The following is a 137,184-nucleotide window of genomic DNA, read 5'->3' on the forward strand; positions in this document are numbered from 1 at the left end:
TATATGCATATGCATATACATACACATATATATGTAATTTAGATGCTCGTTCCCAAACCTGAAAACTTGAGTTTAGTCCTGGGAACCTAGATAGCAGAGAGAGATAGATGACTCATAAATAAAAGCAATAAATTATAAATTCTTTTTTTCTTGAGACTTCCCTGGCCGGGGGGGGGGGGGGGGTGTCTAGAGAACAGAAGGCAAGAGACCTGATCCTTATAGTCCTTCATAGCTCCTGGCCCTAGGCAGAGGATACAGGGACTTTGGCCAGCCTGAGATTACAGGGACCAGGGAGGGGGTGGAGGATATTACAGGCAGTGGTGGGCTGGGCTGGGAATGCAGCAGGAGGTGGAGGGAGGCAGGGCTATTTAAGCCCAGGCCGAGGGCTGGCTGGCTGGCAACCCTAGTAGCCTGTCCTGTGAGCTGTCGCCAGCATGGATGACATCTACAAAGCTGCGGTGAGAAATGAATCTTTAAGGGGTTGGGGTGGGTAGGTCCACTGGGGGTTCACTCAGCTAAGAATGGGGGGTAGGGGTACCCTAGGGAAGTGATGGAGGACTCAAAAGGGCTCCCACACACCTGTAGCCCAGCCTCTCAAGCTGACATTTGGGGGATGCAGAAAAGGTAGCAAGCCGTTTTGGGGTTTGTCAATGTGGCTAGAGGGTGTGGTCTCAGCTTTCAGCATCCTGTGTCTCCCTCTGCTTCTAAATGTCTAGCCATCACTGTCTTGGCTACTCTTTAGACATTTTTTGATGTTTCTCAAGGTCTGTCCATCTCTGTTCCTTCCTCACTGTGTCTCGGAGTCCTTGTCTCTCTGTGTGTCTCCAGCCGCCCCCCCCCCCAACTTCTACTTCTCACAATCTGCTTCTTACATGCTCAGATCTGCCACGCTCCTCTAGCCCCGTAGCTGGCTGAGGAGGCTGTAGAAGGTAGGAGGAAATTGTGAGAGGGTGGAGAACTGGAGTTTTGGGATGGAGAGGTGATTTGAAGGCACAGGCCTGGGGAGGAGTAGGGGAGAAGGAACGAATTGTTGAAACCTCAGTCCCTGGCAGGCTCAGGGCTTAGGTAGGAGTTGAAAGTGATAAGAGTCAGGGTTTGAGAACAGTGACCTTAAGACTCTTCAATTTCCTGGGGACACTGAGGGGCTTTTGATATACCTGCTCTAGGGACAAGAAAATCCTAGCAAACAGCTGTTCCCAGGAAATTCTCTCCCAACCCCCAGAATATGGCCCCACTTGTGAGCAGGGAAGGGCTGCAGCTGGTTCCTATGGTATCCTTGGCTATCTTGTAGGAGTCTGTGGAGTTGGAGTGGAGTAGGGGGGTGGCCCTCCACCCAGTGCCCATACAAGGCCTGGCGGGGCTGGGGACTAATTTTGGCTCCTGAGGCAGCACCAGTAGGCCAGGGGGGCAGATAACACTGCCCCACCCCCTGCATACCAAAGTCCCCAGAACAATCACCAGGTTTAACTTTGTCCCCCTTTAAAAATAGCTCAGTGGCCACCCTGGTCAGGTTACAGTGGGTGGCTTTGCTCGCCCCCACGTTAGTTTTATTGTCTCAACCTGAGGGACAGCTGTCTCTCAGGCCATGCAGTTTAAGTTTCATTAGGATGACCTAAAGGGCATGGAATGGTCATTGAGTATTGTTACTCAGGACACCTCAGTCCTGGGAGGGGTGCTGCCTGTCACCTTGGCCCTAGCCCAGCCTCTGGGAAGCCAGCTGGGTCACCTTAGGGCTTTGGGGGCAGGAAAGGTGGACTGAGGACTTTGTCTGTAATTTGGGAATATATACCTCCTTCTGTTCTCATCCTCCCCATCTGTAGAATGGGTCAGTCTCTACAGCAGTCTCTGCTAAGGCCTGAGTCTGGGTCCTGAGTTCCCCTTTCCTCTCTAGGTAGAGCAGTTGACAGAAGAGCAGAAGAATGGTAAGTGTCTCCCACTGAGAGGACAGCAGGGCTAAGTGGGGGGAGTGGGGATGCCTTTTCAGGAAAGAACCCCAAATTAGAGGCTACAATCTGAGGGTTCTTCTTGCTTGCTATGACCTCAAAGAACTCTCGAAGGGAGGTGGACAATTTGCTAGTGGCCCCAGGGACCTAGATTTCTAGTGTCCTGACTACTGATCCAATCTTCTCACCCTATGTCGGACACAGAGTTCAAAGCTGCCTTTGATATCTTTGTCCTGGGCGCGGAGGATGGCTGCATCAGCACCAAGGAGCTGGGCAAGGTGATGAGGATGCTGGGCCAGAACCCCACACCTGAGGAGCTGCAGGAGATGATTGATGAAGTAGATGAGGATGGTGAGTCCCTTCACCCATTTCAGGCTCCACACATGCTCCTGGGCTCACTGGCCAGGAGCTACCTTCTCTCTATATCTTAATCATCTCATCCAGAAACTTGACAAATAACTCGTACTGCAATCCCAAGAAGGCTGAGGCAGTAGAACTTCGATGAGTTTGAAGCCAGTCTGATTGGGCCACATAGAGAGCTCCAGGCCAGCTTGGACTGCAGAGCAATGTTCTATCTCAAACAAGAGGAGTGTGCAAAGGAACACACTAGCCCTATAGTGTTGGTGTGTGTGTGTGTGTGTGTGTGTGTGTGTGTGTGTGCTTGTGTTAGGGGCCCACTGCCAGAATGTTAACCCTTCTCTCTCTCCGACCCTGCTGCCTACCTACCCACAGGCAGTGGCACAGTGGACTTCGATGAGTTCCTTGTCATGATGGTTCGGTGCATGAAGGATGACAGCAAAGGGAAGTCTGAGGAGGAGCTGTCGGATCTCTTCCGCATGTTTGACAAGTGAGAACTTGCTTGGCTTCTGACCCTGACCCAACCAGAGAGGAGAAAGGGGTAGTCTCAGCTAGGCAGTGGTGGTTCACACCTTTAATTCCAGCACTCAGGAGACAGAAGCAAGTGAATCTTTGAGTTCGAGGTCAACCTGGTCTACAGAATGAGTTCCAGGACAGCCAGGACTACACAGAAAAACCCTGCCTGGAAAAAAAACAAAGACAAACAAGAAAAAGAAAAAGAAAGAAAGAAAGAAAGAAAGAAAGAAAGAAAGAAAGAAAGAAAGAAAGAGTAGTCTCAGATCCCAGGCTGCATACTCTGCAGTCTTTGTTTTCCATCCTATGTGATGAAACACAGAAGTGCCCATCTCTAGTGTCCCTGTCCTCTCTCCCTCCTCCCCCTCCCCCTCCCCCTTCTTCCTCCTCCTCCCCGCTTCTCCTGGGCTCTGAGATGCCCCTTGCTCTCCCTGTAGAAATGCTGATGGCTACATTGACTTAGATGAACTAAAGATGATGCTGCAGGCCACAGGTGAGACCATTACAGAAGATGACATTGAGGAGCTCATGAAGGATGGTGACAAGAACAATGACGGCCGAATCGACTATGATGGTGAGTGGGTGGGAGGACCAGGTCCCCTCTTGTCCATCCTTCACTCCGTTCTCACTGCTGACACATACATGTCCTCTTTCCACAGAGTTCCTGGAATTCATGAAGGGTGTAGAGTAGACACTGATTTTGCACAAAGTTGCCCCTGCCTGTTCTTCTCCAGCCAGACCCTGTGGTAGGAGTGCAGCCGGGTTCTCTAGACTCTGAACCTGGTTGTGTCCTTGAACCTTGGCCCTTCTGGACTCTCTCCCCTTTCCTGTCCTGGGAAATGCAAATAAATCCTTGCTTTCCAGAGGCCTGGTATCTTGGTCTGATTTTCCTGGGGTCATAGTCTTTTCTCGGGGTTCTCTCCTGCCTGATGATACCATGCCTATCAGGTCGGCGGCAGAGCCTGTATTCTAACTGTTCAACCCACCTTCTGCAGGAGAACTTTCATTAAGTCAGAGACATCTTGCTCTGTACCCCACCGATGACCGGGCTCTGCTGTAGCCCCAGAGCCTGCATTTTAACAAGCTCCTGGAGTTCGTGAAAGGTGGAGTAGACATTTGACCTTCCTTCAGAGTTACCCGTTCCCACTTTCCCACTGGGGGTGAACTGCCAGGCTCAGCCAACAGATACTCCCTCAGGAGGGGAGCAGTTAGTTGCCAGGGCACTGGATGCTCCTTGGCACAGCAGCCTCTCCATCCTGTTTGGAATGAAGCTAAGTCTCCTGAGACCCAGCAGGCTTACAGCACTGTCTTCCCACTTCCTTGCAGGTTTTCACCAGGAATACTGACTCCCTGCCTCTGGGGAATGTGTAGTTTGCTCCACCCTCTAGCACTTATTTCTGGGCCACTTATTATGGCCCAGAGAGCCAAGGTCACCTGGCAAATTTGCAGGAGGACTCAGCTACCTTGCAGACAACCAAGGACTCTGACTGACAGACCAGGTTCAAATGGACGTACTGTCTCGTTCCTTTGGCCCTCTGAGGCTGGCCTCCAGTCACCCACCTGGTCTCAGGGCCTGAGGTCTGGTGACATCCCCAGTTTAGAGGTGGTGTGTAGGGAAAGGGCATCCAGCAGGTCAGAGCTGCAGTCAGAACAGTGACTAGGGAGGGGAAGTTGGGGGTTTACAAGGAAGTGGAGGTATTGGTAGCAATACCTTCAGGAGAGACAGCTGATAATGACAACCAGGATCCAGCCAGAATGCCAGCAGCTGTCCTTGCTCCGCCCTGTTACTGTATTGCCTCTGCACCTGTGCCCCAACCTAAGCATTCTCCAGACAGGCTGCACATTCCAGAGATAGTCTTGAAATTCTAGACATCCCTCTGGCCAGGCAAGAGTTGCTGGGAGTTCCCAGTTCCTGCAAAGCCATGGGAAGAGTGGAGAGGGACCTCATCGATCTGCCTTTGGGGTTGGGAACTGGAGAGCTTGGGGTCCTATGAAGACATTCAGAGTGACCCAGCAAGGCTGATGTCCCAGAGGAGGAGGAGCCACAGTGGGTGGTGCAGCCTGCAGAGTACATCGTTCAGTGGCCTGTCCACACACCCTGTCTGCAGTTATAGGGTTAGAGGCTGTGGTACATCAGAGTGAGGCCTCATTCCTAATCTCACAGAATGTCTAGCCAATGCTAGAAAATGGGAAGACAAAGAAATTCAGAGAGAAAAGCAGGTGTGCTGGCCTGACATAAAGTCATCTTGGAATGATTCCTAGAAGAGGTGGTTTTGAGCTGAACCCCAAAGAACACCAGTAAAACAACTGTGGGGTGCATGACGGGAAAGACTTGGAATGCGTCTCAAACCGGATGGAAGCCTGGCCCCAGCTGCTTTGGGGAGAGGTGGGCAGTGCCAGGCCTCCTGTTTTGTCATGCTTAGGGAGTGATCTACAATAGTCTGCCTTCGGTTTACAAATGAGTTTAGTAAGCATGTAGAAAGCAAAGGTAAAAAGAATAGTGAGTCCCAGATAGAGAGAAGCAGCAGCTAGCTGGCAGGATCAAGCCAGGTAGTCAAAACACTCAACAGAGATGCTCTCTCAGCACCATTGGGAGCACAGACAGAAAATACCATCAAAAGGAGATTATAGCCATCCAGCTGAAATCAACTGGGGAAGCCCTGTTTGGGCAACCATCTGGAGTTTCCCATCCAGAGAGTCTTGGGTAGAGGAGACTGTTTTTTTCAGTGTGAGGTTTCCTAGTAAAAGAACACAGAGCAGCAGATAGATAACATCAAACCGGCCCTCACAACATCCAGTAGAATCCAACGGGACAAGCTGAAACAGCCAGATGTTCCCAGTGGAGCCTTCTTCCTCACGGCTTCAGCCTCACTGTGGGCGTTTTACATTATAGGATTAAATAGTAGTAATATCAGTTGGATATGGTTGACCTTCTGGCTATTCTCAAGGACACAGTGTTTTTTACTCTTAGACTTATCTCTCTCTCCTGTTGCAGAGCTAGGGGGCGAGTTTGCCACAGGAAATATTTTGGAGAATATTTGAAATAAACATGCTGGAATCTGGTACAGAAGAGCCTCCCCTTGCTCCCAGAGTCCACTTTCAACAAGCTTAAACAGCACAGGACAATTTACCAATAGACTCTACACGGCACGCTCCTGAGCAGCTCAGCTTACATAAGGAGTGAGGCACTTGGGGCTGCAGAAGGGAGGAGAGCTCTGAGAGCACCAGGAGGCCTGCCAGTGGCCGGGAGGGACAGCAGAGTGGCTCTTGGTGCTGTGGGATGCCCTTACAGAAGGTCTTGGGTTTGGGGAATATTTTGAAACTAGTAAAAGTAATTGTTGAAGGCTTGAACTTGAGAGGACCAGGGACTCCAGGGTGGCCCTTCGAGTTTTGGTCACACTGACATTTCTTGAGGTATGGAAGCCTAGGCAGCCACAGGTTTAGATCAGAGGTTTTGGGGGATAGATGTTTCTTTGTATTCAGTTTAGGTATTTATCTTTTTGTGAAATTCTAAACTTTCAAACGTTGCAGAAATGGCACAAATACTCCTGTTTTCAGCCCAGGGAGACGCCTCACGGGGTAAAGGCACCTGCGACCCAGCTGGATGACCTGAGTCTAATCCCTGGGACCCAATGGACTTTTTACTGTTCTGTTCTTTCCTATCACATAGAGAACTAACCTGTCTCAGAGGGTCGGTGGGAGTCTTTTTGCAAGTTGTTTTCTGACCTTCACATGCATAGTGGCAGGCCCCTTCCCACGCTCACACACGTACACGGATGTATAAGCGCAAAAATATTGAATGGCTCTCTACTACTTCAGCCAGCTTCCCTAGAATTTGACAAGGTCTCTCAATGTAGTTCAGGTTAGGCTCAAGTTTGCTGGCCTCCTACCTCACCTCCCAAGTGTTGGGACTTCAGATGTGAAAACTACACTGACTTGAACTTAAATGTTTTGTTTTGTTTTTGAGTTAGATAGTGTTTATGTGGTTCTGGCTGTCCTGAAACTCCCTCTTTAGCATGTGTCTGTGTGTATCTTTATGTGTCTTTGTGTGTGTCTTTCTGTGTCTGTGTGTCTCCATATGTATCTATGTATCTGTGTGTGTTCGTGTGTATGTGTCTCTGTTTGTATGTCTCTGTGTGTGTCTGTGTGTAGGCCAGAGGTCAGCTTCAGAGTATTATTCCTCAGGTTCTCTCCAGCTTATTTTCTGAGACAGAGTCTTTCCTTGACCTAGAACTCACTGACTAGTCTAGCCTGACTGCCCAGTGCATCCCAGGGATCTCCTGCCCCTGCCTCCCACGTGCTGGGATTACAAGAGCGTGCCATCACACCCGTTTTATTAAGTTGGCTCTGGGATCAGACTCAGATTAGATGGAGTAATCTCCCCAGCTGCCAGGGTGGCTCTTTTGTTGACTTTATCGGAGTTCTGGTGGGTTTCCTCTGGTTAAAATTTAGGTAGTGCATTTCTGATGACTTGATTACAAGAAACCTGGAGAACAAAGTTGAGGTGGCCCTGCAACAGGCTGGTGGGAAGACGGAACCAGATGGATGGAGCAGAAGGGGCAGAGTGAGAACCAGGAAGAGAGGCGTCAGCAGAGCAGAGACCCTTTGCTAGTTTTGTCCATAAATGACACCCCTGGGAACAGTGGCAGAGACCAGGTTTCTGAACCTAAAATGAGCAGCTGGGAAGGACACATAGACAGTTGGAAGGACATATGGACAAGAGTCAGTGGGTGAAACAGCCTGGACAACAGCTGATGGCTCAGGGTCTTAGAATTGGAGTCCTCCCTCTTCCCTCCTCCTAGGCCTTAGCTATCTGCAAGGGGGGGGGGTCCTAGTGGAGCAGTGGGGTGGAAGCTAGAGTAGAGGGGCCTGAAGGAAGAGAGCGGAAGCAGGGGAGGTGGTGAACGGTGTGGACAGCAGACCAGAGCCAGAGGAAGGGGCAGGGGTACAGAGGAAGAGTCATGGGTACAGAGGAATGGACAGGGGTACAGAGGAATGGACAGGGGCACAGAGAAAGGGACAGGGCAGAGAGAAAGGGACAGGGGTACAGAGGGAGGGCAGGGGCACAGAGGAATGGACAGGGGCAGAGAGAAAGGGGCAGGAGTACAGAGGAAGGGATGGGGGCAGAGAGAAAGGGGCAGGGGCTGAAGGAAGAAGAGGGCTGTCTGGGGATGGGTGGAGAGTGACTGGTGTGCTGATGAGAAAAACCTGTCACAGGTAACAAAGAAGCAGAACAACTCAGTCACCATTGTCCACAAGGCTGGGTCATAGTGCTAGGCCCAAGATTTGAACTGGGCAAGGAGAGTGAGGTTTGATTCAATGTGTGTTGGGGGGGGGGCGGGTGGTGGTAGGCAAGTGGCCTCCATGAGAGAAAGACTGTGGTACAGATGGCAGTGTGGGTGTGGGGACTGAGTGTAGTGGTGGAACCCGGAGGAAGGAAGGCATGGCCTGGTGGACCAAGAGTGACTGGGGCATGTGTGGGAGACAGAGGGTGACGGTGGTGAGTGCTAATGGGAAAGGAACAGAATCAAGCCCACTGTGGTGGAAGGAAGACGATGGCTGAGCCTGCTACTGCTGCCTCTTTGCCTAGTACTGCCCCCAGTAGCCATGCGCCTGGGGTTTAGAAATGAGAAGTGCCCAGGAGAAGCATTAGGGAGAGAGGAAATGTCTCTGCCCACCCTGGCTTTCTCCTCATCAGCTGCCAGGGGCAGGGATAGTTCTGGGAGAGATGAAGGGAAATGGTGACCCATCTGCTGAAGGGAATTCTATAAAAGGCCATGTTGGTTAAGGACCAATTGATCCTTCCGGCATTACTGCCTCAGAATTCTACCCAGGAATAGCTAGGCTATACGACCCTGTGTGCATCCACCTGCTGGCACCTGCTGTAGGAACACACACATCACATATGAATCAACCCAGGGTGCCCCAGCTCCCTGAAGCTAAGGCCACAGCACTTTTGTGTGCATCACCTAATTCTGTCCTCCCTACTGCTGAGTTACGTCATCCTTTGCCCAGGTAGTGCTTTCCCCATGAAGCCTCCTTAAGGTTTTTCCCATTAGAAGAAACCACTGGAGCATCTTCCTAGGTAACTGGATTCCTCAGGAGATGGTTTCAGCACAAATATAGATTGGCACTTTTGCTCTGTCATGAAGTTCCACCTTTGTCCATTAGGTGGCATGGGGTGTCTGTGCTAGGCTCGCTGACCTGTGCCTTCGGGAAGGGCCTTTTAGGAAAGCCCTCTAGCCTGTTCTCTAGCCTGGGAAACTGAGGAACAGAAGGAGAAGGGAGGGAGGGATAGGAGATGAAAGGATGAGAAATCTGACTGGGTCCGCACACTTTGAGTCTGGATTTCCAGGCTTCTTCTGTGATGTGAAGTAGCCTGCCTACCCCACATGCCTGTCCAGGTAGACACAGCCCTTCCTACAGCTACAGCTAAAGGTCTGGCTGAGTAGAGACCCCAAGGGTGGTGGATCGAAAAGTAGTTTGGTCTCCTGCTCACAGCCTCAGCTTAGGGCCACATGCTGGCTGAAGGGCTGCCTGTTCATCACAATCTCAAGCAAGGCATAAGGCCTCTCAGCCTGGTCTAGGTACTACAACGTTTCCCCAGGGAGCTGAAGGCAGAATGTCTCCACCCTACTGAGATCCCAGGACAGAACCACCACTATAGCAGCCCTGTAAAGGCACTGTTCTTCAGTTTGTAAGTTCATATCCAGGATGGCTGGTCCTTGCCTCAGGAGAAGGCAGATCCAGAAAACAAAGGCCATTGGTTAGGGTTCTTCAGCAGACTCAGAGGCAGAGGTGGAATAAAGCCAGTTGTTGGTGTCTCTGAGCAGCCCCTGATCTGCTTCCCCCACCTTAGTAAGAAACCCCCACCGTATTAATGTTCTAGGGTCCAGGGGAACAGGAAGGTGAAGTTGCAAACCATGGGTTCTTCTCGTGCTGAGCTAGGGACTAATCTGTTTCCTCTGTAAAGAAGAGATAGGGTGGGAGGTAGGGTCCCAGGACTCTAGCCCTCCAGTAGTACCAGCAGCAAAAGAGGGTTCCAGGGTTGAGCTGAGCCTGTTCTCAGCCTTCTGTGATCTTAGTTGTGACTCTCTTTGAAAGGTTGGTGGTGAACATTCTGATGCCCACTTTCTGAGGTCTCAGGCCATTCCATCTGGGAGGCCCACCCTACCGGCGTTTCTAGAATCCTGGGTTTAGAACACCCAGGATCTTTGAAGATCATGGGTTCTAAAAGGAGGGTTCAGGGGAGGGGGAGGGGAGAGGTGGAGGCAGCAGGTCCAGAAACTGCTCTGAAAGGAGGGTTTGGGGGTTCCCACTTACCCAGATTCAGTTCCTTGGTGCATCTTCTCTCTGGATCCTTGTCACGCACTCCACACTGGAGTTTAGGGCAGAACAGTGACCCCTGTATGAGCAGAGCCATGGTATATGGAACCTGTGGGCTTGGGAAGAACTCACCACTGACCTGTTATGCTCTGGTCCCTGGGCCTCTAAAGGACTGGGGCCTGAAGGAAGCAAGACCATAGAAGTTCTCCTAAGCACCGAATAAACCTTGTCCCTTACCTCAGAGCAAGCCTGCTAAGCTGAGTTAGAGCCTTGTAGACTCAGAAAGGGGCTGTGAAGCCTGGGGAAAACTGGGTAGGAGACTTTAGTTCAGTGGTTCTCAGCCTTCCTAATGCTGTGACCCTTTAATACAGTTTCTCATGTTGTGATGATCTGATCCCCAACCATGAAATTATTTTCATTGCTACTTTATAACTGTCATTTTGTTAACATTATGAATTGTAATGTACATATAGGTGTTTTCAGATGGTCTTAGGTGACTTCTGTGAAAAATTCATTTGACCCTCAAAGAGGTCATGACCCACAGGTTGAGAACCATTGCCTTAGACATTCATTCCTTACCAGTGCCAGACCTATGAAGTATAGCTAGTCCTTCATCCCTACCAGGATGAAGTGAGAAATGAATCCTCTACCCACAGTAGCTTAGGCACAGTGGAGAGCTTGACAGCCAGGTCAAGGATACCTAGCTGACTCAGGGCTAGTGATGATGTCTCTAGAGAGACAGGGAGCAAAGTCAGACCCTCACCTGATTCCTGACCCCTTTTCAGGTTATCCCTTCCCTTTGCCACTTCGCTGGAACCTGAGTGTCATTCAAACTGTCCACACTTCAGCTGCGTGAGAGTCTCCCAAAGGGGAGCAGGCTAGTTTGCTGCACAGGCATTGAATGGGCCAGCTGAGGTGGCCGGAGACTGTGGGTAGATGGCAGGCTTGGAGCGCTTCGCTCTTCCTCTCCCGCCCCCCCCCACCCACCCCCCCCACCCCCCCCCCCCCGCCTCTTCCAGCATTGGGTGGAGCCACTGCCTTATAAGTGGCTGTCCTGGTGGCAGCAGAGCAAACTACATCCAGCAGCTGGCTCAAAGGGCAGCTCATTTTTTTCCCAGCATGGCTCCCACCGCTTGGGCCATCTGCTGCCTCCTGGGGAGCCTCCTGTTCCATGTGGACAGCCACAGATCTGGTCCCAGTCCCAGCCCCAGTGTGCCTCGGCTGCGGCTCTCCTACAGAGGTACTGGCCAGCGCTGGCCTGTTTGTGAGCATGGTGTATGTGCGAATGTCTGGGGCTCTAGGACATCCCTTAGTCAGCCAGCAGCTTGGGTAAAGTCAGGTTTCCTAGTCAGAGCCTGAATGCATGTGCTAGGAATGACTGTGTGCAGGAAAGGTAGACACATCCTGAAGTGGGAGACTTATGCAGGGGGGAAACTGGGGAGGCTGCTACAAAGGGAGGGAGGGAGATCAAAGCCCTGAGAGCTGTCTCTAGGGATGGGCACAGAAAAGGAAGAGGGATGGAGAGACTGGGTAGAGGAAGGGTAGAAAGAGGGTCTGGGCAGACATCAAGGGAGTGGGTAGAAGTCTGTCCCTCTGGTCCTGAGCAACAGGGAAAGGAGGAGCTTCTCCCACCTCTTGCAGCCTGCCCTGACTTATCATCCACACTCACTTGACCATCCCCTTGCCATCTATAGTCCAGGCGAGTCTCAACTTTCCCCTTCCATCTTTTCTCTTCCCTTCTCCTCCTCTTTCCTCCTCCTCCTCCTCTTCTTCTCCTCTCTCTCTCTCTCTCTCTCTCTCTCTCTCTCTCTCTCTCTCTCTCTCTCTCTCTCTCTGTGTGTGTAGAGGTGGTCCTCTGTTCTCTGTTCTAACCTAGCTGTGTGGTTCTGCCTTTTTTTTGATGGTCTCTGAGACAATTGAGACTAAGATTTAATTATAGATTCTTCTTCAACAAAAATGTATTGAATCTATCTATGTATCTATCTGTGTATCTATGTATGTATCTATCTCACGATCTATCTATCTATCTATCTATCTATCTATCTATCTATCTATCTGAGAGAGAGGATGTTAGAGAGTGTTTTGTCTAGGTGCACATGTGCCACAGTGTATGTTGTACATGTGTATAGGTCAGAAGACAACTTGTAGGAACTGGTTCTCTCTACCATGTAAGGCTCTGGGGATCAAGCTCAGGTTGTCAGGTTTGATGACAAGTGTCTTTACCCACTGAGCCATTTCAGTAGTTCTGCAGATTCTTTTGGGGAGATCATCTTCCCCTGGGAACCTCAGTTAGAAGGGGGAATGGCATAAGCTTCTGTGGAGACCATGGGGTAAAGGACTCTTTGTTCTGGGAGCTGTGGCTTTGAGGGGCGATCAGACTACTAGGAATAACCTCCCAGAGGGAAGTCTCAGAGTCTATATTAACCAAGCAAGGAGCCCTGAAGAGGCCACCAATGAGTTTGGGGATGGAATGAAGTGTCTGAGGAGTTCTGGACAAAGCTTACTCTGGCCCTTCCCAAGGGTGGCAGGCAGCCCCTTCTGGACAACTCTGCCAGTCCTTTGCTGAACTTTTGCTTCCACCTCCCCAAGCAGACCCAAGGAACTATATCAAAACTCTTGGGGCTCTTGATCCCTCCATCTTTGGGGTCAGCTGATAGGGCAGTGTGTACAAGAGAGAATGTCATTTGTCCACAACTCTGAGGCTGGCCATGCCCAGTCTACCCTGTGTCTTGGTGTACCCTCTGCTGAGGAATGTTCCCCTGACCTCCCCCCTTCCCAGTGGAGCCAGTCTTTGGAGCGTTCACACTCTTCCACCGTCTTCCTGGCTCTCCTAGCTAGCTCTTCCCTAGGCTCTCTGACATAATTCTGTTGGTGGGGCTGTCTTCCCTGGGCACTTAGCAAAGATGCTGGGATACAAGGATCCAAGCACTTTGATAGGATACTGGGGAGCTGTCAGCTGAAAAACCAAGGGTCTGAAGAATGGAGGACAGGGGACCGTTAGGATGTGGTATGGTGGTAGAGTGCTTGAGTGTTTAGTGTGATGGAGGGTGGCCCTAAGTTTAATATCCAGGACCACTAAAAAACAAACAAACAAACAAACAAACAAACAAAAATACTAGAGAGATGGTTCAATGATTAAGAGCACTGACTGCTCTTCCAGAGGTTCTGAGTTCAATTCTTGGCAACCACATGATGGCTCACAACCATCTGTAATGGGACCTGATGCCCTTTTCTGGCATGAAAGCATACATGCAGATAGAGCACTCACATACATAGAGTAAATGAATAAATCTTTTTTTAAAAAAAAAAGAATGAAGGTAAACCGGGCAGGGTTGGGTGGGAGCTGATTGCTGCTGGTACCACTTGCCCCAAGAACCATGTCCCAAAAGCCTTGTAGCAACCCTGTGGATGGTAACATTTTCCAGAAGTACGTGTGTGGTGAGTGCAGAGCTGGGATCCTCGTTCCCACTTTCTGGCTGGGGAAGTGGGCTCACTAGCAGACCCCAATTCTCTTCCTTTGCTCTCTGATAGATCTCCTGTTTGCCAACCGCTCTGCTGTCTTTCTGGGTCCACGGGGCTCCCTAGACCTCCAAGTCATGTACCTGGATGAGTATCGGGATCGCCTCTTTCTGGGAGGCCGAGATGCCCTTTACTCTCTGAGACTGGATCAGGCATGGCCAGATCCCCGGGAGGTGAGCGGCACTAATGGGGGTCAAAGAGTGGGTACTTCCAGGTGAAGGCCAGATGGAGAAACTGAGACCATGAGTTTAAGGGCGTTGAGATTGTTTGCTGGCTGTGTTTCAGGTCTTGTGGCCACCACAGCCAGGACAGAAGGTGGAATGTGTCCGGAAGGGAAAAGACCCTTTGGTGAGTATTGTTGGCAAGAACCAGGGTTCTCAGAATGGCCCACAGCCACTACCCTGGTGCCTCTGCTGGGAGGACTTGAAGCAGGTCCTAAGTGTTTCCAGAGATCTGGAGAGAATGTGACCCTCACCATGTCCCCAGAGCTGATATGAAGCAGAGCTGAGCCTTAGAACCCAAGGAGACAGTGCGCCTCACCCTCGGACCCCTTTTTTCTCCTGCAGACGGAGTGTGCCAACTTCGTGCGGGTCTTACAACCCCATAACCGAACCCACCTGCTGGCCTGCGGCACGGGAGCCTTCCAGCCCATCTGCACCTTCATCACAGTTGGGCATCGAGGGGAGGTGAGCCTGGGCTTGGAAGTTGGGAAGCTGTGACATTTCCTCCCCGCTGTCTGAACGTTTCCCATTGAACCAGGGTCGGGCAGAGGGGGCAGGGGCCTGAAAGGCGCCTTTGTGCTGGGGTGCTGACCCCATCAGAGAGGCCATGGATAAAGATCTCGTCCCCCACCCCCAACCCTATGCTCCAGTTGCACGCAAAGATCACTGTCTGCTCGAGGCTCTGCTTCTTTCCCAGGTGACCCTGTTCTGTGCCCCTTTCCTTCCTCTGTGTAGCATGTGCTCCACTTGGATCCTAGCAGCGTGGAAAATGGAAGGGGGCGTTGCCCACATGAGCCAAACCGTCCCTTCGCCAGCACCTTTGTAGGTGGGTGATATCAAGCCCGAGCGGGCCAGGAGGGTGGGAGTTGGTGCATAGCACTGGGAAGAGATGGGGCTGGTTGCTAGGCCTGGCCCTCTCTCTTGACTCTGGTCCCTTTTAGGTGGGGAACTGTACACAGGTCTCACTGCTGATTTCCTGGGACGTGAGGCCATGATTTTCCGGAGTGGGGGTCCCCGACCAGCCCTGCGTTCTGACTCTGACCAGAGCCTCCTACATGGTGAGGCCCCCTGAGGGCAAGGCTGCTTGGGACCCATCCCTCTAACGCAGAAGAGAGAAGATAGATGAAATGTGGCCCAAGATGAACAGGCCACACCTCCAGCTCCTAGGGTGGGGGAGGCATGTGGCTTCCCCTGTCACATCATTACCGTGTCACCCTCTCAGATCCCTGGTTTGTGATGGCTGCTCGGATCCCAGATAACTCTGACCGGGACGACGACAAGGTGTACTTCTTCTTCTCTGAGACAGTCCCGTCCCCAGATGGTGGCTCAGGTGATGTCACCATCAGCCGTGTGGGCCGCGTCTGTGTGGTAAGAGCTGTGGCAGGGTTCAAGACCCCTGTTGTGACCTCTTTCCTAGACTGTCCTTTCACAGTAGAGAAACTGAGGCAAGGATACAGTGCTGGCATACATCCCTCTCTATGTGGTTGAGGGTAGAGGAACAAGAGGCGGGGCCCATACTCACAGGGCAAAAAGCTGACTCTACCCTCCATTCCCCAGAATGACGCTGGCGGCCAGCGAGTGCTGGTGAACAAATGGAGCACCTTCCTCAAGGCCAGGCTGATATGCTCTGTGCCTGGCCCGGGTGGGGCCGAGACTCACTTTGACCAGCTGGGTAAGGGAATGGCCAACCAGGCCTAGATTCTGGTTTTTTTTGTTTGTTTTGTTTTGTTTTTTTGTTTTTCGAGACAGGGTTTCTCTGTGTAGCCCTGGCTGTCCTGGAACTCACTTTGTAGACCAGGCTGGCATCGAACTCAGAAATCCGCCTGCCTCTGCCTCCCAAGTTCTGGGATTAAAGGCGTTCACCACCACCGCCCGGCTCAGGCCTAGATTCTGGAAGTGGGGAGCGCTCAGAGCTGTTAAATCAGTTCATTGGCAGTAGCTATAACACTTACGCCTCTTTCTGTGTCCCAGAGGATGTGTTCCTGCTGTGGCCCAAGGCAGGGAAGAACCTCGAAGTGTATGCACTGTTCAGCACCATCAGGTGGGCATACATGCACCCCTGTACCCCACTACCCCTGGTCTCTGTACCAGGCTGGTTTTTCTATTAAGCCCCTGCCCTCATTCCACCGACCTTCAGTGGTCTTTCTCCTTGATTCGGTGACTATTTTCCAGTCTTCATCTCCGATTTGTCTCTGCTTTTGTGTCCTGTGTCCCAGTCTTTGTTTTCAGCAGCCACTGTCATCATCTTTATCACTTATGAAGTCAGCTTGGGTTGGGTCGTCCTCCTCCCAACCCACCTTGGCCTGGCCTCACTGTCTCTGTTTGCCTTTGGCAGTGCTGTGTTCCAGGGATTTGCTGTCTGTGTGTACCACATGGTAGACATCTGGGAGGTCTTCAATGGGCCCTTTGCCCACCGAGATGGTCCTCAGCATCAGTGGGGACCCTATGGGGGCAAAGTGCCCTTCCCCCGCCCTGGTGCGGTAAGTAGCTTTTTAGGGTCAGGCAATAGAGGCCTAAGTAGATAACAGGGGAATGTAAGGCTTCCAGTTTATGTTCAACCTACTTGGCGGTAGTGGTGGCCTCCGGAGGGTTTGGGAGGAGGGTCTCTGCTGTGTGCATGACCCCCCTAGAGTTGGAAAGAGGTTGGGTAGTGCCATCCTAGGGACTTCAAATGTTTCCTCTGCTGCTGCTTGCAGTGTCCTAGCAAGATGACTGCACAGCCAGGCCGACCCTTTGGCAGCACCAAGGACTACCCTGATGAGGTGCTGCAGTTTGTCCGAGACCACCCACTCATGTTCCAGCCTGTGAGGCCTCGGCTTGGCCGCCCTGTCTTGGTCAAAACTCACTTGGCTCAGCAATTGCGCCAGATTGTGGTAGACAGAGTGGAGGCTGAGGATGGGACTTATGATGTCATCTTCCTAGGAACTGGTAAGGCTGAACAGAGGTAGCCAGGTTTGTGTGGGGGGGTGTAACTTCTTCCTTCTTGTCTCATTAACCTTTGTTCCCCAGATTCAGGTTCTGTGCTCAAAGTCATTGCCCTCCAGGGTAGTGGCTTGAGGGAACCTGAAGAGGTTGTTCTGGAGGAGCTCCAGGTGTTTAAGGTAAGCAGGGGTTGATGAATGGCTCCACCTCCCACCCCTGGGCCTGGGGTAGGCTCCAGGAAAGTGAATCCAGGGGAGAGGCTCAAAATACTGCACACAGTCCTGAAGAGGCTCAGGATGCTACTGAATTACTGGGAGAGCTGGAGAAGTAGGCTATGAACTCAAGATGCCTGCTACTCTCTGGGGACGTTTGACAAAGCCTTGTCAGGCTCAAGTTGCAGTGACAAAGTAGCTGAGACTCCAAGTCCCTCCTCCCCTGACACACATGTAACTGGACAGGGATTGTCTGTGTTTGGGGGCTATTTTTGCCTCTGGATAAGAGGTTAATGATTTTGGACAGCTGGCTCATGGCTGGGGAACATTGTTGAAGGAGGTAATAAAACACTGAGCCAAGCCTCCCTCTTGGAAACCAGCCAGGATGAGGGTACCTTCCTGGATATCTGGGAAACACTTCCCCGCCCCCCATCTTTTTGAGACAAGGTCTTGCTATATATTTTTGGCTGGCCTGATGTATATCATGTTAACTAAACTGGATTCAAACTCATGGACATCCGCCTGCCTCTGCCTTCTGAGTGCTGGGATTAAAGGCCTGCACGACCACACCCAGCATGTGTTTGTATTTTTGAGACCATGTCTCTGTAGTTTAGCTTAGTTTGAAACTTATTATAGAGAGCAACCTGGCGGGGAATTCCACATCTTCCTGCCTCCGCTGCTCCAGAGCGGAGGCTATGGGTATGCATCACCTTCCCCAATCCTGTCCAGCCTTCGCTGCCAGGAGGTACAGTGATCAGGTGAGGGGCAACTGGCTCCCCCTCCCCTCCGGGCCTTGGCAATGGTAAAAGCAGGGAAGCTATGCAGAACCTTCACCCACCCATCCTAAGACCCCATTCCTTCTCTAGGTGCCAACACCCATCACCGAGATGGAGATCTCTGTCAAAAGGGTAAGGCCAGCCCCTGTATCCCTTCTCCTAAACTTGTTGTGGACTCCACTGGAGAGCTGGGCCTATTGCCTGTGTGTGCCTCTGTGTTTGTGTGTGTGTGTGTGCCTGTGTGTGTGTGTGCCTGTGTGTGTGTGTGTGTGCCTGTGATGTATGTGCCTGTGTGTCTGTGTGTGTGTGTGTCTGTGTGTGTGTGCCTGTGCGTGTGTGCCTGTGTGTGTGTGTGTGTGTGTGCCTGTGTGTGTGTGTGTGTGTGCCTGTGTGTGTGTGTGTGTGTGCCTGTGTGTGTGTGTGTGCCTGTGTGTGTGTGTGTGTGTGCCTGTGTGTGTGTGTGTGTGTGTGTGTGTGTATGTGCCTGTGTGTGTGTGTGTGTGTGCCTGTGTGTGTGTGTGTGTGTGCCTGTGTGTGTGTGCCTGTGTGTGTGTCTGTGTGTGTGTGTGTGTGTGTGCGTGTGTCTGTGTGTGTGTGTGTCTGTGTGTGTGTGTCTGTGTGTGTGTCTGTGTGTGTGTGTGTGTGCCTGTGTGTGTGTGTCTGTGTGTGTGTGCCTGTGCGTGTGTGTGTGTGTGTGCCTGTGTGTGCGTGTCTGTGTGTGTGTGCCTGTGTGTGTGTGTGCCTGTGTGTGTGTGCCTGTGTGTGTGTGCCTGTGTGTGTGTGTGTCTGTGTGTGTGTGCCTGTGCGTGTGTGTGTGTGTGCCTGTGTGTGCGTGTGTGTGTGTGTGCCTGTGTGTGTGTGCCTGTGTGTGTGTGCCTGTGTGTGTGTGCCTGTGTGTGTGTGTGTCTGTGTGTGTGTGCCTGTGCGTGTGTGTGTGTGTGTGCCTGTGTGTGCGTGTGTGTGTGTGTGTGTGTCTGTGTGTGTGTGTCTGTGTGTGTGCCTGTGTGTGTGTGTGTCTGTGTGTGTGTGCCTGTGCGTGTGTGTGTGTGTGTGTGCCTGTGTGTGCGTGTGTGTGTGTGTGTGTCTGTGTGTGTGTGTCTGTGTGTGTGTGCCTCTGTGTGTGTAGGCCAGAGGACCTCCTCAGGTGCTACTCATCTCTTTTGAGACAGAATCATTGGCCTAGAGCTTGCCAATCAGGATAGAGTGGCTGGCCAGCAAGCCCTAAAGCCTGTGTTTCTACTTTCCCAGCCTGGAACTGCAAATGGGACCTGGGCTCAGGTCTTTGTGCTGAAGCACTTGATTGAGCCATCATCCCTAGCCTCTGGGAGTAAATCCCAACTTTAAAATATATTTTATTTATTTTGGTAAAGCCCTGCTAAGCCCAAGCTGCAGTGAGCAAGGTGACGAGTCTACAGGGCCTTAAAAGTTCTCATGGCAAATGAAAAATAGAGATCAGAGAGCAATTTTTGGAGCTCAGTTCTCTCCTTTTACCATGTGGGGCAGAGGGGAACAAACTCGCATTGTCAGGTTAGGCGGCCAGCACCATATTCTGCTGAGCCATCTTACTGGTCCACAGCTCAGCTTTTGTATTGGGATTACTGTAGACATGCAATTACTGTAGACATGTAGCCCAGTGGCCACATGCAGTTGAGGACAGCCATGCATGTGACCCAACACAAACTCATAAACTTACTTAAAACATGAGTTGCTTTTTTTTTTTTTTTTTTTTTTTCTAATTTGTTTTTGGTAACTCGGTTGCTCATACACAAACTTTGCAGATGACAGCTTCATATCACAGGGTCAAAAGGTTAGACATGCCTGCAAGGTACAACTTTAAAGCCAGAGGCCAGCCACAGAGTCCCTTAGGCTAGAGGCAGAGGTTGGATGCAGAGAAGGCCTGAAGAAGTCTCTTACAGAAAAGACCCCAGCTCCACCCCCACCTACTCACAGCCTAGCATGGGCTCTGGAATACATTCAGCATCTCTGTCCTTGTGAATGAATTCAAGAAGTTCTGGAAACCATCCTGAAACTGATGGGTCTCAGGAAGGCCTGGGGGTTCAGAGCCTGTTGGTGAAGCCCAGCTCACTGGGGCTCTGCTTGCATTTCTTCCCCAGCAAACACTGTATGTGGGCTCTCCACTGGGTGTGGCCCGGCTACAGCTGCACCAGTGTGAGACTTATGGCAGTGCCTGTGCTGAGTGCTGCCTGGCCCGGGACCCATACTGTGCTTGGGATGGCACTTCCTGTGCCCGCTACCGCCCCAGCTCTGGCAAGCGCAGATTCCGTCGGCAGGACATACGACATGGCAACCCTGCTGTGCAGTGTCTGGGCCAGGGCCAGAGCCAAAACAGTGAGTGGTGGGCCCCGGGATGTGGGTCACCCTTTGAACTGGGCTCCATCTCTGGGAAGCATGGGCTTGGAAAAGTCCTGTTGTAATAAGGTCCTAGTCTCCCTATCTGTGCAACTACATGGAGCCTTAGGGTAGTGTCACCTAAGTCCTCACCACACAGGTATCCTGTGGGAGTTGGTCTATGGCCCTCAGAGTCTGGGTCTCCTGGTTTCCTAGCTGACCTGACCTGGTCCTCTCTACAGAAGAAGCTTCGGGATTGGTGATCCGAGTCTTTGGCACAGAGCACAACAGTACCTTCCTTGAGTGCCTGCCCAAGTCTCCTCAGGCTGCAGTGCGCTGGTTCTTACAAAGGCCAGGGGATAAGGGGACTGACCAGGTGAGTAAAAACCCTGCCCAAGACTCACTTCTCTCTCTGAACCCCAAACCCTAAGCTCTAGAAAGGGACTCTGGAATGAGTTAGGCAAGATCTTCCAGAGAAAAAATGTGTATTATACCTTGGGGTACCTATGAGGAGCTGCCTCCATTTCTGCTTCTGTGAGTGCCTAGGCTGCATGTAGCTCCGGCCTCCCTAGTCTGTGTGGGGGTGCCAGAGGGTGAGGAGAGGGAATGGGGACTAAGTTGTTCTGGAAGTTCTCATGCTAATGCATGTGGCTCAGCTTTGAAGGGATCCCTTCCCTAGAGTTTCTTAATTCTTCTCTGCCTCAAGCCTGGTCCCTACCTCCCAATCCTAGCCTTATGCTTCTTTTCGCAGAAGCAAGTTATCTGCTCAAGTCTTCTTTTCCCCCTTACTGAGAAGGTTTGTCAACCCCTAAGATGGCTTCAGTCTAGGGCTTGAGGCCAAGTATGGGCAAAGCAGAGTCTGGAACTGCTTTCCCATGGGGAGGGAGAAAAAGGAGGGGTTTGGTTAGGGGGGTGGGGGGCTCTTCCTCCAGATCAGGAGCCACAGGAGGCAAGCTTGGGACCAGCTGTAGGGCTGAGCACTGAGAGACTCCCTGGAGTAGGGAGAGCAATAAGACAATAAGGTTACACAATGCTAACCACCCAGGCGGTTTACCCTCAGCGCTCAGATGAACAGACAGGGCTAGCAGAAGAGTTTGGAATCAGAGTCAGTTCTTGCCTCCCACACTCAAGTGGGCACTTAGCCCACCCCAAGCTTGGGCTGTGGGCCTCACACTGTGGGGGAGTGAGCAGAAGCGACCAAGACAGGGAAGGCCCAACATGACTGTGTGTGTAAGTGTGTGTGTGTGTATAGAGTTTTCTTTAGCTCAGAGTAAAACCTCACAGACACAAACCTAACTCCTCAGCTCCCTGGGTACTCGAGCAGACTTCTCTGAAAGTCTTAGGGCTCTGACCTGGGGACACACAACCATTCAGTAAGCTTTCTTCATAGGTCCTTGTCCTGCTCTGCAGAAAGGTGAGACCTGCTTGCCTGAAATTAGCTCTTGGTCTGTCTGAGCTCTTGTCAAACGGTCAGGCCAACCTTGGGAGAGAGGGAATTGGCAAAGGGGGGAGGGAGGCAGGGCTTGGACCCCCTAGAATGGTAACCATGGAAAAGCAGAGCAAAGAAAATGAGGTGAATGTTCTCCCCCACTCCTCCTTGCTTAAGTCTCCTGTACCCTCCTACACCCCCTACAGGTGAAGACAGATGAGCGAGTTTTACAGACGGATCAGGGGCTGCTGTTCCGAAGGCTCAGCCGCCTTGATGCAGGAAACTACACTTGTACCACTCTGGAACATGGCTTCTCCCAGACTGTGATTCGTTTTGCCCTGGAGGTGATTGCATCTGTGCAGCTGGACAGCCTGTTCCTTCGGGAGCCAAGGCTAGAGGAGCCCTCAGCCTGGGGAAGTCTGGCGTCTGCCTCACCCAAGACTTGGTATAAGGACATCCTTCAGCTAACTGGTTTCGCCAACCTGCCCCGTGTGAATGAGTACTGTGAACGCGTATGGTGCAGGGCTGTGGGGGAGCGCGCAGGCTCCTTCCGTGGAAAGGGAAAACAGGCGAAAGGCAAGAGCTGGGCGGGGCTAGAGCTGGGCAAGAAGATGAAGAGCAGAGTGCTGGCTGAGCACAATCGGACACCCCGGGAGGTAGAAGCCACATAAGATGGCTGAGGAGGGGATGGTCGGGCTGGGCTGGGGGACTCAACACTATCTCGCTCCCACCCAGCTAGGAAAGAGGAGTCCCGGACACCTGATTACCTCTTAGAGGCAATCTCTACCACCTACAGGAAACTAGGGGCTGGTGGGAGGGGCCTTGCACCCCAGTCTACCCCTGCCTTTCTCCGTGTTCTCAGTCCCAGGCTGCAGCTGGCACCTCCATACCACTTGTAGTCCCAAGGGGCCTGCTATTTGTTCTCAGAGATGGTGTGGCTTCCGGAACACATTTCCGGTTGTGCCCAGAGGCAAGTTGGGTGGTTCTTTCCCAGCTTGCCGAACAATGGCCATTCTAAGTGACCCTCTGAGTGGGTGTATGGGTGGCTCTGAGGGGATATATTGGCAGTCCACCAGAGGAGGGGAAAGTAGATTCCTAAGGTAGTACCTGATAAGAAACACTTGCCCTGTGAGGTGTGAGAGAAAGTAGAGGCGCCGAGGAGGTGGGGTTGCACTGTTTATCTGTCTCCATGCCTCGGGATCTAGATGATTCCCTACCTCAGCCCACTACCATCTCATACTCACAGAGGCAAGAATTGCTGGAACCTGGAGGTTGCCTGGGCCTGGCTCCCTTTTTAAACCAGGAAGAGTTGTCTCATAATATGATACCCTTTTCCCAGGTGCCAAATTGTCAGGCCAGGCTTGCTGGGGTGCCCACACCTCACCATCAGAGTCACTTCCTGAGGATCAGAGGGAGGTTCTGTGGACCAAAGAGAGGTTGAAGGGAGTTGGAGGGTAGGAGTGGGAAGTGTGGGCTACCTTTCTAAGGGTGAGAGGGGGCAGGCTCAGGCCTGTGAGGTTAGCAGTGGACACTCTGAGAACTGCAGCCAGTGGTCAGGATCAGCATACTGGGCTTTGTCTAGAGCCACAAGGAACTAGAGAGAGGTGGGTCAGGTCCATGAGCATGTGTCCTCAAGAATCAAAGTGACATCAGTTGGTTCAGGAGCCACAGGGCAGGCCAGATATTTCCAACCCTGGAGTCTCTACTGAGGGTGGTCATGATGGTTTGTTTATAAGACTCCCATGGTTTTTTTTTGTGGTACTTGGGATTGAATCTAGGGGTCTCATGCATGCTAGATAAATACCACTGAGTTCAAGCCCAGCTTTCTTTCTATGGGAGGTCACAAAGAAAGAAAGCTGGTATGGTAAATCCTGCTGCTGGGGTGGGGGTGTGGATGGGGTGGGGGTGGGGCTGAGTGACAAGTGCTCATCTGGTCTGGGCTTAGGGGAGGAGCTTTGTCATTAGCAGCTTCTGCAGCTGGGGAGCAGAGAGTGGGAGGAGGACAATTAAATGAAAAGTTATTCCCAGCCCGAGGGTGAAGAAGTTAGTGACGCACAAGACAGACAAGAAGGCACGTCTGAGTTCCCTCCTTTGAAAAGGGGGGGGGAGGGTGAAGGCAGGGTGGGGGTGGGGGAGATGAAAAAGCGAGAAAGCTTTTTGCTGTACTGAAGTTCAAACCTGAGGACCCTGGGTCTATTTCCTCTACCCTGCCGCCCCCCTCCCCCCCGCAGGGTGCTGAGTTCTAAAACTTGCACCCTTTGCTTATCTGGAAACAGGAGCCCTGAAATCTACCTGCCCAAATCCAGATTCCTTCTGTTTGTGGGTTTGGTCCCTTGGGATACTGGTGGATAAAAGAAGAGGAGAGAGGAGTGGGTAAAAGCTGGAGAAGGGTTGGGGAGACAGAGGAGATGGAAGGGGTGGAGGAGACCCTGAGAAGACAGAAGGTGGCAACCCAGCCCCCAGTGGCGTTTGGACTGAATCTAGATTTGGCAAGCTTTGGGCAGGGTCTTCTAGGGAAGTGGCCTGGAAGACACAGGGGAAGGACCTCAGTATCCTAACAATGTGTCTCTGTGCTTGGGAACATAGACAGCCCTTGCCGACTGCCACCTTCCCCATGGCGATGTACTATGAGCACCCTGAAAACGCCCACGTGTGTGAATTGTATCTGTGTTACTGTTTTGAAATGAGCCTTTCGGCTTCTCGGTCTTCCAGGCATACTTATTGAGATTGCTATTGATATTTTTATTGTCTTGTTGCCCTTGAGTTCTGACGAGAAAAGCAGAGCCTATAAAGAAAGGAGTGAAGAACTATTTATATCACTTAATCCTAGCACGACTGTATCTGTGTACCTTTGTACTAAACTGATGGATACCGGCTACGAATGAGCAGGAAGAATGCTGTGTGTTCCCGGAAATGCTCAGCCTGCACGGCACTTCTAGCAGACAGGGAGATGTGTGGCAGCGGAAGGGGTCTGAGGGTTTTGCCTGTAAAGCAAAGATTGCTCAATACACAAGGAAAATCCTGTCCAGAAGGCTTATCAAGCTGACCTTTTTGGAACTCCAGAAGGGTTTTGAGGGGGCAGGGGAAGCTGGCAAAGGGCAGACAGGCACGTAGGCAGCTCTGCTCCTTTTTCACAACACTCGGCATTTGTAACAGTGCTGCCGCCTTCTTCCCAAGCCATGTACTAATACATATTAAGCCCACTAAAATCATGCCCAGTCCAGGCTAGGCTACAGCTTCTGGGAGTGAGCTCTTGAGCATGCTCAGAAGGCCTTCTGACCATGATCCCCACTGCTCCAGTGACATCCTGCCCAAAGTATAGACTACAGTGATACTAGGAGAAAATGGAAAAAAATTATAGGAACATTTCAAAGATAGAGGGACGGCAGCCTACCTCCCCAGGAAGCTAGCCTGGGGCATCTAGCTTGGTTAAGTTCCTTGGGAGGTTAACAAACAGGCCGGCCACTGCACTTATCTTGTAAGTTGGCCCCTCCACAAACACCTAGGCTTGACTGAACCTGAAGCTCTATTGCCCCAGCCCAAGCCACCATTGCCACTGTTTAAGAGACGTCACCATTGCCTGTACCTGGCAGTGGCCCAGCAAAGAGTACAGGTATGGCCCCCATAGCCTCTGCTCCCAAAGTCTCCCCCACCTTCCCTCCCCTCATACTTGTCAGCTCAAGCCCAATTTCCGGCCTCAGTAATTTCACCTTCTCTCTATCTTTGTCCCACAGCCTTTTCCTCTGTGCCTCACACTTCCCCTGGTATCTGGATCCCTGGTTCATGATTTCCCACACAGGTTTAGAGCTGAAGAGAGGCTTGGCCAAAGAGACAAGTTAAGTGTTGCTGGAAGAGTTTCCTGAGAACTGCTAATCCCTGGAAACCTTCCGTGACCTCCCGCTCTTCATGGTCTGTCAGATTCCAGGATTTGTGTGCTCATGGCTGCCCCAGGCCTGGGTGCTCTCTGCCTGTGGAGTCCTGTGCTGGTGTCTTGCCCAGCTCCTACCTACTGTGGCATGGCCTTTTGCCTTTTGTTTTCATTTTGGCAGGGCTGCTGACATCTCTCTCTAGTGTTCTCAAGAGTCCATTTTGGAAAAGTGCTGATTAGATTAACTCCCTCCCGTAACACATGAGATTAATTTGTTAATTGTTGCCTCCCACATTTGTAAGCACTGCAGGTCCTGCCTCTCAGATGTCAGCCTCTACTTCTTTCACTAAGATAGGCCCTTCTGCCTTGGGGCAGAGCTGGAAACCTTCTAGCATCAGAATACTTGAATCTGGGGTCTTTCCTGTCCTGGCTTCCATTTTCCCACTCTTAGCCTGCCTCCTCAGCTTCTTATGGCTCTTTCGGTATCCAGCATGGTTATCTGTGTGTGTTGTGTGGAGTCGGGCATGGCTGAGTTTCACCTTAAGCCTGAGGTGACGTTGAACAGAGCAGTTTCTCAGGGATGGTGGAGAGCTTGTCAGAACAAGAGCAAACATACCCCTTTGCTCTCTCAATTGGCTTCTGTGATTCTCTTTCATTTAGCCAAGCTTGGGACAGGTCCTAGACACCCAAGAATCTTGAGGAATGGGCACTTAGCAGCTACCGGGAGATGGCTTCCTTTCAGACAATCGACTTTGCAGCCTGCCAGCAACCTGACTCCACTTAGGACCTGGAAGATCAGCTCATGTGCCTGTCAGTCCAATAATGGAGATTCTTCTATGTAGCACCATTTTCTTAAAACTACGAAGGGGGTACTCAGAAATAGTCCAATTTTCATTTGCAGTAAGGAGCCAGCTCAGGCTCACTTATGTCCTGGGCTGGAGGAGGGTGGAAGGAGAAGCTTGAACCCCCAAAATTAATCTCCATGGTTTTCTAAGACTGCAGACTTGGAGGGAAAGTGGAAGGCAGGGCCAGATTTGGATACAATATCTGATAAGAAGCTTGGGGATTGTTGGGGTCCCACCCTGGCTCCATTTCCGGACTCGCCTACTTCTCTGGTAGATGGGAGATGAGGAAGGCAGCCATGGCCTGGTGCTCACTTCCTACTGCCCAGCCTGTTCACCTTGGCCCCCTTCCTTCCAAGGCTGCCTCATAATGAAGGCTTTCACTTTCTGAGCCGCAGTTTCATTAAGGAAATTTCTAGTTCCTCAATCATTCTCTGTTGGGAATAAGAGCTGCTGCAAGGTCTCCAGGGAGGCTTGAAAGGGATGCTGGGATCTCCAACTGTAGGCCTCCAGCAGCCAGCTGGTAGCCTATTCCCAGGAGCTCTGCTGATAGGAATGCAGGGAGGACTAGGCTCAAAAGTTTCTAATCCAACAACCATATCTGTTTCCCATGGACAGAGAGGAACAACCAGGGCCATTAGAAAACTGTAACATGATGATGATGATGATGATGATGATAATAATAATAATAATAATAATAAAGTCTCAGGGCAGAATCCAGGTGTCTACCTTCCAATAGAAAGGGCTGTACTAGGAACATATGACGTCCAGATTGTCCTGTTGGGAAGTCAAGGCAGCTCTGCTTTCCCAGATACAGATATAGAAGAATGACATTCAGAACAGCAACCTGCTTTGTGGACATGATGTCATTGTCCACACCACCTCCACCCGACTCAGCTGATAAGAATCTGGTGCTGTTTCCTGTAGTCCAAGGGTCTTGGACAATAGTGTGAACGGCTGGCCCGAATGGAAAGGGCATTGTTCAGGGGAGAAAAAAACAACACCCGACACAAAGCCAGGGCAGGATTTGTCTAAATGTAAGAGCCTGTTTACAAATTCACCATTCCCAAGGAATGGAACACAATGGGGAATTGCTTCCTTGAGGATGGCGTCCCTTCTAGTCTGATCCCAATGCCTAGGGATGCCTTTGAAGACCCAGACAGGTTTCAGATGCACTTAGACGGATGGACACTGGTGGCGCGGAGGCCTTCCTGTTTATCAGGCATGTGTGTAGGCTAGGATCAAGAAGCCAGGGTCCAGGGGGGAGGGGCTGTGAGGCTTCATTCCCACTCTGAGCCTCGTGATCTCTCATTCTTGCTTGGTTGGTGGGGTGGGGTGCCTCACCAGGGTCAGGAAGGCCACTTCAAGGAGACCAGAGGAGCTTTTATAGGCAGTCTTGTTCAAAAATGTGACCCGAGTAGCAGTGTCATTGTTAGTTTTGATACTCACCTTTAAGCCTAACAAACAAACACACCTCGTGAATGAACTTGAACTAGTGTGTTTAATACAAGTGAGGAGCATTAATTAAAGCCGTGTGATCCACAACAGGGATTTCCCCATCTCCTTCCTCAAAATGCCAACACTGCCCTCTGGTGTGCAATAGCAGAACAACATGATCCAGAACCCAGTGTGAATAGATAGCAAACTGCCTCTGAAGGCCAGTGGAATTCTGGATTCCCAAACATGAAACATGAGAGGCGAATAAAGCAGGTCTTGGACTTCAAGGGACTTCCAGTCCAGCAGAAGAGACAGACATACTGTTGTAGGACTGACAGAGGACATGGGCTCCAAGGGCACAGAGACCAGAAGTGAGAACCCAGTGACGAAGAGGTGGTCATGGCATTCAACAGGCTGAGAATGAAAGTCAGGGCTCTCCATGCTGGGGACCCGAGGCCCAGCTGTTCAGGAAAGGACAAGGCAGAAAGCCCATGGGTAAGGTGCTGTGGGAGGCCCAGCTGTGTAGGGCCCTATTTGCAAAAAGGCCACAGATGACAATCCTAAGCAAAAGCTACCTCAGGTTATGTGGTAACTGGTAGAAGGAGAAAGGGTGGGAGAGTTAGTGAGGTGGGCCTAGAAAACTATGTAGACAGAAGGTTCTTGCTGCAGGCCTGTGGGGCTCAAGGACCTGAATGAGCACAAGCAATGGCAGATGAGGGAAGTTTGAGAAACCGATGACTATCACAATAAAATACATATATACAGTAAAATATAAACAATACAATAAACAAATGGGGAAGATAGATAATCTGTGTAGAATTCCATTCTCACAGAGGAGGATGCTTCAGTCCTTCACACCTTGCTGGCTGCATGCACAGGGACACCGCTGAAAGGCACCACTTTTGATCAATCATTCTGACTGCACGGAACTTCATGTGATGAAATACACTTTACCTCTGTGGTCTTTAGAGGTCAGAACCCTAGTCTGATCATGATAAAAGTCATTGGATAAATCCTACTTAGAGAACACTATACAAAATATCCTATCAGTACTCCAGAAAACTGTCAGAGAAAAAACTGTCACCTCCAAAATGAACCTAAAAATGACTCAATGTGTCTGGGTGTGGTGGCACCTGTCTTTAATCCCAGCACCCAGGAGGCAGAGGCAGGTGGATTTTGATGAGTTCTAGGCCAGCATGGCTTACATATTGAGTTCCAGACCATCCAGGGCAACATAGTGAGAACCTGTCTTAAAAAAGAAAACCAAATCAAAACAAAAAAAAGATGACTTGGTGCTATGTAGTATCCTGGATAGAAATTAGAAACAAAAGAAAAATATAGGGAAGAATGAAGAAAAGCTGAATGATGTGTAGCCTTTAGTGGATTATTAAGCATCAATATTCTTTTTTTTTTATTTTGAGTGTTCTGTCTGTATGTATGCTCGAATACCAGAAGAGGACATCAGATCTCATCACAGATGGTTGTGAGCTACCATGTGGTTGCTGGGAATTGATCTCAGGACCTCTGGAAGAGAGCGGCCAGTGTTCTTATCCCCTGAACCATCTCTCCATCCCCTCAGTATTGGTTTATTTGTTGTGAAAATTTACCATATGAATTTAAGACATCAGTAATAACAGGCTCTGGGTTTGAATATGTGAGAGTTCTCTACACTTTTTTTCTACTTTTTTTTCTGTAAACTTTTTTAAAATTACAGTTTTGTTTAAGGGCCTGGAGAGATGGCTCAGGTTAAGAGCACTTGTTGCTATTCTAGAGGGCCCAGGTTAGTTCCCAGAATCCACATGGTGGCTCACAACCATCTGCAACTCTGGTTCTAGAAGCTCCTACTCACTTCTGGCCTCCATGGGCACCAGGCATGCAGGTGGGCCACATACATACATTTAGGAAAAACATTCATATGCATAAAATGAATCTTTCAAAAGTTTGTTGAAGATAATCCAGATATCTAATGTAAAATGACTGACATGGCCCCAAAGAAAAATATTTATAATTGATTTTTCTGGCCTATAAGAATGGGAGCAGGTAGCAATATCATTGGAAAGTATAAGCATAGAGGAAGATATGGTCAGTAGGGGTGTGTGTGTGCGTGCACACGTGTCAGTGTCTGTGGATATGTACACATGTACCCATAAGGCCAGATACACACAGAGGTAGGACAGCTGAATGACTGGGTACAAAATGCTCCCACACTTCTTCCACAAACTCTGCCTTTTATTCAAAGCTAGACAGTGAGAGAGCTCACTGTTGGGGAGCCATTACTTTCAGTTAGGATGATAGTTTCTTACATTTTACTATCATACAAATTGATTCCTATAGACAGAAAGGTACTAACACCAATCTCTAAGAAAAATAACACAGTAACTCCAGGTTAAGAAAGTAAACTCAAATAAAGATTGGTGGCTCAAAGCTGTCATTTTAGCACTGAGGCTACCCTAGAGAGTTCATCACCAGCCTAGGCTACAGTGAGTTCCAGGCCAGTCTGGGTTGCAGAACAAGACACACCCCACTTCATGAAATAGAAATTGAACGGCCTAGTTCCCAGAAGTCTTAGGATAATAGTTCAGGATGCCCAGAACAGCCAGCTTAGGCTAGGTGGTAGACGGTGGGCCTCCCTGAAAGAGGAAAATTGACAATGATGTAGTGTCTACAGCTAGCAGTAGGTACACAGCAAGAAAAGAGACAGTGGTGGGCATGCCTTTAATTTCTGGACTCTAGGTGCAGAGACAAGCAGATCTCTGTGTTGTGTGTTCAAGGGCATGCTGGTATGCCAGGGCTACATATGGAGATGCTGTCTCAAAACAAAACAATATCACCCCCCCTCTAAAAAAAAAAGAAAAGAAGGGCAGTTAGTAAAGTAGGGAAAGAAAAGTTAAAACATAATGTACTGTCTGGATCAATAGCAAATCATATTACTATACTCATAATTGATGAAAATTATAACACAACTATTTAAGATAGGGACATTGAAAATGGGAAGTTTCTGAAGGTGCTAAACCCATATGTAACATAAGAAGTCAATAATGTCTAATATTACTAAATCAAGAAATTGCTTAAAAAATGGGACTAGAAATAGAGAAGTATGATTTAAGAGTGCCTTCCATTATAATCCTCGTAGGACGTCATAGTCTAATGACTTTCCTGAGTATGTGCGTGCTGGAGCTCATGCATGCCAGGACCTTGCACATGGTAAGCACGTGCCAGACCACTGAGACCCACTCCTAGGCATTGCAGACTTTTAAATGGATGTATTACAGAGTTAAACTATGTACATATTAAAAAGAATATATTACTTTCCTGTATACTTTGAGAGTAACAAAACAATGCTTATGCTTGCAAGTGAATCTAGTCAGATCTAAAGGCAATCACCCTGCACATCTAAGTCTGCAGGATTCAGCAGTATTGGAGTGAGAACACTCCTCTCCATCGTCAGTGACAATGACTCACTGCAACCTTGGGAATTCAGTATGTGGCAACTCTCTGAGTGTCCCCCACTAAGCCAAGCCCCGTGAAATCATTCAAAACATGCAAATGTAAGATAGGCTGGATTCAGTTTCCTTCAGGCCCTCTGCCAGATTCCCATCCCAGCTGCCTTGCCTAATGTGAACGTTCTGGTATGCAAGTTTGTCACACCCATCAGAAATGCTGTGGGGATGTGAATGGCTCACTCCAGCTGTGGAGCTAAGACCACGCTGGCTAAGTGAGTAGAAGCCTTCTGCCCCACACAAGTATGGTAATCCTACTATGTTGAGTTCAGGGACCCCAGCCTCATCACCAAGGTCTGTTCTGGGACAAAGTGGGCTGCTATGCTGGCTCACTGACCAGAACTTATACACTTATATGAGGGTGACACTCTCCACCCCTGGAATCCCAGTTACCCAGAAAGCCAATTCTCTCCCAGAGAATACATCTATGCTCTATGTTGAAATCCTAGTGACTAACTTTTGTCTTACTCCTTCCATATACCCTCCAGATTCTCTAGTGTACTAGACAGATTCCAGAGCCAATTCACAAGGAGACTCAAGTGGAGAGATGACCTTTATTTGTCCATAACAAATGAGTGAGGCTTGAGGAAGCACATGAGAGCCACATTATGGTGGATGGTGCCCTTACACTCTGCTGTTGGCACACCGACTCAGTGTCTCCTGGGACCTTTTCACTTGGCCCCTTCTTCCTCATGGTTTCAAAGTGCTACCTCTCCAAACTGATGTACCTCACTGTCCTGGGCAGGGCCCACTCTGTAGCTATTACTTGGATTTTTTTTCCTTAGTGACTTTGATTCCTTTGGATCGCCAGGACTGGCAGCTTCTTCCACCAGAGGACTCAGGCTTTTCTAATAGGGAAGGCTGCAGCCAATCAGTCCAGGAAGAGCTGGGGTTCTCTTCCAGGTTGGTAGCCCTTAAGAAATGCTCATGGGGGCAGAAGGTGCTGCTGCAACAGGGGGTGTCACCTGAGTCTTCAGATACGTGATCTGTGGTGAAAGGGAGGCAGAAAAGGGAAGGTAACTCAGTCTTTCTTTCTCCCATGTACAGGTCCTGGAGCCCCTCATCAGCCACTTCCTTCCAAAGCTATTGTGTCTACTCAAAGTTCCCCTCTGTGTGACATGTGTCACTCTCAGGTATGACAGCCTCCAGCCCCATCCGAGTTCTTACAGTAGAACATCCTTCCAGCCTCACCCGTGGTTGAAGCAGGCAAACACTCATTACATTCCCATTTCTTGCTGTTGGGTCTAAGAGAGGAGCAGTCCCGGTGGGTTCCATGGGATCCACACGTAGCACACAAAATGAGGCGCCACCGTCTACAGAAGGGCCATGGAGAGACGTAGGGACAATCAGGACACCAACTGTCACTCCTGAATGTTAGCTACCATCCAGCCTCAGCCATGAGGAGAAGGAACTTCCTGGAAATTTTATTTTTTATGTGTATGGGTCTTTTGACTGCATGTATGTATGTGGACCATATGCATACAATGCCCATGGAGGTCAAAGAATATGTCAGATCCGCTGGGACTAGAGTTGCAGACAGCTGGGAGCTGCTATGTGGATGGTGGGAATAGAAGCTGGGTACTTTGTAAGGGCAGTGAGTGTTCTTAACTACTGTGTCATCTTTCCAGCCCCAAGGGCATTTAAATCAATGTAATTTTGCTATGCATATTACCCCATGGCTCTGGGATGGTAAATGTTGATTCTAAGAGGCCACAAGTGGGCACATCCCTTGGCAGGATGAATCTGGAGAGTAAATGATCCTGAGTGTCTTTCCAATGGGCCCAAACAGCAAAGCCTGCAGAGGAGACCCACTATTTGTGCATGAATAAGTCAGGGGACTTGGCAACTGGGTTCATTCTGAGGGTTGCAGACAGCACAGACATTCTGCTTTAATAACAGTGCCAGAGCTCTCTACCCAGGAGCTTCTTCTTACCCTTCATCCTCAAAGCTGTCTCTGCCTTGTTCATACAGACAGATGGGGGCATCACAATGCTGATAGCGCTGATACAACTCTGAGAAAGCCCCTGGCTCGAGTTCCCAGGCAGCATCTCTGCAGTGGGAGAAGAAGTTGTAAGCGACACATACTCTGCTGGTGAGCCTTAGTCTATTGGGAAGAATCTAAGCTAAGCACAGCAAGAGTTCAAAGGCCCGAGCACTGCCAATAAGGCTGTGAGGCTAGAACTGGTGTAATGAGAGTGGAAGATGGGGGATTCAAACTCCCCGTCCATCCTCAGGGATTTGTTCTTTAAGTGCCTTTTCAGGGGCATGCCTCCTGCCCATTTCCCTCTCCTTTCGACTATTGAAAAACACACTTGCCACTGTTCTCACTTGACTGTACACCAATGCCTCAGCTGCTGCCAATCTCTGAACGGTCTTCACACTCACCTCCTGTCTAGAAAGCCACACAACCCACCCGCTGGCTCAGCTCCTGCTGTACAGACTCCTGCTACCTGTCTGGAATGTGGATCCCCATCCTCAGCATCTCTTGTGGAAACTCATCTCGGTTGTTGCACTGAGGACACTTGAAGAAGTGCTTTGCTGATGTGTGGGCATATTTCTGTAAGAGAAGAATGCATTTGTGAAAACAAGCAGGCCACCTCCCCACGTCCACCTCACTGCATGCACATTCAGGAAAAGCAGTCTGGGTGTACTAGGATGAGGGCTGTCACCAGGTGTGATGCCTTGGACCAAAAGGCTTTTGAAGAGAGTTCCAGCTGTGCCTCAGCTGTCCTCTCTGGCCATGGAGTTTGGCAGTGCTGACTCAGTGGGGCTCAGGTACCTGGATACATTCCCTTCCCTTTCATCCTAGTAGTGAGGCAGATTTTGAGCATCTTAACTCAATTCTTGGAAACACCCATTTGTTTTGGAAACCTTGAAGATTCTGCCTAGTTTAAATCTTATGATGAGTGAGGCCTTAGGCCAAGGATGACTAGAGACTGTGTTGGCTATTCTCTCAGAGACCTGGAAGCAGTTCCTCATACATGCTTGCAGGATGTAGCTCTGAATCTTACACATGCTTGAGCATTCCCAGAATGCCCTGGTCCAAACATAGGTCCAGGGCAATCATGGAAGGTCCCCCCAGCCCACCTGGATACACTTTCGGTGGTAGATAGCTTGACTACAACATGGGCTCCGGATGTTCTCAACACTTGTTCGTGATAAGTCTTCGCAACACAAGACGCAGCTTTCCTTCCCCAAACTCCCCTGGTGGATGTTCTGTGTTGGCCGATGTTTTCCACAATATGATCTGTGGTGGGTAAATAGACTTGGTTTCTGGCTTGCCATTAATGCAGATTCCCAGCTGCCAGGTCTAGGAAGGGCAATCAGCTATTTGCTTGGTGCTCAGTGAATCGGTACACTGAAGGGGGAAGAACGCCTCCATGAGTTTTTCATGGCTGCTCACCCACTGAGATATGGAGGACTGTCTCCATAGCATCCCATTATTGAATGCCCTATTTAGTTATGAGCAGCTGTCTAAGAACCCAGCTGTTTGTAATTTAAGGAGGGGGCAGGAAGCAAGAAGAAACCCCTGTGAAACTTCCAAGACAAAACACTGGTTCCCATTATCGAGTGGGGGGACAGATTTGTTGGAGAATCAAAACAGTCTCATGAGAACTGGGTTCTGACTTCAGTGCTGTCTAAACAGCAGGTTGCAAAAGGATAACCCAACATTTTTCCTTCTTCACTCACTTGTACTCTCCAAAAAACTGTGAAAGGCAACCCCTTTTTTGGCCACAAGGCAGATGGAAGTTTTGGACACACTGATCATTCTGGCATCTGATAGCAGCTCCTTTTTTCTTGCACACAAAGCAGATCTGCAAATGAGATTCCAAAGTTCTGTGACCCGAAAAAAAAAAAAAACCCAAAACAAACAGAAGTTGTGGTTCTTCTTTCTACAGATGGGAAATTCTGGGAAGCAACAACTATCCCCTTTCCCTCCGTGGTCCAGGGTACCCTAGAGCTGAACTTCGAGAAGCACCGAATTTTCTTCTGTTTTCTTTGGATGCTGCTTCCTCTCTTAGGATACATTCGAGAAGAGATGGGACTTAAGAACTAGGTTTGGCTTTCAAGAATGGACACACACACACACACACACACACACACACACACAAGGGATTCTGAAACATGCATAGGAAAGGCCTATCCCAAGGTCCCCATTTCAAGAAATTCTAACCTTCTTAGAAGCCCGGGCTGCCTCCCTTTTGATGTCTTCAGGCATAAATCCATGGAGACCTCTGTTGGGTTGGCCTTTCTGAGGCAGTTTGCTAGATAGGATCTAAGGGAGCAGCAGAACCAGGCTGTCAACATATATAAATAGTACAGTGGGGTGCTGATGACCAGGGAAAGAACTAGGAAATGGAGCTTGGTGGAGCTCATTTGTGTATATAGGGTAATTTATTTAATGATGTCTGATATAATGGTATGAACTGGATACTCCAGCACTTTTTTTTTTTTAACTCTTCGGACAACCCAACATGGAGAAACATAACTTGTTAAAGACCACAGAGCCTCAGGAGCAGTAAGTACCATTATGCCATTCTCATTTGCTAGGCGCTGCTCCTGCCACTGTGTGAACACTGGGGACATGTGCTCTCTACTTTGATTCATTTCATACTTTTTAAAGACGCAGAAGCTATTGTGGCCTTTATCTCACAGAGGCCACTGAAGTGTAATGTGGTGACATGGCTGGAGTCATCTGACAAAGAGTTACAAAGGTGGACTTTACACTTGCGCCTCCAGAACCCACACTCATACCACTCATATTAGTACAGAATTTTTAAGAATATTTTTTTTCTCAGAGTATTACACAAAGGTAAACGGGATTTTAAAGTTTCCTAATGGGCATTCTTCATTAATAGGAAAAAATTAAGAGTTGTCCTTTTAAAAGCATACTTTAAAGGGGTGTTTCTTTAAAAGTGTTCAAACATGGTTTTGGAATGAGTAATTAAGAAAAATGAGCTATCTGATTCTATTAAATTCATTGGGACATTCTGCTATTCTTAATATTTCAAAAGTATTGGGATGTTGGGCTTCTTGTAGTGGTTATAAAATCTGTAATGGGAGCTTAGGTTATGTATTTATTTAACTTATTTTTAAAAGATTTTTAAACGTGAAATGCCATGTAGATTCTAGGAACCAAACCCTAGCTAGAGACACTGAGCCACTTCTCCAGCCCTAACGTTTATTTTTAAGACACTCTTTCTGTGTAATCAAGGCTAGTCTTGAACTTGTGATACTTCTGCCTCAGTCTTTCATCATTAGTGTCCTAATGATGCTTAAAACATTTCACAAATATTTCATTAGTATTTCAAGGCCTTATCACAACGAGTGACGTTTGTCTTATTTATACTTTTTAAGTATTAGTCATGTTTTCTATAATGGACATGTGCTATTTTTATAAACAAAAAAATCAATAAAGAACAGAAACAATTTAAATGTCCTTTTTAATGTTTTGGTATCTCATTTTTTTTTTTTTGAGATAGAGTCTCATGTAACTATGAGGCCGAGTTAGACTTTGAGCTCACGGTCGTCCACCTCTACCTCCCAATTGCTGAGTCTGTGAATCTGTACCATCATGCTCAGCTCTAGATAGCCTCTAATGGGAGTTTAATATTTTAGGAACATCCATAATATGAAATACCAGTCACCTATTTAAAGAACTAGGTCTGTATGTTCTATATGGTGAGATCCCCACAATATATGAGAAAGAAAACCCTACGAAACATCATATATGTTTAACTTTATGTTAAAATGTATATGCTTATTGATGTATCAGAATTAACCAAGTGCTAATACCTGACAGGACTTACAATAAATAAAAATCACAGATCAATTTTTTTCTCATGAGGATAGATATAAAAAATTAAGTATTGGTAATTTTAATTCAGCCCCCTATTATAAAGCATGACCAAGAAGGGCATGTACCAAGAATGCAGCTGATATGATAAACCATAGAAAGAGAAAAATCATAACAGTAAATGCAAAACATTTGAAAAACTCAATACATTCATGATATCCTCAGCAAACCAGGAATAAGAGAAGTTCAATTGACAAAACTTGTCTAGAAAAAAGACTTATAATACATTTATAAATAAAAAAAAGACTTAGCAAATACATTTATGATGATGAAAAACTAGATGTTGTCCCCTAATGCTGGGAGAAAGGCACAGACAACTATTTATGCTACTTCCATTAAACATTAGGTTGAAGACTCTAGCCAGTACCAAAGGCAAGAAGAAATGAAAGGCAAAAATTGGGGGCTAGAGATGTAGCTTAGTTGGTAAGAGTACTTGCCTAGCATGTATGAATGAGGTCCTGGGTTCAACCCTTGACACCCAACTAAAAACTTAGCAGCAGAGCTGCAGTTAAGAGCAAGCACTTGTTACTCTTGCGTAAGACAGGGATCAGTTCCCAGCACCTACATGGTGGCTCATACCCTTTTCTAAGTCCGGTTCTAGGGGATCCGACCCACTCTTCTGACCTCCTCAGGTATTAGGCAGGACATGTAGGCAAAGCACTCATACATATAAAAACAATTTTAAAAACAAACAAACAAATTGAGCATGGTAGCAAATGCCCGTAATCCCAACACTTGAGAGTTAGACGCAGGAGAATCAGAAGTTTAAAGTCAGGGCTGCAGAGATGGCTTAGTCAGTAAAGCCCTCGCTGCACAAGCATGAGCCCTAACTTCAGATCCTCATCTCAGATATAAAATGGTGGGTACAGTAATATGTACTTGGAATCCTAGTACTAAGGAAGCAGAAACAGAAGGACCCCTGGGCTTGACGGTCAGATAGTTCTTGCCAGAGAGGTGCTCTCCAGGACCCTGTCTGAAAAAACAAGGAGGAAAGAAAGAGAGACACTTGATGTCAACCTCATCTCCACATGTACACAACTGAACACACATTTACACACATATGAATCTGTACACAAGTATACGGCCTGTGCCCATACATACACAGGAAAAGAGGAAATTTATGGTCACCCTCAAGCTACAGAATGAGTTTAAGTCAGCCTGGGCTACATGAGACTTTATCTTAAAAAAAAAAAAAGACAAAATTTGACACTGACTATCTTACATAGAGAACCAGAGAATCCCAAGTAAATCAATAAATTCAATTGTTGAATTGGTAAGTGTTTAACAAAATTGTAGAATACAAAGTCAATATGTAAAACAATTGTATTTCTATCATCCAACATCAAAATATTTAGAAAAACATTTAACAAAAGATGCATACTACTATACTTTCATTAGGACCACAGAAGAGTATGAATAAAAAATTGAAAGGAATTGATATCAACAATCCTGAAAAAGACTGTAAATTTTACCATACTTAATTTTAAAACATTATAAAACCATGAGAATTAAGACACTGGAGTGCTAGCATATGGATAGATACATATAGATTAATAGTATAAATAATTTTCCAAATCTACACATATATATGGCCAATTAAATTTGATAAAAGCATCTAGATAAATCAATAGTATTTAAGTACTACTTAGGACACACAAAATTTCTTATCTAAAAGAAAAACTGATAAATACAACATCAAAATTTAAAAAATCTTAAGCCATCATTAAAAATATATTTATATAAAAAGGATTTTTATGCAGAACATATAAACAATTTTTACAATCCAGCAAGACAAAAGAATCTACTTTCTTTTCTTCTTCTCTTCCTCTTGTTCCTTCTTCTTTTGGGTCAAGGTTTCTCTGTGTAGCCCTGGCTGTCCTGGAACTCACTATAAGACCAGGCTGGCCTTGAACTCACAGAGATCTGTCTGTCTCTGACTCCCAAGTGCTGGGACTAAAGGCAGTCACCACAATGACCAGATCAGAATCTGGTTTAACAAAAGAAAATATTCGTACAAACTCAATAAAAAATGTGAAATATTTAAAAATAGAAAATTAAACACATGAAACGCTCAACATCTTTACTCCTCAAACAAGTGCAAATTAAGAGCGCAGTACGATGTTAGTAGCATCCAGAAGGTAGGCTGAAATGAAAAAGATGGACAATACCAAGATTCGGTAAAAAAAAAAAATTGTCAGCTCACACATTGCTAATGGGTGCATGAACTGGTACAACATTTTTGGAAAGGGTACTTGGCAATTTCACATACATGTCTACTTACATGGAACCAGCAATCCTACTCCTGGGCATCTGCCCAACAGAAGGAAGAATGTATGTTACAAAGAGTTGCATGTAAATGTTCTTAGCAGGTTTATTCACAAAAGCCCACCAAACTGAAACAAATCAAATGTCTACCAACTGTTGAAAAGGTAACTAACATATTCAGACAATTTGGAGGGGGGGGGGAGTTCGATCATTTCAGTACCGTATGTGAGCCAGGCTTAATGGAATCTCTGAGTCCACAGTAGGAAAGAGATTAGAAGAGGCAGGAGAAAGGAGCTGACACATGTAATTAGGACCCATGGTCAGGTCAGGCTCCAGCAAGCAAACTAGGAGAGGGAGATAGGCCAAAGCAGAAAGGGAGACATCCTTCAAGGGTGGCAGCAAAAAATTTCCAGAGCTGGGCGGTGGTGGAGCACGCCTTTAATCCCAGCACTTGGGAGGGAGAGGCAGGTGGATTTCTGAGTTCGAGGCCAGCCTGGTCTACAGAGTGAGTCCCAGGATAGCCAGGACTACACAGAGAAACCCTGTCTCGGAAAAAAAAAAAAAAACAAAAAAAACCCGAATTTCCAGGAGCAGAGCGAGGAGGAGTTGTGAGAGACTTGGAGCAAGGGGCTGTAAACAGCAATTACATGTAGGGAGGATTCCAATAGCACAGGGATAAAATACAGGGAAGGAAGGGGTAAGTGCCATAGGACAGTGTCTTAATCTAAGAGCATCCCCAAGGGATCAGTGGACAGGTGTTCCTTGTCCACATTGATGGGGAACAAAGGATGGTGTAGAGAGGTTTGCCTGGAATACTGGTATGACTTTATAGCAGGCTCCAGACAGGGCAGGAAGCTCTGGGAAGACACTCAGCTGAGGGAGGAGTGAGTAGAGTTGGTAGAGGAGAGAAATGGCTGGAGATGTGGACTCCAAAGTTTGCAGTCAAATATGGTGGGTGGCAGGAGCTAGACACTGCAAATGCTCTGCACTCAGTTTGGTTACAAGGGGCAGAGCCTCTCTAGGGTGGGGCCCAATGTCTCCTCCCATGTTTCTGCAGCAGATTTGAGTGTGCGGTGAACCCACTGAATGAGAGTGTTCCATGGGTGCAAAGGAACGCTATTGGAAATATGAAACTGCTGTGTGACTATCTCCTGTGACAGAGAACATAGTCAGCTACAAGGACTTATCTTTGGTAAGAGGAAGGAGAGTTAGCTGGAATAGCCTGGGAACTAGCATGGGGCTTTGATCTGTTGGATGCTTGTTTAATAGGGAACTAGGTGCCGTTTCAGGAGGTAGGTTGCTGGGAGAGGGGTGCAGATAAGAAAAAAAGGGCTTTTCTTGACAATTAGAAATCCACCTTACCAGGTTTACAAGTTTTCTGAGGAATACTGATCTTAAGTAGCAATCCTTCTGTTGACCTGGTCAGAGTCCAGCCTGAGCTGGGCCTAACAGAAAGAATATAAACAGTATGGTTTCAGTGATTAAGAGTGCTGGCTGCTCTGGGCAGGACCAGGTTTGAGTCTTAGTTTATCCACATGGCAGCTCATAGGTGCCTGTAACTGTATTTCTAGGGGATGTTCTTTTCTGGCCTCTGAGGGCACTGCATACACATGGTACATAGACATATATACAGGCAAAGTTCAATAAATCTTAATAAAATAAGAAATAAATCTTTATTAAAAATAAAAATAAATCTTAAGATTGGTTCGTTTTATAGTTTTCAGATTATCTTATTAAAAAAGCATAAGGGCAATCCAAACGAGTGTTTGTCTCAGGGAGGAAGGGAAAGAGAGGCTATGATTGTGGAAGAGGTTTTTATTATTTATGCTTTATACTGTCAGGATTTTAGATCATACCATTTATTATTTTAAAAATGGATTTAAAAATATTAAAAACTATATGGAAACAAGCATTGCTATAAATTTGAGGCTAGATGCAAAAGTAGTTTGTAAAAGCTGTAAAACATTCAAAGCAAAGAGGGCCTTATACTTACAAGACAGAAATAATGGACAGAAAGATTGTCTTTCTGAAGAAATTCTCCTAGTTTTTCAGGATCACCAGGTTCTTGAAGGCATAGAAGGCAAACTGAAAGAGTGAACATTAAGAATAAAGGAGTGACTTAAGTTGAGCATTAAGAATAGAAAAGTGGAGGGCTGGAGAGGCGGCTCAGTGGTTAAGAGCATAGGCTGCTGATCCAGAGGTCCCTCATTCAATTCCCAGCACCCACATGGTAGCTTACAACTGTCTGTAATTTCAGTTCCAGGAAATCCAACACCCTCACAAAAACACATACAGGCAAAACACCAAAAACAACCTAAGAATATCATATCAAGGAGTCTAGAGGCTCCTTTACTTACAAAGGGGTTTTTATCTAGATACAGTTTCCATAAATAAAAAATATCCTGTTAGAAGTGCATTCCCTCCAGGTAGCCTATCAAACACCATCGCTTAGCAGCACAGCACACTGCAAATAGTTGTTTTCTGTTGTGTTTGTGTGGCTGACAAGGAGCTGTGCTTTGCTACCACTGCCCAGAACTGCAAGAGAACACTGGACTACATATCATTAACTTGGGAAAAGAAATCAAAGCCCAAAATCTGAAGTATAGGTTTCTATTGAATACATGCTACTTATGTATCACCTTAATGTAAAAACAAAACAAAAATTATAACATTATAATCAGGAAGCATCTTTATTGGGGAGAGGGTAATCTTGGCAAGAATAAAGGCTAACTCTTAGTGTGTGTCAGGCCTTGATATAATTTTGGTCACACTGACAGAGTACGCTGTGACTAACTACTTCGTACTGTTTTGTTCTCAACTGGCTTTAACTAAATTCTTTCTTGAAGTTCAGATACGAAACTTTAAAACTTCAGACCAACTTCTTATAGTATATATTTTATTTATTTATTTATTTATTGGACATTTTATTTATTTACAATACAGATGTCATCCCCTTTCCCCATTTCCCCTCCCTAGAACCCCCTATCTTATACCCCCTCTTCCTTTATGCTTTTATACCATTTTGATTACATGCATGCATTAAGGTCAGTTCTAGGTTGAGGAACTAGCAATACAATAGATGCAAATAGTCAAGGAACAAGCAAGACAATAAACACACACAGTCAAAGAACAAGCAAGGCAATAAACTCAGTTACATGAACACTCCCGAGATTTCTGTTTCTAAAGGCTTATCAGGATGACCGAAGTATCTGAATCTACTTCCCTATCCTAGCCCAAGGTCATTTTCATGTCTGAAGCCTACTTCCTTGTTCTAGCCTAAGATTAAGATTCCTGTCAGATCAACTTCTTTAGGATCTTAGGGAATCTTGGAAGAAGTAGGGTTGGCAGTGAAAAAGCACGTGTCTCGCCCCAGGGGAATGGCTTGCTTGGCTAATGGCTGGGAGCAGCAACTCAATGCCTCCTCATCTCTCTTACCAGGACCTGAAGACAGCTTCCTCTGGGTTACTTTCTTGGTCCTGGCAGTTTTTCTATAGAAGAGAAAGAAAAGTAAAAGTGCTGAGGACTGATAAGCCTTCTGAATTTCCCTTAGAATGCCACCCATAGTCTAATAACCAAATCCTGTGATGGCTTTTCATAGTTCATGTAAAATATACTAAATTGTTTGAGGTGGGGCTATCTCAGTGCCTATACTGCCTGGGTTAAAGACTCAGGAGTAATGCTACTTATATTTTCTTCTGCCAGCCTTCCAAGTACACTGAAATGACCCTGAAGCAGACTGTTTTCCAGTGATAGGCACTATTGTTGGTACTTTCATCATGAATTAGTTCAACAAATCTACAGAACATTCTAAAAATGAAGTACTATTTCTTTTCTGTTTGGTTTTTGAGACAGGGTTTCTCTGTGTAACCACTCTGGCTGTCCTGGAACTCACTCTGTAGACCAGGCTGGCTATACAGACCAGACTCCGAGTTCTGGCTGCCTCTGGGATTACTCCACTCAGAGGAGTACTATCTGACACACATTTTGATGTGAGTAAATGGAGGCGCAGGTGACCTGTCTCAGGTCACGAAGTTATGGAGCAGCACAGGTACAATAGAGATTTAACTAGTAAAGTTCAACAGCTGCCAGAAAATGCAGCGTGTATCAATGGATTTTCCTCAGCTCTTTCAGGCCACCTACTTTACCTCAATCTTGGATGTTCCTTTTTTTCTTTTATAGTCTTCATTCGTTTCCGTCTGTCTTTCCTATCTACAATTCTTCTGTGCTATTATGAAGACAATACAGGCTTTTCCAGCTACAAACATAAATGAGATAGGTTAGCAATTTAATTTTACATTTGGTTATCAAGTTCTACAAGATCAAACCAACAGTGCACTTCTCAACTCATTTGATAAAAGGGTTATAGCCAATATTAATGCTAGTAATGGTCAATAGTGATTAAACTGTGCCAAGAACCGTTTAGCAACTTCACACTAGGCACAATAATAACCCTTATTTTCAAGTTGAGGAGACTGAGTTACAGAGAGAAGGACATCATAGCCAAGGTCAGAATCAGTGATCCTAGGTGAGATTTGATAACAAAGGCTGACATCAACTACCACGTTATAATTTTATCTCATCACTATATAAGATGTTGGAACCACTCAGTCAAATGGTTGTTTCTACTGAGTATAAGGAACAACACTCAAGAAAAAGACATCTTTCATGTCCAAGTATGGTTGCCTGGTCTACCCAGTTAAATAAGGTAGCTCCTTCCTAGGAAAAGGAATCTGAGAGATTATTTGGCTGCTTAAAAGCTACACCTCCATCTAGGAGGGGGAAAAATAAAGACCATCTCTTAGCTCCTTCTCCCCCCATCCCCCCATCTCCCCTACAGGGTTTCTCTGTGTAGGCCTAGCTGTCCTGGAACTCACTTTGTAGACCCATCTGCCTCTGCCTCCCAAGTGGTGGAATTAAAGGTGGGCAATATCCCTTAGTTCTTATCCCTTTTACCAGGTTCAGATGGCTATATTGAGTTCTGGGCTGTCCCATCCTTGTCTAGGTGTAATTGGAGTAAAATCCCATTCCTGCTGCCAATGCAAACAGATTACATTACCCAGTTTCCACTGGCCAAAGTCTCCAAAAGTGAACTGAGACAAAATTAATGAAATCACCCTATGAAGGGCTATGCCCAGTAAGAGGAGAGAAGACAGCATTTCTTTTTTTTTTTTTTTTTGGTTTTTTTTTTTTTTTTTTTTGGATCTCACTCTGTAGACCAGGCTGGCCTCGAACTTAGAAATCCGCCTGCCTCTGCCTCCCAAGTGCTGGGATTAAAGGCGTGCGCCACCACCGCCCGGTGAAGACAGCATTTCTTAAGAGACCTCAGTCAGTTAGATAGATCCCTCAGAGAAACATACTTTAGTCCCCAGAGCCTCAAATCAAGGTTGGGGATTATGAATCTCTTCTTGAATGTCAAACTATTCTTCTAAAGGCTAACTGCTTAAAAGCCATCAAAACTTCAGACTAGCTTTTCCCAACACAGGAGATGCAGTTGCAGAGCTGACATCGGTTTGTTTTGGATGGGCTGAGTGAGATGCTGGGTTCAACCTTTCCATGTGCCCAGGGGGATCTACTTTAACTACTTTCTAGTTGTTGGGGCTAAACCCGACCGTGTTAGAATAGAAATAAACCTTGAGATTTCAGTTCTTTGCATCGCTGGACCACGACGTTACTTGAGTAAGAGTCTGTGCACACTGGTAGTTATAAGATGGAACAATCTTCAAAACAGTTGAGGACGGTCGTGGTAAATGCAAGCTGCTCAGTCCACGACTTCCTAACACGGCAGATGCTCGCTCGAAACGCTTACCAAGTTGTATCACTGGATAGAAGTGTTGGGTAAATTAAAAATATATTAACGTGTTCGGTCCCGCCGCCGCAAGAATAAACGATTTATTTGGAAAATACGTGTCAGTGTGGCCACAACCGTGCCCCGAAGGTAACAGCCAGAAGAGGGCTCAAGGAGCATTCCGCGCATGCCAGACCAGGCTCAGGTCTCGCCTGCCGGGCGGCTGTTGCGAGGCCAGGCTGGAGGTTGCTTCCGCTGCTCGCTCTCACGGAAGCTACGGGCCACCGCTCCTAGCCCAGGCTGCCCACCCAGCTGTCGCCGAGGGCGCCGCTGTCCCGGAGTTTTATTCGTTGACACAAGACGTGGTAGCTACTTCACGGGCGGCCGCCCCGCGCGGTGACTGCGCCGTCGAAGGAGGCGAGCGCGCTAACGGGGGATGCGTCACGCGGACTGTGGCCCGCGGGAACCTCAGCGTTTGCGGACAGTTGTCAAAAGGAGGACCGCTAACGGCCGCGCGCTAACCGCCACGCGCCCGACCCACCCTCCGCGCGTGCGCATCCTTGCCTCCGAGCGCGCGCGCGCCCGCCCCCGCTGTTCAGTAGGCGGAAGGCCATCTCCGGGTTAGGCGCGTCGTATAATGATGACGTTATACGGCCGGCGCGGGCAAGTGACGCAGCGCGTCCCGTTGTCTGTGTGGGGCTGAGGAGCCCCGAGTGCGGTGGGCCCTCCCGTTTGGGGGCGGCGCGGGGTTAGCAGGGCCTGGACATGGCGCTGAGAGGCCGCTCCGCGGGAAGATGAATAAGGGCTGGCTGGAGCTGGAGAGTGACCCGGGTACGAAGGGGCCTCGGCGGGCTGGGGGCTGGGGAGGCCAGATGGGCCCCGGACGCACCTGCATGACAAATTCCTCTTCTTGTCGTCCCACCCAGGCCTCTTCACCCTCCTGGTGGAAGATTTCGGTAAGAACCCTTTTACCCCCCGATCGTCGGGCCCTGACTGGTGTGTATGTGGGGGTGGTCCTTGAGTTCTCGCTGCAGAGCCTCGAGCTGCCCTGCCGACTTCTCCTTTCCTGATCGTAGGTGTCAAAGGGGTGCAAGTGGAGGAGATCTATGACCTTCAGAGTAAATGCCAGGGGTGAGTGGCTGGGACGCTCCTTACCTCCCGAGGGCTGAGAAAGGGCAGGGAATAGTACCCCTTCAAGGGAAGCAGTATTAGAAAACCTAAGTTGTATAAAGTATCACATAAGAAAGCGTCACTCTTTGTGGGTACCCTCCTTGGACTTTTTTTCCTTCTCAGTCTTAGTGTTTCCCCTTAGGAAGTTGTAGCCCACCTTTCAACCCTAAGCACTCTTAGGGTACAGTTCAGCCGCCTTTCTGCTTTTGCAGCAGGAAGCCTCCAGTTGCACAATGCCTTTTTTGTAAGTGTACAGTCCATTAATTACATAACCATGTGTGCTGCGCCTTTAATCACCACACAAAATTTGTCCTGACCAGTAGTGGTGGAGTACTCCTTAAATCCCAGGGCTTGGGAGGCAGAGGCAGGTAGATCCCTGAGTTTGAGACTAACCTAAGCTACCTAGTGAGACCATGTCTCAACAAAACTAACCAAAGTTGTCCTGTATTGGTTGGTTAGTGTGACAAGGTCCCTTTTAGGTACCTAAACTCAGATTCTTGTTTTGGTAATATATAGAATAGAGGCATAAAGAACCTAGCAGCTCTGAAGTAAAGGAACTGGTTCAGAAATTCATGTTCTACATTAGTTTTACTAGGGCTGGAGGCTGAGGTCCACCAGTGAGAGTTGGTACTTGTTCTTCATCAACATTTTTGTGCCTTTTATTGTGTCCCTCCCTCCTTTGCTCCGTCCTGGGCCAGCAGTTCCAGATTTCCTTCTTCTCTTGCCTAGACTTCAAAAAGAGACTGAGTGGGGTTTCAGAGCATCAAGCTCATACTGGGGTTTGAGATCTCAGAGCCATGTTGGATACAGTATTGGTAAGAGTGAGGGGCTCAGTAGAGCAGTGCACTGGATTTCAGTGCAAAGGATTAGGGAGAGAAAGAAGAGGATGCTGATTGTCATCTGCCTCTTGCTTCTCTAGGCCTGTATATGGATTTATCTTCCTGTTCAAATGGATCGAAGAACGCAGGTCCCGCCGCAAGGTTTCTACGTTGGTGGATGATACGTCTGTGATTGATGATGATATTGTGAATAACATGTTCTTTGCTCACCAGGTCTGCCGAGTTCTGAGCTTGTTTGAAGGCCAGGATGCTAATTTTGTTTTTGTTTGTTTCTGGTATTGCATGGAAAATGGCCGTGGGGGAGTAGGAACAAGAGTTAGACTGGTACCTAGAGCAGCTGTTGCAGAAACCCTGTGGCAGGCAGAACCTAGCTCTTTCACTAGAGGGAATACCTCTGTAGTTAGTGGTATCTTAGTATATTCTCTGTGTCCCTAGATAGGAGGTATTTAGTTGGTCCATGTTAAATGAATAAAGACTGGGTAAAACAAAGGAAGCTGAAGGATGTTGACATCTTTCCTTTTAGTCTTCATTCTCAATAACTGTGGGCATGGGGACACCTGGGGTAAAGAGTGTATGAGGTATATGAGTGACTATTTTTGATTTATAGCTGATTCCCAACTCTTGTGCCACTCATGCCTTGCTGAGCGTGCTTCTGAACTGCAGCAATGTGGATCTGGGGCCCACACTGAGTCGAATGAAGGATTTCACCAAAGGCTTCAGCCCTGAGGTATGCTGCAGTACCTTAAATCATGACTCACAGATGGCTGGGCACATCTGATCCTCAGAGCCATTGGTAATGCCACTACATTGTATCTGGTACTGTTTGGTCATTTCTTTTTCAAATGTTTATTAACGTCTACTTGACTCGTAAGTGATGTGGAAGGTAGTTGATTTTAGGCTTTGCTGTTAAGAAATGATAGAAGGAGAAAAGGAAAAGACTTAAGTGACCTGTGTCAGGCCTTTACTGTTGTGACTGTTCTGCCAGGCGTGTTGCTCACTGATTACTGTGCAAAGCCAGTATGGCCCCTCTCTTTGTGAGGTCCTAAGTAAGGTCTCATCTGCCACCACTATCCCTTTAGGAACATTCGTCTGTGCTGCTTGAGATTCCTGAGTGCCTCTAAGCCTCTTTTATGGAACTCTTCCCCTATCCAGAGGCTCACCTGAGAATCTATTCTGATGTAGTCTTGTTTTCTTTTTAGAGCAAAGGATATGCAATTGGCAATGCCCCTGAACTGGCCAAAGCACATAATAGCCATGCCAGGTATGTGAGAACTGTGGTTGCTGGTGTGGGGTTGGGATGGTGGAGGATGTCTCTGACTTCGTCCTTTTCCAGGCCAGAACCACGTCACCTTCCAGAGAAACAGAATGGCCTCAGTGCAGTGCGTACCATGGAGGCGTTTCACTTTGTCAGCTATGTGCCTATCACAGGGCGGCTCTTTGAATTGGATGGGTTGAAAGTCTACCCTATTGATCATGGTAGGCCTTCTGAGGAAGGGGCCTGTTGGGTTTCTCATGCTTCCTTCTGATTTTCTGGATCTCAGGGACTTTAGATCCTGGAGATGTAGGAGCATGAGTGGTTACCAGGGACATCTAACTCGTGCCATGATGTCATTGTGTACCGTTTCTGTGACTAGCTTGTAGCTGTTCAGCCACACTAATCTGTTAACCCTGGCCTACTCCGTCTCAGGGTTTCCCACCTGCTGATTCCTCACCTTGGTCTTCCCTAGGGCCCTGGGGAGAGGATGAGGAGTGGACAGATAAAGCCCGAAGGGTCATCATGGAGCGAATCGGCCTTGCTACTGCAGGGTAAGGACCCTTGGGTGTGTCCTTCTGGAGCTGTGTCCCCTTGGGTGGGACAGAGAAAAGCCTGATGGTCTGTAGATTGGAGGCCACATGGTATCTGGCAAGATCAGGCCTGGGGCTTGGCATTTCAGTTTTTGCTTTCCTGCTTAGGTGGCCTGTGGCCTGTGGCCTGCTCTGGGCTGAGCTGGAGGAGGGGCAGGTCTTGGGGGGGGGGGGGAGCTTGGGTGGCACAGTTGTGTTGGTGTCCTTTCTGACAGGCCCCTTTCATAGTTTGTGGGAAGGTATATATAGCTAGGTTTTGGGTGTGTGTCTCTGGCTGCTGGCTGTCTATTGGAGTGGGTGGGGCCTGTCCTTACAGCTACAGATGTGACTGTGAGAGGAACTCTGTCAAGACACTTGCCTCAGACTTACAGCAGGGCTGGGGTGGGAGCTCCTCATGGCTGCTACTGTGATTGCAGGGAGCCCTACCATGACATTCGCTTCAACCTGATGGCAGTAGTGCCTGACCGCAGGATTAAGTATGAGGCCAGGCTGCATGTACTGAAGGTGAACCGACAAACAGTCCTGGAGGCCCTGCAGCAGGTAAGTTGCCTGGCCACACCAACCCAATATTCCTTGTCTCTTCTACATTTTAGCATCTGTCTCTCACTCCCAAATCAGTGTCTTGTAGATCAAGGCTTTAACTAGCCATTTCTTTCCTTTGTTTCCTTTGTAGGGGTGGTAGAATTTAGTTTCTAAAAAGATGATGTGGCTTGGCCTTTTTATTTTCCAATAAATGAATGGGTAGGGTTGAGGACCTTAGCTATCTAAGGCGGAAACCTGGCTCTATTCTTCTCTTCTAAGCATTGAATTTTGTTTTAAGCTTATTAGAGTAACACAGCCGGAGCTGATTCAGACTCACAAATCTCAAGAGTCACAACTGCCTGAGGAGAGCAAGCCAGCCAGCAGCAGCAAGTCCCCCCTTGGGCTGGAGGCAGGCAGAACCCCAGCAGCCTCTGAGTGCACTCACACAGGTACTAGAGGGATCTGGGGCCTCAGCTATCCATCGTAGCTTGACATGGGAGGTCCAAGCACAAGCACTTCAAGAAGGTACTTGGCAGTGGTATAGGGGCTCTAGCAGGAGGCCTGAAATCCCAGTACCTGAAGCTTTTCCCATAAAATACAGGTAATGTAGAGTGAGCTTTTCCTAAAGGATACCTGAAAAGGACTGTCATGACTCTAGACCACGCCCCTCTGTATTGGGTGGTCCATCCCTATTATTTTCTCTATAGGCTGCCTTTTGGTTGTGTCTTGTTTTTTTTTTTTTTTTTTTTTTTTTTTTTTTTCCATCTCATTGTGTAACTTAGAGCTTACCTGCCTATCCTGTCTTTACTGAGGGAAACAACAGTCACAGGATTATAGACTGTAGGTTTTACTTAAGGACCCAGCTGAATGTCCTATTTATCCTCTGCCTTGTCTCAGATGGTGCAGAGGAGGTGGCTGGCTCATGTCCACAAACTACAACCCATAGTCCTCCCAGCAAATCTAAGCTGGTGGTGAAGCCTCCAGGGAGCAGCCTCAATGGGGTTCCCCCAAACCCTACCCCTATTGTCCAGCGGCTGCCAGCTTTTCTAGACAATCACAATTATGCCAAATCCCCTATGCAGGTAAGATGGAAGTACCCTCATCTGAGAGGCCACAGTGTTGGGTTCCCAGTGTTATTCTTTGACTCTGATTGGACCTTGATGACCAGGCTCCTCTAATACTCATAGGCCCCACCACAGCTCAGTAGCATGGCCTTAAGGTGGCCAAGAGAGCTCCTCCTCTGACTTTTAAGTCTGTTTTGCTGGCTACACAGTTGGGCATACTCCTTGGCACATGGGAAGGTTTCTCCTGGTAACTCAAAAATATATGGCAAGGCACTCTGTATCTTTTAGAAGCACTTTTCACAGCCAAGAGCCAAGTCACCCTCTTCCCTAGCTGCAATACTGTGCCTAGCTTGGGTGAGCTCTCTCCTTATTACTGTTGTTCCTGCCCCAGGAGGAGGAAGACCTGGCGGCCGGTGTGGGCCGCAGCCGAGTTCCAGTCCGACCACCCCAGCAGTACTCTGATGATGAGGATGACTATGAGGATGATGAAGAGGACGTGCAGAACACCAGTTCTGCCATCAGGTCGGTCCTGACTCTGAGGAGCTGTCAAGCTTTGGGAACCTCAGCTCCTCTTCTGAATACTCACTCCATCGTGTATCTGAGAGGGCATTTCTGCAGAGAATACTAGGCACTTAGAGAATGCAGGCCCTGGAGGAGGTTGGCCTGAGGGGCTAACCCCAAGTCTTCAAAAATTTTGTGGTAGGTTTAGGGGGAGGTAAACATCTTACCATGTGTGTGTCAACATGTTTTACTGAGGTGATCTTTCAGCCCGACCTCAAAGAGTTGGGTAGGAGAAGAGCTTGGAGAGATGATTTATTGAGTAGGATGCCAGTTTTGTTGGAGGCTATAGCACTGGAAGGTTACAAGTGAGGTAGCTAAAGTAGAGGAAGCTACCTGTCTGTACTGTGGCACTTAGGGTGCCATTGCTGTCAGATTGTTTGGACCAAGGGTAAGGAGCTTCCAGTTGGGCTTGGGAAGAAGAGAATCTATTTGAGCCATTCTGGACACTGCTGGGTGTGGTCACCTGGCCCATTCCCTGTTTTTACCTCTTATTGGACCCCACAGATACAAGCGGAAGGGGACAGGGAAGCCAGGATCGTTGAGCAATTCTTCAGATGGGCAGCTGTCAGTGCTGCAGCCCAACACCATCAATGTCTTAACTGAGAAGCTTCAAGAGTCTCAGAAAGACCTTTCAATTCCTCTGTCCATCAAGACTAGCAGTGGGGCTGGGAGTCCAGCTGTGGCTGTGCCCACACACTCACAGCCTTCACCCACCCCTAGCAATGAGAGCACGGACACAGCCTCTGAGATTGGCAGTGCTTTCAACTCACCCTTGCGCTCACCCATCCGCTCGGCCAACCCAACACGGCCCTCTAGCCCTGTCACCTCTCACATCTCCAAGGTGCTTTTTGGAGAAGATGACAGCCTACTTCGTGTTGACTGCATACGTTACAACCGTGCTGTCCGTGACCTGGGTCCTGTCATTAGCACGGGCTTGCTGCACCTTGCTGAAGATGGTGTACTGAGTCCCCTGGCACTCACAGGTGAGTCTTGGACTCCCTCACGGGATACTTGGTGTACCCGAGAAGGAGAAGGGAGGTGGCCCAGTGACTACAAAGTATCACATACTCTGATGCATCTTCTTATGTCCTCTCCTAGAGGGTGGGAAGGGCTCCTCACCTTCTACCAGATCAAGCCAAGGCAGCCAGGGTTCCAGCAGCCTAGAGGAGAAGGAGGTGGTGGAAGTCACAGAGAGCAGAGACAAATCTGGGCTGAACAGGTCGAGCGAGCCCTTGAGTGGAGAGAAGTATTCACCCAAGGTGAGTCTCTCCTTCAGCCTTCTTTTCCTAGCAGGGGAAGGACCCTTACTTCCAGGTTTTGGGTTCTTGAATGGAATTTGGGTGGGAAAGTTGGTGACTAAAGCCAGGGAGCCTTTTGGGATTGGATGGCATTGGTAGCTCCATGGACTGTGGCTGTTCACCCTGGTTTCTAGTTGCTTCTTAGTAATGGAGCTTTGGTGCCAGTCAGGCTCCTAAGGTACAATGTTGGGTTGTGGCAGGAGCTGCTAGCACTGCTAAAGTGTGTAGAAGCCGAGATTGCAAACTATGAGGCCTGTCTCAAGGAGGAGGTGGAGAAAAGGAAGAAGTTCAAGGTGGGTGACTCTACTGCCTGTTCCTCTGTCCTGTCCCAAGGACAGCTGCTCTGAGAAGATGAGCTGTGATGCCCTCACATGCCTTCTTTTCCACAGATTGATGACCAGCGGAGGACCCACAACTATGACGAGTTTATCTGTACCTTCATATCCATGCTGGCTCAGGAAGGTGAGGAGTTGCCTACTATGTCTTAATTAGCTTATCAGACTAAAGCACAGGGAGGGCTGTGAGAGCCTTGGTTCCTCGACTGCTCACCTGAACCTGGAAGGCAGCCACCTACTAAGGAGTTTTCTGCTTTATACAGGAATGCTGGCCAACCTAGTGGAACAGAACATCTCAGTGCGGCGCCGCCAAGGGGTCAGCATTGGTCGGCTTCACAAGCAGCGGAAGCCTGACCGGCGGAAACGCTCTCGCCCCTACAAGGCCAAACGCCAGTGAAGCCTCTGGCCCTGACTCTGCAGCCTGTCTTGCCGAAAGGCCCTCACCAGGGCCCTTCTCTGTCCTACTTTTCCAAGTATTACTGAATAGTTTAACTAGAGCCCAGGCCCTGGGAGTCGGGATGAGATGTGTATTCTGCACTATGCTCTGGGGTTTGGCAGGGATAAAGCAGCTCCATAATGCTCAGGAAGCAGCAGCTGGAATTGGAGGGTGCTGTGGCCTCCACAGCCATCTGAGGAGCAGCAGGACCTGGCTTTGCTGCCTGGGCAGTAGGATATATATTCTGCCTATTGGAGATATCTGGTTTTTGGGCTTTTGGCCATCTTGCCACTGTATTAACATGGCCAGCTTCCTGACTCTGCTTTCTCTCCGAGTAGCTGTCATTCTGCTGGGGCCAGGTCTCTGACAACACACCACAGTCCCAGCTGGGAAACTCAGAAGGCATTGGTCCTGGTGCTCTAGCACCAGCCACTCGCCTGTCCTTGCTATGAAGAAGCTTGGCCTACTCTTCATTCCTCTGGGAGAGTGCCAAACTCAGGGACCTGGCTGCTGAGCTGGAATGGGCCTGGGGTATCCTAGTAGGATGTATGTACAGCCTATCAGGGTCCCAGAGCTATGTGGAGAGAAGTGTTTCAACTGTCCCAGCGGCATGCGGACTGTCCTAGTACCATCCAGACTTGTTAGTGAGTCAGTGCAAGGCTCTGGGGCTCTTTGCCTTCAGTGTTGTGGCCCTGGCCATGGGCCTACCTCAGGCTCCTAATCTCTGTCTCTGGGGCCCAGCGGAGCCTCTACCTAGCCCCTCAGTATTACCATGTCTCCTCTTAGAAATACCAGAGGCAGGGCTGCTTGAATGAAGCTGGCACTATTCAATTCTCCTTGGCCTCTTGCAAGGTACTCAGGGTAGGGGACAGGGTCAAGAGGAGTTAGAGCGTCTGTGTTCCCATAGGGCTTGATGCCAGTGGGGTGGTAAGCACAGCACTGCTTCAGGCTCCAGCCCCAAATAGCCCTGTGCCCTCTGCTAGATACAGGTGATCCAAGCAGGCCCCTTCCCTGTACATAGTAACTGTGGGGGAGATGGTACAGCAGTCTGACCCCTCTAGTTTCTGTAAATATTGAATCAGTGAGTGAATAAAAGTGTGCTAATAAATGATCTTGTTGCTATCTTGAGGTTGGTAGGCTGGGCTATGGTGGAATGAGAGACTGTCTAGACTCTGGCCCAAAGCTCTGTTGATAGCAAGGTAGTATGTATTCCTGAGGTAGAAATGATTGGTTGCTATGGTAAGCCTGGGATGGGATTTAGGACCTAAAGTGAGGGAAAGATTTCAGATGGGCCATGGTCATGGTATACTGAGTTGAGGTGCTTGGCTTTCACCAGATCTGATGGCTCTGAATCTGAAAAGATGCTGGGGCTCTGGCTCAAAGCTAGGCTGCCCATATATCTACCTGGTGCATTCTTCTTGAGGGTCACTGGGACCTGAGAGGGTGTATGTCTCATCCCTTACTGCATTTGGGCAGATACAGCAGGCCAGAGCTGCCTCTGCCTCTCTCTCTACCTTACTCTTCTCTACTGAGAATGCTTTAGCCCTTTTCCCCTACAGTGACCCTATAGATGAGGCCTCAAGTACATAGCCAAGGCACCACAGGACTTCCTGGAGAACTTTTAATGGCTCTTGCCCTTCTATCTGGGTCTAGTAATCCAGGGCACAGATGAGAGCTACACCACGCTTTATCCAGTGTCGCTGAGGCTGGCTGCTGGGGATCTCCACAGCAATGACGTAGTTGGTCGAGTGGCCTGTGGTTGATAGTGTTCCTGAAGCAGGAAGAAAGGGGGAAGCTTAGGATAACACCGGGTCACAGCTAGACAAGGGCTAGGCTAGGGACAGGAGCATGGACAGGGAGTTTGACAGACTTGGATTGGAGATAGGGAGGAACCCTGACCCCACAGTCGGGCCCCTTTGTGACTGGATCTGATCAAGGCTTAGGCCCGCCTAGTTATGGCGCTGTGACTGAAGAGGAAGGTGCAACTGCCCATCTCATTCCCTACTGAGCCCAGCACTGCCTCCTCCCTGCCTTTGGCCTCAGTTCTTCTGAGCCCCTGGCGAAAGATGGGGCCTATAGGCTTATAGGATGCACAATAGATGACTAAAGGAGGGCAAGCAGGCTGGGAATTGAACCTCCAGATACTACCTTGCTGCATTGGGCTTTGGACTGGCCCAAACCTCTACCAGCCTTCCTGGCCAGCTACCCTGGGTCCGTGTAAACTCACTAGACTTCCAACTGTAATGCAGAGTCTGCCTTGGTGAGCCTTACCAGCACGGGTCAGAGTCTTGTAGATGGGGCACAGGTAGAAGTTCTGGTTCTGGACCTTTCGGTTAGCTACTGGCAAAAGCCAGATAACAGCCATCTCTGTATACAGCTCTTTGGGCCGTGACTCAGCCAGCTGGAAATCCACTGAGTCCCAGCGAGCACCTTCCAGGAACAGTCCATGGATATAGCACCCTGTTTCAGGCCTTTCCTCAATTTCTGATGGTGCCTTGGACAACACCTGTGGTGGGCACACAGACACTCACATTGGAAACAAAATTAGGATTTGCTTGTCCCCCCCCCCCCCCCCAGACAGGGTTTATCTGTATAGCCTTGGCTGTCCCGGATCTTGCTCTGTAGACCAGGCTGGCCTCGAACTCAGAAATCCGCCTGCCTCTGCCTCCCAAGTGCTGGGATTAAAGGCATGCGCCACCACTGCCCAGCCAAAAATGGATTTGCATCTGGAGGCAGATATCTCCTGAAAGCTGGTGCCTGCCTATTACCTATCTGCCATTATAGTCTGAGACCTGTATTCTGCCCTGTCCCTCTGATTTCCCCTGGGGATATTGGCCTGGGTCTTTTAGCCCCCCCACCCTCCAGACCTGGAAGTCAAAGCTGATAGTGTCGATAGAGATGACGAACTTCCGGGCAAAGTTCTGTAGAGTGCCTGTCAGGAAGGCCTGAGGGAAGAAGAAGCCGCTGATCCAGAAGACAGGTGGGATGCCATCTTTGATCCAGGAATGCAGGAAGTCCAGGCGCTGCAGCAGGTCCATTATCCATGAAGCCAATGGCTTGAGTGATGGGTAGGCCTTGTTTTTCCAGAGCTCAGGCACAATGTTGTTGTACAGGCTGATGGACATCAGCTCTAGCTCCAAGGACATTACTACTAGCCCCTTTATTGCCTTGAGCATGTCACTTAGTGTCTGTGTGATCACCACTAGGAGCTTGTTATACCTGTGGGGCCAGTGGCAAGGTATTAGTGGGCTGCCATTTTATGGCAGTATCTATGCCTCTCCATCTGAGACTATGAATAGTGGTAGAATGCAAAAGGCTAACTGCAGAACTGGGTGAGGCGTACTGGGTACAATACCAGCCCTGGCCCTTAGCAAATACGTGACTTAAGATAGTCAACATTCTTGGGGGGGGGGGGGGCTCAGTTTATTCATCTATAAAATGATAATAAGCAGCTGGGTTAGAGGACAGATGTTTAGCACTTAGCACAACAGCTGGATAATAGTAACACCTGTTGTTTCTCTACAGCAGTAGCCCCTGACTCGATTTGCCTAGGTGTGGCAAGAAATTACCTAATGACCTCTTGTACCAGCACCGTGTTCATTGACTCCTCATACAGCACGGGGAACTTGGTTATCACCTCTCGCAATTCAATGGGCCCAGGTACCTGGAGCAGAATGTCCTCGGCCACATCTTCTACTAACTGCAGGGGCAAAGAGACAGGAGGGGACAAGGCTGGCTACTCTTAGCCATGGCAGGATTGTAGTCAAGTTGTACTCCCAGGTGCAGGCAGGACAGGACAGGACAGGACAGGACAGCTTGGCTTCCTCTTTACTACTACCCACCTCCTCCCGGCTCTGGCCGCCCATGGAGGAGGATTTGGGCTGCAGCTGGAGAATGGCACCAAATAAGGCGAATGTCTCATTTTGGGCAAAGGTGATGTTGGCATTGTCGTGCAGACCAAAGATCTCAGGCATGTCGTTGAGAGGAAGGCTCTTGATGTAGGAGAGGTAGCCCTAGGAAGCAAGAAGGCTGAAACGGAAGGCCTCCGCCTGCTCTGCCCCAGCCTTCAGACTCACCATTACCCTTCCTAGTTCATTTTACTGTTGCTTCTGGAATTGAAATGGTCTCTGTGATGCTGGGTATCATGGCTCTTGCCTTCCACTCAGCCCTTTACTGTCATCTCACCCTGTAGCTGCTCAAACCTAACACGCCCCCTCTTGTCACAGTCCCCTATGTGGTACTCACCCAACCTAGCCACAGTTCAGATTGCTTCCCCCACCACCCTAGAAGTAGTCCTCAGGGAGTGCTACCCCTATATTCTGCATTACTACCACACTGAGTGATACTTGGAACTGGTGTGGCAGGGTTCATCTCTCCCCACAGAACCTGCTCTCCTCTGGATTAACTATCTTCCTTACTGTGGGATGGGTTTTTTTATTTGGTGCTCTGGAAGACAAAGCTGTACCTTTTTCCACTGCCTCCTCCTGTATTAAGGTTCCATGGGCCCCCCGGAACTCCTCTGGCAGGCCCCTTCCTGCAGACTCACATTGAGGTCATAGGTAGGTGGGATCTGGTGGTAGATGCCAGATTCGCTGTAGCTGTGCTCGGAAGAGAGCACAGCAGGGTTGTAGAAATCTTCTAGTATGTTCATGACACAGCGGCGGTCCCAATCGTCAGTGACACGACCACCATAGTTGATCTCTCCAGCTGTGTACTTGAGAACCTATGGGATGGGTGAACAATGGTCCCTATTACAGGTGCCCAAGTCAGTGGCACAGAGCCTGCCCCTTGCCTACCTTATAGGGGATGTCATCATATTCATCTAGGAACATCTTGAGCTGGCTGATGCAAATGCGCAGGTCTCCATCTGTGAACTCATAGGGGATGTTGAAACCCAGGGGCCCAAATTTACGGCGTTCAAGTGCATTTCCATGGAACAAACACAGAGATAGCAGCAGGGACTTGAACTCCACTACCTGCAGGACAGAAAGGGACAAAGTCATAAGAGAAAGGGTAGGGACAAGGTTATAAGAGGAAGGGGCTGGGTGCTTAGAATGTGCCTCACCTCTAAAAATTATTTTTAACTATATGTGAGTTGTGTGGCTATGTGCACATGAGTGCTGTTGCTCACAGAGACCAGAGGTGTCCGATCCCTGCAAAGCTAGAGTTTCAGGCCATTGTGAGCTGCCTGATGTGGGTGTGAGAATTGAACTGGGTCCATCTGGAAGAGCCGCCAGTGCTCTCAACCACTGAACTATCATCTCTCTAGCTGATGCCTTACCTTTTGACAGGAGTGGAGGAAGTCATCACTGAGGCTGTTGTAGGACTTCAACAGATTGGCTTTGACCCCACGTGGTGGCTCAATTGTCATTTTGGAACCATTTTGTAGTATGGACACAGGGAACTTGTTGCTGGGCAGGCTGGTGAGCCATAAGCGGAAGTCCCGATGAACCTGGTGGCCACAGCACCTCATGATCATAAGGACCTAGGCTTAGGTTTCTTCCATCTAGGAACTCAAACTCATCCTCTGACTTACTCCTTCCTTGAGTTGGTTAGGATATAAGGCTATGCAGACAACTGGCTACGAACAGGCCTTACCAAGTCCTAGGGCTACCAGTCTGTACGGGTAGCCCTGGGAAGTCACCAAATCTCTGAGACTCAGCAACTCAGAGGGACAATAATAATCTAGTTAATAATCCAGAACAATCTAGTTGCATCATGGTATACATGCTTTGTGTCTGGGCTGCATGCTTTGTGGACAGACATCATGGCACACCTTGTCAGGATTGATGTGCTCAATGAGACGCTCCAGGGCTGGCATCCAGCTTGGTGCCAAATGGCAGTTCTGAAAGAAGACCCACTTGCCCCTCTCTATGGAGCTGCGCATCATGGCTTCTGCTCGAGGGCCCTGTGGGGACAAGAACATGAGTAGGAGGCTGCTGCCCATCTTCCCTAGCCTACTTCTTGCCTTACCCTTACCTGACCCTGTCCCAAGGAGATGGCAGAGAGCTTCTTGGAAAACTTCATTTCTTCTGCAAATTTATAGAGGTCAGCAGCGGGATCAGTTCCAGGTGACAGCACAAAGATGAGGGGTGTTGTGGAGTTGGACTCTTTGAACACTGCAGACAGATTGGCTGCCTGGAAGAACAGGGAGAGATGCTGAGACCATATTGGACTGGTGAGAGGCAGGGTACAGGGTAAGTGAAGGTATTCCTGAGGTTCCTGGAACACTTCCAGAAGGGCCTTCAAGGTCCTAGATCATTTGTGTTCCAAGAGTTCTAGCCTGGACAGGGCTGGAAGGTAGTTTTCAAAGCAGCCATATTCCTGGGACCCAGGATACCTGCTCTGCCTAAGGACCAGCACTTGCCTGGGGCTCAATGAATCGGGGTTCCAGGTGGGTGGCCACAAAGTCCTGCATGGCATTAGTAACTTTATCCCCACGCAGGCAACGAAGAATAAGCAGTTTCTGGAACTCATCCAGGTATGTGTCCCAGATGCCAGGCAAGGGCTCCCTGCAATAAAGACCACGTATCCCTCAGAGCCAGCTTACAGGAAACCACTGTTTCAAGGACTTTGCCAGACGTATGGGGGTTCCCAAGAGAACAGGGCTAGAAGCACAGGGAGATGTGGCCATGGATGCAGGGCAATACTAGGTAATCTTTCAGAGGAGGTCTCTGGGCAGGGCTCTTTCTGGGGTCTTATGTTCCTGGCAGCATACCATGGGATCCAGCTCACCTGTGAGGCTCAGCACTGTCAAAGATGGCCTGGAATTCTGAGAGGTGAATCACGAAGTCATTAGAGAAGGTGGCAAAGGCTGGCAGGTTTGAAAGTGCCAAGATGTCTCGCCAGGCCCGGTCTGATAGCCACTGTGGTGCAGGGTTCTCAGACATGGTCTGGATGGAGCCTCCAGACAGCAGGTAGCGCCACTCAGCCTAGTAGAGTACAGACTGAGTTGATGCCCACATCTCGTATCCAGCACCTTACCCAGAGAAACTGAGTTGCTCTTAGTGTCCACTACTCTGCCCTTTCTTAGATATGGGGTTCTTAGATATGCCCTTTCTTAGATATAGAAGCTCCTGACTAGACAAGTATGGGAGGCTCAGGACAGTTTGTCCCCAGGGACAATCTCTCTGCTCAGTAGCACATTTAAGGCTCAGAGAAGACAAGACCTGTGTTCATAGCATCAGTTGGGCCATATTAACCTAGAGTCCCCTGTTGTGATTAAGCAAGCAATTGTGTTCCCAAAGATCTCTGTTCCCTTTAACTGTGTTATGCTCTTTTGCTTGGCTTTCCCTTTATACCTATCCTGTGCTCTCAGGCCCACAAATAGAGTGACCCCTCAGACAGTCCCTGGGCCATCTGCCTGCTCCCGTACCTGGTTGATCTTGCCCTCATTCATCATAATACGGACACACAGCAGGAAGGCGAACATCAGCTTGTGCTTCTCAAAGAGGCTGCGGCAGACATTGCTATAGAGGCTGAAGGTTAGGTAGCGGTTGATGTTGACAATGCGCTTCTTCAGATTGTCTACAAGGTAGAAGAAGTGGTGGCAGAGCATGGCAAGATGGGAAAAGAGAGAGAATCTCAAGGCCTAGCCCAGGTTTGAAAGTCTTCCTAGCAGCTATCAGGGCAGTCTGCATCTCCTTGGACAGCAATAAGGGGCTCTAAGTAGGGTAGGGATAAAAGGTGGTATGATCTTAGGTATCATGAGTGTATGATGTAACGGTGAAGAGAGATGAGGGCTCAGAGAAATGTGCTCATAAGCATTCCATCCACTTCAGAACAGGGCTGTCGTGTCGGTGTGCTAGAGCTACCTGCCCTCTCAGAGTTGGCAATGCCTGAGAGGAAGATGTTGAGGAACCACTCGAGAGAATACTGGTACATGGGGTCCACATTGGCCAGGTCTGACACACAGAAGAAGAGGATCTGGGTGCGGACAGCCACAGGTATGTACTCCATGCGAGTGAGGTCAATGTCCTTCTCTGTTTGCTCTGCAATCCTGACCTTAGCCTGGGTAGAGGAGCAAGAGGAAAGGTGTTAGGTTCAGGGAGGCTGCAAAGAGCAGAAGGTAAAGGTAGACTGGAGCAAGGTTGGGGCAATTGGGGAGGGATAGGCTGGTAGGAAGGCATTTCCCAACCTGGATCTCAGCAGCCTTCATCTTGGAAGCCTCTAGCACCTTGATAAGTTCCATGTCATCTACAGGGTTACCCTCGGAGGAACTGAGACGGTATAATATCTGGTCTTCAATGTCCTTTAGCTCTTGGCGCATCTTGGCATTACTGATAATCAGCTGGTTCTTGGCCTCTTCCAGATCAGGTCGTTCTTCAGCCACTACCTGGCCCAGTAGCTGGTCCTCCAGGCCACTACCAAGGGTGGAGGACACCATGTTTATAACACCTGGGGAACTCCAGGGATCAATGTTAAGTCCACCCTTATCTATCAAGAGCCCAGCACCATTGCCAGTGTCAGCCTGGGAGGCCTAGCCTCAATCTGTGGGACTGATGCAGGGTTGCTTTCAAACCAGTGGTTCTCAGTGAGACCTTGGGTAGCAGGGGCTGGCCAGCTAGGTTCTTCACTGGCAAAGGGGGCTGTGAATGATCAAGTAAGATAAGGTTTAAGAGCGACTGTTTTTCCTCTCACTGGTTGTAGCTACTCAAATGAAGATTTTAGCATATAGCAGGTTGTGTATGTGTGCGTGTGCATGTGCGTGTAGAGGGACAGTCTTAGGTGGAAATGAAGCTAAGTAAGAGGGGCCAGTAGAGGGTCTGGAAAGCCTTGAGATGCCAGATTACCTGGGAGGAAGTTGATGGGGTCACTGAACAGGAAAGACAGACTTCTCGATTCTGGTAGCTTAGGGAATGGCCAAGGGATGGCCAAGGGACAGCTGTCAGGGAGGGACAGCTGATGCTTGTGTTCTCTTGGGTGGAGGCTCTTACCTGGGTGACAGTGTGAAGTTGATGAGGGTGAGTTTGGTGGAGATCTCTGGTGAATAGTGAGGATTAGGCAGCTTGGTGGTAATGTACATCCTGAAGTCCTCATGGTAGGGGATCACTGTGTCTCCCAACTTCAGGACTGTGTTCCCTTGCTGCTTGTATGTCTGTAGTAGGTAAGATGGGCCCGCAGTGGTCGGAGTGTGGACAGCTCTTTGTCCAGGCCTGTAGTCTGTAGCATCCCCTCCTCAGCAGGCTTACCTGCTTAAGCAGCACAGGCTCCAGGGCTGGATCCAGCTCCTCACCCACATTTTCTAGAAGGCATGGCTTGCCAAAGCGGATGGCATTCTCCATGCTGCGTAGGAAGTCACGGTCACTCAACTTGAACACATCTAGCCCACTTTCCTTCTCCTGCAGGGAAGGTGGGGTTACAGGAGCTTAGAGTGGGCCCGAGGCTCAGCTGCTTCCCCAAGCACTGGGAAAGACATCTGAGCCTGTCTGAGGAGACAGAGCCGATAGATCTGCTTACCATGTTCTTGATCCATTTGTTAGCCTGACCCTGGGGGTCGATGAAGTGGGTCCAGCGCTGCGAGAATTGATTGATGACCCCATTCTCCACTGACAGAGTGTCATTGGGGAGGCCAGCAATCTGTGGGAATCCAGGTGCCATGCTCGGTCAGCACAACTGGCTGGGACACTAGCTACTCCTAACTCAGGTTGGCTGTAGGTTTCTCCTTGTTATGTGCTTTGGATGAGGGAGCATGAGGGATAGAGAGGGCGGTGTGAACAAGGATCCTCTTCTGCTGCTGGACGGTCTCCTAATGTTCTCCTTTTCTGGCCCTTTTTGTTCATGTGGCTTCTGCATCCTTAGTGCAGATGTCATTGCTTAGTGATATAACCTTCAGGGTGCCCAAATCCCATTGGCCCTTCTTATATTTGCCCACCCTTGGCCTCTCTCATTGCCTTCGGGGCCTTGCTTAGACTTGACTTGAAACCTCTCCCTACAGCTGCATCTATGCCACACCTGGCCTGGTTCTTGCTTCTTTTTCTACTCACCACCCTCTTGCTACACCCAGGAGGATCCAGAAGAGGTATCCATGGAAACAAGTCTAGGAAGGAGGCAGGAGGTCCAGAGGAGGTATCCATGGAAAGGAGGGTAGAAAGAAGGCAGGAGGCTCTAGGCGCAGTCTGAAGCACATTCTGACATCTGATAGTTACCTGCCAAGAGCGGATCTTCACAGGATTTCCCAGTGTTGTAATCAGTGTGGGCTTGGAGGTATGCGGGACATGGTGAACTGTGAGCTGGCTGACCCAGTATTCATAGAGTGTTGCACGGTACTGGCCCTGGAGAGATGTAAAACTTAAGGCACACAGCATTTTCCTCCTCTCTTGCTACAACCCTGCATGCAGAAGTCAGGTCTCAGATGAGGAGCTAGATATTATAGACACTTCAGACCTGCTTGGATCCTCAGACCCTTGTCTATGAAATGGGTCATGCCTGCAATGTCTTCCCAAAAGATGGCTCTGAGGATTAAATGGGGCACACAATGAAGCATTTAGAGCATTGTCTAGCATGGGTGCACATGTGTGAGCCTTCAGATACTTCCAATAGGGGCTCTGCTGACTTGTGTGCACAGCTGTGTACCTGCTCAGTACCTGTATGCTACAATGAGGGAAGGAAGGAGTGCTGCTCCACAGGTTGCCCTCACAGAGGTAAGGCCTCGAGAGAGGGTCTCTTTGTGGGATAAAGCTGGTCAGGGGTACAGTGGGGGATTCTTTACCGTGAAGGGGCCCAGGTAGGCCACAAAGCCGGCAGCCACCAGCACATCACCAGAGATGTTGTCAAGCATATTCTCCAGATTCTCCACAGTCTCCTGCCAGCGAACCTTTTCGTCTGCTAGGCCGTTGATGAGCTGTAGAAGTAGCCTTGTGGAGTGGGCTCTGGGAGGCTGGGCTGGGGCCTGGGACTATCTCTGCCCACTGTGATTTCACCCATAGATTGATAAAAAGAGGGCGGGGGGAGCCAGCCCATAATTATTCTGCACCAAGTCCTTCTCTTCCCAGTGGGCCTGCCGGGGGCTCTGTGGAGGAGGCACGCACCTTGTCAGCTCGGCTGAGGCGCTGCTCACACTGCTCACATTTCATCTCCAGCTCCTCCTTCTTAGCCACACATTCTCTATACTTGGCCTGCATTGTGGCAATGCCATCTTCCACTTCACGCAGGTGGTGCTTTGCCTCTTCTAGTATCCTTTGTGTTACTTCCAGGTCATCCTGGGCTTCTCGCAAGGCTTGCTGCAGACAGAAAGAGGTCCAGCTCATAGCTAGTACCTGGGTAGGAAAGCCATCCCCCACCAGCTCTATACAGTCCTCACCCGTTTGGGCTCCACAGCCTTGGCTACAAAATGGTACTTGTGCATGGCGCGCACCCACTGGCAGATAGATGTGCAAGCCTTGGACACCTTGGCAATGGCAGCTGGCTGGAACTCCTCATTGTCGATATAGGGCTGGATGGCTTTGATAACTGCCTCCCCAATGTTGTCCTGAGGCAGAGATCATTGATCTCAGGACACTGCTTCCTATGAGGGATAACTAAGATCCTGTTTCCTTATATCTCAGGGGCTGCAGAGCCTCTCACACTCATGCTCTGCCCCACCTGAGTCCAACCATTGTTGGTTATGAGCCTGGGAACCTGTTCTGCTAGCAGGCTTTCAGAGGCCAGGGCTAAGGCAAGTCCAGGCGAACAGAGCTCAGGCTGTGAGCCATCCTGGACTAGGTGCCTCTCTAAGAAAGGTGTCTCTGGTCCTGCCCATGTAGGCCAGGCAAGTGGCATTCAGTAAATTTCTGGACTGGAGAGGGGTTCCCTGAAGGAACCTCCAGGCTGACCTGACCATGGCACTGTCCAAGAGAGCAGATAGATAGCCATGGACTGAAAAATCTCAAATGGAGAGATGTACAGAGAACCTAGAGGCAGCCAGAGGAGGCTGAAGCTCCTCATCAGGGAGATAATACAGAGCAGGTAGGGAACCTCTTAACTAGGACAAGAACAATCTCCAAGCTGTGGAGCCTTGGAGTGACTTTGGGTGACATCCTATAGGCACAGGAACCTGCCCTGGTTCCAGTAGTGTCAGTAGACTTCTGTTGGGAAGCAGATGTTGTCATCCCACCTGACAGCTCCTTGCGTAGACTTTATGTCCAATGGCCCCAGATAGCTCTATGTCCCCCAGGGGCATGTGTGCTGCAACTGCTGGTGGTGCAAACAATGACAGAATGGAGAGCATAGCACCTGCAGACACTGGTTATAGGTACTTTGCCAGATCCCACCATTCTGCCGTGTCCCACCCACTGGCTTACTTGTATGTTTAGTGTGGTTACCTTGTCAAACTTGAAGAGGCTCTCGAGGAAGCGGCCTGGGTCTTGCAGCAGCCCCTTGCCTGGCTCCCAGTAGTCATCTACTTTGGAGCCTGGCTTCTCTCCAGGTACCTTCTTGGGCTTGATGCCCTTCATGATGCACACGGCTTCTATGACCAGCTTCACTCCTGGGGGTGGGCGCTGCATGGCGCGCACCTATGGGCCATGCCAAAAGGTATAGAAGGGGAAGGTCCTACCAACCAAGTCTTTACTGCTGCAGGACCTAGTGCCTTGGGACTGCCTGGTGTTGGCACCAGGAAAAGTGGGACAAGCAGCGAGGATCCGACCCTCGATTTGCTTTCCACTGTTGAGTATACAGTCACCAAAAGATTCGCACAAAGTGGGCCTGGGGACACCAAAGAGGACACAGGAAAAGATATGATACTGAGTGCGAGGAGACTCCTGGCTGCCCACCTCTGTCACATCATTCTTGTTGAGGTTTCGAAGGCTGGCCAGGGCTGCATCCAGGGCCGGCAGGGCCTCGTCGAGATCCTTCTGAGCATCATCGGCGATAGCTTGGGCCTTACTGGCCTTCTCATTGGCCTTAATCTCCTCTGCCTGCACTGATTTCCGGGTCTCCTCAGCTATGGCTGTGTCCACCTGGGGATGGGAGACAGGGCATCCAGTTAGTGGCCAGCGGCAAGGGCAGGAATACCACCCCTCCTCTTTCTGAGGGCTTAGATGTTCACCTTTTCCAAGGGCCTCTTAGTTGCAATAGGTTGCAGATACCTGGGGCGTCTAGGGGGTTCTCCTATACATCTCCAGGGCCACACACAACAGGGCTTAGGAGTTTCCAGGTTTGGGCATTCCAGCCCTACAGGCCTCTGTTGCCATCTGTGCACGATGCAAAGATGCACCTCCCCATTTCTTCAGGGAACATTTTGTAAGGCTCTGACTCTGTAGACCAGGACCCTTGAATACTGGCAGAAACCTGTCATGCTAATGGTGGTCTGTGTTGGGAGGACCAGGCCCTTGATGTAAATAAACCCTGATTCTGGGCGGCATCCGCATGTCTGCTTGTACCAGTGCTGCCACTCAGTCTGAGTTGTGACATCATCAATTCCTGGCCTCTTTGGATTCATCTGCCTTGCACTTCATAGATGCCCTGCCCAAGGAGTGCCTGGCTTAATGTGTTAATAGTTCTGCCTAAGTATCTCCAGGTAAACGAGCAACTGGTGAATGAGGAAACTGAAGTGTGAAAGCCAGGACTTAGCCATTTGATGTTTGAGATGTTGAGCATCCTCACACAGGACTAGAGAGGAGGTAGGCTCAAGAGCTCTCTGTGAGCACCCCAACCTTGATCTGCTCCATAGTGAGCATGGTGTCCTTGGCAGCTTCTTCCAGCAGGGGGCGCATAATCTCCAGCTCCTCCTGCATCTTGGCCACATCCTCAGAAGTGCGCAACAGCTGAGTTTGGGAGCAGAGAAAAGAAAGAAACAAACAACAACAACAACAAAACAAAAAACAAGTGTTACAGGGACTAGAGAGGCACCAGGCCTTAGGGTTCTGAGGAGAGGGTCCTGCTGAATCAACTCCACTTGTGGCCCCCAGTCTGCTCAGTGGTTTCTAGAGGAGGCGGCCTCACTCCCTGAGAAGTTGGGGTGCCTCTGTTTGCCCTCACTTTTCACTGATAATTTCTATTTTTTTCACTGAGAAGGAAGTCACCCTTTGTATCACGTTGGGGTATAAAGTTTGAAGTGCCAGGTCATCTTGGCATCAAAGACTGCTGAGACCCAGCACAGGTAGCTAGCCACTGTCCTCAGGCCTTCTCCAGGCCTACCTTGTCAAGGCCACTCTTCATGCGGTTTTTGGCAGTCTTCAGTTCCATTTTTTTCTGCCCAATGAGGATGGAGAAAATATTGAGCAGCTCCAGATAGCTCTTGGGGGTGACGTAGTTGCGGCGGGCCAGCTCTGCCAGGTACTCAACACATTTCCTGGCCACTGACTGGTGGATATATACGCAAACCTGAATCTGTGAAGGCGGAGATCATGGAGACTTGTGGCACTTCAGCAAAGACCAGCTACCAGCTACCCATAAAGCCACTGTATCCGGGTCCTGGGGAAGGGGCCATAGCACAACTATACCTCAAATAAATGGTTTCCTAGGGTCCTTATGACCTGCAGGCCTAGGTAACCTTTTATGTAGGTGAAAAGCTCAAGGCCCATACTAGTCAAGAACAGACATGGCTTTGACCATGGACCCAGGTGTCTCCCAGCCGTGGCCCAGGGCCCTTGGCACAGCTTCATGAACTGTCTCCCTCTGAAAGGCCTAAGAGAGTGTCCAATCAGAGGCTGGGTCTAAGACAGGGAAACGTGGGCTTCATCTTAGCTCTTGGACCTCAGGGGGCCAGCTCTCTGAGACTGAACCAGACAAATCTGGCTGATCCTATCTGCAGTCTCTAAAGAGGTGTCAGGGGCCCTTGGAAGAAAGGGGTGCTAGCCATCTGTAGAACACTCTAGGTCACCATGGCCTCATTTCACACATGGGAGAACTGAGGCATAACCAGGTAATGCCATCTCACCAACCCTTTGCTGGTAATGGTAGGTAGGCTTCAGTGACCCTGAGCCTCTATTGAGACATTTTTCCCCAAGAGACTGCTTCTCACCAAGATACCTACCAGCCCCTGAATTACTTCATTCGAGCATTCCAGTTCTGGGATCTCATTTAGGAACATGGTGGCCACGGATTGCAGGGCCTCTGCTGGCCACTCATTAAACCAGTCAATGGTACAGCAGTTGACAAGTGAGGGGAACTGCCTCAGGCGAGCTCGGAAGACCTCTCCAATAGGACTGAGGGAGAAGGAGCCACATGAGGCCGAGCAACACTGACTTAGGCACTCAGCACTCAGGGTCTGTCTATAGCCCTGTGACATAGAAGCCAGGCCAAACCAACCTAGTAGTCCTGTCTGAATGGCATGGTGGCGGCCTGGGGCCACTTTGCTTTTCATTTCAGGGGCACCCTCTCACATCCCCGAGGCCCCAGTGATGTACCTCATGCATAGCACCATGTGGATGTTGCTACGCACACGTCCTGTATAGGCAGCCATGAGATTGGCTTTGGTAGGCTGCAGGCCCTGCTCCTGTATGTAGGGCCGCATGGTATTGACGATCTGGTCTTGCTCATCTGCACTATAGAGGTTGGGGATGTCACCTGAGTTCAGGACGTTGTTAATATCCTCTAGGAAGGACTCATTCTTGATCTGGAGAAGGACAAGGAGTAGGCGCTAAACTTTTATGAAAGCCCCTATGTATCACACTCCATGAAACTGTCTTCCCCAGCCTTTGTAACAGCCCCATATAGAAACTAGGTCAAGGTCACACCCCATTGACCTCGTTAGTCCCGGACTTAAACTCATATCTGTCCCATTGTGGAGGCTCTGAATATAACCTGCGGGCTGTGGCAGGGCCCTGGGTGCAGTATGGGGCTTTCCTGATCCTCCAGGCCTTATTTTACTTCAGGAAGGAACCATGGCCACCAACAGAGGCGTCTGTCCTGGGTTAGAGGGAAACCTCACTTTCTTGACTACATGAAAGGGCTGGACAGGTCTAGGAGAGGAGGGACCTTGTCTAGGCTTGGGGCATGATCTTGGGGGCCCTTGACACAACCTGTACTGCCAATCAGGTGTAAGTGATGTCCTGTTTATCTTGTGGCCTCTCTACTCAGAGACCTGGAGAGCGGCCTTATGCCCCCCAAAGTGGAGTTATGGGTTCCCTATACCTCAGGAACAAACTTGTGGTTCTGAAGGTAGGAAGCCATGGAGCTTTGAGTAGTGAGTTATAGTACCAAGGTGCTTCTTGGAGCATGGGTAATGATGTCTGCCTCCCCTTAGCCTTGAGAGACTGGGTTTGGTTCCTCTCTTGACCAGCCTAATCAGAATCCCACCCTGTCCTAATGTATGGGGAGTTGAGCATACAGGACTAAGCACCCTATAAGATATCACTTGGGGATGCTCCCTGTTCAGCCCACCCTGAGCCCTGCCCACTGCTGTGGTGGGTGCACCTGAGTGTCTGAGAACAGGAAGGTGATGGGCAGGCTCTGAAGGCCAGCCTTGAGAAGAACCTTCTTGACATCTTCACGCCACTCAGACATGCCGTAGTTCTTGGACAGCTCAATCTGGAAGCACTCATACTCAGCCCTGGAGGCAGAAGTTTGAGTCAAGGTGCGCCACAAGCCTGGAGCCAAGCACTGATAGGTGGTGGATGTTCATACCCCTGCTAGCCACCTGGTGTCTTGCTCCTATCCAGGGTGGATTTGTAGGTGACTTTTGCCTACTATTCCTAAAGCCTAGAATCCTGTCCCTTCTGCCCCCTGCCCTCCATGCTTGGGTTCTGAAAGCAGGTCCATGGGTCTCACTCCTAGGTATCTTTCTGGGATGCTTTCCTCAAACCTCCCTCCCATAGCACCACAGGGTACTTGTTGAGGTCCAGGTCCCAACTGCAGCTCTTCTAGAACCTCACGGGCTGAGTAGGTTCATACTGGGGCTACACCAGAATTCTACCATGGTAGAAGGCATCTGTTATAAGCAGTCTGTCACATGCCGCCCACTGCCCACCATAATCCCTTACATGTGGGAGGCCAGCCGAGTGAGGGAGCTGCGGCCACTACCACCCACACCCAACAGGAGTGCATTGCCCAGGGCCTGGCGCAGAGTCCGGCTGATGCGGCAGATATGGCTCATGGCATCCACAAAGAGGACCAGCTTCAGCTTGGCTGTGTTGATCTGGTTGTAGTCCTCCATGTACTCCTCAATTACCTGCATCATCTGAGAACACGGGGATGGTGGGAAATGGCAGGCTCTCCTCCATGGAGGGGTCCCCCAGTTCCTCACTTCTCTATGTTCAGACCCAGAAATGTCAGTGATTGACCATTCGGTGACCTGGCCAGTTGCAGATTTTCTCCTGTGGGCTTGAACCTTGTATACCTTCAGGTGCAGATGAGTTGTCTCAGGTTGACACTCAACATAATGAGAGAACACTATGCAGATGCTAGCTCTCCCCCAACCAAGTCCTGTACTCTAATTAGCTCCCGCATCCATCCCCCTATTGTGGACATACTAGGATATCTTATCTCTCTTTGCTTCATGAGGAAACTGTAACTCTCTCTACTCATAAAGTCCTCAGTAAATGCCTTGGGTCCATCACTCTTGCTGCTTTCTTTGGATTCTAGCCAGCTCTACCTTGAAAGTGTTGGGGGGAGGCCCTTGTAGGAATCCCATGCCACTGATTTTGTGGCAGCTCTCACTATGGATAGGTTCAGCAGCTGGAACATTGGAATGATGAGTACCAGGCCCTCTTTACAGAGAGCACCACAGCTAGTTCTGTTCCCTGTGCACAGAAGGAATGCTGGCTTTCAGAAGTCAGGTCTGCTTTATGAGAAGCCTGACCTATGAGACACACCAGCCCATAGCAACCTGGGTAAGACCATCTGGGAACTAGGAGAGGATATGTATGGGAAAACCAACCAGGAGGTCCACTGCAGCCTCATAGCTTTGAGGCCACTGATGAAAACCTCAAACCTGTCTCCCAAGATCCTAACTGAGCTATGGCACTAAATTCCTTCTGCCCCTTTATAAACGAAAATGGCAGCATGGCAAATGGGTGTGGTGTGTCACTGTTGGCAGGATTTGTCTCAGATGAACTCTTGGTCTCGCCTCACTAAACCCATGTGAACAGGAAATGGGGGCTCAGAGAAACTGAAAGCTCTCTCTCTCTCTCAATATATATATATCTCCTGATTTTCTAATGGTGATGAGAGAAGGCCTGGGGTCTTACACTTATCCTGTGTAGACTTTCAGACTTTCAGACTCTCTCGGCACTACATTTGGTGTTCTCTGGACTCCAGGGGATAGACTAAAGAATACCTACCAGAGTAGAGCACCAACGCACCTTATTCTCACTGGTGATGAGCTCATAGGACTTTACATCTGAGCCTGGCGACATGAAGTCCCCATAAAGAATGGGTTGGAAGGGACAGACCTTGTTGAAGGCCACCCCCAAATCCTCCATCTGGGCTTCAAGGAGATCATCAAACCAGCTGCGGTCCTCCTCATTCACTAGGCGGTCACGGAACACACGGCAGTTCTCATGGTACCACAGCCGTAGCAGCTGCACCTTGTCCTGAGAGGACCCAGTGTCAGGGCCTGCCTTGGTCACTGGCCTGAAGTCATCATTTGAAGTGCCAGGGGAGACAGAGTGCCAGGGTGATAGGAACATGGCTCGAGGGACTAGTCTCCTTCCTTTGACTCAGGGCTAGAGGCACATGCAGGAACTGCTGGGAGGCGTGCCTTCTGCACAACTGAAGACTAAGTAGATTTTCAAGATCCCAGGGTCCACTAGGCACCAGGACTAGCAGCTGCATATTCCAAAGTCATCACTCCCTTCTCTTCTAAACCTCCAAACTCTAAGCCTAGGGAGGAGACCTCATTTTCCTTATTCCTCTCCGACAACCCACATCTAGCTGCTCAGCAAGCCCCAACAATCTCTCTGTTTAGGTCTGCTGCCCACTCTGTTCCAGCTTCCACGCCTCTCCACCAGAGTACCTGGGCACACAAAGGAAGTTCCAGACTTTTCTCTTAACTCATTGGCTATGAGCTTGTCTTATCCACCCCAGCTTTCCTAGGGCCAGCCACACTTTGGCTGTTCAGCCAGTGGCTCCATGTGGCTCCCTGTTGAGCTCTCTGCTGGACCCACAGCCTGTACACTCTGGCTCCTGTGCATCCTGCTGCCAACTCCTTATATCTCCACATGCTTAGTTTCCAAAGGCACCTTGTTCGCCTCCACCCAAGTCTTCTCACACGGAAGGCTTCTACTAGAATTTCTCCTGCCTCCTTGTCTTCTACTGGTTTGTTCTTTTTATGACTCCATTATGGTCACAATTTTGGACATGCGTTTGGCTCACAAGATAGTCTTAGCTGCACAAAGGTCAGGCTCTGGTAGGCCTGACTTTTATGTCCCAGTCTCTTCAGGGCCTGGCTACATTAGGGTTAGAGACTGAAGGCTTAAACTTGGGAGATGTCTAGAGAGGATGGCAAGGGCAACAGGGGCATGGGGTGGAGGCCTGGCAGATACTCACCTCTACTTTAGCTGGTTCAGCCATGAGCATTCCCTGGAAGACTTTGGACAGGTCCCTCAGGTTAAAGGTATAGTGGGACTTGGCTGGCGTGGGCAGCAGCTGGGAGGTGATGGTAGCGTATACACTGATGGTTGCGTCCACAAGGGGCTCCGTCAAATCGACAATGTTGGGGGCCCCAGCTGTGGGACAGGAGAATGGGCTGGGTTACACAGACAGGCCCTAGCTTTGCTCCTTTGATCTACCCTAGGACCCATTCCGTAGCCTTAGGCTTGGATTCCACATTTGTTTCAGCCCCTTCTTAGACACTTCCTTCTTTGTAAGGCCTTTCTGATGTTCCTACCTTAGAATGGGATGTCTTGTTCTCTGTGCCCTAAATTTACCCCCCAACATTCCTGACAATTAGTCATGCACAGGACACTGAGATGCAGTCACAGAGTTGTGGGCGTGAATGGGCTTAGGTCTGGGTGAGTCCTTCCTGCCTTGCCTCACGAGCCTATGGCCAGACCTGGACATGGCAATGCTGAGTCACACATAGTCTACAGGCTTCAGGAGTAACCTTATGGTGGGTGTAGGATAACCTGGACCTCAGGCTTGACCCTGTGGGCTCACTGCCCTCTATCAGGTTGCTAAAGCTCCATCTAGCTTTTCTTACTACCATACCCATGTGCTGGCTCCATAAAAAAAATACCCGTCTCCACCTGGAACTAAACTCTGAGAGTGGGAACTTGGGGTCCTGGAAGAGCTCAGAATGGACAAAGGCTCAGGAAACAAAGCATATTCCAGGTGGTGAGCACGAGGTTACACACACAGATGCCTCTCACCCTTGGCAAGCCTCTTCCTGGAAGTGGACTGACAAGGAGACAGCAACCAGGTGGAAAATGCTATGGAGAAACTTGCAGCAAGAGAAAAGTTTGGGAAACCTCAAAGTTAGGCTTTGGAGTGACTCCAGAAATGCTGGGGGACATCACCCAGAGAAGGGAGACATTTGAGCTGAGATCAAGAAGCGAGATTGAAGTGTGTGCCCTGATGGAGAAAGTGTCTGGGCAGAGGGGCCAACAAGAACAAATGCTTGGAGACAGGAGGTAAAGGACCAGTGGGAGGGGCTGAGTGGGAGATGTGATGTGGGGTGTGAAGCATGGACACTCTTTCCGGCACTGTTGCTTGGCTACAAAAGTTGACCAGAAGGGGAACATTGATCTTACTATACTTTTGGTGCTATGTATTTTTGAGACAGGGTCTTGCCCAGGCTAGACTTAAACTCATGGAATGAGTTTATGGCTGTGAGTTTATGATGTGATCCTTCTCCTACCTTGGCCTCCTGAGTAGCTAGGAATATAGGCAGGCTTATGAACGTTTTTAACTGCAGAAGGAGGATGGATCGTTGCTAAGTGGAGGCAGAGTGAGTAGACCAGGGGAGGGGGTAACCCAGTGATTGGGAGAATGAGGACAGGACAGTGAGCTGATTGAGGACAGACCCTGTGGATATTGCCAAAGGATCTCCTGAGTTGTCAGACGGCATGAGAGGAAGAGGATGACCGTGAAGTTCTTGACATGAGCATCTGGAAGGATGGGGCTGTCATCACCAAAGGTGAGCCTGACAGGGCATCGGAAACTTGGATTTGGACAGGTTCAATCTGAGATACACAGTGGACAGCCGAGAAATGTGGAACCAGATGTGTGGGGGAGTAGTGTGGGCTGAGGGTGTGAACTTGGATGTTGGTGACATAAAGATGACTTTATATTTGAGCCAGGATGAGACTGTCTGAGGACAGTGTACTTAAGAGGGAAAATGGGCTGGAGGTCAGTGTCCAGTTAGTCCAAGATGGGGCACCTAGTATGATAGTTGTGTTTGAAGTGACTCCCTGCAAAGGCTTGTGATTTGGAAGCTTGGTCCCTAGCTGGTGAATGTGATCACAGAGATGAGTGGATCACGAACACACTAAACCCATCAATAGGCTCATGGGGTTCGTAATGAATGTGAAGGAAGTGGGCCAGGCTGGAGGAAGAAGACTGTTTGGGGAGCATCTCTGAAGACTATACATGGCCCTGGCATCCTCCTGTCTGCCACTGCTTCCTGGATGCCACAAAGTGAGCAGGTTTGCTTTACCATGCTTCCTGTTGTCATGGAGTTTTTCTCAGCACAGACCCAGAGCAATGGAGCAAGACAATTAAATTAGAGATGAAACTTTTGAACCAGCGAACAAAAAGAAACCATTCCTTCCTTAGGCTATTTTTTTCAGAGCAACACAACACTGATTGATAGACCCAGGAAGGAGAAGGGCCTGGGAGGAAGGGCTGTTTGTAGAGTGGATAAGGCCTGAGAGTTGACGGTTGGCATGGTTACTCTCTCACTGCTGTCAGCAAAGGAGGAAGTAACTCCATGGGAGACAGGAGGGATGTGGGTGTGCCAGTGGGAGAAGAGTTCTGGAGCAGTTTTGTTATAAAGCTAAGCAGAGAAGTGAGGCGGTGGGTGAAGGAGGGATCTGGGTGACAGAGATAATTTAGGGTTTTGTTTAATTAAGACCAGAGAAACCGGGACATGTTCATCTGTTTTGGTTTTGTTTTTAGAAACAAACATGGTCTCACTATGTAGCTCTAGCTGTCCTCAAACTTAGCATGTAGACCAGTAGATCAGGCTGGCCTCAAATTCACAGAGATCTGTCTGCCATTGCCTCTTGAGTGCTGGGATTAAAGGCATATACCACCATGGCCCACAACATCTTTACATGTTGATGGAGTGGCCCAGTGGAACAGAAAATACTGCTCCTGGGGGATGCGTGACTCCCCATCCTCCATTAGGCCAAAGAGGAGGAGCCAAGAATAGGAAGTTCACTCCTAGTCAGGGTGCCGGCAGCCGCTGGGGGTGCCTGGAACAGGTTGAGATGGAGATCCTGAGGCTCAGAGAGGGAGCATGACAACCTCTTTCAGCTGAGAGGAAGAGAGGGAAGAGGTGGGCACCAAGACAGGACAGAGCCTGACATGGCCAGCTGCCCTGAAGTAATGACTGACAGATTAGAGCTGTGTGAGGCTGCCACAGAGGGATGTCTGCCTCCTGGCTGCACATCGCCCACTTGCCTGCACATGCCTGCTCCCCGGAGAAGCAGGCTTCTTTTCACTGTGTGTCTTTCAGACTGTGGAGTTTGTTGGCTCCATTTCTTAATTCACTCCTCTTTCATTCCCCGCCATGAGTGTGACACCGAGCTAAGACCCACGGGATGGAGTGGCTCCAAGAGTGGTACAGGAGCCAGAAGAGTGCCGACTTGTGCTCTGGCTCCAGATGAGACTGAGGAAGGCCCATTATGGTCTATGGTCCTAACCTTAACCTACCTAGCTTTAGCTAGAGTCCAGGGTTGCCCCCAGACCTCAGTCCCTTTCCTTCAAGATCCTCCCAGGCCTTGGCCGCACTTACGCACAGGCTCTCGGTAACTTTTCTCTCCAAGTTGTCCATCTGCAGGGTTGAGAGACAGAAATAAGGTTCAGCGTTAGGTGGTCACTTGCTGCCTACCTTGGCCAGCTGAGGCCCACTAGGAAGCTGCTTCCCACCCTTCATCAGAGAAATATGCCCCCTCCTCCAGTGGTACATGAAAAAAAGACCTGGCTTAGAGCTCTGGCAGGGTAGCTCAGGCCAGATGGAAGGCTTGACTTCCAGCACTCTCTACCCAGCATGGTGCTAGTGGCGTGTCATGGACAGGGTATGCTGGGTGGGAGGTGGAATATTGGAGACAGCATCCAAGGTGACTTTTTCTGAGCTCCAGGATGGAGCAGGGTTACTTTTCTCCTTTGGTCTTTCTAGGTTTTCCTGTTCTAGAAAAGTTGTGGTCATTTCACAGGAGCTCGCACATGTCTCTACATGAGCAAATGCATATGTGGAGATACATATCTATTACATATGCAATATGCAGATTTGCTGCATGGCTTTATTTTAGATGCTATGTGCATCTAAACTCTCAAGACTCAGAGCAATAGGTACTAATATTAGCATCCATTGGTAAAGAAACCAAGGTTCAGAGAGGTTCGTGAACTTGCCAGTTGTACCAGCAGAGAAGAGGTGTAAAGCTGGGGTTGCAGTTAGTGGCTCAGTCCCTCCTTCCTGCCCAGTGTTATTCAGCTATCTTTGGTCTGACAACCAGCTTGGCCTTTGTCCATGGCTTCTCTTGGCCCAACCTGATACTCACCCATCCAGCATCCCAGGATTATAGAGAAGATGCGTTTCTTGCTGACTTCATCCATCTCAATGAAAGACAGGTAGTTGAAGTGGCGTGTCAACCTTGGAGTGATAGCATTCCTGCCTCCTCCTGGGGGACCCATGGCACAGACAAAGTTGATATCCACCAGGTTCTTGAAGGCTCCTGAGTAGGAGTAGGGAGTCAGAATCACACGATAAGAATATATGTTGAAACTGTAATCACTGGTGTGGCGGAGAGAGCATAGAGGATTTGCATCCCCAGTACCCACATAAAAGCCAGGTAGGTATAACAACGTGTCTGTAATCCTAGCAACTCAGGAGGTAAGACAGGGGTAAGCTGGCTAGGTAGACAAGCTAAATTGGCAAGTTCTGGGTTCAGTGAGAGACCCTGCCTCAGTTAAATGGGCAGCAATCAAGGGAGATACCCAACATAAACCCACAAACACACGTGCTCACACTCACCAAACACATGTACACATATGCATGCAAAAATGTGATTTACCGATATTAAGAGAATGTACTAACAAAGACTGAAATTTTTCTTTGACCTAAGAGTTCATTCCCTCCTTTTAAGAGAAATGAAAACTTTTTTTTTTTTGTGGACTTCTAAGTGGCCTTTACTCCTGCATCTACTGTACTCTTTACCTAGCACATGCGGCCCACGCCCCGCTGTCCCATGAGACCACGCACCAATGATCTTCCGGTCATACCAGCCGCCATGGTCCATCCACTGGCGCAACAGCTCAATGGGTGGCTGGGCACCATATGTCTCCAGGGCTGGCATGTTCAGGTCGTCAATGAAGAAGATGAAGTTGCGCCCTAGGGGTGGCCCGAACACACCCTTTCGCCTGTGGGAGGAGCAGTGTGAGCCCAGCACCCATGGGCACCAGGTCTTCATTAAACTTTAGCTTTCTCCAAACTGCTAAAACTCATGACCAGCCCTCTATCTTGGGACATTTGGGACATGCTGACCTCTATCTTAGGTCTTTAAAAAGAGTCCTACTTCCAAGAAAGGTGGATAAGTGCACAGCCCTGCCTGAGTGGCCAGTGAAACTGTGCAGACAGACTAGACAGATCCTGAAAGAGCCCAGGGAAGATCTGAAAGTCAACCTAAGGTCTCCTGTGGGGCTTTCCAGTTCCTGCTAGGTCATGTTGAGCAAAGCCAGAAATGAAATTTGGTGGAGGGGTGTGGTGACACAGCAGCTGGTTCAGCTAGGCTGGGGACAGTGTGGCTGAGGAATGAACCAGAGGTGTCCTGCCTCTTGTCCAGCTTGCTGTCGATGAGGTCCTGGGTCTGGTTGGCTGAAGTGCGGGCTGAGAAGGTAAGGAAGTGGCTGATATATTCCAGTGGCAGGTTCTTGAGAAGCTTGTTAGAGACTGTGAGCGTCTTCCCTGTGCCCGTCGGCCCAATACACAGCACCTGGGAGTGTGGTGAGCAGGAAGGTAGGGCACACACAAAACGGATGCAGAGGGAGTTACCAACTTGTTGGTGTACAAGACTAGCCATGCCCTAACCTGAGCCTTGGGTGGACTGGGACAGGGCATGATGGGGCACTCACAGGCTTGTGATTGGTGATTAGCATTCCCAGCAGGAAGGACATCTGCACAGTGTCCATGGTGGGCACAATGATGTTGCAGTAGCTGGTGTCTGGCATCATGGTGAATGGAGCTGAGTAGTCCATCCACTTTACCCAGGCAACCTGGAACCACATCTGGGTTAGGATGGGTCTGAAATCCCTTCCCACTCCTGGCTGTGTACCTGACTGCAGTTGCTGAGGTGGTGGCTTCCCTACACACAGCCGGTCCCTAGGTCTTGGTAAGAAGATGCTCTGGGAATGGAATAGCCCAGGAATGCAAAGGTATGCACTATTTATTCTTAGGCCAACCGAGGAGTGGGAACACCAGAGCCCAGCACACTAACAGCTAGATGCTAGAGGCCGCCTGGTACTGTTTCCCCATTGTTCCTGCCTCATAAATTCCCTCACCTATGACCCTTGCCAAACTCCTTTGACGAAGGTTTCAGTTTAGCTAAAGCATCACGTCCCACTTGTGGCAGTTCTGATGCTTAAACCCAAATGTACTCAAAGCTCCACAGTAGGACTCTACATTGTGACTTTCTACCACCTCCTCTGGGGCTTGAGGGTCCTGACCCTGGAATAATGGTGAACTCAAGAGCTCTGATTGGCTGGTAGTTAAGATGGGGACATTAAAGCAGGATACCAGGCATGCTCCTGGCCCCTTAGGGGGCTGTTAACTAGAAAAGAGGGCCAGGCCCTGGATTCAGCACCAGTATAGAAGAAACATTTGTCTGGGAAGCAAGGCACACTGAAGCTCCCGAGCTCCACGCTCAAGTTCAGCTCTCCCACTGACTAGCTATTTACGAGAGTTTTGTGTCTCAGTTTCCATGTCTGTAAAATGAACATAGTAATAAACACCTGGTAGATGGTGAAGCTCTGTGTGATGGTATCAATAGCCAACAGCTTCTGACCTGCTGGCTATCAATGTGGCTTTCTCTAAGTGGCCACTATTCACTGAGGGGGAAGTCCCCACAGCCCAGCGGGGCTCTACCCTCCCTCCTTCCCAGGCAGCCCCGTGCCCACCTGTTTGTTCTCATCCTCTTCATCATCATCCTCCTCAGTGTTGCTGATCCCTGCGTCATCCAGTCTGTAATCGTACACCAGCCCATCTTCTGGGAAAGGTAGTTTCATCTGTCAGGATCAAGGGAAGCAGCCTGTGAGGCTGGGCAGGCTGCCTGCCATTGGCCCCGGGGAACCTGACCTAGTTCTTCCCCCTCTTACATGTTCAAGCATTATCTTCATCCTTAGCCACTGGCTGAAGTTGAGGCGGCTGCTGTAGTCCCCTGTGGCGCCTACACTCCAGACCAGGGAGAAGATGAACCAGGGCTCTATCAGCTCTGGGATATGACACAGCTTTTCAGAAGGTATCTTCTTGAGGCCCTGGGAACAGAGGGAACAGCGTTAGGCTAAGTCTGAGGCAGATGTGGGAAACCTCAGTGGGCAGATCACGTAACTTTTGTTTCCCTGCAATACATTGGATGGCGGGGTGGGGGTGGGTCATGATCCAGTACTTCCAGGAGGCTGGACAGGCTCTTTACAGCCCAAGCAAGGAGAACAGGAGGCAGGAAGGAGGGCCTCCAGCTCCACCATTTGGGCTGTACCTCTCTGGGTAGGAAAGGTCTGAAGAAACAGTCAAGTAGTTTGAGGAGGCTCATTGTCAGGTTGCTGTTGGTTGAGGCAATTACTTCCTTCACTGTTGCTCGAACGAAGTTGATGGAACTCTGTTGGGAACAAGCACCAGGCTTGCACGGCCTGTGTTGACAGCCCTCTGCCACCTTTTTGGCTGGGTGTACCTGTGGCCTCACCTACCTCCAGGAACTTGATAAAGAGTTTCTTGAACTGCTCCTCGTAGGGCTTTATTATGGAAGGGAGATGTTTTAGCCAGCACTCTACGAATGGCAGGAGCCCTAGGATGCTGGGCTCCAGGTATACCATGCCACAGCGGGATACTGTGGCCGGCGAGGCCACTGCCAGGTCCTGCACCTCGAACATCATGGTCATTGCCTGGCGCCAAGATAGAACATGTAAGCGGGACAGCCACCAGCCCCCATGTAAGGAAAAAAGATACAGGGCTTTGGGGAAACTGCTTGCCCATCCTGCCAGAAGGAAGGATCAGGGCTGCAGCTGAGGTTCAGGGATCCCTGGATCCTCATTTGATAACTTGGCCCTCCACAGAGCCCTGAGAGAGAGAGCCAAAGTTGAAGAGTTCTAGACTTTCTGGCCATGTGAAGTTCCTAGAAGCCTGAAAAACCAGACAGGAAATATGTTTTTTTTTTTTTTGTTGTTGTTGTTTCATAGCCCCAGTCACACACACAGGCTCACACTGACTGCCCAATGCTGGGGTTTAGTGCATATACACTCTGAAATGCTCACACCCAGGCCACAGCCAGCTTTTTCAAGGGCTGAGCTACATACACCAATCAGGTCCCTATAGTCGGGCCAGCATGGCACAGACTCCAGAGCCAGCTAACTGCAGAAGAGAATGGGAGTGTGTGTGGGCAGCACACCTCTGTGAGTTTGATGATCTCCCCAGAGCTGAGGCACAGCTTCTTGTTGTCATCCAGTACGGTGTTCATGTTCTCTATCCAGACAGCATCCACCGGCCCATCAAACATGTACCATTTCTTGTTGGTGTCAGAAGCAATGGCCCCGGCCCGGATGAGGGAGGAGAAAATCCCATCTGTCCTGTAACCACCAGGGAGGAGAAAGGATGTAGGTGCCAGGGAGGAGGGGTGATGGCACAAATGGTCCTCAGGGAAACCTAGTTACCCAGCTGGCTCTTATCATTTAAAAGTTTTATTAGCACATATTAACTATGTCTAACAATGGGTTCCATCATACTGTCTTCATACACTGATATAATACAGTTTTTGAGTGGTTACTAAGTGGATACAGAAGTATTGGTCAATTCTGAAAGAGAGAGAGAGAGAAAGAGAGAGAGAGAGAGAGAGAGAGAGAGAGAGAGAGAGAGAGAGAGAAACTGGTTTCATACTTAACACTGATACATTGATTTATCTTCAAAAGATACATCCTAAGGTTCTCCACCCCCATCCCCATTGTGGATATCTGAAACTGTACAGAATCCTACATATAAGCTGGTTTATTCTATATATAAATACATATGAAGAAGTTGATTTATAATTTAGATATATTGACAGAACACTTGTAGTAGGGTACTGTAATAAAAGTTTACACTATGGAGCCGTAGTTGGTTAAATGAGGGTTATTTAACACAAGCAGCAAGACCATGAGTCAGTCTGGTAACTAACACGGCTGACAGGTGCTAATGGGGAGACAAAGAACATGAACACAGTGGACAACAGGCAGACTCATTTGCCATTGTGGGATGGGATGGATCAGTACACGATTTCTTCTCACTGTTCAGAATGTACAATTGAAAGTGCATGAATTCTGTATATCTGGGACTTTCCATTTAATATGTACAGATTGCATTTGACCTCAGACAAATGAATCTACAGAAATGAACTGTCTGATGGTGTGGGGTAGGGATGGTCAGGGTTCTACTATATTTTGAATAAAACTCTAAGGTCACATACAGATACAAATGCATTTCCAAATCTATGACCTGTCTATTGATTTCCTTAATGGTGTCTTTAAAATTTTTTTGAGTAGTGTATTACTTACATATAATGTATTGCAATCTCTGGTTCTCATGTCTTTAACTCTTTCATATCTTCATTCATTAAAACATTATAATGGGAAAAATGGGAGCTCTCGGTGTAACATGGTGTAATGAGACCTGCTGAGTTCCCACGGAAGTCACAGTGCATGGAGGTGAATGGTGGTGTCCCAGTGGGAGGATGAAGTGGGGAGGGGAGGTGGGAGGAGCTGGAGAAGGGACACTTCTAACCTAAGTTAGAACTTCATAACCTAAGAAAGGCTCTGTTTTCACCAGTTTTATATGCCAGGGAAAGAGTCTCTGCTGGACTCCTGAGTGTCCTAGGCCCACATGGGCACTTCCCCATGAAATCATCACTAGCAACCAGCCCTGTGAAGTCAGTTTAGACAAGCCCTCACCTTGCATACTTACCCACCACAACACCTGTTCAGGCCCCCACTCCCCTCCTCCTGCAGGTGAGGTCTGACCACTTGGCCCATCTTAAGCAAAAACCCTGTGGAGTCAGTTTAGCCACAAACACCTTTACCCCTGTGCCCTCTTAGGAATTTTCTACCCACTGGTGTTTACCCTGCCCCACTGGCCCATGCTGTATTTGGAATTAAGTCCATTCTGTCCCCGATACTGAGACCATGCCCAGGTGGTTTTTATATTTGTGGTCATGGTCCCATATAAAGTCTTCTTTAGCATGCTTTGAAATACAGTTAAATATTTTTCTTCAATGGGACATTTTTCTAGGCTGACCTATGGACTCCACCACCATTCACATGAGTTTCTAGTGAACATGGGAAAGGCCATTAAACAGAATGGGGAGGCTGAGCAGTCATATTGGAAAAGGAAGGTGACTCTGTCCTCATTGGTGTGCAGCCCTTACTGGCTCACAGGTACCACAGCTAAGCACACACTGACAGCAGGAGATGGGAGACTGGAGAGACAGAGCAGAGAAGATGCTCAAGGTTTTCGCCTTTTGCATTGTTGTTGCCTTGGGCTTTAACATTCAAGGCTGTTTCCCCTCAGCTGCCCTTCTCCCAGATACATGCATCTCCCTAAAATACATGCCCTAGCCTGGGAGCAAGGCCTGGAAGTGACCTCTTTAGCTTCTCTCAGGGTAAAGACAGCCATTTGCCGAGTGTTCATCCATGCCAGCCACTGTTCCTCTGGCGCACTTCATGTGTCAAGTCCCTTTCCGTGCCAACATAACCCTGCCATCATTGTCACTGTGCCAATGACAGAGCTGAGGAAAGTCACTAAGGGATGAAGTGGTGTGGTGTGCATCATCCCAGGCTTACTGCTGAGAGCACAAACTCCTCACGGCCACTGCAGGCAGCCTGGGAGTGCTACACTGGGAGCAGCTTGGAGACACTCACCACTCATGGGTGAGCAGGTCAAACTCCCCGTACAGCTGGCCCATCGTGATGGACTTGGGGTTGAGCACATAGTAGTTGACAGCTTCATACACACCACCACTGATGGATGGCTTCCCTTTCAGCATTGTCATGGCAGCTGCTAGGACTCTGTAACACTGGGGAGTCACCACCAGAAAGTGACCCTCCTGGCTTCTCAGAGAGCAGGGATGCAGTGAGCTGGGGACTACAGGAAACGGGGAAGGCAGTCCAGACACCAGAGGGGTACAGGTGGAGGCTGATGCCCTTGTTGGAGATGCATGTCCCCCAACCCCCACCCTGGCCATGTTTGGCTCTGCTTACATTACTCTTGCCAGAGCCTGTGGGTCCAACAAGCATGAGGCCATGCCGTACCACTGTGGTCTCATACAGCTGAATGCACTTGATCAGGAAGCCTAGGGGACAAGGCAGGGGAACACGAGTTAAAAGATGGAATTGAACCATGGCTCTGAGGCTAGCTTGTATGGTCCTGGGTGAGTCACTTGAGCCTGAGCCTCTGTGTCTTCATGAGCACAGTGGGGAAAGCAGTAACGCCTATGCCATTGGCAGGGCAGGTGAAGCCCCACGCACAGGGCCTACAGGGCACAGAGTAGGACCTCTCTAGAAGCCAGTCACTATTACTGTTACTACCATTGCCTAAGATCATCTAGTTGGGTGGTCAGACATCATGGGGTCTCGGAATCAAATTCTTTCCCAAAGCAGCTTGCCCAGACTCCTGAGAGCACCAGCCTGAGAAAGTGCTGTCCAGTGTGAGATAAAGTTCAAGGGTCAGAGTCCTAGTCGGTCAGGAGCTTTAGGAAAGAGCACATTGTTTTAGCCCAAGGGGTTGTGGTGGTTGTGGCTCTGGCAGGCCCAGGGGTCCCTGCCAAAGGGATAGGGTGCAATGACCTAGGGATGACAAAGCTGACTTAAGCCTGTGAGGGAAGAGGCCAGGGCTTGCTTTAACAAATCTTACTGGATCTAAGTGCAGGGGGTGGCCAGGGAAGGGAGTGTTAAGCTAAACATGGAACAGGGAGCACTGAGGTACAAGTCCTGCAGGGCTGAGAGGAGCTCATCAACAGGCCCTAGTGGAGAGTCTGTGTATGCAGCTATGCTTCCTTGGAGAGCCCCCACCCCTAAGGATCGTCTGGGAGGTACTAGGAGGGGAAGAGGGAGAAACTGTGCCAGGAGACTGTGGGGAGATCGAGAGCTCTAGCTGCATGTATGTGTGGGGACCAGGCTGAGGGAGCCTCAATCGAGAAATGTTCCCATCATATTGGGCTGCAGGCAAGCATGTGGGTACATTTTCTTGGTTGATGGCTGGTGGTGTGGGAGGGCCCCATTCACGGTGGGCAGTGCCATCCCTGTGTAGGTGATCCTGGATGCTATAAGAAAGCAGGGTGAGCAAGCCAAGAGAGCAAGCCAGTAAGTAGCACTTCTCCATGGCCTCTGCATCAGTGTCTGCTTCCAGGTTCCTCTCTAAACTTCCTCCAGGGATGGATTGTGAGCCAAGACTTACAAGGTGAAATAAACCCCCTTCTTCCAACTTGTTCTAGTCATAGTGTTTTGTCACAGCAATGGAAACCCTAACTAAGACATACAACAAAGACTCATTGCTGGAGGAAGCAAGGCTAGAGAGGGGACCTTGGGTTGGGATGGTTCCTACCATGGGCAGAGAACCTAGACTGTTAGGTCTCAGTAAAAAGACATGCTGCCCCTCACGTGGCGAGCACTAGTAAAGACAAATCCAGGTCAGTGATGAGGGACCCTGATACAGCATTGCCCTGTCCCTGTCTCCAACTCTGACTGGAACACCATGGGTCGTAGGAATCCCAGGGCTGGCAGCTCACCTTCCACATCCTTGAGGTTGTTCTTCTCACAGGCCCTGCGGATGGCATGGTCCAGGATGCCATAGTCAGTCTCCTCTTCTTTGATGGTAGGGAACAGGTCGGACACAATCCCTGAGAAGAGCTTGAGGTCTTCCTGCAGGAACTTGGGTACATTCACATCCCGGATGGCCCGAAGGCAGATCAGCTCCTGTAGTAGGGGCCAGAAAGTGCTTCAGAGTGGTGGGTTGGGTCCCCTACCCCTGCAACCCTCTGGTGTCAGGACCTTCCTGAAGCCTTCCTCCCAGGAGCTCCGTGGATAGACCTTACCTCGTTCATGTCAGGGTTTTCTCTTTTAAGGTTTCCAGCTGCTGAGATGACAGTCTTCACCGCTCTCATCCCAAAGTCATAGTGGTCCTGAACATACCACACAGAAGAGGCATGTGCGGATGCTGCCCTGTGTACATGGCTTCCCACATAAAATCCAATGCCTCATTACCCATCTTGGAGCTGAGATGTCATTTTGCCCACAGGCCTGCTGTGGCTACTCACCTGCACACTGCAGCCTTGGCTGGGTGCCCGCCTTTGGACTGCTTTGGCACCTTCTATGTCACCATCCCAACAGTCCTCACAGAGGGGGAGTTCAGAACAGCTCTGGAGGTGCTAGTATTTCGGTTGGAGGCTATGGAATGACGCAAGGCCTTACCTGGGAGCTGAGCTGCTCAGAAGACAGCTTGAAGGTGGTGGTGATCTTCTTGGCCAGCACATTGGCCTCATTGAAGCCGAAGGAATAGAGTGAGATCTCAGCGATCATAGCGTAATCGGGGACCATCATGGCCACAGGTCGGAAGAGGGCCTGGACACATAGCACACACAAGAACGGCAGAAACTTCACAGCCCCGCTCAGGGACTTAACATGCTCTCCGGACTGTCTGATTCATAGCTAATGCTGGGACTCTGTACCACACCTGCCACACTGAGCCTCAGTGGCTGTGCAGCTCTTACCACTAAAAACAGGTGCTTTATGTTGACGAACACCTTCCCTATGAAACCTCAGGGAGCGGGCCACTCCTGGTTTCTATCATCCCTTTCTCACAGACCTATCCTAGTGCCTTCTGTCAGCCCCAACCCCATAGGAACTCCAGACCTCCCCCAGGCCCTGAGGACAAGTCCAGGGCCACCCCACTCTGTAGCTGGGTGTGATCCAATGGGTTCCCTGGACAAAAGTGCCACCACAGGGAATCCGGGTTCTTCATGCTGGGCAGCTAGCTATGTGTTCTGAAATCCGAGATTTAACATCTTAGGGTGCAGTGTCATGGCCACCCTGGGCCTGAACTTGCCTTCAGGTTGTCAGGCAGCTCTGTGCGGCCAGCATACCCTGGGTTCATGGTGATAAACACAGCACAGGATGGTACAAGGGGGATTTCAACACCTTCAAACATGAAGCGTTCCACCTGTATGTGGGGTAAAGGGGTTGGCCCACATTAGAGAGAAGATACCCAGACCTTCACCTCCTCTGACTGGGGCTCTGCCATGCCACTGACCTGACATCAGAGGTCAGCCAGACTGGGTTAGATCTTCTCCCAGGATCTAGCCTAAGACCTTAGGTCTCACTGATCACCCATGGACTCCCATGGTCCTGGCCTCAGAGGTTTCCACACTGTTGCTGTTTCCCTCTATCCACCAGTCCCAATTCTGACTGACCCCTTCAGATTTACTCAAACTCAGCCAAGGAGCAGAACCTTGGGCATTACTTCAAGTGAGATCTGTCAGCCTCTCAGCTCTTGTCATTTAACTACTGTGAAAAATAAAGCTGGTCAAAGACCAATACCCTAGACCCTCCCTTATATAGGAAGGGACTCCCTTTACCTGACACGGGCTGAGATAAGGATGTGGGGTTTGGAACTGTCTATAAAACCCTCTAAACACAGAACTAAAGGTTATGAGGGGGCAGTACCATCCCTGTAGGGTGCCCAAGGCTCACCCTCTGTTGCTGTGCCTTCTGGATGGTGGTAATCTGCTGCGCAACCACCGATAGCACCTCGATATCGATGCGATTAAACTCATCAAAGCAGGCCCAGGCCCCGGCACTAAGTAAAGCAAGGCATTTGAGTAGGTGTGCACTTGGAACATATGTGGTGTCTCCTTCCAGCAACCCTCCGACTTCACTAGGGAAGGAGCTCTCTCAGTGGTGATCACCAGCTCAGCTACAGTCCCATGCCTCCTCCCACCCCTAGACCACTGAGCTGGGCCTTTGACTCCTGTCCCTTTATCCTGTCCCTTGTGAGACTCCTCTTGGCCAGTGTTCTCCCCTATTTGTCCCCGTTTTGTGCCATGTCACATCCAGCCTCACCTGGCCAGACCCTTGAAGAACTTGCCCATGGCCATGAAGTCCAGCTGGTCAGAGCAGTTGAACACAACTGTCTGTATGGCCAAGGCCTTCCCCAGGTCCTTTGTGGTCTCTGTTTTCCCTGTGCCAGCTGGACCAGCTGGTGCACCTCCAAACTTGAGGTGCAAGGCTCCAGTCAGGGTCAGATAGCACCTGTGCGGGTGAAAGCAGATAGACATGGGCCACACCCATCTTGGGGATCGCCTTCCTGGGGTGCATCCCCCTTCAGGACCCTGTGGATCAGCAGCTCTTGCTCCTCCTTACTCCTCTGAGGCACAGGTGTGCCAGTCCTGACCACCAGGGCCAGGAAGTGGAGCCTGGGACTGGCTGCCTGTGTAGTGTTTCTCCTTGCCCCATTTTTGAGTCTTGCCAAGCTTTGTTTAGAGATCCATGGGGCTGGCTGGCCTTTACCCATTTCCCCTATTCAGAGCCAGCTGTGGAGGGTTCACCTGTCAGTGAGGGGTGTGATCACCAGCCTCCCGCTGTTGCCGAGGTACTCGTAGCCATAGATGAACTCGGCATTCACAGCACGGATGTACAGGTCGTTATTTGTCCAGTAGTACCTAGCAATGTGGGGACACGGGGTTCTGGACATGGGGCCACAGGCCAGTGAGTAGGTACACAGTTAAAAAGAGGGGATTCTTCTAGAGCACGAGGACACAAAAGTATCCATATCTGTCCTGTCACTGCTTTGTGGGCAGGGACAAGCCTAGTGTGGATTGACAGATTCTTCATCCCAGCCTCATCCACCCTGGCCCTAGGGTAGCCCTCCGTGGCCTCACCTGAGCTGCGAGATCCACTCAAAGTCATGTACACTGACGACATTCTCATCGATCAGCTTGCTCACCACGTCCTTGGCGTGGACCTCAATGACAATGAGTGCCGAAAGCACCATCCGCTGCATGCGAGACAGCTTCCCCCGCACCAGGGCCACCAGGTCACTGAGCTGAAAGAATCAGGAAATCACTGTAGACACCTGGGACCTATAGCTCCTCTTCCTTTGAACAGAGGGAGGGCTTCTGTCACAGACAGTGTCTATATTCTGGAGGCTTCTACTGATCTGAGATGGGAGGAGAGAAAGAACCAGGACAAGGGAAGACAGAAGAATGTACAAGTCACATATGTGGGACTTGCCCCTGTGGTGTACAATTCGTCTGCATACTCATGGCTGGAAAAGGAATCTGTAGTGTGGTGAGAAGCATGGATTGTGGGGACAGTACAGGAAGAACCTGGTGACTGCTTCACTGATCATTAAAGGAGGGGCACCTGCCTAGTCTCAGAGCCCTCCCTTAGGTCCCCTCTTGCTGGTGCTACTGAGTCTGGTCTGCTCCTTGAACCTGACCTTTGGCCTCTTCCTGGTGTGGGGTGTTGGAGTATGGGGAGCACCAATCCTCTTTAATTCTACCTGTGTGGAGAGCTGGGGGAACAGCTTGCTTTTGGTGTTGCCAGCCTCAAGTGCCTCGGCTACCTCCATCGTCCAATATGTCTGGCAGCCAGCAATGGTCACTTGGCCTGGCCAGTTCAGAACCCACTCAGTTCTGAGCATCTGGAAAGACAACATGAGCAGGGTGACCCAGATCTGCCAACTCTTAACCCGATCTTCCTCGTTGTGGGCTGGGGGGTGGAGAGCACTGAGGAGGGAGCACACTGGAGGCTGAGCAGGAAGACTGCACTCACTGTAGGGTAGGCCTTGATGGCCATCTCGATGATGTCATGCACACTGGCCTTCATGCTACGCTCCACCTCCAGCAGCCAGTCCTCCACATTGCTGGAGGGGTAGATGGAGAAGGACAGCTTCACCTCTTCACCCTCTGCTGAATACATGTGTGTGATCTCCAGATCCTCCTGGAACAGCAGCTATGGGCATCGGAGTTGGGTAGAAGCGTGTTACTCTGGTGTGCCAGAGGGCCTGCTCTCAGCCCCAGTCTGACCTAGCCAGACTCTTGCCCCATAGAGGAGCTAGCCTCTGGGGTGCCCCCAGTATTTGCCTTCACTGGGCCTTCCCTGACAGCAATTTGTCAGAGTGTGTTTAAGCCCTTGGGAAATGAGGCTAAACCTGCCCTCTGTGTTTTCCCAGATCTCAGTATTCTGAGAGGACAGTAGCTGCTGGCTGAGTTAGGACCCTGGGGCTCCCAGACTCAAGGGGAGGAGTGGGTGCTCTACCTAACCTTCTTCCCACCAGCCTCAGGTATATCTCTGAGGACCAGGGTCTGTCTTGCTGTCTCATCTCTAAGAGGGCTTGACATAGGAGGAGAGAGGTCTCCTCTAGAACGTGCCCTAGTGCACTGGCAGAGCCTCGGGCCTAGCTACATACCCGGGCAATGTTCTCGAAGCACTTGCGCAGGTGCGGCTGCACAGCTGTGGGGTCCTTTGTCTGTGACAGGATCTCCAGTAGTTCATCATCTGACAGGAAGTAGAATCTTCCAGAGGAACATAAGTGAGGAAAACAGGTCAGGTGGACTTGGGCCCTGGCAGCCCCAACACCACTGACACGGTGCTTATACACTAGCGTGGTAGAGCACTTGAAGGCCCACAGTGTGGACTCAGGCTGTGGTGCCTACCTGGGGAAGGCAGTCCGCTTGGTCTCCAGGTACTCGCTGAGGCCCCTTTGTACCAGGTCCAGCAACTTGTTGCAGTCCCTCAGGCTGTCCAGCAGCCTCTGGTCAGAACACACATTGATCACCTGCAGGAAGCAGACCCAGCGGGGGTTAGAGAGAGAGGAAGTGAGCATAATCAGCTGGGAGGTGGCAAGATGGGTTTACTACACAGTGCCCATTGCCAGCCAGACACTGCCAGGGAGTGTAAGGGGCAGGAAATTGATTCCTAGACTCGGGATTGCCTCCATGAGCTCCAAGAAATCATTCTGTAGTCATAAAATCCAGGTAAGAAGACCAAGGAGTGGTCTTGCTGCAGACTTGAGAAGATCTCTAAAATGTTAAAATTACACTGTGTTTCTAAAGAGCATCTCTGTACTAGGAGTCCATGACCAAGGACATGAGCTACGACCAAGGCCTTCAGATTGGTCTTTACTCCTTGTTTAGGGAGGGGAAAGACCCAGAAGTCCCCAGCAACATCATCAGGACATTTGGGGGTCTTAGCTGTCTTCTCATCCCCCTCACCTCCCGGTTTTCATAGGCATTCTTCATGATCTTCCTCCAGATGCGCTCCATGGTTTGGTAGCGCTTGCTCTCCACAGGCAGCTGCCGGGTGATGTCCTCAGAACTGAAGATGGGCTCCAGGTAGAGCCAGGACCGCTGGCAGTTCAGCCACTCCTCCAGCACCTCCTGGAGAAGTGGGGCAGGGTATACACCACCAGAGTTGGGGGCTCAGGGTTGGGCTTAGTGTCCATGATGGAGACATTTCACCCCATTGGAGTGCAGTGTAGATCCGTGTCAGCATCTACTAGGTATCGTTACACAGAGCCAGTTTCCTTTCTGCCTCCCAATTCTGCACTTGGGATTTAACTCATTTTTTCCTTTCACTGCAAACTGATTCATTCATCTCTGCTCATGAGATGGCACCATGGTTAGCTCTGTATCAGGTCCATGCCAGGTTTAAATGGATACCAGGAAGATTAGGGGAAGTGGGCATGGGCTCCTGTTCTTGAGGAATACACTAATGGTCATTCTGCTTTTGGATCACTAAGATCCCAATATGTGTGAAGACCCTTTAATAGGTACTGAGCAAAGGCTTCAGTGAGACTATCTTATAGGCAGGTATGGGTGACTTAGTGAGTTGCTTATACTAAGCTTTGTGGGAGATGGGAGGTGTGGCTGGTATTACAGGTAGGGTGTGTGTGTGTGTGTGTATACGTGTGCGTGCACACACACACAGCAGGGAAGCCCAAGGTCAATGCTGTACAGACAATTCCTCCTTTGCCTGATCGCTGGCCTCCAGTGGCATATGTACTGTGAGACACACCCTCAGGCCTACATTCTAGACGTCTTTGGGCAGCTCCTGTCTCTGGTCTTGAAAGCCTGAGACATCTGTAGTCCCAAGCATCCTGGTCCCTGTCCTCAAAGTATCACCAAGTGAGATGGGGGGAGGCTCAGGACAGGGTAGGAAAGGATACGGAGGAGCCTCGAGGCCTCACTGTGTCCAGCCCAAAAAGCTCTAATGACTAGACTGCCCCAAGCTCAGGCAGCCACACTGTTTAATTAAGCTTCACGCCTTCCATGGCCCCTTACTGCCTCTTTCAGGAGCCAGACCTCATCCATGGATGGCCACATCCATCCTGGCACCCTCTTCCAGATAGAGGCTTGTCAGAGAGTGGAGGGCTGGGGGAACAGGTGCAACAGGCTACACCTAAATCTAGTAAGTGCTACTTGGTAGACAGTGCTCCTTAGGAGGGGAGGACAAAGGGAGGAAGGCCCACCTGGGTCAGCTTCAGTTTGGTCTCCCAGGAGTTGATGCGCTGCTCGAAGGGTTTCTTGTACGGTGAGAAGGACATGCTCTGAGTCATGACAATGTGGTCATCAAGCAGCTGCGAGGCTTCGTCTGGGCTCTTGAGGATATAGGTATCTGTCTCCTTGTAGGGCAATATGTTGAACAGGATGGTTGACCATTCCTTCTCCATCTTGTCTAGTGCCTGCGGTAGGAGGACAGTCAGAGCTATGTGCCTGGAAAGAACTGGTTGTTATGCTGTCCAACTAGTACTGGACAGGGGACAATGGACTCTGCCGGGCATGGCTTTTGTGTGAGCCACACTGGCAAATACTCCCAGCTCATCTAATCAGCAAGCTCCCAGCAAGCCTCTGTCTGAATGCAGGGTCGACTCAAGTTCATATGTGTGCAACATGAGAGGCACTTGCGTGCCAGTTAGGAGTTTGCTCACACCTAAAGAATATTATTTTGGGTACTGTTGAACCTCCCTGAGCCTCAAGGTTATCTAATTAATTACTTAATTAATTAATAACAATGCAGGAGATTAAACTCATGCATCTAGGCTGGCTGCAGTCTCAACTCTTGTGCTCATCTGTTAAATGATAATAATGCTATTAGCTCCTTGCTAGAGTCTTGGCAGGGAAACTGAGTATTATAGCAATGGTGGCTACTAGGCCAAGAACTCCAGCCACATTAACTTTTATTAAAATGTACTGTTACCCCAGGAAGCCATTACGGTTACCCCCCCAAATGGCTATCATTGCAAGGACTAGAGGTCAGCCTGTTCAGCAGGGGCTAAGCAGTGGGATCAGACCTGGTGGTGGTTGGGTACCCACCTGTTCAATAGCGTACTCCTTGCCGGCCACCTCAGCCACTTTGCTGATACTCTCAATGTGGTCCTGAAGGTTCATCTCAAGGCAGCGGGCAAAGGTCAGGTTGGCCTTGGGCCTGACATTGATGTTGATCTCATTGGACAGTACCTCCCAGTGCCGGTTCCGCATACCAGGGTTGCGCAGGCCCTGGATCAGCGGGATGTATGGCTTGAACTCCTCTATGCGTGCTCGGATATCCAAAGCCACGTCTTGGCATGCTGCCGGATGGGCAGAAAAGCATGAAAGTCAGCCAGTCCAGAGGAAAAAGAGGATAGGCTAGGTCCACAGGAAAGGAATGGTTACCATGCTCTCTGACCAGTGTTGGATGGGGAAGAAGAAACCCATCCAACAAAAACGTCATGACTTGCATGGGCCCCACCAGTGAATATTCTCAGCTACCTGGGATATCCTTGAACTGCTTCACACACTTGTGCATGGTCTTGAACGACTCGATGACATTCTTCTCCAGCTGCTCAGCATCAATGGCTGACAGAGGATCATTCATCCAGCTCTCAGACCAGCGCAGCCAGTCTGAGGCTGTGGTCCAGAGGTCCAGGTAGGGTTGGAATTCCTTCACCATTCTTGAGAGCTTGTCATACTACAGGGGCAGAGGGTGAGACCCTTAGGATGCTCACTGGGCTTTCTCCCCACCATCTCTACATTGGCCAGGCCCCAGCTCCTTCTTTGTTCTTGGCTGCTATCTCTGTTCTTGCCCCCAAGAACCCAGTCAGGACTTCCCTTCTCCTGCTATATGTAAGTTTTGGATGCTGAGCTTCCAAGGTCTAGGCTGACTGCTCCACACCCCCCAGGCTCCCCGAAGCCTCCTGTTTGTTTATACTGTCCATCCCCAGAGCCAAGAAGTTTTGCTCTACCCTGTAGCCAGCTCAGTTCTACCCCAGCATGCACAAGCCCTGCCCTGTAGCAGCTGGGCTCTGCTATGGCTACAGATCCAAGCTGCTTCCTGAGGCCCGGGAAGTAGGACAAGGACCCCACAGTAGGCCTACATTGGTGATAGGCAAGCCGAAGATGCGCTCGCGGTTGTTGTAGAGCATCGCCAGCTGCTGGCAGTCCTTCAGCTGCTTCTTGACCCGCCGCACCTCGTTGGCAATCTCGTGGGCTCGAACAATCTCCACATGGGTGGAGAAGCCAGCCACCACCAGCTGTAGGCCAAGGAGCAAGAGCCAAATGCACCGGAGTCCTATGATTGAGCACGTATCCCACATACCACTGACCCTAGCTCTGAGAGAACTTTGTTTTGAAGTGAGCCACCTGCTGGCCAGTCGCAAGCAGGCTGTTCGAGGATTGGGGAACAGACTCTTTGAACATCATGCTCACTGCCCACTGGGGTGCCAGTTACACAATCAAGAGAATTTGGTCCATTATTGTTAAATTTTCTGAAATTTTCTATCCAGGCATCTCATTCCTTCAGCCATTTAAAACATTTGGTCATCCAGCCACCCATCATACATTGGCATTAACATCTAGATATGCTAGACGGAGGATAGCATTGTGTGTGTGTGTGTGTGTGTGTGTGTGTGTGTGTGTGTGTGTGTGTGTTCAAGGCTAGCCTGAGCTACAGTGAGTATGAGGCCAGGCTGAGTGACTTAAGGAGACCTTAAGACCATGGGTGGGTGAGAGAAAGAGAGAGAGAGAGAGAGAGAGAGAGAGAGAGAGAGAGAGAGAGAAAGAGAATGAGAATGCAGTTCCTAGAAGACCCCTAAGCCAAGCCCCACCTGCAACCCTTCCAGCTTCTCCTGGAAGTTGTTCTGGTCCATGAGCTGGATTTTGCGGAACTTCTCTTCATCCTCAACATGTTGCTGCCGCACCATATCTATTTGCCCAAGGATCTTAGAGGGCCAGTTGTTGGCAGCCCATCTGGCAGGAAAGAGGACCAGGATTTGAGATGTCACAATTGAAATGATAGAACAGAAAGGAAGGGCCATCCTTCCACATGGCCAGGTCCCAAGTGTAGGCAGCTAGACTGTGAACAGGGTTGGGGTGAAGTAGAATGAGAGAATCCAGGTGTCAGCTGGATCTAGTTGAAACTGGGGAACTGGGGAGTCTGAGTGAGCTGAGAGGCTGCCATTGCCACCCATGCCCAGTGAGATGCAACTCTAGTGTGCCTATGCAAAAGGGCAAAGCAGCCATAACAAGAGAGTGATGTCAAGTGTGCTGGCTAGTTTTATGTCAACGTGACACAAGCTAGAATAATCAGAGAGGAGGAAGTTTCTATCGAGGGACTGTCTCCATAAGATCTGGCTATAGGCACACCTATAGGTCACTTTCTTTCTTAGTGACTGACATCAGAGGGCTCAGACCATCATGGGTGGTGCTACCCTTGGGCTGGTAGTCCTGGGTGCTATAAAAAAGCAGGCTGGAGCTGGGCGGTGGTGGCGCATGCCTTTAATCCCAGCACTTGGAGGCAGAGGCAGGCGGATTTCTGAGTTCGAGGCCAGCCTGGTCTACAGAGTGAGTTCCAGGACAGCCAGGGCTACACAGAGAAACCCTGTCTCGAAAAACCAAAAAAAAAAAAAAAAAAAAAAAAAGCAGGCTGGGCAAGCAATAGGGGCCAGAAAGTCATACTCTTCCATGGGCCTCTGCATCAGCTCTTGCCTCTAGGTTCCTATACTAACTGCCTTCGCTGAGAAAGTGTGATATGCAACTGTGAGCAAAATAAACCCTTTCCTCCCTAAGTTGCTTTTGGCCTGATATTTTATCACAGCAAGAGAAACCTTAGCTAAGACAATACATATTTCCTCTGAAATCCCAGGGTTCTCTGAAGCAAAATCAAGTCTAGTTTCTAGCCTTCAGGCATCTGTTGACCAGCCAAGGCCATCAGGCCAGCTGATGGCACATCAGCAACTCGCTCTACCACGTGACACAAGGTCTCACTGGAACTTAAGGTTTCTAACTGCAGCTGGTTCAGGAAGGTCAGGCTGATGTGCTGGACCTCCATCTGTGAGGCAGAACTGAGTGAGGGGTTTGTTTCTGATGTTCAGGAGCTTTTTAATTGGCTCGTTTGCTTTTGCTCACTGTTCCCCAACCAGTCCATGTCCAACATATATGTGTATACAAGGCCATTGATAGGACAGTGACAGGGTCTCCAGACCAAGAGAATTTGCTCCCACATATTCTTTCTGCCTTTAAGCCTCTTGATCCTGCCTGCTCCCGGCTCCCTGGTGGAGCCATGTTTTAGGGCATCTTGGAAGGGCATTTCTGGTGTGATTTCATAGCCTGTGACAGCTGACACTTTTGAGCACCACTGCAGCCCGGCATCTCCTGCTGCCCACCCAACATCCAGTGTTGGGAACAACGCTCCCACTCACTTGTCATTGAAGTCGTCTACGGTAAGGTTGTAAAGGAATTCATCCATGACCTCGTAGTCAGACATGACTTTTACAATCCGCTCCTGCATGAACAGGAAATGACGAGCCATGCTGGGGGAGGGGGTTACTTGAATGGGATCTCCAAAGTGGTTGGGGCCAGGGAAAAGGCACTTTCTTTCAGATAGAAGCCTTAACAGATTTCAAGGCCAGGCCCAGGGCTCTAGGAGTCATTGCCAACACATGTCTGGCTCTAGTCCTCCAACCTACGCTTTCAGTCCTCCTGACTGCTCAGAGAGTACAGCTCTGAATCCCTGCTGTACCCCACAAACTTTACCCTATACGTCCCTGGGTATCTGTTTTACTTTGCCTACTGGCTCTGATCTCCCAGCCTCTGCCTGTCTCAGCCCCTAGTCTCTAACTGGGTCCCTATTGTACCACCCAACTTCTGGCTCCACCAGGCTCTTGGACACCCAGCACCAGTGTGCCTGCCTTACCTCCAGAAATACCAGCTTTTCAGGAATGCCCTTCATCCAGTCTCGAAGCTCAGCAAGCTCCTCAATGCTGTTGGGCTTCTCGTAGATCTTGCGGCTAATACTTCGGAACTCCTCACAGATCTGGTGGGTGAGGATTGGAGGGTTCTAGGGATGGTATGTGCCTTGCCTACACTGGGACCTGTTTCTCTTCAAGGTCCCCAGGGCCTCAAGTCAATTATTCTACCATGGCCACCCTCTACCATTCTTCCCAGGAGAGACGTTCCGGACAGGTTCACTAGGTTGCTAAATGTTTTCTGAGACAAAGTCTCCTCTGAGACTGGATCCAGGAACAAACTTAGGGAATCTGATATCTGCACTTGCATACTCTCAGCTCCACGGAGCAATCCAGCTCAGCCTGTACTTCACCAGAACTTCCCAGGATTCCGAAAGTCTAGGGATGGAAATATCAACCTTCTACTAATATATAGATACATATGAATGCAGATAGGGATCAAGGCAGAATGCTTTCCAGGTCCTTTCTTTGACCCAGGCACCTGAAGACACCATAGGCTTTGCCTAGGGCATCTTACTAGTGGGAGCACACCATGTATTTAAGGCTGCTTGTGTGTTGCTGTGGTGGCTAGGGCCTGGCCAGTAGCTACTTACACTGTCTACCTCCTTGTGTAAGTTCTTGGCTAGGATATCCAGCATAGAGGTGGCCAGGGCCTTCCGTTTTTTGGACAGGCTCTGCTTCACATTGTCGACATTGATGTAGAAGGGACCAATGATGATGCTGCCAGGCAGTGAGTTGTCTAGGATCTCTTTCTCTTTCAGGTGGGTAATTACCACTTCTCGAACCTCCTCTGCTGATGGGCACTGAGTCTGATAGGTCCTGAAGGCAGCAGTGTACATGTGCAGAGACAGAGGATGGTTAGCAGGATGGGAGGGGATGTATACACAGATAGACAGATGGATGGACTGATGGACACACACACGCGCGCGCACACACATGCATATGCACACACACACGCACACATACTTGAGGAAGGTGTTAATGTCATTGTTGTTCAGCTCCAGATACTTTCTGTACTCCTTAGCGTAGGCCTGCAGTGGTATCATGGCTTTGTGCATAGCATTGGTGATGTTAGCGCGTAGCTCTTCTACCAGTGGCTCATGAAGCCCTACTGACTCCAGCAGAGGGTCACCACTGATAAAGATGTCCTCCATCACCAGCTTTAAGAAAAGAACAGAAAAGGCAGAGCTGGATGAACCCTGGAGTAGTTGGCAGAGTGGTCTAAAGACTGAATGGGCAGCGACATGGGCAAGCATAGGCACAGGAGTATGGGAAGGGCTGCAAGGACATATCTGAGAAACTAATACAAATGCAGACACTACTGTGAGGTTCACTGAGGGACGGTATCCTCCCTGCTTGGTGTGATTCAGACTTGCCAAGGACAGGCTGCTGATGGCTTTAACTGACAGCAGGAGATGCAGGAAGGGACTTGAGCTATGGAGGCTCGGGCCTGGAGAGTGGGCGGTGTGCAGCTTAGGTGTGTATGCAGTGGTGGTGACTTGATGAAGACCTTGGCTACTGGTTGTATGTGGAAGTCCACCTGAGTCTACAGCTGAGGTGGATACAGGGGCCCAGAGCAGAGGATAAAGGGGCTGGGATACAGGACAGATGTTGCTATGGCAGGATTAGTACAATCAGTCTAAGATTTAAAGTGATGTCCTGACACTTAGCTGTTTTGTGAACTGGTTTAATCTCTCCAGGTCTACAAGGCAGCGATGTTAACAGTTCCATTTGTGCTGAGGATTAAAGAAGATATCTGTAATTTTCAGAGCCATGCCTACTGCCTATTAAATGGAAGGCTGGCGGTAACAAACTGCTCTGGTATCTGTGATGCCTCTGACATGTTTCAGTGACACTGTTAGACAGTTGAATATGTGAATGTGGAGAGCACCCTGTGGCTCTCAGCAGCCAGGCCCTGTCCAGCCTGTAGCATGTACCTTCTCCAGTTGGGGCACAGCATGAGTGGCCAGGATACCCTTGTCAAAGAGGTTGAGCAGAATCATCTCAAACTGTTCCAGAGGTGTGCTGTAATGCACCCCTGAGTTGTCCAGCACCAAGTCTACGATGAACAGAGGATTCTTCCGGGGCCTAGAGGCAAAGAAATGGGCCGATTGGAAATGTCTGTCCCTTCCTGCCAGTATTGTGATCGAAAGCTTCTTTGAGCATAGCAGTGCTTTCTCCTCCATATAGAAACCCCCAATTTACTAGAGAGCAAGGCTCCGGGCCAGCCAGAAAAAGTTTTAAATTCTTGCCCCAGACCTTGGTCTTGAAGTCATCGGACAGGTTGACCTGGTATAGGCACTTCCAAAGGCTCCATGCTCTTCCTAGGAGCCCACTATCATCAGTTTCAGAAGTCCAAGGCACATCAAAAGCCTTGATGATACATCCCAGCCAGGGCCCCGCGGATAGCTTCCGCCTTTCTAAAAATACTCTTGGTGGTCTAGACTGGTCCCTCTGTCCTGTCTCATTTCCTCTGCCCCTGCCTACTTGCTCTTCCCATTCCATCTGCGCTTGGTAGCCTGTCCTTCCTCAGTTGCCCCAAGTCCTTTTTTACTTGTGGTGTTTCTGTTCTATTTGGTCCTGCTAGTTACCTCTAGTGTCCCCGGGCCTCAGATGCCACCTCTTCCCTGACCACAAGGCAAAGGTCCATCGCCAGAGTTCATCATAGAATTGGCAATGATAGTATCTATTAAATGTCTTGCTATGACTGCCTCCCACTGGTAGTAATAACTATGTCTCAGAGTTCTCTAAAACCAACATCTGGTTTATGGTAAAGGCTCAGTATTATCAATTGAGTAACTCAGAGAGTGACCACAAAAATGATGGACACGAGAATGGAAGCCAGAGCTGGAGAGGACACTTCTGAGATGGCTAAACTCTCTCTGATGTCAAGAACCTGGTGTGCTTGGACTCACTTGTAGGGGCTGTTGACCAGATCTTCACCCCAGTCCATGTCATCTACGCACTCAAGCACACTGCAGCAAGCATCACCAATGAACTGTGAGAAGCTACTCAGGGAGTCCTGCACCAGGAAACGCAGCGTGTCCTGCAGCATGTACTTGATGAGTTCCATCAGCTTGCGCAACTTTGACATGAGATAGACCTCCCAGTTGGTCTCATAGAGGTTGTACCACCCCTTGCTCATGTCTCGAAGGCTGCCGCGCATGGCTACTTTCAATGTGCTGATCCAGCTGTCCTTGAGGAACATCTGCACCTGGTGTGGACACGGCTGTCATCAAAATGCCACCACAGGCACCCACCATCCAAAGCTATTACGCTCAAAGATAATATAGCAAGGTTCTGGAGATGGACACCTCAAGGACTCATGTGTATGACAATGGAGAAAAATCTCTCACAAGTTGTTGTAGAGCACTGCAGACCAACACCTCAGTGTGATATTTGGGGTCCAGGGGTGCTGGGAGGAGAGGCAGGGGACGTGGTGCTCAGAATAGCCATGGGAAAGAGACAGGCACACAGAAGAGAAAGAGGCAGAAAGGGAGAACACAGGAAGAATAGTAAGATAGAACTGAGTGGAGAGAGGCTATAGCCATGCTCCTTGCACCCTCGTCCGCCAGTGTTGTGACATGGGAGTGGGTTCCCTTTTAAGACAGGAGATCTGCCTTAAGGTTACTAGGGCTGGCTCAGAGGGACTGGGAAGGAAGAAGACCACCATGGTTCTCCTTGCCCTGCAGGATGGGCTCCACCATCTCCCTTGTCCCACTTCAGCAGAGCCTTGAGGCTGTGATTGTTGGCTCCAAGGGTCCAAGGCCCCATCCTCCATGTTCTGATACCCAGGTACCTGGGAGAAGGTTTGAGACTGGATCTGCTCAAATTCCTCCAGGCGGCTGTACTTGGAGAGGCTTGAGTGAAACAAGGACATGGAGATCACCTTGTTGCATTCAGCCCGAACCTTGCTCAGAGCTGTGATGACTTCTGGCCGAGTGAGCAGGGACACAAAAGTGAAGTCCTCCTTTTGCTCCCGGAAGGGGTATTCGGGGACACTCACCAGCCCTGCAGAGGGGACAAGAACCAGCATCAGAGCCATCTGGGACACACGTCAGAGCTGTCAGGACTCATCTACAGAGTGTCTGATGGAGAAGACACAACACCTTCCCTCCCAGAACTTCATTCCCAGAACCCCTCTTTCCTTACTCTATCCTTTGAGGGTAACCCCAAGGCTCATAGTGGGTCACATGCTCCGAGTTTCCTTCCATGTTCACTAGTCATCATTGACCCCCCTTGAGTAGTGTGTGACACCTGTGGATCCCCTCCCTAACTCCTACCCTTACTACACAAAGCCAGAGGCTGGTCTGGAGCCTGCCCTGGGACCCCAAAGAAGGAATACTTGGGTACAAGAATGCTTGCTAACCACAGCCCAGCCTGTATCCTGGGCACATCATACACATGAATCTGGGGCCAGGAAATGTATGTATGGGTGGGCTCAAAGCAAGGAGGACTCTTGGGGTCTTGTTCTGAGATTTGGTCTTCTCTATGTCCTTGGAGTTGTGACAATCCCAACTCTATTCTTGTTACAGGAGGAAGAAGGCTTATATATCTTTGAGGTCTGACCATCAGGTGCCTAACATCTACTTTTGACCATGTCTTTCCTGGTATGTATTTACCTGTGGCTTCTGCATTACTGGGACACACACACACACACACACACACACACACACACACACCACACTTGTTCCTCAGTCAAGATTTCCTGGCATCTGGCACAAGTAGGAACAGGGTAGGCACAGAGAATACTAGGTTTATGAGACCCTTAGTGACTGAACAAAATCCTATCAAGAGAGACGGATGTGGGGTGAGCTAGCCAGGTGGGCAGCCAGGGTCCAGTGACTCTCACCTTTACTGGGCACCTTATCTCCCTCTTTTTCGGGCAGAGTTACATAGGAGAATGTCTCTGGCTTAGAGGAGACAATTTGGTCAAAGTTGATCTTGTTCATGCTACGTTCATAGTCCAGGTTCACTTCTCTGGCCAGGCTGCTAAGGTGTTCCAGGACACTGTCAGAGAGAGGAGACAGGCGGCTCATACACACTGCTGAGCAGAAATTGTGAATGTAATATAGTTTATATGTAACAGAAACAAATTGAGGGTCAGTGAGAAGGTTCAGTGGGTAAAGAGGCTACTCACCAAGGCTGATGACTTGCAATCTGATTCCCAGAAACCACATGGTGGAAGGAGAGAACAGATTCCCCAAAATCATCTTGTGACCTCTATATGTACTTTGGTGTACACACACACACACACACACACACACACACCCCAAATATAATTTTAAAAAGAAAAAAATAAATTAAAATAATTGAACCAAACTATATCTCATAAAATGGTAAGTATATATACCCTATTGATGTAGGATAATCAAAACAAATCAACCTTGAATGCAATATTTTGACAATCTTTCTCATTCTAATGGAAAAAGGACACAAATGTCTGAAATGTCTACTGAGAAGCTGTGATTCCTGCACTTTAGTGGCTGGCACAGAAGTGATGAGTTCAGAACTGTCTCAAAACAGCAAAAAGAATTTAAAAACTGTAGACTCTAACTGGCATAGGTCAGTCATTTGAAGCTAGGTGTATTCTAGGACTGAGCAAATAAGCCAACATGTGTTCAATGATGGACACTAATCCTCTTCAGGTAAAGCAAGCCACAAGTCTGTGGGGACAGAATAAGCCATGTGGTGTGCAGTCAATTTGAAGGTATCATTGTGGGCTCACACTTTGAAAAAACAGGTAGACAAGAGAGAATATGGAGGTGTGAAGAGGTGCTATATGTAAGATTAACTATATCTAGAAAAAATATTTCTCCCAGATCTGTCTGCTCTAAGAATCTTACAGGAATCATTTCCCAGTAGCAACAAATACATCAAATGCCTAAATCCTGGCTTCTAAATTCTCCACTAAAAGCAACAGGGCCTTCTTGGAGAAAGAACCTATTTCAGAGGCTGGAGAGTGGCTCAGCAGTTAAGAGCACTGCCTGCCCTTCCACAGGACCTGGGCTCAGTTTCCAAAACTCATAAAGCAGCTCATAACCATGGGAAACTCCAGATCCAGAGACCCTGACTCCCTCTTTTGGCCTCCACAGACACCAGGCAAACGCATGTTGCATATATATTCATACACTCATACACATAAAAATAAACATTAAAAGTCTTTAAAAAATCTGCTTCAAGGCTGTCTCTGGGAAAATGCAAATTAAGCTGAGGACTTCCTGCTATGTCAGCAAGGATGATGAGAACGTAACAAAATGGCAGGAGGTTATCCTGAAGAGGACACAGTCCACCTTTCAGCATGGAAATTAAAAAGAAGCTGCAATGCGCTCTAACCTTTCAACCTAGCAAGAATTCATGAGCCCATAAGGCTCCACGATGGAGACAACCAGGCAGTGCTTAGAATTTAAGGCCTGGTGCAGTCAGCAAGTCACCCGTGGCAACCTGAGACAGGCTAGTGTTATTTACAAAGAGGAACCTCAACAGAGAAAGGCCTCCGTCAGACTGCCTGTTGCAAACTCAGTAGGACATTTTCTTGATTGATGATTAATTTGGGTGAACCCAGCCCAGAGCCACCCATGGGCAAGTGGTCCTGAGTTGTATAAAAAAATCAGGCTGATTAATCCATGAGGAGCAAGCTAGGAGGAGCAAGCCAGTAAGCAGCAATCCTCCACAGACTCTCTACTTGAGTTCCTGCCTTCAGATTCCTGCTCTTCCTGAGTTCCTGCCCTGAATTCCTCAGTGATGGACCTGGAAGCACAAGATAAAAGAAACCCTTTCCTTCCCAAGTTGCTTTTGGTCATGGTATTTTACCACAGTAACAGACGCCCCATGACATCACTTCATAGGGATGTCTCAGCGATTGCTCTGGCAACACCACCCACTTAGAAAGGTCCAGGGTGGCTGCAGCACACGACGCACCTCGGCCCCTTGCGCATGCGTGGTGTGCTCAAAGCCCACTGTTTTATCTTGCTCAAGCTCTTCTCATTGATGACCCGCCGGCCTTCGGTGGGCATGCAATCCACGTATAGGTTGTACAGCAACAGCGCCTCTGTGTTCTTGCGCAGAGCGTTGGCCTGGACCACGCGCTGTGTAAACACACGTGGGTCCTCAGCACAGAAGAGGAGCTGGATCCTCGGGACCCAGTACTGGGTGGGCAGGAGTGGTGGCCTTCCTGGAGATGGGTTAGAGGGGTGAAAAGGGTACACAGTCAGGCTCTCTGGGTTGGAGTACTGGCTTCTGGTCACCTGCACTTGAACTGGTGTCTCTCAGCAATTTGTCATTGTATGGTGTGTGGTGCCTCCCCCCATAGCCAAATATGTGAAATGGGCAAAATGACATTTCCTGCTTTGCCCACTTTATAAGGTTGACACACAGATTTATGCATGTGAAATATGTTGTAAAGAGCCTTGTACTGGCAGGAGTTACACTGGGATGGCTATTCACTTGTCCCCTCCACACCACTCCGGGCAAACAACTGATTAGGAGGCCTTGGTTTCCTTTACAACTCCATGCTGAAAGCCACTGGGCCAGCTGCTCACAGCCAACATGCCAATCAATGGTCATGTGCCTTCTCTAGGTCCTCTGTTTCAAACTGGTGAGGGGGCAGACCCTGGTTACTGGGCAGATCCCAGTAAGGAAGAATTCAGGGCTGAGTTGGTGGGATTGGGTCGTAGTCATGGGCTGGGCCAAGCTTGAGCTGGGGCCCATGCAGGGAAGGCACAGAGCTTGTACCTGCAGGGGTGACCCCTCCATTCAGGATGGGCATCCCCATCTCGTCACGAACCAAGCCTCTCTTGTCAGTTTTCTGGACCAAGTACAGTTTCTTTTCTTCATCGTAGTCAAGGACGCCAACTTCGCACCATTTATAGTCCAGTTCCTGACTCTTGGGGTCCTCTAAAACAGAAGGGGACACCCTACCAGTATTCTCTGCCATGGAAGTGGAGAGGGGTTTCTGAATGCAGCAGCTGATGTTGGGAATGGATGTCAGAGGTCACCTGACTGGTGTCCCTTCTTCCAGGATAGTTTTTGGCTCCAGCTGAACAAGGGACAATCCTGCTTCTTCTCAGAAGAGCTGGCATCTGAGGAAGCCTTAGCCATGGGAGGACCCAAAAGGACTAGGCCTCTTGGCACAACCCTTGCAAGAGTGAAGAGACACAGACTGATGGGGAACCATGAAAGGTGTAACCAAAGAAAACACCTGGTGGGCTGAGTGTAGAGCCTGGGGATTCGTGCCTGTAATCCCGCGTGAGTGCAAGGCCTAGGGCACATGCCTGTAACCCCAGCTACTTTGGGAGACAGAGGCAGTAGGATAGCAAAAGTTCAGGGCCAGACTGGGTTACAAAGTAAGTTCAGGGATAGTCTGGAAACAGTCTACCCTGTCTCAAGACAAAAAGTTTTTGTTGTTGTTTTTGTTTTGTTTTGTTTTTAAAGGGAGGTAGGACTGGGGTAGGACTGGAGAGATGGCTCAGTGGTTAAGAGCACTGGTTGCTCTTAGAAGGCCTGGGTTGTATTCTCAGCACTTACAGGGCAGCTCACAACTATAATTCTAGTTCCAGGGGATCTGACACTGTCTTCTGACCTCTAGTAAAACCAGATACACACACACACACACACACATACAGAGAGAGAGAGAGAGAGAGAGAGAGAGAGAGAGAGAGAGAGAGAGAGAGAGAGAGAACACAGACATACATGTGACAAAATATTCATAAGCAAAACAAAACAAAATCCAGGACTATAAATAACACTGCTGAGGACCCATCACAAGTGGTCATGATGGGTGAAGCTAGGTGACTCTGTTTAAGGTGACCAAAGCCAGGTAAAGTCCTCTGGCCTCTTTGTGTCAAAAGACGGAAAGACATAGCAGGGTCAGGAACCACTGCTCTGCCCATATGCTGCATGTCTGCCAATCCTTGTGACTTTTGGGCTCACTTCTGCCTTGGTCCCTTTGCATTGGCCATGACCTCTGCTTGATTAATTCTCAGCTCCTCACTGGAGAAGCACCTCTGCTTTACATAGCATCTTTGGCTCATGCACTTTCTAACCTCTTGTTCTTTTTGTATTCTTCACCCCAACTTGGCCACACTGTTGACAGTCCCCTAAGATCAGGAGCCATCTTTGTCCTATCTTAAGCACAACTGAAGACTTGAGACCAGGATTGAAATTGGTGCACAGTTGGTATTAAATAAGTGATTGAAAAAGTAAGATGCACACATAGTACCCAGCAGAGAACTTCACAACCTGTAATGGCTTAAAACAAACTGGGGGTTTGCCAGCTTGGGTTAAGGAAGAAAGGGCTGAAACTCTAGGAAAATGTCCCTGCCTCTGCCATCAGCTGGGTCAAGGACACTTCTGTGCCCTAACCCGCCCAGGTTTTACTTTGCCCCTCCCTTTCTGGGATGCTTCCTTTGTGAAAACATCAACCTCATCTTGGCTCAAGAGACTACCAAACACTAAGAGGTCCCTGGCAGATGCTTCCTGCGAGCCCCGCTTAAGGCCAGGAACCCAGTGAAGCAAGGAAGCTGGTACTCAATGCATTTAATGCAGACCTATTCCTTATGGCTTAATTGCTAGGAACTGGAGAACCGGGATCAATTTAGTTAAATTATTTCTGTCATTTAAATCCAAAGTGAAGGAAACACTCTGCTTCTTCTCTGCTTCAGATAAACTGATTCCAGTATTAATACATTTTAAAAATGAAACCTGTTTGCAGCCTGCTCAGTGAACTGCCACGGGTCTTGCGGAGGACGCAGAGTTTTAAAGCCTGTCCTTGCTCCCATAGTCCTGCCTTCCACCTGGTGACTGGGTAACTGGGTCGACTCATGCCACAACATGGCCATCCACCCCAAAACATGGAAGAGAGTGGCCTCTGATCCTGCACAGCCTTCAGCATTTCCATCAACCAGCCTCCAGACCATACTTGGGACTCTTCCTAGGAAGTTCTGCACAAGACCGAGTCACGTAGGCCAGAATGGCATCTGTGTGTACCTTGTCACTATTCCTGACAGCAGGCAATTGGAGAGAACATCTGTGGCCATCAGGACAGACTGGGGCCACTGGAGAAACCATGGGTACTCTATGTAAACAGATGTGGGCAAGGATGAGACACTGCCGGTCTGGGTGCTATCCTGTGGGTCTATGTGGGAAGGGTGTGGTTGTGTTTGTGAATGTGTGGCTGTGGGTGAGATACATGAGTACTAGTGGTGGAGATGTGTTTGAAAGCAGTGACATAATTGTATGTGACAAACTATGTATTTACCCTGAGAGCCAATGGGTGAGGTCCATGCACGAGAAAGATCAGAGAGCTTCCTGAGAGCAGGAGCAACAGTGAATGCAGGGGCTGTGATTGTGTCCTCAAACATCTTTGGTATGTTTACATTGCTGCCAATACAGGGTTTTCTTGTGTCTGCTCTGTGTGTGTATGTGTGTGCATGAGTGTGCCTGTGTATATGTGGATGTGCGTATATGCTGTGTGTGTATGTGTGTGCATGTATGTGTGTGAAGATAAACATACCTGTGTACATGCTCATGGATGCCAAAGAACAACATCGGGTATCTTCCTCTGTTCTTTCTGCTGTAACTTTGATACCATGTGTCTCACTATCTCCCTGAACCTAGAACTCACTAATTTTGTGTGTGTGTGGGGGGGGGGGGGCATTGTTTTAGGCTGGCATCTAGCAAGCCCCTGTGATTTTCTTGTCTCTAGCCACACTGCTAGTACTGTGGTTATAGATGTGCCCACCACACTTTGCTTTTTACATGGTGTTAGGGATCTGAACTCAGGTCCTCATGCTTGAGCAGCAGCGTTCTTACCCACTGAGCCATCTCTCTAGCCTCCCAGTTTGTTTGCTCCCTGACAGCACCTAGCTGTTCTGTCCCCAGCTTCCTAACAGTGTTGTCTTGGCTGTTTGAATTCTCTGCCTCTGTGTGGCCAGATCCTTGGACTGCATCACAGCTGGGGGATTTCAGCAGATACTTCAGCTCTCCTGGCAACCAGATCCCAGGGGAGCCTAAAGGTCTTGGCCAGGGGTTGTTGGGACAAGACAGTTCTGCCACCCCAGGGTGGTCCTGCTCACCGTGCCCCAGAACGTCGTCTGTGGGAAGAAGGGCTTTTCCAGGGACAGGCTTCCTGTTTTGTGAGCCTGGCTCCAAGCCCATGTTGAGCCACTCCGTGGGAGTCCGGCAATCAAACTCTTCATTATCAAACACCTTGGAGAAAACAGGCAACTGTCCAGTGAAACAGTTCCTCTAGCGGCCAAGCAAAACTAAGCATGCCAAAAGCCTCTGCAGCCTCCCCAGATCAGGTAGTTCCAGGCGGTCCTAGACTGGTCTGTAAGACCCCTGCTGCTTCCATTGACCCACAATGCTTGAATGGGGTGGTGCTCTGGATCCATATCTAGCCAAGCCACTCAAGGCTCAGTCTGAGGATGTTTGGGGTCTCAGAGGAGGATGTGGGCTCTCTTGACTACTGTGGGGAAGCACCAAGCTCAGGCCCAAGGGGACAGACGGCTCTGGGATTTCAAGAGAAATTCATGCTGATCAGAAACAGCAGAGACTTGGTGCTGTCAGCAGGCAACCTTAGTAGAGTGAACTCATCTGGATCCCGCTCTGCTTCCCACAGGGACTCCAGGCAAGAGATACACAGGACACAGAGGGAGGGACAGGAGGCCAGCAAGGGCCAAGGCCTGGCTGTGCTTCCTCTTTCTCCCTCCAGACTTGTTTTCCTTGCTTGTACCTTGAAGTGGTACCAAATCCCTCCTACATCCCTCTCCCCATTTCACAATCTCCCACCCACAGGGGGCCCCTAGCAGGGGTCTGTGTACCACCCCTCATTTCAACCTGGCTGCTCATAGATGCCTGTGGCCAGGGTTGGGGTAGGGAGCAGGCACATGGGCTGTCCGGGACTCCAAGGAAGGAATAGGGAATCGGAAGCCTATTGGTTTGGGGACCACTCCTGCTTCAACCCAGGATGCTTAAAACAGCTGGGGTGGGTTCTGATTATTGCTCTGTGTGACAAATCAGTGCCTGTGACTGGAGTGTGTGGGGGGGCCCCCGTTGGGATGTGACACCACCATGTGACAGGGCATGGCAGTGTGGCTCACCTTCAATGGGAGATAAATGGGAAAGAGTGGGTCATGGCCCTGTTCGATGGTTTGTGGGTGCTGCAGGTCTGGGTGTCTGGGCATGAGCTTGTTAGAGTCGATGCCCTCACTGGCCAACAGCTTCTCAATGTCCAGGCTCAAGTACTGCTGTTTCCTCCTAGCCAGAGCAGGGGGAGTTACGGATGACAGCTCATGAAGTAGCTTCAGGGATGTCAGTAAAGACCCAGGACCCCAGGTGCCACTTCTGTATTGCCCTGGCAGCCCTACTTCAGTGACTTAATTGCTACCCTCCCAGTTCCACAGCAGGGAAAGCCATGCGTTCCTATTAAAGGAGAGCTGCTTGAACATTTCCACAGGCTCTGCTGCGGGGCTCAGCACCTCGTGGTCTGCAGTCCCCCGCCCCTCTAGCCTGGCTGATGCTACCTCCTTGGGACAGGCTTCCCTCTCCAGCTCTCCAGCATACCTCTCAATCTCAATCTTCCGAGGGCACTGGCCAGGCAGCACCTGGAATGGGACCTGCACCTTGGGCTCGTAGGACTGTACTGGGAAGTCAGTCTGGGTGAGCAGCCGCGTGGTAGTGCCGATGCTCTGCTGCTCCACACGCTCCTGAAAGTCCTCAGGAACAATGAACGATTCAACTACGGGGAAACGGAAAGATGAGCAGCTGAGCAGTCAGGCAGGGCCAACAGCTTGGCCCTGAGCCATCCCATATGGCACTTCCTCAGACAGGAACCAGGTAGGCATGCCTGGGCTATGGATGCTTAGGCCTGCCTGTAGCCTGGCATGGTCAGGGAGAAATGAGAGACCATGGGCTGTTCTGCCAGCCCAAGGCCAGCATGCTTGCTCATTTCGGCTCAAGCCACCAATTATTTTAACACTGGGGCCGGTGCTCAAGCTGAAACATTAGTGAGGATCTCAACTGGAAAGGAAGATAAATACTACTTAATCCCAGATAGCCATTGTGTGTCACATGTTAGTGTCTGGATCCCACATGTTCTTTGGGCTTGTTTCCAGGAGTGAAGTGTCCTGGTTACTCTAGGAGTGAGTGGTCTCCCTTATACCACCAAATGGTTGCCACCCCTATTTACACAGTGTCAGACAGAGTGTACATTCTTAATTCTTAGGGAGGGAGTCAGTGGGAAGAGGGTCTTAAACAGGTTGACCTACCATCCCAGTTGGCCAGGACAGGGGTATCCTGTATCACAAAGTACTGAGGGAAAAGTACCAGGTAAAGCAAGACCCTATAGGTAAAGAAAGGGGTGTGGAAATATGCTATAGAATTCCACGGGCAGCTACTCTCCCCCATGTTCTGTGAGACTCAGATATCCCACCTCCTGTCTGGAGTAAAAAAGCAGTTACAGTGCATGAGCTAACTTTGGGGTTGTCCTTTGGAATCCCACAGAAGCCTGGGCTAGTATCTGAGGTACTAGAGAGGCCTTGGGTAACTGAATAGAAGGCTATTAGTGCCTGCCAAGGCCTCTGACAGGCACCACCCACCCTGGGGCCCATTTGGATGTTCCTCCTCATGGGGGTAGGCTGCTGAGCCACTGGCCTTACCATGGCCCACCCCTGTATGGATGGTAGGAGCCATCAGTCACATCCTCCATAGGCTGAGACCCATGGCTCGTCACCATTTCTTGAATCCTAGGTGCTTGTGAGATTGTCAAGAAAAAGCTAGACCCTTGTACAAACACACAAATGCCCATGGCTGTGATGTTTTCTGTGCCATTTTAAGGGTTCATAGACTCAGGGGCTGACAGGGATATTTTGAGTAGTATTAGGAAGAAGCCAGGCCTTTCTTCAGGTGGACATGGGATAGATGCTTGTGACTGTGGGGCATCTGGACCTGATGGACAGGGTGTACTATCTGCTGGAAGAGGAAAACAGTAAGGCCAGGCTCCATCTTATAACCTGGGTTCTGCCAAGTCCATCTTCTCTCTGCCACAGGCCTGCCCCTGGGCATGCTCTGAGACATGCCATGAAGCCCATGGATAGTCTCCTGTCCTTTCCAAAAAAAAATCCTTCAGGCATTTACCTATTCCAGACTGTTTCAGATGCAGCTCAGGTATGACCTTGGCTTCCCTACAGCCCATATTCTGGGGGAGAAGAAAAACTCAAACCCCACTGAGCCCTGCCCAGTAGAGAGAACTGTGGCCCTCAGGAGCCTGAGGCTAGTGTCAGGCCCTTACACACCTCTGCTGAGGGGCAAGTTCGCTCCTGGGAACTGGGCCTTTGCAAAGCTCATAATTTACTAACACCATTCCACCCTTGAGGAAACCAAAGCTTTCTGCCAGGAAGAGGCTATTTCCATGAGACCCGAGGTAGTCTGAATGCCCATTGCCACCACCCGTCCAATGCTCGTGGCACTGACCTTTTGGGGTGAACTTGTCAAGGTCAGCTTGACGAATCAGATTCTGGGTCATGTAGGGGCCACAGCACACGTTCTGAAACAAAGCCCAGAGCCCTGAATGTGTACAAGTGCTTCACACAGTCAGGACCCAGGGGTGACTCCAAGGCTGGGTGTTCCCAACAGCCCACCAAAGAGCACCCCAGGAGTATGTGGGGAGCTCATACGCATTGTCCAGAGGTCATGGGGGATATCTGACTGAGGCCACCTGGGACACCCCTGGCTGCCAGCCCCATTTGAGGTCAACTTAGTCTCCCTCCTTCCAGAGAACACTTCCAGAGCGTATGTCCAAGGGCCAAGCCATGAGGCAGGAACTGCAAAGTCAGGAGTTGTCTCTGGGTGCACTTCCTTTCCCAAAGGCCACTGTGGCACCACTGGTGAGCTGGGTCCCAGTGGATCCTTGCTGCTTCTCCAGAATTTCCCCTGCCTAAAATATCCCTAAAGCTACTGGGAACCTACAGGGATCTGGGAACTCTCTCCTGGTTCCTTCCTTCCCATCTTCCCCAGGCCCCAGCACCATCCCTTGATCTCTCCATCCTCTTCTATGCCCACTTCTCCACATGGGCCATGCCTTCTCAGAGCCCCAGCAGCTTTGTGCTTGCATCTCTCCCTGCTTTGACATGTACTTCAGACCCTATCTTATCCATCAAATGCATCTCTAACTTTTAGATCTCATCCATACACCCCTTCTTAACTGGAACAGGTGCTGGGGGACTTCCAAAGGCCATCGCAACAGGGTTGTGGATGTCTTAGCTTTTCTGTGTCTCCAATGCTCAGTCCTGGGTCTGGCACATAGGAGGGGCTTATCAAGTAACTGAAAAAATAATGAACTAAGGAATGGGATAGCTAGGTGGGTGGGTAGGTGGATGGATGGATGGATGGATGGATAGACAGATGGATAGATAGCATCTATCCGGGAGGTGAACCAATGAGCTGATACTGACCAGGTCAAAAAGATGGGTGAATAGAACCTTCATGGATGGATCAAGGCCAGCTGCCATACTCACCCCAAGCTCATCTAAGGTTCCAGGGCTGAGGATGTCAGAATAGAATCCACGCTGCCTCATGAGAGGATATTTCTTATCAGTGCCTGTCAAAGGTGACTTCCTGGGCTGCCCTAAGTCTGTGAGGGGTAAAGGTGGGGTCTTGGGGTCAGGATTTGGGGGAGTTCTTTCTGGATGATAACTTGATTCTTGTAATATCTTCTCCAGGTCATGGCTTTCAGGAACCTTCCCCGGACAGTATCCTGGGGCCTGAGAGCTAGTGCTTGGTTCTTCTTTATTACACTCCTCCATGCTGTTCTTCAGAGAGGTGTCCCAGCCAGAGCTCCTAAGGAAAGATTCAGTATCGTTTACACTCTGACAGCCTCCGTGTCAGCCCAGTTAGCACCGTGATTCACAGATGCCCAGGCTGCCTCTCCACCTCAAGTCCAAGTCTGCTGTTCATGGGTAACACAAGAGGACAGACAATGCCAGGAGTCCCATAGGTGACAATGGTTCTCCTTGAGAGTCAAGGGTTGAGGGAAGGAAACTTGTAGATGCCTCCAACTCAGAGCCTCCTGAACTTGCCACTCTTTCCCTTCCGTTAGCAAGGCCTGCCTTCCTTGCTGTGGGAGATGAAGGGGCAGACCCAGAGCTCATCTACCCAGTGAAGGGCTTTCACAGAGTCAGAAGCAGGTCTAATGCCCTATTATGTGGGCACAAGGCTGCCATACCCATCCCACACCTGCACTTCCCTGTTCCATCTCTCCCATACCCCAGGAATCAGAGGATTCTATGATCTTGCCATTAGTAGGCCAAATATAACCACCAGTAGGCCCACAGATCCTCCTATAAGCCACAAAGTGGCATCCACTGACCCTGACTCAGAGGGTCAGCTCAGCTCAAGGAATATATACCCTCTTGTCTTCACATAGGGAGTAGTGAGTGGCACTGGGCCATAGGCACATCTACCATCTTGAGGAGAAGGGTTTGCAGGTCATTGTTAGCAAGTTCTTGCAAAACTACTGCTGTCTTTTCGCTACCCCAAAACATTATTATCAGGGGAAAATCCTTTAAGCAATCCAGTAAATCTGGTAAATGTGTGTGTGTGTTGGGGGTGGGGGGTGGTAAGTAAGAGGTTTTCATTTAACGGTAGCACAGAAATAAAAAGAAAGTCTACAGTTACCTCAATAAAAATTTCAATAAAAAAGTGTGTGTGTGTGTGTGTGTGTGTGTGTGTGTGTGTGTGTGTGTGTGTGTTGTATAAACCTGTGTCCACATGTGTCTGGATGTGCTCAGCTGTGTGTACACATGTAGAAGCCAGAGGTTGAGTTCAGCTATATCCCTCTAGACTTCTCCATATTTTTGTACATTTACTTAGTACGTATGTGTGTGCATGTGCCACAACCTGTGTGTGGAGGTCAGAGGACAACTTCTGGGAGTCAGTTCTGTCCAGTATGTGGGCCTTTCCTTGTGTGAGGAAACAAAGCTGCTGAGATAGAAGGTTTGGTCCTAGCAGGCCCAGGACGAGGAACGGTGTTACTGGGCATGCAGACTCATTTCAGAACACAATCCCATCTTAAGCCTGTGTGGAAATTGAGACTATTCTCATTTCTCAGAGATGAGAAGATGAACCCTCAAAAGGCTCCATGACCTGGCCAATGCTACACAACCAACAGGAGGTACCCACATGCTCAACCACTTGGTTGAATGAATGTGGGAGTTGGGGAGCATAGAGGTGTGTGGTCCTCATAGCAGGCACCACCACCACCACCATCACTACCACCACCACCACCACCTTGTTCAAACAAGGAAACTCAGGTCCAAAGCAGTGTATGGAGAAACCCTGAGATGTGTGCAAAATAGCTTCTCAACGAGGGCCTGAGCAGGAAGGCTTCCAAATTACCCATCTCCTGACTCAAACGCGCTTGCATCTCTTTGAACATCTCAGGGTACAATGTAAGCTCTCATTTGGCAAAGGGTGTGAACTTTTAAAGGATTTTGGAAGTCTCTACCTCTGCTGAGAGTACTGGGCAAACAGCACTGTAGGTGGTTATTTCTTTCACAAGCTTGGGGCTTCTTTTATCCTTCTGATGTAGTCACCTGAGGAAAACTGGCTCTGTGCCCACAGCTTCTTGCACCATTGAACACAGCCTGAAATTATATGGTACTTTGTTCTCCCCTGCCTGCTGAACAGGAATTTTCAAGTAACATTGATCTTTGGAAATTGGGTGTCTACCATGGGGAAGTCACTGGCTTGGAATGCAGAAGGTCCCCAGAATGCATTTGCTAAGTGATTGTATGACCCTGTAAATAATTGAATGGGGTTTGTAAAGGAAGGTGTGGAATCCATTTCTGTAACAACTCTGTGGTCAGAAAAAGAGAGAGACGTATCTGGTAGGGGGAGGGCATTGAGTCACATGCTCCCCGCATAGGAGTAGGATCCGCACCTCAAACGTTTTGCTAAGTCAGGACTTAACAGCAAGGCCCTTAAGGTGCTTTCTATACCCTATTCCCTCAGCCCTGACCCTGTCACGGCTCTTAGGGGCCACTCGTCAGGGGATGCGGGAGAGGGGAGGTGATCTTAAGGTGGAAGGGTGCTTCCTCCGCGTCCACTCACTTCTGCGCCTTAATGAATTTTCCCCAACCCAATCATCCCGCCGCCTCACGGACCTACCGGCTCCCCTAAACAGCAAAGTTTTCGGTGCCTCCTGTCTCTAGGGAGAGACGCTGGACCCGTTGCGAGGGGGCGGGACCATTCGGCACCCCGAGCGGAAGCTTCCGGCTACGAACTTCCCCAGGTCCGCTCACGCCCTAGAGGTCAGGTTCTTCAAGGCAGAGGCGGGTTACGCTGCGCGGGTCAGAACGTGGTCGTCTAATTCTTAAATTCAGACTGCATTTCTCACCTCTCCCTTTAGGGCCCTCTAGCAGTAAGAGACAAAACAGTCAAAGGCAGCACAAAGACTTTGAATAATGGGCAGGGAAAGAGGGGTGAAAAGGCCTAACATGTTGAGGCAAAGTGTCCTCATAGCAACTTTGAGGATAACCTGGGCTTCCCGAAACCATGTCAAAACAAAGCTACTGAGACTGGAGATTTCCTCAGTTGATAGAGAGTTGGCCTGTCTACAGACCGGTGGTGCACACCCGTTATTCCAGCAGCAGGGAGGTAGAGGCACGAAGACCAAAAACTTCAAGGTCATTCTTGGCTGTGGATATGAGAAATCCCATCTCAAACAACAACATGGCAGCCGCAATAACCAGCTACTACACATCCACAGAAAGGATGTGAGGAGATTGTGAGTTGGAACTCGGTGTTCAAACTGTAGCTGCAGTCAGACGGACGCAGCACTGTGACCACAGGGCACTAGTTCTGGTCCCAGCTTCCTGTTGCATCTACCTCCTGTGGCTGGGCAGTGGCTGCACCTTCATCACCCTCCCGGATAGCTGTCTAATGTCTGCATCTGCTTCACACTGGACATAAGTTCGTGTGGTTCCCTGACTGGTCCTGAAGATCGAGTAATTTTAAGTTTCAGTTGTTTCAGACAGGGTCTCACTATGTTGCCCTGGTTGGCTTGGAACTTTCAGAGATCTGCTGGCCTCTCTTGTGATATTTGTTACTGTGGTATATAGAGGACTGTCTTTTTTTTTTTTTTTTTTTTTTTTTTTTTTTTTTTTTTTTTTTTTTTTTTCCTTTTCAATTCCAGTTAAAAGATCTTTACCAATCCCACATCCAATAGAGGGCTAATATCCAATATATACAAAGAACTCAAGAAATTCGACTCCAGACAACCAAATAATCCTACTAAAAATGGGGTACAGAGCAAAACAAAGAATTCGCAACTGAGGAAACTTGAATGGCTGAGAAGCACCTAAAGAAATATTCAGCATCCTTAGTCATCAGGGAAATGCAAATCAAAACAACCCTTAGAGTCCACCTCACACCAGAATGGCTAAGATCAAAAACTCAGGTGATAGTAGATGCTGGCGAGGATGTGGAGAAAGAGGAACACTTCTCCATTGTTGGTGGGATTGCAAGATGGTACAACCACTCTGGAAATCAGTTTGGCGGTTCCTCAGAAAATTGGACATAGCATTACCTGAGGACCCAGCTATACCATTCCTGGGCATATACCCAGAAGATGGTCTAACATACAACAGGGACACATGCTCCACTATGTTCATAGTAGCCTTATTTATAATATCCAGAAGCTGGAAAGAACCCAGATGTCCTTCAACAGAGGAATGGATACAAAAAATGTGGTACATTTACACAATGGATTACTACTCAGCTATTAAAAACAATGAATTCGAGAAATTCTTAGGTAAGTGGATGGAACTAGAAAATATTATCCTGAGTGAGGAAACCCAATCACAAAAGAACACACATGTTATTCACTCACTGATAAGTGGATATTATCTCAGAAGCTTGAAATACCCAAGATTCAACTCACAGACCACGTGAAGCTCATGAAGAAGGAAGACCAAGTGTGAGTGCTTCCATCCTTCTTAGAAGGAGTAACAAAATACTCAAGGGAGAAAATATGAAGTCAAAGCGTGAGACAGAAACTAAAGGAGGGGCCGTCTGGAGACTGTTCCACCTGAGTATCCATTCCAGGTGCAGTTACCAAAGGTAGACACTGATGTGGATGTCAGGAAGTGCATGCTGACAGGAGCCTGATATAGCTGTCTCCTTAGAGGTCTTCCATATTCTGACATATTCAGAGGCGAATGCTCACAGCTAACCATTGAACTGATCATGGGGTTTCCAATGGAGGGGTGAGAAAGAAGACTGAAGGAGCAGAAAGGGTTTGCAGCCCTATGAGGAGAGCAACAATACCAACCAACCAGAGCTCCCAGGGTCTAAACCACCAACCTGGGAGCACATGGGGAGGGATCCATGACTCCATCTGTATATGTAGGGGAGGCTGGCCCTGTCGGGCATAGGTGGGAAAGGAGATCCTTGGTCCCATGAAGGCTGGACGCCCAGTGGGGAAGAATTCGAGAGTGGGGAGGTGGGAGTGAGGAGGTAGGTGGAGCACATCCTCATAGAAACAGGAGGAGGGGGAATGGGATAGGGAGTTCCTGGGGGGAGGGGGAAGGAAATGGGGTAAGGGGACAACATCTGAAATGTAAATAAAATATCAAATAAAATTCCAGTTAAAAAGATTTATTTATTTTCATATTATGCTTTTGAGTGTTTACATGTATGTTTGCTCAACCATGTGGTGTCTATTGCCTGCAGAGGCCGGACGAGGGCGCTAGAACCCCTGGACCTGGAGTTACACCAGTTAAGAGCCACCACGTGTGTGCTGGAAACTGGATTCTTCCAGTCCTCTGCAAGAGTAGCAAGAACTCAAGCTCTGAGACATCTCTTCAGCCCCATGTCCTTGGCTTAATGTAGCCTAAATCTCAAAGTAACATCAAGTGTCTGCTGAGGCTTCCATTCAAGTGGTTCAGTAAAAGTCAGAGGCACACAAGTATAGATGCCAAGAAAAGGAAGAGATAAGGTGAGAATGGCTAAATGTTATCAACTCGGGAATTGGAAGGTTATTGATGCCCACTTCTGCTTTCTATCCTGTAAAGGGAAGAGGTAGGTTACAAGCCAAAAGAAAAGAAAAAGTTCCCCTTCTCAACTGGAGAAACCCTTACCTAGAACCTTCACATAATATTCCCATTTCATAGGTAGGTAAACTGAGCTCATATTAATGATCACTGATAATTAATCAATAATTAATTAATAATCACTGAGACATATTAATGTTGAAGGAGGTAGCAGGGTCTGATGTTTATTACATGAATTTTATTCAATGTATTAATAATTCTATCTGGTTGCCAGGTCTGCACTGGACATTAAGTGCACAGAATTAAATTGATCCTAGTCTGGGCTGTACAACATCAATGAAGGACCATAGAGGACAGGCTAGGAAGAATCTAAAGGCAGAGAGAAGAGTAAGCTTTGCCTGGGACAGAGGTCTGTCTGGGACAGAGGTCTGTCTGCTTTTGTATGCACCATCCCTGCAGAGCATCTCTCCAGCGCCTCCTCCTGGCCAGCTCTCGTCACCCGTCAGACCTGGATACTGGTACAACCTTTTCTGAGTCTGGACCATGACTTCATTTGCTTTATGTGTTGGCATTTCTGTAATCACTCAGTGTCTGTTTCCGAGAAACAGGAGTATGAAGGGTATTAGAGACGGACAAGGTGACCATGGCTCTCCATGGGTCTGGGATTAGGCTGTGTACCCCACTCAGGGTACATGGAGGTTAGTCCATAGGCATCCTTGGCTGACATGTCGTTCAAATAATTTCAATAACTATGTGGGTTGCCATGGCAACGTCAGCCCATGGTAGGACATCAAGGATGAAAGGGGCTACTAATTTTAGAACATGACCAAGCATCTCAGTGGGTTGGGGATATCACAGGGGTCATAGCTCTCAGACACACGAGCAGGTCATTTTGGGAAGGGTCCGTGCTCAGGAGGATCACCTCACAGAGGCCCTCTTCCTCACCTAGCACAGCTGTGGAACTTCCTCTCGATCAGCAGTTCTCAACCTTCCTAGTCCTGCAATGCTTTAAATACAGTTCCTCATGGTGCGGTTACCCCCGACCATAAAGTTACTTTGGTGCTACTTCATAACTGTATATTTCCACTGTTATGAATCATAATGTAAATTTTTTTTGGAGATAGAGGTTTGCCAAAGGGTCTCCATCCACAGACTGAGAACCTCTGCTCTAGATTGAAGATAGGCCTGAAGGGAGCCTTCAGACCTTAGACATAGCCCTTCAGACCTACTCTGCCATCTAAAGAATTATTTCTTTTCCTTTCACACAATACATCTCAGCCGCAGCTTCCCCTCCCTCCACTCCTCCCAGTTCTCCTCCCACCTGCCCTCACCTCCAGATCCATCCCCCTGCCAGAAAACAAACAAACACACAAACAAACAAACAAACAATAGGCATCCAAGGAACAGCAACCAAACATGGCACAGATACAATAAGACCAGGCACAAACCTTCACAGCAAGGCTGGGCAAGGCAACCCAGGAGCAGGAAAAGGGTCTCAAAAGCAGGCAAAAGAGTCAGAGACATGCCCACTCTCACTGTCAGGAGTCCCCCCCCCTGCCCCCCCCCCCCCCCCCGCAGCCTGCAGAACACCAAGCCAAGGACCTAGCATGGATGCATGCAGGCTCCACAGTTGCTACTTTGGTCTCTGTGAGCCCCCCTCCCCCATGAACCCTACTTAGGTGATTCTGTGGGATGTGCTCTCCCAGTGTCTTTGACTCCTCTCTCCCACAATTCCTCCTTTTCTTATTCCATGGGTTTCCAAGGGAAGGACCCTGATGGTACCCTCCAACCTGGGCTTTCTCTCTGCCTAATGTTTGGCTGTGGATCTCTGTGTTGGCTCCCATCAGCTACCAGAGGCAGCCTCTCTCATGAAGACTGGACTAGTTGCTTCTACCCTTGGTCTTTGGCTACACAGCTTCTCATTCCTGGTTGTGTTGGTTTGAATAGGAATGGCCCCTACGGACTCGTGTTCGAATGCTTGGCCTATAGGAAGTGGCACTGTTAGGAGGTGTGACCTTGTTGGAGGAAGTGTGTCACTGTGGAGGTGGGCATTGAGGTCTCATATGCTCAGGCTCCGCCCAGTGTGGCAGACAGTCTCCTGCTGCCTGCAGATCATGATATGGAACTCTTAGCTCCTTCTCCTGCACCATGTCTGCCTGCCTGCTGCCTTGCTTCCCACTGTGATGATAATGATAAACCTCTGAAACTGTAAGCCAGAACCAATTCAGTGTTTTCCTTTATAAGAGTTGCCATGGTCATGGTGTCTCCTCACAGCAATAAAATCTTAAGACATTGATCATCCTAGCAGTGTTAGGCACGGGTGCCCTTTTATGGTGTGGGCCTCCAATTAGATGAGTCATTGGTTGGCCACTCCCACAAGTTCTGTGCAGACCTTCCAGCTCTTCTTTGCCATTCTTCGGGGGGTGGATGCTGAGCGTGACTTCCTCTCTTCCCTGTTAGTGTTGGCAGTGAGAAGCAATACTTCCTGACATTTCCAAAGGGGCCCTGCTCAGCTTCCTGTTTACCTTCTTCTACTCGTTGCCACCTAAAGGACAGACTGTGTCCTCTCCTGTCTTTATGACCTGGATTCTATATTAACAGCCAGATTTAGAGAGTGTGGTTGTGGGGCTTCAGGAATAAAAGGAACCTCTCCCTTCTGCACTGCATCAACCCTGTCCCCGTGACCTTTCACAGTTGCCTATTGGGATTCTGGGATAGCAAAACAGAGAAGGTGACCTTTGAAATGCATGAACAAAGCATGTCACTGCTCACTACAGAGGGGAACTGCCATGCTCCAAGGATGGATTCTGGAGATGTGCCTAACTTCTCACTTCCTAACCATGGCCGTTAACACCTGGGGCGGGGGGGTGGGGGCGGGGGGGGGAGAGAACCTACTCCAGCACAGAAGACAGAGAAAAAAAAAACTGAAGATGACCAAAGAAAAAAGATTCTGAGACTGCTTTCCTGACTTCCTATTGTTTAGACAATGGGAATAATTTATATCTGAGTACAATTTAACAAATAGATTCTATATGTAACCTAAAAATTATTATTATTATTACTACTACTACTACTATTTAGAGGTCAGAGGGAAATTTTTCAGGAGTTATTTTCTCCTTCCACTATGTTAAAGCAAATTCTCCCTTGTTTCTGCCTCTCTGTGTATTCCAGACTAGCTGGCTCCTGAGCTCCTGGGCCATTCCACCATAACCAGCACCCATGTCACCATGAAAGTTGGGATTACGTGTGTGAGGCACCATAGCCTGCTTTTGTAGGTCTGGGAAGTTGAATTCAGGTTGTCAGTCTTGGGTAGCAAGCATGTTTACCTTCTATGCCAACTCACTGGCATATATATATATGTTTTCTGTTAACAAACAGAAAGACATTCTGTTAACAGTTGAGAATGACAAGCAAAAAAAAAATGTGGAAATGAACTTTTATTTTTCCAAGGCCTGGAATCACATAGGAAACACATTTTGGAAAACTTTCCCCATCTGGCTGTAGTTATTTATAAAGACATACAATCAATAGCGTGCTACAATATAGGGGAGAACTGACATCTTTTAGTGAGAACCCATGATTTTATGCTTATTAGCAGTGCAATTATCACATAGAAATCCTGTACTAGTTTGGTTTTAAGTGTCTTTGACAGTAAAAATATAGTATCTTTTTAAAAAGATTAATTTTGGTGTGTGTGTATGTGTGTGTGTGCATGCACACACACATGCACGCAAAACCTCATCTTCTGGAGCTAGAGTTATGAGCCAGTCTATGTAGCAGATAGAATTGAGCTCCTGTCCCTGAAAGAGTGGCAAGTGTTGTTACGGGATAAGCCTTCTCTCCATGCCCTGGTTTCTAGTTTGTCTCAGTCCCACAATTCATCTCTTTGAAGTATACAAACCACTAAACTTTTTGGTTTACTAGAGTTAGACATATGTCTAATATCTAAATTGTGAATTACTTATTTTTTCAGTTTATGTTATCATTTGTTTATCAAACATGTTGTTCATTCATGTCAACTATAATTATTCCCACAGTGTTATTATTATTATTGTTCATTACTTCTCTATATTGTTATAAAACATGTCTAAAGCATATTCACTTTCTGGTTTTTATAATTTTTATAATCTAGTTTTTTATTTCTTTTAGGTAACCATTAGGAAATTGTGGGAATGAACATTTGCTATCTGTTCCCCCAAATCCACATTATGAGGAGATTGTACCATGCTTTTTTATTTGATTCCATTGGCAGTAGATTTAAAACTATTTGTCTTATTAATGAATACATGTTTGGGACAAATTAACAATCATTCCTAGAAGCAGACAACCGATGAACATAGAGTAACATTTTAATTGCTGAGATATTTGTTGTATTCTACTTTTTAAAAAATACTCATATTTCTTATACCACATTCTAATATTTCAAATATCAGAAGGCTCTCAGTTCCTTACATGCTCATATTAAAACCACCTCATCACTGCAAGCTGCAGGAGCTTAGGAAGCCTGTTTGTGTGCAGCCTGGAGCTCTAGAGTGAGTGTTTGTGTGAATTACAAGAAGCATGTTAAATGTTGTGTGGATAAATGAATGGACAAATGTGTCACTATAAAGCAGCTTCACACATAATATGATGTGGATGACAGTAGTAATTAAACCTATTGAACTTTCCAAAGGAGGGCTTGGGTTTATTCTTGTTAATGTTCAGGATATAAAGAAGAAAACAAATGAGAGACTGGATCGAGAGGAAAGGAGTTTGCAGTGTATTCCTAGCGTCCCCCAACTGTGATCTTGAGTTAAGACTTTAAATGAAAACTTCTTGAACTTTTTTAGCTGCATCTCCTATTGTACTACATCTGTCTTTCCTAGCTGTAAAGACATTACTATCCAGAACCCTGATTGATTGATTGATTGATTTGATTGATTGATTGATTTTTAACAATAAACCTCATCCAGCTGCAAAGAGCTATGGTTTCTCCAGTGGAAAGCTTACAGGTGTTTACAGTGGAAATTCCTACCCAGAACCAACTTTTTAAAACCCAATTCTTAGAAGCCAATTCATATGCCCCCTCCTAAAGAAGGTAAGAGTGGACCAGGAAAGAAGAGTAAACAACCTGCAACAAGTCATCCCCTCACATCGTCCTCCCTGGAAGTTCATAATGCCAAGAGCGGCCTTTGCCTTGGAGCTCTGTGCCGAGTACAGAGATAGAATGTCTGTACATAGCATACCTAGCTACCTGGAGCTCACATTTAAAATCAGAATATTTTTCTTAACACTTCTTAACCAGTAACAAGTGTGTGCAACCATGCCTGGGTTTTCACATGGATTCTGGAATTGAACTCAGCACCTCATGCTTACAGAAAATGCACCTCATTAGCTGGGCCATCTCCCCAGCCCCAAACTCATACCTTTTTTACAGACACCTGGAAGTTTATCAAATCCTCCAATTACACAGTTAAAACATAGTCATTTTCAGGCAGGACTTTCTTGAATTTGTGATTTTAATATGTTTTTTTGAGATAATTTTAATATTCTGTGACAGGAATTTTAGTTTTATCTTGTGAAATTTGTGATGAACTCCAATATTTTTGTGATTTTAAAAAATGAACAAACAAAAACAACCCTGATTGCTACTCAAACCATTCCATCCCACACTGTTAACTAACCCGTTCCCATTTATGGGGTTAACTTACTGGTTCCGCCCTTACCCTCCTCCATGGGCGTCACTACAGGCACATTAGCATGCCAGGGCATGATGGATATACTAGCCCTGGACTCAAGGATCTTGAGACAATCTCCTTTCTGCCGTTCGCTGTCTCCACATAAGCTACTTTAGTGTGTTTGAACTTCTGATTCCACAGCAGAACATCCAACCATTTGGGCAAGATGAGACTCACAAGTTGAAGTACTAGTGGGTGTTACTTGATTAATCTTCTAGATTCCTTAAAGTCCTGACATTCTACATGTTTAAATTCTGTCTATATCAGAAAAAAAATGCTTTGCTGTTGAAATGGAAAAAATAATAGGGGAAATTAAAAAGGGGCATGTCAAGAAAGAGTGTAGTCATAGAAAAAGAAGGCCAGCTTTTTTTTTTTTTTTTAAAGGGTGAGAGGGCAAAAATCCAGGGAATTAATTGGGGGAAAATCTGCTTAAAATAACCTCCATTTTGATTTTTTTTTTTTTTAAGCGGGGAAGGGAGAGGGGAAAAGGACATGGAATTAGGTAGAAGTGAGGTCTGAGGATATGGGAGGAGTTGGAGGAAGGAAAAATATGATCAAAATATATTGTATGAACATTTTTAAATAAAAATAAAAAAATTGCCTCTAAGTAGGTGTTAACAGCAATCACTAGAGCATGTTCTAAGTGTAAATATTCTCCATTCCTCTCATACAGCAGCGGCCTGGTTTTGCTTATGTAACAGCTATGGCCCACTGCCAGAGTGGTCAGCCTTAAAACCTTTGGTGGTTAAAAAAAAACACACACAGCAAAACAAAACAAAACAAAACAAAGTACTGGTTACAACTGCAATTATCAAAAGAAAAATTTAAAGCTATTGGACTATAGAACCTGGCTTCTCATGAAAACTATATCATAGCCAAGTCACACAATACAGTTGAATCTTCTGAACTAATACGCTATTGATATGAAGCCGGATACTCGTGCTCACAGGTCTCAGATCAATCTATTCAGAATGGCAAAAGATGCCGGGGGGAGCCAGGGTTACTGACACAATCATGGGTCAACTAGCCAAGCTCACTGGACAGTTGCTTAATTCATCCTAATAGGTTATAGATCATAGACACATTGCAAACCTCTGTGAACATTGTAAGATGCAGAAAGCACTAAGCGGATAGTGCTCCCATGTCAGAGTGTCTGACTTCACAAATATTTGATTTTTATGTTCATAATCCCCAGCTACTTAATGTATTTTACAAACTGTAAAGTCCTACCTGGGTGAAGACTTCTACTCAATAGTGCCATCCATTTTTAAAGACAAAGGCAAGATAACAGTAGTATCAATGATAATACTAAAAGGATATGAGTAATATTTCATTAATATGTTTTTCTTTGAGGCTGTCATTGGAGACTAGTTTAGAGCGACCATTTATACACAACTAATACATTAGGAGGCTGACAATATGGCTCAGTACACAGAGTGATTGCCACCAAGCATATGACTCAGTTTTACCCCTGTAGATCCACATAATGGAAGGAAGGATAGAACTAACTCCTTCAAGTTGTTTCCCGATTTCCACACGTGGGCTATAGTGAGTGTATGCACAGGTATGCACATCCATAAACTTAATTTAAAATGTATGTGCAAGTACATTGAAAACCTCAATTGTTTTGTAAATTTCAAGTATAAAGATAATAAAGAAATTAATCACAAGTTAAATCCCCCAAAATAAGCTACTATACACACTGACCATGGTCAGACTGAGAAAATGGTATCCTTGCCAGAATCTCTATCAGAAGCTGGCAGAGCCAGAGAAATGGCATGCTGTTGGATTGTTGGTGCTTGCTCTGGTTCCAGGAGATCAGACATCCTCTTCTGGCCTCTCTGGGTACCAAGCACACACATGGTGCACAGACATACACACTAGCAAAATACCAACACACATGTAGTGGTTTGAATGGGAATGGCCCCCATTCATGTATTTGAGTGCTTGGCCCATAGGGAGTGGCACTGTTAGTAGCTGTGGCCTTGTTGGCGAAAGTGTGTCATTGTGGGGGTGGGCTTGGAGGCTTCATATGCTCAGGCTACTCCCAGTGTCTCCTTCTGCTGCCTGTGGATCGAGATGCAGAGCTCTCAGCTCCTTCTCCTGCATCATGTCTGCCTGCACACTGCCATGCTTCCCACCATGACAACAATGGGCTGTGAAACTGTAAGCCATTCAGAATAAATGTTTTTCTTCCTAAGAGTTGCTGTGGTCATGTTGTCTCTTCACAGCAATAAAACCCAAATTAAGACAACACATAAGATTAAAAAAATTAAAGAAAAGAGATTATTTGAGGGGACAACTGAAAGTTAGCAACCATCTAGGGTAAGGTGGAATCTCCTGCCATCTAAGGATACATGGTACACAGGACACAAAAAGGACTTTTTATACATGTCAGGTATCCAAGAAGGGAAGTGACTCTATTGTCTTCCTGTAGCTCTGTCTGATGACTTAGAATGGTCCTCATTTTTGTATGCTATTTGAGAAGACAAAGGAAGGCCTCAGAGACTAACTCATCATGAAGGTCTAGGCTCACATGTGGACTCTACAAAGGGCTGATAGACAGGCTGAGTCAGATTGCCATACTGTGTGAGGCTATCAGCAGGAAGTTGATGTGCCTAAGCAGAGAGCTGGCACTTTAGAAATAATCAATGAACATAGAAATAATCAATAAGCAATGAACATATGTACACATGCAAGGCTAGACAACATTCCTCCAGGTAAATGAGTTATTAAATGAACATTCAATTATGAGTTATCAATTAAGGAAGCTGGAGAAGCCCCGCCCCTCCCCAGAGAACACAGCAATTGCCGTTGCTCTTGGTCGCTCACCGTTGCTAGGTAGTAAGAACCTATTGCTGAAGATACGACATCCTTTGATGGCAGGGCACAGAGAAACCAAGCTAGCCAGCCCGGAAAGTTCCTCCCCATGGGCTAGTTTTTATAAGAAGATGCTGTGCAAACTGGTGAGGGGGAAAAGTAATCAATGTTCTTACCCAGCAGCAGGTACTGAATGCTACATAACTAACTACCTTCTGATTGAGCTTGACACCTGGTCCACAGAAAGGAATCATGCCTGGTGCTGTAAATATGGCCCAAAGCTCATGATTTGGGAAGTCATAGGCCCTGTTGATGGGTGAGGGTGTCGTTTTGATTCATGGATATCTTATCAAACTACCTTCTGATAATTTATACCCATAGGTTAGTGCTCTTCTCACCTTGCTCCGACCCTCTGTTTATAGTGGGCAGCAGTTAATGGGGAGACTCATATGGCTAAATGCTGAGAACATGGAGACTCATAGCTGGTCCAAATGCCTAGAATAAGTGACTGTTGAGTACTCAACCCTCAGGCTCAGAGAACATCACAGAAGAGAGTTGAAGAGAAGAGCCAGAGGACGGGAAGAGCACTGTGGCATGAGTATTGCATGGACTCACAGTTACCTGCAAAGATCAAAGCAACAAGAGCAACCAGCACTCCAGCAGGCAGCACTAATTACCTAGACTTCGTGGGTTTTTTCAAAAAGGAGAGAGCTGGGCAATAGTGTGTGCCTTTGATCTCAGCAGTTAGAAGGCAGAGGCAGGTGGATCTCTGTGAGTTTGAGGCCAGCCTGGTCTACAGAGTTAGTATCAGGACAGCCAGGGTTATACAGAGAAACTCTGTCTCGGGGGTCAGGGGGAAAGAGAATAAGAAAATGAAAGTGGAAAGGTGTGTTAGATATGTTGGGGGTATAAAGGAGGGAGTGAGAAAGTGGAATTATGGAATTAGGTAAATCAAGATAAAACAGGTAAGAAATTATCAAATAAACGAAAGATATTTAAAAGACAAATTGAAAAAATATGTATATGTGAACTTAAAAAGAGCAACTTCTCTGTCTAAAAGCTTTTCACATAAAGAATGCAGTCTCTGATATGCACAGACATCCTTGCGGTAAAGGCTAACATTGCCAGAGTGCAGGATAAGGTTTGTAACTGCACGAGGCACCAACATCTGCAGAAGGAAATGCAGAGCAGACACATCTGCTTTGAAAGCTACAGTAAAAATAAGGAAGGAAACGCCTGTCTTGGATTGAAGGAGCAGCTTAGGTTCTTGGTAACTCAGGGATAATGTCACAGGAGAGAGCTCTCAGTAAGAGGGAAGCAGCCTTCCTTTGCAATTGGACATTTCAAGACTGAAACATAACTAGAAAAATCAAAGTCACGACCTACTTGTACCCATGTGCAGTGGTTATATAACTGGGTTAAAATGGCTACTGCCATGATCCAGGAGGCTAACAATCATAAAAGTTCTGAAACAGGGACTGGCAGTTCACATTGGTGGGAAAATACTTATCTGGCGTGTGTGAGGCCCAAGGTTCACTCACAAGCCATGCCAAAATCAGAGTTCTACAATGAAGAATTCTGTACCTTTTGCTAGTTTTATTTAGTCTATCCTTTTCTGTTTCCGACTCGCAAAGTCAAGGAACTCATTACCATTCCAAAAGTACCTAGATGGAATGAGATTTCACTGAGTGTGGAAATATCCAACAGATGTAGTAATCTGTGTGCTCGTGTGCAGGTGTGCGAGCAAGTTTGTGTACATGCATCAGGACAGTGTACTCACATACATAAAATAAATAAATAAATCTTTAAAAAAAAAAAAAAAAGAATTGGCCGGGTGGTGGTGGCAGCGGCGCACGTCTTTAATCCCAGCACTTGGGAGGCAGAGGCAGGTGGATTTCTGAGTTTGAGGCCAGCCTGGGCTACACAGAGAAAGCCTGTCTCGAAAAAAAAAAAAAAAAACAAACCACAAACACAAACAAAAAACCAAACCAAACCAAAACAAAAAGAATTGGACTAACCAGTTGTGAGCATGTGGAGGCTCCTGGAGGGTGCCATCTTCAGGTCGTCACCTGGAGCTTACCAGTATCCTGTGTAGTCTTCTTTATAATTAGCCAATAAGCATCAAGCTCTATGAGTTGCTTTAGTGAAGCAATGGACTGAGGAGGAATTGTGGGAATGGTAGCTCAGAATGGCTGTCGGAAGTGCAGGTGAAACATCCCAGGACTGTGACTGGTGTCTACAGTGGACAGCAGCCTGGAAGACTGAGCCCTCAGACTGTGGGAGCTGAAGTGTCTCTCAGAAGACAGCATCTGAAATGGGCTGGGTTTGAGAATTCAGGCACAGAAATGCTAGCTTGCTCACTCACTCACTTGCTTGCTTCATTGCTTGGTGTGTATATTGAAGGGAAAACCAAAGTTTCCCCTCCCTCCTCTCCTCCTATCCACCCCTTCTCCATTCAGAAAAGGGGAGGCCTCCCATGGATATCAACCAGCCTTGGCATCAAGTCGCAGTAGGACTAGGTGCATCTTCTTCCATTGAGACTATATGAGGCAGCTAGTTAGGAGAAAGAAACCAAGGCAGGCAATGTAGTCAGAGACAGCCCTGATCCTGACACTAGGAGTCCCACATGAAGACCAAGATACACAACTGTAACATGTGCAAAGGGCCTGTGCCAGTTTCATGCAGGCTCCCTGGTTGGCAGTTCAGTCTCTATGAACCCTGATGAGGCCGGTTTAGTTGATTCTGTAGGTTTTCCTGTGCATCTCTTTCTTTTAAAAACACTGCCTTCTGCTCTTCCTTTTCTAATACAGCAAGTGAGAAGCCATAAAAATTTACATTATACAATATGTGTGTCTCAACTGAAAATTTATCACAGACTTTGAACATAACTGCACATAAATATGAGGTAAAGAGTCACAAAGGATGGGCACACACCACACACACATACCACACCACACACACACACACACACACAAACACATGTATGTGCACACACACACATGTACCTCCTTCCTGTTGACAAATCTTTGCCCTGTTCAGCAGTCCTCTCCAGAATTCCCCAAACACTCACTGGCTCCAAGCTTCTTAGCACCATGGGGTTTTGCCTCCCTTGCCCCAACCCCATAGCACAGTACTAAAGGCTTGGTATGCCCCTGTTGAATGAATGAACGCCACTAGAATACTGTCTCTGGAGTAGGGTTTCCCGATCTTTCTTTCTTTCTTTCTTCTTTCTTTCTTTCTTTCTTTCTTTCTTTCTTTCTTTCTTTCTTTCTTTCTTTCTTTTTCTAGACAGGATTTCTTTGTATAGCCTTAGCTGTCCTGGAACTCACTCTGTAGACCAGGCTGGCCTCGAACTCAGAAATCCGCCTGCCTCTGCCTCCCAAGTGCTGGGATTCAAAGGCGTGCACCACCACCGCCCGGCACCAATCTGTATTTCAAAGAACACATTTACTTTCCTAGAAGGACCACACAAACAGAATGATTCCATTATTACAGGACCATTACAGGTCCAGTGTGCTAGAAAAGAAAAAAAAAAAAATTCCTTTAACTTAACCCATGCCCGCCAGCACTTTGTTCTCATGGGGACATTCACATTTGAGGGTGGGCTTCAGGGATGCGGTGTTTACTGTGTTCCAGCAATGTGAGTGTTTGCACCAGGTTAGGGGTGAGGGTCATTGAGTCTCTTCTATTTGAGGTGACAGCAGCCTCGTGCCACTGTCAGGTGCTCCTGCTCAGAATGGGTCCCTCAGGACATTGCTCTGAAATAAAAGATAGAGGTCTCAAATTAAGTTTCATTGCTTAGTGCTATGAGAGGAAAGATTTGTATCTTTGGGGAGGTGGGCAGGAGCTAGGAGGAATTGGGGGAGGGAAAAGTATGATCAGAATATAGCATACACATTTTTTTCAATTAAAATTCTAAAAAGGCAAAAAAAATTATGCCTTAGAATCCCTAATGCACCAATTGTCACTAATATATGAAAACATAATAATAATAATAATAATAATAATAATAATAATAATAATAATAAATACAGGAACAACATTCAAATCTACTACTTTTATTATAGGCAAAATATAAGCCAGAAATAAATATATTATAGTTTAGCAATAAAACTTTGAATAGTAACCTATATTTATTATTTTCATCACTTTGAATGTGATTATTGATAGTGTAGATTGATTTCCAAAATACAAACTTCTAACTTATAAATTTCAATCCCACTTCTAAGAGTCTAATATGAACTGTGTATTATTATAAAGTATAGGCTAATATATTCTTAGAAACTAATACAAACTACAAATTCTTTCTGCATGTGTATGTGTGAGTGTGCATGTGTATGTGTGTGTGTGAGTGCATGCACATGTGTGGATGCCCATGTGTGGGCAGACACACATGCACATATATGTGGATGCCAGGGATTAACCTCAAACATTGTTTGTTCCTCAGCAGCTGTCCATTCTGTTTTGGAGACAGGGTCTCTTTGGCTTGGAAGCTTGCAAATTAGGCTATGCTGCCTTGCCAACGATTCTCAGGAATCCTTCCGCCTCTGCCTCTCCAGCCCTGGAATTACAAGTGCAAACCACATGCCTTTTTTATTTCTATAAGTTTCACTCAGGCCCTCATGTTTGGAGCACACTTTACCAACTGCACTGTCTCCCAGTCCCACACATTCATATAAATCATGTTGAAAATCATGAAATGTTTACTACAAACCAAAGTTGTAAACTCAAATACAGATGGAGGAAACGTAGGTGAGAATGAGGAAGCAGGCAGGTGTGTCCCTAGTGTAACAGAGCATCATTAATGGTGTCAGGGATTGGTGCTTGCATGGATGGGTCTCAAGTTGGGTAGGTTATTGGTTGGCTATTCTCTCAGTCTCTGCTCTATCTTTGTAGACAGGACAGGACACATTTTGGGTTCAGTTTTGTGGGTGGGTTGGTGTCCTTATTCCTGTACTGGAGGTCCTGCCTGCTACAGAAAGCGGCCTCTTCAGGTTCTAGAGCCCCACTGCTATGAGTCTCAGCTAAGGTCATCCCCATAGACTCCTGGGAGCCTCCCCATTCCAGGTCTCTGGCACATCCTAGAGATGACCCTCCCCCCACCAGTTGCCAATTCCCATTCATTCTCCTGGCCCTCTGGCTCTCTCTCCTGTCCCTCCCTACACCCACTCCTGAACAACCCCCGGTTCCTCTCCCCATCCCCTCTCCAACCCAGTTCCCTCCCTCCATCTGCCTATGACTATTTTATTCCCCCTTTCGGATTCTACTAATTTAAAGTCAAGTTTCTGCAGAAGATTCTTGAAGTTTAATATCGACTCAATTAATGGAGGAAATTAATCTGTCTTTGAGCAGACTAGAGTCATAGACTTGAGCTGTACTTTCTGTGTGGTGTTTCCAAATGCTTTTATAAGGAAGCAAGCATTGAGGAATCTGTTTCTTTCTTTAGTATCTCACTTGACCAAAAATGTAAGCCACAGAATGCAATGAAAAGAATTCAATACCTTCTTCAAGAATTTCTCCAACACAGTAATTTCTACTCTGTTTGTACTGAAGTCCTGCAGACTTGTAATGAAATGAATCCTTAGGTTTCATAGAATGACCAAGGCTTTATTAGAAGGACTCCTTTTGCTGTTTTCATTGACTGTATAACTTTCAGTGTATAACGGCTGCTGATGATAGGATTTCCTAAGCTTGATACTCATAGAAACTGGAGAGTAACTGCTCATGTCTGTAAGTCCACTACAGGAGGGGCCTGGCCTCACTGTCCCTGGGGCTTGCTGGCTGGCTAGCTTGTCTAGTTGAATTGGTGAACTCCGAATTCAATTAGAGACCTGATCTCAAAAACTAAGGTGGACGCTAGTAAGATGGTGCCACAACAATAGGCGCTTAGCATACAAGCATGGTGACCCGGATATTGTTGCTAAGAACACATGTGAAGGGAGAAGGAAAGAACTGACTCCACAAACCTGTTCTCTGATCGCCACACATGTACTATGACGTGCACATCCCTACATACATCATATGCATGTGTGCACACATACACATAATAATAATAATTGGTGAAGAGTGATTGAGGATGTCACTGATATCAACCTCTGGCTTACACCTGTGTTTGAACACACACACATGTGCACAAACAGGACCATGTGTATACAGTATCAATATTTAAGTAATACCTTTGATGATGAACCCATCTCAAAATAGCTTCATTCAGTAACTGAGCTTCTGTAATATAGAAAATGAAGCATTGGGAATGGGGTTAAGTGATCTTACCTCTGTTTTGGCTTCAATATCTGTGTTGTGCTCACCACTAGCACACCTGAAGCCCAAGCAGGCAGTCCACAGGCAAGTTTGAGGGCTTTGAGCTGTCTAAAATCTGAACTTCATAGTCAATGTCTTCCATCAACAAGGCCAAGGGCCTCCCAGGCTCCTCCCTTGCTTCTCTCAACACTAGGGCTTTGAAAGTAAGCCAAGACTCTCTAAGCTCTTAGAGGAGCACCCTATCCTGGAGGCAGGTGGTTCCTTAGCTGTCAGTGCAGTTCATCACCTAGTAACATGCTTAAATACAAGTCCGCACATGCACAACTCTAAGTGGTTCAATATCTGTCAGTGGCCTATTTCATCGCCAAGCCCAAAGCATGTGCCATAGGTGCTCATGTGCCTCTGACACCAGTGACAGGAGCCTAGCTAGATGCGTTCAGCTTATGTGCAAAGCCCTGCCTGTCAATCACATCTCTGGTTCAAGGTGATGGTTCAGAATCCAGATCCCAAGGTGAGAGAACAATTTCCTGGTGGCCCTGTGGTTGGATCCTGGGAGATGCCCTGTCTTTCCTGACTGATGACTACACAGTATTCAGACTGCTTGCTTTCTTTTCTTAGCATGTTTAGCATTTAGTAGGCATTGTTCATCCATCAGACCCTCTCTCGGCCATTCCCATCCCTTAAGTTAAAGGGTGGCAGCCCTCCTTCTTATTGGATTTACTTGGATCCTTAAGAGCAGCAACACACACACACACACATAAACACACACATACACACACACATACACACACATACAGACATATATACACATACACACATATACACACACATACAGACATATATACACATACACACATATACACACACATACAGACATACACACATACAGACATACATACATACACACACACACACACACACACACACACACACACACACACCTTCACTGGTATTTAATTAAAATTTATGTTTCCAAACCCTTGCTTGTGTCCAAGCTTTTAAAAATTCTGCAAACACAGACAGTATAGAGCTTGATAGTTTACATCTAAAATCTTCCTTAATGGCTTCTTTCTCTCTTTCTTTCTTCCTCTCTTCTCCTCTCCCTTCCTTCCTTTCTTTCTTTCCTTCCTTCCTTTCTTTCTTTCTTTCTTTCTTTCTTTCTTTCTTTCTTTCTTTCTTTCTTTCTTTCTTTCTTTCCTGCCTTGTTATTAAGAAAGGATCTGTTCTGTCCCATGGTAAGGAGAAGCCTGCCTGCTCCTTCTGCTCTCTGCAGCTTCTTCCTTTTTCCTCTCTCTGCATTCTGCACATTGCTCTCTTAGTTTTTATGTTACCTATAGTTTCTAAGTTATTCCACTCTGCATTCTCCTTCTAATCTTGCTCTCTCCTCCTGCTCTGAGGTCACAATAATGTTCTAACTCTCAATGCCATTTCTCCCAATGCTGTGCCTATACTTCTAAGTTCTTCTTGAGTTCAGTTCTGTCTAAAAAGCATTCTGTCTAACAACTTCTCAGCTCAGTTCCCTCTCAGCTCAATTCCTCTCAGCTCAGTTCTGACTGTTCTCTTTGTCCTCAGCACTTAAACATTTTTCAGAATACATGACCACATATTAAAAAGTTCATCACAAGTTCACACATAAAATCAAATCATAAATCGAAATAGAAGTTTACAACAGAGAATGTTTACATGCATATCTAAGAGTGATTATCTGCCTAAACATTCATCACCTGTCATAGCTCCACAGGTTCGTCAAAGGTTGAAAACCATAACTGTTATTAGTGAAGTTTTGTATGGATGAATTCAGTCAATATTTTTTCTTCTGTCCTAGCACCTATAATAAATCGTTAGTTGCCTTTTTATGACCTTTGGTTAATAGTTTTACAAACTCTTGAAATGTGCTGAGTAGAAGAAAGTCTGGTTACTAAGAGTGATTAACTGCTGACACATGGGAGATTGGTAGAGTTCTCAGTGTGGTTTTGACTATCAGAAAAGGATCTAATAGCAGTCCCACTACAAAAGAGCTTACTAATCACTGATATAATTTTATGAATTCTAATAGGATCATCATTAATATTTAAGAAGTCATCTATTTATCTATATAGCATCACTACAAGGCAGTACATCTTTATAGATCTGCAGACATCTGCTCCAAAGAGAGGTGGGTTAATACCTACTTTCTGTTATATATGTTTAATAATAATAGGAAAAGCATATTAATAGCAGGAATCTTTCCTAAAATGAATTCTCTTACAGCCTTGTGAATCTGTTGCAGATTATATAATAATCTGAAGCAGAACATCTCAAGAAGATCACCTGCTAATTATTAACTTGTCCTATTATGGCTCCTGACAGTCCATTGCCAGGGGAGTAATCAAGGTCAGTCAAGTGCTCATGGATTGGTGGGTTTCTGTGGCAAGCTCAGGGACTGGTGGGTATGGTGGTTTGAATATGCTTGGCCCCATAGGAAGTGGAACTATTAGGATGTGTGGCTTTACTGGAGGATGTGTAGCCTTGTTAGAGGAAGTATGTCACTGTGGAGGCAGGCTTTGAGTTCTCATATATATGTTAAAGTCTGGCCAGTGTGATTCAGACTCCACTCCTGGTACCAACTTCTGTTATAGGGTTTTAGTGCTATGAAGAGACACCATGACCAAGGCAACTCTTATAAAGGAAAACATTTCATTGAAGCTGGCTTACAGTTTCACAGGTTTAGTCCATTATTATGGCATGTCAGCATGCAAGCAGACATGGTGCTGGAGGAGCCAAGAGTTCTACATTTTGATCTAAAGGCAGTGAGGCGGAGAATGTCTTCTGCAGTGGGTTTTTCTGTTCAGAGATTGGTGGGGTTTTGGGCTCAAGGATTGGTGGGATTCTGTTTCTTGACTCTGGTTTTGGGCTTGGGGTCAAGTCAGGATCAGGGTGTTTTTCCTTTGTCCTTTTACCCTATGACAGTTGTTAGCCAGTGCTCTAATGATGAGACATCTCTCCAGCAGCTACCCATTCTAATCTTGATGAACATTTAGTCATTTCCAGTTCTAAGAATACAGTTGATGAAAGCATATTTATTTATGTCTTACAGTGGACATGCACAGTCATTTCTCTTGCTTAGGGCCTTGTAGTGGAGTTGATGAATCCAAAGCTATACTTCTTTTACTTTATAAGCAGCTGCCAAACCATTTTAAAAGAGATTGTTCTAGTTTATATATCCATCAGCATGGAGTGACAATACTGATCCAACCGCTGTTCCTGAGGCCCTCCCAAGACTGACATTAGCAATTGCCAAAAGGTGGCAGCACTTGTGTCACCCTTGCTTTAACACCCAGTATCTGGCCAACAGTATTTATTGAATGAAGTAATAAATTATCATTACTTGGCACGGAACTTTAAAAGAAGCAGTAATGATATGACTAATAAATCATATTTATGAAATCTTACCTATGATGATTTTTATATTTAAAAACCAACTTTACTAGAGTGAAATTTATAAGTAATAAACTGTAGGATTTTAAGTGTATAATTGAGAATTTTATATACTCATATAACACTAACAGTTTGAAAACTCAGTGATCCCTTCCAAACCAATCTACCACAACTCCAGGCAAGCACTGACACACTCTGCCATTACATACTCATTTTGTTTTCCCTTGAGTTTTAGAAATATAGGGTCAGAGATATATAGGGTCACTCCTTTGTCCTAGCTTTCTTTGTTCAGAATAATATTTTGGAGATTCATCATGTCAGTAATGAATCCCGTCTTTGTTGTTGAGACATATTTCATTGTGTAGATATATCACGATTTGTTTATCCATGCACTTGTTTGTGGACATTTTAATTATTTCTAGTTTTTAGTTGGCAAGAATAAAGCTACATTCATTTGTCAGCTTGATTGAACCTTAGAAAAATATATTTTAAGGCATCATCTTATATACCATGGATATATATATATATATATATATATATATATATATAATTACAAAATAAATTTAAATATAAAGCTATGAACATTCATGACTTTTTGTGGAAAAGCACTTTTTAAAAAAATTATGTTTATATTTATATATGTATATATTTATATGAACATTTTGCTCTAATGTAGTCTGGTGTGTGACTAGTGTATGTTCTTGGAGATTAGAAGAGGCCATTGAAACTGAAAGTACAGAGTTTGTGAGCCACTAGGTGGATGCTGAGAATCCCTCCCCAATCTTGTACAGAAATAAATGCTCTTAACCACTGAGCCATCTTTCTAAACCTAGGGGAAAAGTACTTACCCTTAAAAGTACTTCCTGCTTTTTAGGTAGATTCATGAACATACTTTTTGAGCTTCATGAAACCTGGGAAATTTGGCAGGTAAGAAACAAACAAATGTGTAACTACCTATCTGCAAGATGATTTGTCTAAGTCTCATGATTCATTTGTAATGGGGCTATCCAAGACTAAACACTAAGAGCTCCTCCAGGAGATGATGTCATAGAACAAAAAGTCTTTTGGGGGGTTGGTATGAAGAAAATCCTATTGCTAGGGATTGAGATTGTACCAACGGAGGAAGGGGATGGCAGACAGTCGTAGCTGGCACAAGTAAGGTGGGTGGTCTAGACACACATCATGCACAGGGAT

General features: G+C 48.3%; 5 protein-coding genes across 7 annotated transcripts; 3 read left to right on the forward strand and 2 right to left on the reverse strand.

The window, feature by feature from the left end:
* Positions 1-333: 333 nt before the first annotated feature.
* Positions 334-3,679, forward strand: Tnnc1 (troponin C1, slow skeletal and cardiac type). The gene is made up of 6 exons (XM_034498325.2): positions 334-458; positions 1,892-1,922; positions 2,148-2,294; positions 2,676-2,790; positions 3,251-3,387; positions 3,473-3,679. Exons 1-6 carry the CDS (start codon positions 435-437, stop codon positions 3,502-3,504), a joined length of 486 nt encoding a protein of 161 aa, XP_034354216.1. The 5' UTR covers positions 334-434; the 3' UTR covers positions 3,505-3,679.
* A 7,526-nt stretch (positions 3,680-11,205) lies between these two features.
* Sema3g (semaphorin 3G) lies at positions 11,206-23,458 on the forward strand. The gene is made up of 16 exons (XM_034499074.2): positions 11,206-11,379; positions 13,671-13,831; positions 13,944-14,006; positions 14,225-14,344; positions 14,615-14,705; positions 14,821-14,937; positions 15,102-15,247; positions 15,437-15,551; positions 15,851-15,920; positions 16,215-16,359; positions 16,576-16,807; positions 16,889-16,980; positions 17,880-17,921; positions 19,904-20,138; positions 20,381-20,514; positions 21,774-23,458. The coding sequence occupies exons 1-16, from the start codon at positions 11,259-11,261 to the stop codon at positions 22,236-22,238; spliced, it is 2,349 nt and encodes a 782-aa protein (XP_034354965.1). The 5' UTR covers positions 11,206-11,258; the 3' UTR covers positions 22,239-23,458.
* An 8,291-nt stretch (positions 23,459-31,749) lies between these two features.
* Phf7 (PHD finger protein 7) lies at positions 31,750-45,743 on the reverse strand. 2 transcript variants are annotated; one of them, XM_034499075.2, is made up of 11 exons: positions 44,967-45,743; positions 43,482-43,591; positions 42,772-42,824; positions 41,330-41,421; positions 35,389-35,490; positions 34,905-35,029; positions 34,302-34,461; positions 33,665-33,771; positions 33,148-33,264; positions 32,406-32,527; positions 31,750-32,200 (listed from the first exon to the last, which is right to left on the reverse strand). In XM_034499075.2, exons 2-11 carry the CDS (start codon positions 43,520-43,522, stop codon positions 31,977-31,979), a joined length of 1,143 nt encoding a protein of 380 aa, XP_034354966.1. In that variant the 5' UTR covers positions 43,523-43,591; positions 44,967-45,743; the 3' UTR covers positions 31,750-31,976. The 2 variants fall into 2 exon arrangements, with proteins under 2 accessions (XP_034354966.1, XP_034354967.1); XM_034499076.2 differs by having other exon boundaries at positions 45,143-45,727.
* A 30-nt stretch (positions 45,744-45,773) lies between these two features.
* On the forward strand, positions 45,774-54,302 carry Bap1 (BRCA1 associated deubiquitinase 1). 2 transcript variants are annotated; one of them, XM_034499078.2, is made up of 17 exons: positions 45,774-45,952; positions 46,048-46,077; positions 46,198-46,252; positions 47,211-47,343; positions 47,738-47,857; positions 48,330-48,391; positions 48,464-48,606; positions 48,858-48,936; positions 49,392-49,515; positions 49,796-49,946; positions 50,395-50,579; positions 50,953-51,083; positions 51,627-52,105; positions 52,221-52,381; positions 52,621-52,713; positions 52,810-52,882; positions 53,019-54,302. In XM_034499078.2, exons 1-17 carry the CDS (start codon positions 45,916-45,918, stop codon positions 53,150-53,152), a joined length of 2,190 nt encoding a protein of 729 aa, XP_034354969.1. In that variant the 5' UTR covers positions 45,774-45,915; the 3' UTR covers positions 53,153-54,302. The 2 variants fall into 2 exon arrangements, with proteins under 2 accessions (XP_034354969.1, XP_076787520.1); XM_076931405.1 differs by lacking the exons at positions 45,774-45,952; positions 46,048-46,077; positions 46,198-46,252 and adding an exon at positions 47,030-47,106.
* A 472-nt stretch (positions 54,303-54,774) lies between these two features.
* Positions 54,775-115,004, reverse strand: Dnah1 (dynein axonemal heavy chain 1). The gene is made up of 78 exons (XM_076931404.1): positions 114,891-115,004; positions 112,241-112,562; positions 111,198-111,270; positions 109,290-109,464; positions 108,827-108,983; positions 107,801-107,933; positions 104,460-104,621; positions 103,647-103,899; positions 101,578-101,735; positions 100,525-100,736; positions 99,641-99,939; positions 98,663-98,813; positions 97,692-97,885; positions 97,319-97,544; positions 96,674-96,793; positions 96,180-96,262; positions 94,587-94,728; positions 93,858-94,013; positions 93,253-93,451; positions 92,818-93,071; positions 91,974-92,186; positions 90,718-90,882; positions 90,160-90,281; positions 89,913-90,018; positions 89,276-89,455; positions 89,004-89,144; positions 88,381-88,544; positions 88,048-88,161; positions 87,563-87,751; positions 87,194-87,299; positions 86,550-86,663; positions 85,916-86,065; positions 85,540-85,626; positions 85,234-85,420; positions 83,708-83,799; positions 83,369-83,523; positions 80,872-81,049; positions 80,174-80,368; positions 79,966-80,085; positions 79,586-79,744; positions 79,388-79,495; positions 78,347-78,487; positions 78,047-78,207; positions 77,478-77,635; positions 76,777-76,950; positions 76,011-76,049; positions 72,602-72,780; positions 71,416-71,646; positions 70,096-70,292; positions 69,530-69,665; positions 68,521-68,729; positions 68,148-68,319; positions 67,310-67,501; positions 66,826-66,936; positions 65,944-66,129; positions 65,494-65,685; positions 64,494-64,661; positions 64,222-64,413; positions 63,903-64,034; positions 63,340-63,465; positions 62,651-62,770; positions 62,383-62,532; positions 62,128-62,288; positions 61,329-61,554; positions 61,006-61,201; positions 60,567-60,718; positions 59,927-60,123; positions 59,555-59,703; positions 59,171-59,325; positions 58,968-59,099; positions 58,473-58,643; positions 57,988-58,167; positions 57,738-57,914; positions 57,034-57,204; positions 56,761-56,891; positions 56,059-56,410; positions 55,463-55,697; positions 54,775-54,962 (listed from the first exon to the last, which is right to left on the reverse strand). Exons 2-78 carry the CDS (start codon positions 112,526-112,528, stop codon positions 54,841-54,843), a joined length of 12,753 nt encoding a protein of 4,250 aa, XP_076787519.1. The 5' UTR covers positions 112,529-112,562; positions 114,891-115,004; the 3' UTR covers positions 54,775-54,840.
* Between the last annotated feature and the right edge of the window lie 22,180 nt (positions 115,005-137,184).

Source organism: Arvicanthis niloticus, chromosome 3 (genome assembly GCF_011762505.2).
Source record: "Arvicanthis niloticus isolate mArvNil1 chromosome 3, mArvNil1.pat.X, whole genome shotgun sequence".
Lineage (NCBI taxonomy): Eukaryota > Metazoa > Chordata > Mammalia > Rodentia > Muridae > Arvicanthis > Arvicanthis niloticus.

Coding starts and splice junctions, on each gene's coding strand:
- Dnah1 (XM_076931404.1), bottom strand. CDS start 112,528: ATGGAGGAGTGTAATAAAGAAGAACCAAGCACTAGCTCTCAGGCCCCA. Junction 89,456..89,912: donor GCTTCGAGAACATTGCCCGG/GTATGTAGCTAG, acceptor CGATGCCCATAG/CTGCTGTTCCAGGAGGATCT. Junction 67,502..68,147: donor ATGAAGTAATTCAGGGGCTG/GTAGGTATCTTG, acceptor CCGCCTTCACAG/ATTCAGGTTTGCGTATATAT.
- Sema3g (XM_034499074.2), top strand. CDS start 11,259: ATGGCTCCCACCGCTTGGGCCATCTGCTGCCTCCTGGGGAGCCTCCTG. Junction 14,938..15,101: donor TGACCAGAGCCTCCTACATG/GTGAGGCCCCCT, acceptor TCACCCTCTCAG/ATCCCTGGTTTGTGATGGCT. Junction 20,515..21,773: donor GGGATAAGGGGACTGACCAG/GTGAGTAAAAAC, acceptor CACCCCCTACAG/GTGAAGACAGATGAGCGAGT.
- Bap1 (XM_034499078.2), top strand. CDS start 45,916: ATGAATAAGGGCTGGCTGGAGCTGGAGAGTGACCCGG. Junction 46,253..47,210: donor CTTCAGAGTAAATGCCAGGG/GTGAGTGGCTGG, acceptor TTGCTTCTCTAG/GCCTGTATATGGATTTATCT. Junction 52,382..52,620: donor GAGAGAAGTATTCACCCAAG/GTGAGTCTCTCC, acceptor GGGTTGTGGCAG/GAGCTGCTAGCACTGCTAAA.
- Tnnc1 (XM_034498325.2), top strand. CDS start 435: ATGGATGACATCTACAAAGCTGCG. Junction 1,923..2,147: donor GACAGAAGAGCAGAAGAATG/GTAAGTGTCTCC, acceptor TGTCGGACACAG/AGTTCAAAGCTGCCTTTGAT. Junction 3,388..3,472: donor CGGCCGAATCGACTATGATG/GTGAGTGGGTGG, acceptor CTCTTTCCACAG/AGTTCCTGGAATTCATGAAG.
- Phf7 (XM_034499075.2), bottom strand. CDS start 43,522: ATGAAGACTATAAAAGAAAAAAAGGAACATCCAAGATTGAG. Junction 35,030..35,388: donor CAGCCCGGGCTTCTAAGAAG/GTTAGAATTTCT, acceptor TCTCATTTGCAG/ATCTGCTTTGTGTGCAAGAA. Junction 32,528..33,147: donor GACAGCTTTGAGGATGAAGG/GTAAGAAGAAGC, acceptor GCCCTTCTGTAG/ACGGTGGCGCCTCATTTTGT.